This window comes from Erpetoichthys calabaricus, chromosome 2 (assembly GCF_900747795.2).
Source record: "Erpetoichthys calabaricus chromosome 2, fErpCal1.3, whole genome shotgun sequence".
Taxonomy (NCBI): domain Eukaryota; kingdom Metazoa; phylum Chordata; class Cladistia; order Polypteriformes; family Polypteridae; genus Erpetoichthys; species Erpetoichthys calabaricus.
The window spans coordinates 268,094,594-268,238,772 of NC_041395.2; the positions used below are offsets into that span (position 1 = coordinate 268,094,594).

General features: G+C 37.1%; 4 protein-coding genes across 8 annotated transcripts in view; 3 read left to right on the top strand and 1 right to left on the bottom strand.

Moving 5' to 3' along the window:
• Nucleotides 1-3,308: 3,308 nt before the first annotated feature.
• gpx9 (glutathione peroxidase 9) lies at nt 3,309-21,552 on the top strand. Its single transcript, XM_028795501.2, has 5 exons — nt 3,309-3,616; nt 10,121-10,214; nt 11,293-11,423; nt 15,781-15,911; nt 21,233-21,552. The coding sequence occupies exons 1-5, from the start codon at nt 3,392-3,394 to the stop codon at nt 21,312-21,314; spliced, it is 663 nt and encodes a 220-aa protein (XP_028651334.2). The 5' UTR covers nt 3,309-3,391; the 3' UTR covers nt 21,315-21,552.
• Nucleotides 21,553-23,640: 2,088 nt separating this feature from the next.
• On the bottom strand, nt 23,641-59,368 carry hif1an (hypoxia inducible factor 1 subunit alpha inhibitor). Its single transcript, XM_028795494.2, has 8 exons — nt 58,979-59,368; nt 40,952-41,202; nt 39,236-39,384; nt 38,141-38,286; nt 37,794-37,900; nt 37,398-37,461; nt 26,128-26,238; nt 23,641-25,750 (listed from the first exon to the last, which is right to left on the bottom strand). Exons 1-8 carry the CDS (start codon nt 59,141-59,143, stop codon nt 25,694-25,696), a joined length of 1,050 nt encoding a protein of 349 aa, XP_028651327.1. The 5' UTR covers nt 59,144-59,368; the 3' UTR covers nt 23,641-25,693.
• A 2,150-nt stretch (nt 59,369-61,518) lies between these two features.
• Nucleotides 61,519-78,468, top strand: ndufb8 (NADH:ubiquinone oxidoreductase subunit B8). The gene is made up of 5 exons (XM_028795503.1): nt 61,519-61,648; nt 62,848-62,974; nt 65,255-65,354; nt 71,317-71,472; nt 78,315-78,468. Exons 1-5 carry the CDS (start codon nt 61,561-61,563, stop codon nt 78,405-78,407), a joined length of 564 nt encoding a protein of 187 aa, XP_028651336.1. The 5' UTR covers nt 61,519-61,560; the 3' UTR covers nt 78,408-78,468.
• A 30,247-nt stretch (nt 78,469-108,715) lies between these two features.
• sec31b (SEC31 homolog B, COPII coat complex component) overlaps nt 108,716-144,179 on the top strand; it is a 122,401-nt gene continuing 86,937 nt past the window's right edge. For 2 of the 5 annotated variants that reach the window (XM_028795505.2, XM_028795509.2), the window contains exons 1-9: nt 108,716-108,861; nt 117,117-117,202; nt 126,250-126,373; nt 126,632-126,827; nt 133,599-133,694; nt 139,098-139,238; nt 141,520-141,662; nt 141,901-142,000; nt 142,106-142,267. In XM_028795505.2, coding sequence (XP_028651338.2) covers nt 117,124-117,202; nt 126,250-126,373; nt 126,632-126,827; nt 133,599-133,694; nt 139,098-139,238; nt 141,520-141,662; nt 141,901-142,000; nt 142,106-142,267 — 1,041 coding nt within the window. In that variant the 5' untranslated portion in view covers nt 108,716-108,861; nt 117,117-117,123. Of the gene's footprint in view, nt 108,862-117,112; nt 117,203-126,249; nt 126,374-126,631; nt 126,828-133,598; nt 133,695-139,097; nt 139,239-141,519; nt 141,663-141,900; nt 142,001-142,105; nt 142,268-144,179 lie in introns of all 5 variants that reach the window. The other 3 variants (XM_028795508.2, XM_028795507.2, XM_051922926.1) reach the window with 2 other exon arrangements.

A 144,179-nucleotide genomic window follows, 5' to 3' on the forward strand; every position in this document is an offset into this window, starting at 1 on the left:
TTATTCTGCACCCGACATACTTAATAGGTGGTAAATTACACCGTAAGATAAGGATATGTGACTCACAGGCAAATGACAAACATCTGTATCACAAATGTACTGTACTACTCAATGGCAGGGACCGTCGGCTGACATAGAGCAGCGTCACAATTATTGCAGGATCTTTATAGGAGTTCAGACAGGACACTTTATGAAGAAATCACTGCTCCAGAAATGAAAGGTTATGTGACTGGTATGTGAATGATTATGGAGCTGAAGTAGATCATACTGTACAATGGATGTACAGTACAATCATACTGTACAATGGATGGAGTCTGTGCTCTTCACATGGCTTTTTGAGGTGGCTCACTATCCTTAAAAAGACTGCTCACCTTTTGAAACTCAAGTTGGAAAAGCATACGACTTTGCCATTTATATAGGGATGCCTGCTGCCACTGGTGATGTAATGGCTGCTCATACTGCATTTGGATGGTTCATCCTTGGCTGGTAACTTGTCAGGGCCATTACACAGCCCTCCCACTGAAGTCACTGTCCCTAGTGACCACTTCCGACTCCTTGCAATGGTGCACAAAGTTGTTGAAACAGCAGTGTGGTCTTCTTTCCCGCTGCAGTTGTGCAGCTGGTGACAAGGGCAGATCACCAGGGATCGTGAGCGCTGTGTTCTCAAATGGCACCTCTGAGATATTGAGTGCTGCGCTGTCATGCAGGGCAGCAGAGGCATTCAACACTGGTCAGGTGTAAGTAAGCAGGCAAACCTCCTTGAAAGGCGATGCAGATATACTGGATGTGCAAGAAAAACCAAAGTGGACACATAAAGCCTATGCAACCAATGCAGACTGAGATGTGAGCCAAGGACCCCCCAGTTGAATTCTTTCATTCAGCCCTTCACCCTCCATTTTAACTGTGCCATGGTCACACAAATCATTTTACAATCTACTCTCATCATATTGACTAAACTGTCTTGTTTTCAAAGAGGTTACAATATTTGGTTATCTCACTTCTTGCTATCTGTACTGTTTCACTTTATAAAAATGTAAAGAGCTGAATCACTCAATGATTTGACAAAGTGATTATAAAACATGCCTGATGGGACTTATTTCAAGTGAAACAGTCACAGACAAACGTGACTTGAAAGACCATCTTAGATGATGATTTTCTGCATCCTGTACAGGTGCTGGTCATAAAATTAGAATATCATGACAAAGTTGATTTATTTCAGTAATTCCATTCAAAAAGGGAAACTTCTATATTAAATTCATTCATTACACACAGACTGATGTTTAATCAAATGTTTATTTCTTTTAATTTTGATGATTATAACTGACAACTAATGAAAGTCCCAAATTCAGTATCTCGGAAAATTAGAATATTGTGAAAGGTTCAATATTGAAGACACCTGGTGCCACACTCTAATCAGCTAATTAACTCAAAACACCTGCAAAAGCCTTTAAATGGTCTCTCAGTCTAGTTCTGTAGGCTACACAATCATGGGGAAGACTGCTGACTTGACAGTTGTCCAAAAGACGACCATTGACACCTTGCACAAGGAGGGCAAGACACAAAAGGTCATTGCTAAAGAGGCTGGCTGTTCACAGAGCTCTGTGTCCAAGCACATTAATAGAGAGGCGAAGGGAAGGACAAGATGTGGTAGAAAAAAGTGTACAAGAAATAGGGATAACCGCACCCTGGAGAGGATTGTGAAACAAAACCCATTCAAAAATGTGGGGGAGATTCACAAAGAGTGGACTGCAGCTGGAGTCAGTGCTTCAAGAACCACCACGCACAGACGTATGCAAGACATGGGTTTCAGCTGTTGCATTCCTTGTGTCAAGCCACTCTTGAACAAGAGACAGCGTCAGAAGCGTCTCACCTTCAGACTGCTGCTGAGTGGTCCAAAGTTATGTTCTCTGATGAAAGTAAATTTTGCATTTCCTTTGGAAATCAAGGTCCCAGAGTCTGGAGGAAGAGAGGAGAGGCACAGAATCCACGTTGTGTGAGGTCCAGTGTAAAGTTTCCACAGTCAGTGATGGTTTGGGGTGCCATGTCATCTGCTGGTGTTGGTCCATTGTGTTTTCTGAGGTCCAAGGTCAACGAAGCTGTCTACCAGGAAGTTTTAGAGCACTTCATGCTTCCTGCTGCTGACAAACTTTATGGAGATGCAGATTTCATTTTCCAACAGGACCTGGCACCTGTACACAGTGCCAAAGCTACCAGTACCTGGTTTAAGGACCATGGTATCCCTGTTCTTGATTGGCCAGCAAACTCGCCTGACCTTAACCCCATAGAAAATCTATGGGGTATTGTGAAGAGGAAGATGCAATATGCCAGACCCAACAATTCAGAAGAGCTGAAGGCCACTATCAGAGCAACATGGGCTCTCATAACACCTGAGCAGTGCCACAGACTGATCGACTCCATGCCACGCCGCATTGCTGCAGTAATCCAGGCCAAAGGAGCCCCAACTAAATATTGACTGCTGTACATGCTCATACTTTTCATGTTCATACCTTTCAGTTGGCCAACATTTCTAAAAATCCTTTTTTTGCATTGATCTTAATTGATATTCTAATTTTCCGAGATACTGAATTTGGGACTTTCATTAGTTGTCAGTTATAATCATCAACATTAAAAGAAATAAACATTTGAAATACATCAGTCTGTGTGTAATGAATGAATCTAATATACAAGTTTCACTTTTTGAATGGAATTACTGAAATAAATCAACTTTGTCATGATATTCTAATTTTATGACCAGCACCTGTATATTGTTTGTCTTAAAGCAGTTGAAGACCCCAGGAATCATCCATCCTTCCTTTTGCTGGACCGGTTTAAGCAAATTTAAAATACTTATGGACAGGAGCCTAGCCCAGCAAGGCAGCAATCAATCCAAGAAGGGAAACCATTTCTGTCATGGGGAAGACACACTTAGAATAGTACAGTTTCAAGTCAGCAGTCGACATAACCTGCCTGTCTTTCAGATGTGGAGAGAAAACCAAAGTAAGAGGAAAGAGAAGGCACAAAGATAAGTGAAGAATGTGCACATTCTGCACTGACGTGAACCCAGTTTGCTGGAACAGGAAGGCAGTAATACTAGCTATTGTAACTTTTAAAAATAATGCTGTAGGCAACTTACTTTAAGGCGTTCTCTGATAGAAGTAGACTGGATAACACAGTGCATCATTTAGTGGTAATCATTCGATTAGCATGTATACTGTACCATGATTTTAATGTGCTTTGAATGTGTTGATGTAAAAGTAGCAGAGCACGCTAGGTTTGCATATGCATGCAAAGGCTTATCCTAGAAATGTATAAGCAGCTTTACCTCTTTATAGAATCACAAAGGGAGCAGTGAGGCTGAACAATTGCTGACCAAACTGCAGCAAATACAAACATGAGAGAAGTAGCGGGTACAATCATTATCTGCTTTGTGCTGGCAGGGATGGCACAGCCATCAGTAGCTCAGGGGCTGTCAGCTTGCTCCTTACTGCCTGGGAAAACAATTTACGATTTCAACGTCCAGACTCTTCAAGGCGACAATATCACTTTAGAAAGTTTCAGAGGCAAAGTGGTGGTCATCAGCAATGTGGCGACATTCTGAGGGTACACGATCGACCAGGTGAGATCCTCTAGCTCTTATAAAGTAAACGGAATGACAGTAACGCTGTGATGGATCATGTTGTAGTTCCTCACAAAGCAGACTGATTTTAAAATAACAGGCTGCAGCGGTTAAATGATATGCACAATATGTTATTCATAAGTGGAGTATGCTAAACTAAAATTAGCATGTAAAAAGGAAACCGATCAACTGTAGATTCAACGCAACCTTTACAGGACTGGATTGGCTTAGTGTTTTGTGGGTACTCTGGCTTTCCTACTTCCCAAAGGCATGTATGTTAGGCTCATTAGCAATTCTAAAGTGGCTGAGTGAATGAGTGTGGAAGTGTGATAGATTGGCTTGCTTTTTTGACTTGTACCTGATGATACTGTTATTGCTACCAGCTCAGGTAAAGTGGCAACCATGATTTGCCTTTGCCCTTAATGCAGGCTGTCGAAGACAGTTTTCATGTTTAGGGAGAGACCTTACCTTGTACTCATTACTACTGCATTAGACTTAGAGACTGATGGATAAATTAGAAACATCCGTCCACCAATTTCCAGACCTGCTTAATCCAGTTTAGCACTGTGGGGTCTGGATCATCATACAGAAGCCTCAGCCACAAGACAGGAGCCGGCCGTGGAGAGGGCTGATAGTCCATCAGGGGTCACATTAATGCACCTGCCCACACTCACTCATATGGGTTTAAATTGCCACTTAGGCTAACACACTCCAGAACACGTTCAGTGTGCCCGCTGTAGCCCCATGAATTTATCTAAAGAGATTCAACAGATGCCTTACTGCCTAAGCAAAAACAACTGATTATGTTGTGGAAAAGGTGTATTTTAACATGGCTAAACCTTTAATATAGATATGTTTATTCATATTATGTTGCCCAGTCAAATGTGATTTTTAAGAGTTGCATTAAAAACAGAAAGTAATTATTTGTTTAGTAAAGTGCTTTGTGATAGTGAGATGTGCTGTGTACAATAAAAGCGGATTGAAATTTGTTACCACATGCCAGTTCTTTTTTCATTTTCTGCTGCTAGGATTATAATTTTCCTATTTTTCAGAATCATTTAAATATATTTTGTTTATACTGATTTGCTTAAGATTATTAGCATTTGTTGAAATTAATAATTTGCCTGAACTGGGTGTGTATTTTGCAGGTTGTACACTCTGCCTGAGTTTTTTTATTTTAACTTTCCTAACTGCCTGATCCTTTCATATTACAGAAAAATAGCACTTACTGTGGCTTGACGTTTAATGCTGGTTTATCTTTTTGAAACAACAATGGAGGCAGCATGTCAAACAAATAAAAATCTATGGCCCAGCATAACTAAGTTTCTTGCTTAGCTCGTCGGCTGTGTTCAAATGGCTTTGTTGAAAGGAAAAGTTCCAACATCTCAAAAGCTTGATGAATTCCAACAATACAATTCTCAAGAGTTGAAGCCGCTGTTATAGATGGGTTGCAAAAATTAGTCCACTAAACTGTACCGTGGCTTTATACCCCAATTCTTGTCCCTTGTTTTTTTCGGTGACTAAAAAATTCTACCAATTACTGGTTTTGTTTTATATGAAATCATCTTGTGATTGGCATTCATCTCTTTTTGCAGTTTGTTTCCAAATGTTTACACTTTAAAAAGGCATTTCAGCAAAAAAATGTGCTTCCTTAAATTATATAAAATCTAAATAGTTGAATGTATGTACAAATGCAATGTAATTCTCTGTAAATATGGCAAAAATAGAGCATATAAGTTGGCACAATCATTTGAAACATACGTGGTGGCTCTGAGGCTAAGGATCTGTGCTGGTATCCCGAAGGTTGCCGGTTCGAATCCCCGTCACTGCCAAAAGAGATCCTACTCTGCTGGGCCCTTGAGCGAGACCCTTAACCTGTAATTGCTCCAGGTGCGCTATACAATGGCTGACCCTGTGCTCTGACCCCAAGGGGTATGCGAAAACTAACAAATTCCTAATACAAGAAATTGTATAAGGCGAAATAAAGAACAAAAAAAAAAACTAAAATATTGTATGACAAAGAAGCAAACCCACCTCAGAAATGAGAGCTGCTCTCATTCAGTAGACCAATTAGTCACTTTGGCTCGATAGCTCACGATGTTTACTTTCTGTGCTCCCTGTAATTCTTCTCACAGTGCAGGCCCAAGTTTATGTCCAGAGAGCCCACCTTATGAAGGGAGCACAGCCCAATACCACATATATACACATACATCCATACATACATCACATTCTAAAACCCATTTAGTCCACTTCAAGATGACAAGAACCCAAGGTTATCCTGAGAACATCAGATAAAAGTCTGTAAACACCCTGTGCAGAAAGCTAGTCCATTGTACTTCTTTTGTTCTTTATTTCACCTTATACAATTTCTTGTATTAGGAATTTGTTAGTTTTCACATACCCCTTGGGGTCAGAGTGCAGGGTCAGCCATTGTACAGTGCCCCTGGAGCAATTGAAGGTTAAGAGCCTTGCTCAAGGGCCCAGCAGAGTAGGATCTCTTTTTAGCAGTGAGTGGGATTCAAAGCGGTGATCTTCGGGATACCAGCACAGAGCCACCACTACGCGCCCCTAAATGAGATATGTTGTTTCCGCCCTGTTACGAACCGGGGACCTTTCTCGTGTCAGGCAAACGTGATAACCACTACACAACGGAAACCTATAAAGTTAAGTCAAAAGTCACCAATCATCAGACAAAAACCAACACAGACAACAACCGGTCATGGGATTTGAACCGAGGACGCTGGATCTGTGAGATAAGAAGGGCAAAATGAGCTAGAGGAGAAACTGTGATACCCCTCAGGGTGTACAGTTTAGCCCCATCACTTGGTTATTCATAACAATAATGTGACTGCATGTGTTGCATTTGCACTCATAAATGGTCATCCCCATGGAGCAGTCTGTCCAGTTTTGTTCTGGATGAAAGCAGTTTTAATTAAATTCCTTCAGTTACGCTCCTCCCTGCTTCATTTCTGTTGAGTTGTATAGCGATCGCTTCTCCTTGCTCTTTCTCTCTCAGTTCCAACCAAACCAGTCCATTTCAGGTCCATTTTGACATCACCATGGAACACAATCCCTTTATTATGGGTGGCAGATAACATGCATTCTGCTTCCTCTGCATCAACGGAGTTGGAGAAAACCTGTTTAGGCAGGCGTTGTGGTGCAGTGGTTAAGGTGTTGGACTTCTAGTCCTGCAGTTGTGGGTTCAAATACCACCACTGTGTGACCCTGAGCGAGTCACTTCACCTGCCTGTGCCCAAATTGGAAAAACAAAAGAAATATAACCTGTTGTAAGTCACTTTGGATAAGAAGGTTGGCCAAATATGTAAATGAATACAGTATGTTACAATGTGAATAACACAATTCTTTTTGAAATATCCCACCGTTTTAACATATCTTTAGTAGATGATCAAATTACCTTACAGTACAGTATAGGTGTTAATTTATTTTCACACAATGCTTTATTATGTGGAGGGGTGGCTCAGATTGCAGAGTAGATCACAAAGTATTGTGACAAACAGACACACTCGATTTATAAAGAAAACACTTTTTCTTTTAATACTGATAGAGTTGTACATTCAAGTAACGCGATCGCTACAAAACGGCAATGTTCAAATTAAGCCTTTCTTTTCAGTCCTGATATCTCACACACAAAGCAGAATCGGTTACAGGTGGTAGGCAAACTCCAACCTCCCCTTTTAAAGTTTTATAAAACACTCCCATTGCCAAAAGCTACAAACCAACATTAAACCCAACTGTTTGAAACCCAACATGAAATAAATCTTAATTAACAGTTTCATTTTAGGTGCAGCGCCGCAGAGCCTCCTGGGACGTCAGTGCATTCCGCCGCTACAGTATAATGCAAGAATGCAATAAAGGACAAAACTGTTAACTATGACACTTGCAGAAAATGTGATATAGAAATAAATGATAAGTATAGTAAAAAATAAAAGTACATTAAGTAAACATCAGACTGACGTCTTTTCCACATATTTCATTAAAGAATATTTGGGCAACTGTGGTGGGTTGGCGCCCTACCCGGGGTTTGTTTCCTGCCTTGCGCACTGTGTTGGCTGGGATTGGCTCCAGCAGACCCCTGTTACCCTGTATTTAGGATATAGCGGGTTGGATAATGGATGGATGGATATTTGAGCAAATGTTCTTCAGTAATTGTTCAAGACTATGGTAGTGATGGCTGAATTGAGAAGTGGTCTGTCTATAACTAATGTAAAGCTTCTCCTCTCTGCATTGATAAAGCGTCGTACCGTATCTATGAGTTGTCTTTAGGAGTAGTGTGATGATGTGAATATAGAGCATGTCCATCCATCCATCCATCCATTTTCCAACACGCTGAATCCGAACACAGGGTCACGGGGGTCTGCTGGAGCCAATCCCAGCCAACACAGGGCACAAGGCAGGAACCAATCCCGGGCAGGGTGCCAACCCACTGCAGGACACACACACACACACACGCACACACACACCAAGCACACACTAGGGCCAATTTAGAATCGCCAATCCACCTAACCTGCATGTCTTTGGACTGTGGGAGGAAACCGGAGCGCCCGGAGGAAACCCACACAGACACGGGAAGAACATGCAAACTCCACGCAGGGAGGACCTGGGACGAGGACCTGGGATACGAACCCGACTCTCCTAACTGCGAGGCAGCAGCGCTACCACTGCGCCACTGTGCCGCCCCATAGAGCATGTCGTGTTCTTAAATTAAATTCTTCTGCTTTGGGCAGGGTGTCAAGGTTAGGTTATCATGGGTCTAGAGAGTAGGAATATGTTGTATGTTGATCTGTCACATGAAAGTAGGAATTTCACTGTACTTTGTACAGGTGACAATAAGACCCCTATAAACCTTTGTTTACATTTATTCTTGAATAAGCTGCCCCACTACATATCATCTGTGGTGGGCTGGCACCCTGCCCGGGGTTTGTTTCCTGCCTTGCACCCTGTGTTGGCTGGGATTGGCTCCAGCAGACCCCCGTGACCCTGTAGTTAGGATATAGTGGGTTGGATAATGAATGGATGGATGGACTACATATCATGCATCATAGCTGACCTTCAAGAGAAGATGCATACAGCAGTCTCAGTAAGTGACTATTGTGTTTATATTTGTAATTTGTGGTGAGGGAACAACTGGTTTCTCTGATTGAAAGACCGGATTTATTTACTGAAACATTCACAGGAATTGTAATGCATTTTATTGTTACATTTTAGATGCTCATATGATTAAAAGAAAATGTAGTTAAATTTACTTTCTACAGTGCACTTCCTAAATAGGGTTGGCATTATGTTTGCCTCCATGCTCAAAGGAATCTGACTTTAAATATGTCCCTCTTAGTATTGAAGCTTGCATATTTGTTTCCTGTAATATCACAAAAATGTGCAGGTTGAATTAATTGGTTCCTCTAAATTAGTCCGGTGTGAGGGAGTGAGTCCTGTGGTACCCTGTTCTTGCAGCTACCACGAACCTGTAATGTACAGCATATTGTAGAAGCCAGCAGACAGAAGCCCTTCAAGATCAGTCAGGGTCAGACACCTGCAGTGTTTACTCAGGGGGACAGCACTTACAGATGATTTGACAGCGGACTCCCTTGAAGCACCCCATCTTTTAAACAGTTTTTCCAAGACGCACTGTCCAGGTCAAGGGTTGGGCTCTCTATGGCACGAGTGCTAAAATAGTAATTCTATGATTATCTGGATGTGGGACAAACCAGAATTTCTAGTCAACGTAAGAAGCAGACTCGTGAAAAAAATAAACACTGGATGGACGCCAGAAGCTGGGTGGAGAAGGCAAAGTTACACAGCTGTAGGAAGTTAGGAGAGACTGCGGGCAGCTTAGCGGTACCTGGAGCTGAAGGAAGTATCAGGAGCCCCGAGGATTCAACTGGGACAGACAAGACCCTGACGCAGTTTATGAGGTGTGCTATGAAGTCCACCCCACATTCATCACTAGTGTGTGTGCAGAGGGAACAAGGGGCGAATTGTCCCATTGTTTAGGAGTGTGCTTACTTTTTCGGTGGATCTTCACGTAGCTCCTAATAGTGGGGAAGTTTGCATAAACAGGTTAGAGTTCAGCAATTTGCCTGTTCTGTTTTGTGAAGCAAAACAATAAATAAAGTGAGTGGTCTGAGGGCTTGAATTGTTCTTCCTGTGTGGTGACACTCTGTGTGTGTGTATGTGTGTCTTTGTCTCTGTTGTGCTCCTTACAACATTTAGAAAAGGGATTGGGTTTCAGATAACAGCAACTCGGTGTGCTTCAATGTCATTTTGCAAGGAATTGTACAGGGTGGTCCAGATCTAACTATGCAACATTTAATGCAATGCAATGCATTCATTTATATATTTAGATAAATGAACTTTCACAGAATTGTTCTTAAAATGCTTGTATGAAAAATTTTGGTAAATATATGCATTAATTGTTTTTCATCTTTTAAGCCATGAGGAATATTTTACAGGTCTGCATTTAAAAAGTTGTTTTTTTTTAATGTGCAGTACCACAAACTGAATGCACTTATGGATAAGTTTACTGGGGCCTCCTTCACGATCCTTGGCTTCCCATGCAACCAATTTGGCCTTCAAGAACCTGGTAAGAGTCACATTTCTGGTTATATCAATGATACCACATGGGTATTAAGAAAATGCACCAAGTAGATATTCTACACTTCTATATTTCTTATTTCTGTTGCACTCATGTAATGTACTTTGTTGGGAATCGTCCACTTATTCATCCATCCATCTGTTTAGCCAGTTATTTAATCTGGTTTTAGGATCGCAGGACATCTTATTGTAGTAACATCAGGTGCAAGGCAAGAACCAGCCCAGGACAGGACATTGGTATCACTCATGCCACCATTCGCAATGGACCCTTTCAGAGGCAGACAGTAACCTAATAGCCATGACTTTTGGGAATTTGGGATACAAACCTACACAGACAGCAACCAGGCTGGAATTTGAACCCAGGCTTCTGAAACTGTTAGGCAGCTGTGCTGAACTCTCTAGCACTGTGCAGTCTATAATCAACTATATCAGTCTCACGTCAGGAATATTTTAGTAATAACTATTCAAAAATACATCCTCTGCAGTGGGCTGGTGCCCTGCCCAGGGTTTGTTTCCTGCCTTGCACCCTGTGCTGGCTGGGATTGGCTCCAGCAGACCCCTGTGACCCTGTAGTTAGGACATAGCGGGTTGGATAATGGATGGATGGATGGATGGAAAAATACATCCTAACAAATTTTTCAGTATTACCCATCAAGGATTTCTGCATGCTAAAACAGTGATTAGTAAGACTCCCCAACAGCTCCAATTACCGGAGTCCAAATCCTTGCCTGTTTGCCTGGATGTTCTCTAATCACTCTGATTTTCTTTTGCGTGTGTATTTTAACCAATAGAAGACTTTAGATTGGTCAGTAGGCATGAATGTGTCTTGCAGTGGGGTTGGCATCCTGTCCAGGGTTGGTCTTGCCAATCGCCTCATGGCTAGAAGGATAGAATGTACAGTAACTAGAAGATGCCTGTACCTGGCGATGTTAGCAGAAATAGACTCGATTTTGTTGTCATGAACACAGCACACTTGCATCTTTATTGTTCCCGCTCATTCATGCACTACCAATTCTGTATGTTTCTGTTTTGTAATTTTTTATATTTTTCGTTTTTTTTCCCCACAGAGGAAAACTATGAAACTTTAAATGTTCTGAAGTATGTACGACCCGGTGGTGGATTTATCCCTCGATTCCAGGTTTTTGGTAAACTTGAAGTCAATGGAGCAGATGAGCACCCACTCTTCACCTTTTTAAAAGTAAGTTGTTACTTTATAAATTTTTAAGGCACATGAAAATTCCAATTTCAATTTGAAATTAAAATATTGGTTTAAAAGAAAGCGGCAGAGTGGCTAGTACAAGTATTACTGCCTCATAGCTAGAGAGTCCTTGATTCAAATTCAAGCCTGGTCACTCTCTGTGGGCCCTCATGGTGTTCATGTAAGCATCCTGCCACATCCCAAAAAAGTGCCTGTTAGGGTAATGAGTGACTCTGGACTGGATTCCTGCCTTGTACCAGTGCTGCCAGAATAGGCTCCGGCACCCACACCCACAACTTTGTGTTCAGGAAATGAATAAATTCATTCATTAAAAAGAAACCTGAAGCTGTGTTTTGGATGACTGGTAAAGTGTCCTCATGCCACAGCCCTCAGAAGAATTCTAGATAGCAGTGAAAAGACCAACTTTAACTTGATTCTGATGTTGCAAGAGTTATGTTGTCTTGCTATTAGCACATTTATGAATTAATGTTAATTATTATCATTTTTGGAAGTCATGTCAATAAAATGAGAGTTTTTTTCATTAACCCATTTGAACATTTCATTAACCTGTTATAACATTAACCCACTTTTTTAATGTGTTATTTACCAGTCTTTTAGAAATAACTCTGTCACCAAACTCAGGACATGTCTTAGGTAACACTACAGTTTAGGTACTGCAAAAGTGCAACTATTACTCACTTACTCTTATAGAACAAGGCCTTAACAAAGGCTTTTTTTGGTCTTTATAACACTTATAAAAGATCAGTAGATAGTATACCACACTGCACAGAGATGAATAACCTGTCATGGTGGTAAAATGACTTGTTAATATGAAGGACTCATAGGTCTTATACTAAATCTACTCTCTCTCTCTCTATTTTGTATATAAATATATATATCTATATATCTATATATATATATATATATATATATATATATATATATATATATATATTATATACTGTGTTTTGGGTCATTGTCTTGTTGGAATATCCAACCCCTGCGTAACTTCAGGATAACGTTCAAGCATCAGTCACAAAGTTGAAGAATTTGTTGATATTGGGTTGACTTTATCTGACCCTTGACTTTAACAAGGGCCCCAGTCCCTGAACTAGCCACACAGCCCCACAGCATGATGGAACCTCCACCAAATTTGACAGTAGGTAGCAGGTGTTTTTCTTGGAATGCGCTGCTCTTCTTCCACCATGCAAAGCACTTTTTGTTATGACCAAATAACTCAGTTTTTGTCTATCAGTCCAAAGCACTTTGTTCCAAAATGAATCTGGCTTGTCTAAATGAGCATTTGCATACAACAAGCAACTGTTTGTGGTGTGAGCACAGAAAGGGCTTCTTTCTCATCACCTTGCCATACTGATGTTCTTTGTGCAAATTGTGCTGAATTATAGAACGATCTACAGATGCACCATCTACAGCAAGATGTTCTTGCAGGTCTTTGGTTACAGACAATCCACAGATCACCTCCATTCTCACATTCCTGCACATGTGCCACTCCTGTATTTTTCTTGGCCTGCCAGACCTGCTGGGTTTAACAGCAAATGTGTCTGTGGCCTTCCATTTCCTGATTATATTCCTTACAGTTGAAACTGACAGTTTTGTAGCCTTCCCCTAAACCATGATACTGAACAATCTTTGTTTTCAGATCTTTTGAGAGCTGCTTTGCGGATCCCATGCTGTCACTCTTCAGAGGAGAGTCAAAAGGAAGCACAACATGCAACTGACCACCTTAAATACCTTTTCTCATGATTAGACACACCTGTCTATGAAGTTCAAGGCTTAACGAGCTAATCCAACCAAGTTGGTGTTGCAAGTAATCAGTATTGAGCAGTTACATGCATTCAAATCAGCAAAATTACAAGGGTACCCAAAATTTTTGCACAGCCAGTTTTTCACATTTGATTTAATTTCATACAACAAAATACTGCTTCACTAAAAATCTTTGTTTGGAAAACACCTCAGTGCTCAGATGTTCCTACAAAATGAAAGACATACCGCTGTTATCTTTTTAGTTGAAAGTAAATTATTATGCAGGCTATGTTATTATATATATATATATATATATATATATATATATATATATACACACACATATAAAGCTGACATTGACATTTTTGTGCAACGATTTTGTGTGATGATTTTATGTCACGTTTTTTTGCCAAGTTTTAAATCAGGCTTATTTTAAAACCTACATATATATGTTTGGTATCATTCTTTTCAGAATTTATCGAACTTTAATGTGATATTGTTAGATTTTCAGATTTTTATTCTGTTTTTAAATTATAAACTAAAAAATATCAAGAACTCCCGTACTGCAAGACAAGAGTTTGTGCCGAAAGATTTAGCCACGCCTGGGGCCGGAAATAAAAGACAAAGAGTGGGCCAGCTGCTGTAGAGGCTTTTAAATGTTTGAAGTGCCACGCAAGATGCAGTTCATGTGGCACGGCAGCAGCAAGCCAGCAACTGATCGAGCAAAGAAGAGGTTAAAAAAAAAAAAAAAGTTTCCCATTGATTCACCGTTTAAGAGGGGGTTTCGGAGGAGCGCCCGTGTCCCCGTGGGGTGCGTTCAGCCCCCCCCTTCACAACACATGCGGCAGAGACGTGAAGTGACTGGTGTGTAGCGCAGGCGGGGGGTAACCCCCTAGTATGTAATATTAAGAAAAATGTGTGTTAGCCACCTCAGACCACTCCAAAGTGAAGCTTTGTTAGTAGGTCATTGGACAGCTGAATAAGCACTTTACTGATGCTTTGTAAGTATAACAACCAGAGCAGTGAACAAGTGACTCATGAATGATAAAGGGTTTTTAAAATCAGTGCAGAAAAACAATTGACTGGTTTAGAAGGGGGCAGGTCTTTAGTGTTGGGTAAAGTCCCTACTTGGTTATTCTTTGGGAAGTTCTCAGAAGGCATTGAAGTCAAGGAGCTATTCCTGTCAGATGGCAGCTGTGTGAAGATTATATTGACCTAATATTGTGTAGTCAAAAACAAGCAGAGGTGGTCAGCCATGAAAGGTGACAGAAGTCATACAGGGATTTGCTGTTCTGGAGGTGTGCCATTCAGAAATGTTGTATGACTTGCACACCATATTTATGTGTCCATTGAATTGTCATCAGTCTTAAAGAGAAGTGGTATTTATTACTGAAAATGGCTCCATCCCTGTTTAGGCAACTTGAGCCTAATATTAGTATAAACATAGCTGGAAACAGTGAAGTGGTATTGATAGATATCATAAAGGACACTGTAAATGGAGTTCCATCTCCATGAGCCAACAATAGTTTAAATGTCCCAACAGCCTGTTCTACAATGTGCAGGTCCTCTTGTGGTGTTATTTCTTTTGATTTTCAAAGTCCTACCTGACCAATGTGAGAGCAGTTTTGCAACTATTGCAGTCCACATTACCACACTGTTCCATACTGTACATATGGCTATTATGTACAAGCAACTGGCAACTCAACTTATTTCAAACTGAGCTGCCCATGTATCTGACAAAGAGGTCAGGGGTATTTTTAATGTGATGCAGCATCTTGAAGTTATCACGATCGGACCGTTTTGTCTTTTCATCGCAAAACTGATGCCCTCTAGGGACAGTGGCTAGCATAATAGACACCTTAATTTAACCATGATAGTTGTTTTATGGAAGCTGGGGTACTGATTCTGGGTGCCAACATTTTCCGTTTTTTCCTCACAGAATACATCTCGAGTCAAAAGATGTGCTTAAAAGCTTAATGTTAATGTAGCTCAAAATGGCAGAAGTGGGCACATTAAATTTGTTCTTCCTGTTTTATGAAAGGCGGCACGGTGGTGCAGTGGGTAGTGCTGCTGCCTCGCAGTTGGGAGATCTGGGGACCTGGGTTCGCTTCCCGGGTCCTCCCTGCGTGGAGTTTGCATGTTCTCCCCGTGTCTGCGTGGGTTTCCTCCGGGCGCTCCGGTTTCCTCCCACAGTCCAAAGACATGCTGGTTAGGTGGATTGGCAATTCTAAATTGGCTCTAGTGTGTGCTTGGTGTGTGGGTGTGTTTGTGTGTGTCCTGCCCTGCCCGGGATTGGTTCCTGCCTTGTGCCCTGTGTTAGCTGGGATTGGCTCCAGGTGACCCTGTGTTCGGATTCAGTGGGTTGGAAAATGGATGGATGGATGTTTTATGAAAATATATTTCAACAGTGAAGATCTCCTCCTCATTTTCACGTCTTAAATGTTGAAGCCTATTTCTGCTGAATAAAATGACATAAAAGTGGTACTGCTTCTGCTCCTTCTTAAGATGCATCTTTCTGAGAATATCTGTATTTTTTCATTTAAGCTATTTAAACCAACCTCAAGCTATATGCCTTTGTTATGTTTTTTTGTAGGAGTCCTGTTCATTTGTGAACCCATTTATTGGAGATCCAAAGAGGCTATACTGGTCACCTATGAAAGTCAGTGACATTCGTTGGAACTTTGAAAAATTCCTAATCCTGCCCAATGGTGTTCCATTTAAGCGGTAATCTTTATATATAATACGCTACCGTGGCTGTTTGTTTGTCTGTCTGGGATTTTAAATCACCTGTACCTCACAAACCGTTTGAACTGTTAACTTGAAATTTGGTACACATATACTACCTGACGTCTACTATCCGCTTTTGAGGTGATGATTGACCTCCAAGGTTATTCCTCTTTTTATTTTATTGTAGAATCAACTCTCGGCAGCGGCCGTGCAGCACATGTGTATGGACCCCATTCTCATTCCCTACCACCTTCGCCATCACTTCCCCTATCTCTTCATACTAGTAACCCTGCGATTCTCGAAAGAATCGCAAATCCAAAACTGGCAAGCAGTTTCTGTTCCGTCCGATATTTGGAGGGATGAAATATCATGGAGGGTGGGTCTGCCCTGGGAAATTTTTTTATTTAATTAAATAAACATATTTGTACTAAAGCGGTTTCTTTTTGGAGCTGTGACTCATCTGGTTCTGGTGTTTCAGAGGCGCGTTGTAGCCGCCTTCGTTTATTGTTTTTATCCATGCAGTCTCTTTTTTGTTTTTCTATGGCTGTGTCGTCAGCGAGAAGTCGTTTGCTGACGGCGGCAGATTCGCGTGCAGAAGTGACCATGGCGGCGGATCCAGGCATGGAGGGCTACATTACTAAATGACGGTGGTATATGCGGTGGTGTGGGCGGTCGCGTTCGGGCGGCTGTACATCCTGGCCTGCACACTTTACCTCAGGTTTAGTTCACAGGTCAGGCTCGTTTTTGTATTTCTAATTGTTGAGCGGTTTCTTTTTGGAGCCTTGACTCCTTTGCCTGTGCCGTTTCAGAAGCGCGTTGTGTGCGCCTTCATTCATCGTTTTTATCCATACGGGCTCGTTTTTGTATTTCCGTTAGTTGACTTACTTTTAATACTGAATTACCATTATGTGATTCAAATATGCCACACTGACTGCTGGCACAGTGGATTAGAGCAAGTTTAGTTTACAGGTTGTGTTGTTTGGGCGCCACGTACTGACTCTGGGAAGTACGGGCTCGGTTTTGTATTACTAATCGTTAAGCTCTTTCCATTTGGAGCCGTGACTCCTTTGCCTCTGCTGTGTCAGAAGCGCATTGTGGGCGCCTTCGTTCATCGTGTTTATCCATACGGGCTCGTTTTGTAATTCCGTTAGTTGAGCTCGTTCATTGTGGAGCCGTGACGTCTTTGCTTCCGGCGTTTCTGAAGCGCGTTGTAGGAGCCTCCGTGTATTGTTTTTATCCATGCGGTCTCGTCTTTGTTGTTCTGTGGCTGTGTCGTTAGGTAGAAGTCGTTTACTGTTAGGAATCATAATCCAGCTTACTTTTAATACTGAATTACTGTTATGTGATTCAAATATGCCACACTGACTGCTGGCACAGTGGATTAGAGCAAGTTTAGTTCACAGGTTGTGTTGTTTGGGCGCCACCTACTGACTCTGGGAAGCCGCTGGGTTTGACTCTGGGGAGCTGAGGTACTGTGCGCCTCGGTGTGTCCGTCGTCCGTGCATAAATTAAACTGTCGTTTAGTAATATAGATCTTAAATCATTGTTGAGGCAGATTGAAGACTTAATTGCCAGCTTAAGTGAAAAATTAAAGAAAATGCACTAAGTAATTGCAACACAAACACTGACTTAATCAGTTTTAATGCGAAAAGATACCAGTGAAAGAAGAGAAGAAGCAGGCCGCTAGGGTGGAGAAAAGAAGAGCTGCTCAAGAAGCAGCAAGTGCATCAACCTCTGAGCAAACAAATGCTAAACATACAGAGAAAGAGAATGAAAACTAGGAATGCTCAAGTCAAGTGTATTTCACTGCACGTTATCGTGCAGTACGCCGTTACTGGTTTACTTTATATTGAGGCAACAAGGCTACAAAACATATTTTATAGCTCCTCAAGGAAATGTTTTCATGGTTATTCAGCTTAAATAGATAAATTCAGAGCTAGAGGTGCACTACAGTGATCTACCAAATTGACTTTAAAAACCTACTTTTGAGAAAGAAATGACAACATATGACTCTGTATGCAGTTAGTAAACTAAACACAGGCAAGACGTGCAATTAAAACTTTCAGTCAAGGGTTTATTTCAAACTTAAAACAGATTGATTCGTGTTGAGTTGGGTTTGTCTCATTCTTCACCAAATCCTGAATGGCACAATTTTTTTCCAGATTTCAGATTATACTTTGGTTTTCAAATTGAACATTTTGTCAAACAAGGCTGGACTGTGGAAGTGAGCTAGGAACTGCCAAAATTCCAGCATTATTCATCCAATTACAACAACAGATTTTCCTACAACAGCGTACAAAATAAAAACGAGAACTGAATTTGTGCTGGGCATACTTTGACCACAAACCTTTACAGCGACTTAAGCTCAACAGTTTAGCGCCTATTAATTTGCACCCATCAGCTACTGCCTCAGGCTTAAGGCACCAACTAGCAAAGCAGCTATTCATAGGTTCTTTTGATTTTCTTTTGGAGAAAGAAGCTAACCAAACACCAGCACCTTCTTTAAAAGGGGCTTCGCTACAATGTGTCATTTGTGAAGAAGTGCAGCATGCTAAGGTAAAAGTAAATGGGATCAAAATCATTTGAATTATTATCAAACCACTATTATAGCTAGCACAAAAACAACTTCACTCAAACTCCGACAATAGATAGCTAGATGTGATCATCTGATAAAATTGTCGTGTTTACTTAAAAATGTATATAATTGTTGATAAAAGGTAGTTTTAATTGTTCATGTTACTGTCTGTACAATTTTGCTTTACCATAGTCTAGTGTTCTGTGATGTTTGGAACCGTGTCTACTTTCACCTAGAATATAATTTAAATTTTAGAAGGAATACATTAAGAATTCTTCTGCACCTCTTCAGGAACACCACTGATCTCCAAAAAGAGCTTTTATGAAAATACTCAAAACTCTCAGAATCTGAAAAACTACTGTTCAACTTGCAATGCTAAAAGGCTTCAGCGTTTACATACACTTTCAGTTGATGTCCCATACACTCAACGGGAAAGGACAGAGTAAACAAAGTATGGCATGTGACCTACAGAACTTTTCAGAACCTGGCATCCCAAATTAACTGGACCTGGGAATAACAAAACATTTGTGAAATTCTCTTACACTACTTTGAACCTTATTATTGTTTTGACTATCTGTTGTTAAAAAAAAAAAAATTAGGTACACAAAAGCATGGAGGAGTCTCTGGGAAAGTTGGAAGTTGCACTTGGAATGTACCTATATAGAAATCTCAACACTTAACATTTGTTAAATTTGATTTTAAATTTGAAATAGTTTACATTAGGACATTTTCCCTTGAGCACAATATTACCTCAAATGTTATATTAAAATGTTAATAATTAGAATTAATTACATTTATATAGTGATTTTATACCTTCTCAAAGCAATTTACATAGCTACCACTTCAACCATCACCATTATGCAGCATTCCACTAGAAGATGATGCAACTGCAGCTATTTTGCACCAGTATTCTCACCACACATTAGCTATTAGGTGGTGAACCTTCACTCTCTTCATGATGAACCTAAATTTACTCTACTGCAACATTTTACCCCAACAACTTACACAGAATCTGTTAGTGTAGGAAGTTAGTGAAGACCTTCTTTAATTCATCATCCTACAGTACAGCAGGAACATTCAAAAAAAGCTTCAGAAGGAAGACAAAACCATTCTAAGCCATTCAGATAAATAATTAAAGAGACGTACATGTCTGGTGTAGGGTTCAATTGCAAAAGCATGGAACAACCCAATTATAAAGAAGTGGGTGGGGATCATTGTCTACCTTTGTTCATTCTTTGAAGTTTAGTGGCAGGACAAGTTCACTTTTTTGTGGAAGACCAAATGAGTAGTTACACAATTCAGTCCGTGCAATTAAAGACAGACAATTTCAAAAGAAAATCTGCAAGGGACTTCAGAAGGTCCTTATGAGAGAGTGCCAGAAGAAAGAAGAAGCTCTTGCTAAGAAAACAAATTGTTCTTGCAGAGTGTTAACTAGAGAATATAGCAGATACAGAGCAGAAACTGTTCTGAAGAGAGAGATTAGGAAACATTTGAAGTGAATGTCAAATACATTAACTACAACCCAACAGCACGTGTAGCTCAAATCAAACAGCACCCCATTTCAACTGTAAAGTGAGGTGATAGAAGCAGAATGCAACATGACCAAGAAAGAATACTAACCTAGTTCTATAAATGGATAAACTGATGTGCATTCCCGGTATGTCATTGATCCCCCTGACAGTGATCACAAATAACAGTTGTAAATGAATGCAATTAATGCTAAAGATTTATATTCTTTTATATTTATATTGCTCTTAATCCTTACTTTTTACAATGTGGTTTCTGTTTGTGAAGTAGGAAATACTTGTTATAAGCACATCACCTTCTTAAAGGTTTAGGTGTACCTCTCATTGCCAGTGAGTGGTTTTGTTCATCAGTGTGCAGTTTCCTCCAGTATTATGATGATTGTTTGCATTAAGCAAATTGATTTTAAATATTTTTTTAGCAACAAAGAAGTTTTAGAGGTAGTTCAAGAAATGTAGTCAAAAAGCACAGTGGGATCATTTATCACAATTTCTAAAACACTAAGCCCAAATCTGAAGTCCAATACAGGAAAAATAAAGACTGCTGTCCCTATGTGCCTTATTGATCAGGTCTGCTCAAGTGGCTTGCCCAATAGTCCTCCTCTAAAATATCACTACGTACTCTATCTTTCACCTCCCCCATTTCTCTCGCACTACCCTGACCCCTGTTCTTTTGACCAATGTATCTTTGACTCAAACACTATTGCTAACTTGAAACTGCTTTCAATCCAACCGTCTCTGAAGGGGACAGTTCCAGCCAGGCCTTTATAACCATTTTTGAATTTAGGAGTGGCCCCGCCCCAGTCCCTTTAATAAACCATAAATGGCTCTTCAAGGCAGCAACTCATGACCACACTGTTACCTCCGTTTCTCTCGAGTTGTTGATAGGTTTTCTGGCCAACTGCTAGGCCTCCATATTGCCTCTTTCTTTTTGACTTGAAGCACAACTCACCCTTATCCTGCATTGGTGTCCCTGCCTATTACCCTGCCAGGGCACCATGCCTGATATGGTTTACCATTTGTTCCACAGTGGCATATACAGGGTCTCTCCTTTTGTGGTACTGTGTCTCCTGGAGGTTTATTGTTGGGGTTTCCCCTTTCTTTGTGCTACCCTGCATCCTTCCATTACATATGCAACAATCAGAAAATCATGACAAAAAAAATCACAACTTTACACCTAAATTGTTACTTTAATTCAATTTTGTGTTTTACTTTTTCAGATACGACTTGAATGACCCCATTGAAATGCTAGAAAATGATATCTCAACACTGCTGGAAACAGTAGATGTACATGATTATTGAATGGCTCATTACCTTTCACACTAAAATGCCAACTGCTTAGCAAGAGAATTGATGAAGAACATTCAGTAAAGGCTGGAAAGCAGCTGAAAAGGTTTCTGATTATGGTGGTGGGAATACTCTGTTTCTTAGTGCATTCCAACAGAGTAATCTATCCATTGCTCTCTATTAAGCAGCTGGCAGACCTTGTGTCACTCTATTGTCTTCTTCTCTTGTTTAATAAAGCATTCCAAAAATCTAACATGTGCCTCTGCTGGTTTGATTTTAAGAAGAAGACATTATTCTTCAGTCTACTCCAATCTTTGTTAATTTGTGCAGACACAATATTCAAGTGTAAAATTTTAGGTGTGTCAGTGGATCAGCACGGACCATTGCCATCTCAGAACCTTGAACTACATTTTAAAATTCCCAGTTGTGTCCTCCTTTGTGTGGAGTTCTCCATTAAACATGGATTTCTTACTTTAAAATTTATTTAAGCTTGCATCACACTACATGTGTTTTTCAAGAATATTTAAACTTCACTTACACTATTTTTAAAGAAAGCTGATGTCTTTAAACAGCAAAAAAACAAAAATGTCATTCAACATCAATTCATGTGGTTTTTGAACTATAACAGTAAACACCTGCTAAACAAATATATTTAAATATTAACAAACATGAGTTGGAACAATTACATACTGACTTGATTTGAAGTTTTATTTATAATTTGTATTTTACAATGATCCTTTTACAAAGGGGTGCTTAATTAATAACTCCATTATAAAAACCACTGCACAGTACAAAAAAAATAAAATAAAATAAATTGAGAAGCATGAAAGAGAAAGGAAAAGTCAAAAACACCCATTATTGAATAAGTAGCATAAAAAAACTAAAATAAAACTGAAAGAAAATCTCTAGACATTTAAAGTTTCAGCAAAAGGTACTCCAAATTCTAGTGGCAACCATCACTGCAATCTTCTTCCTATCCAACTCAAAGTTACCTTTACCTCTCCATATGCAAAAAAATAAAACAAAAAAAAAGAATAAAAAAAAAAATACAACTTACAGCTTCTTCCTGGAGCAGCAAGTTTTCAGAGGTAAATGGTTTGCTTGCTAAATAATTTAAGTTGCAGAAATCTACGGGGCAAGTAGAAAAACTGAAACTTGCTGTAAGTTATTGCTGAAGATGATACTGTATAACACATTGTACATATTTTAATAAAGACAGGATTTGCTTATAATTCTGAAGCCTTTTTTTTTTTTTGTTATACATTAGTTTTTTTTCCCCCCAAAAATGCTTAAATGTTGACAGGCCTTACAATTCATATTTAAATTGTTTTAGGTACTTTTTTTTTTATTTCTTCCTAGTATCCTGTGGAGGGATTTTAGTCATGCCCACCTGGCCTAAGTACCCTGTAGCCCCCTTTGATATTAGAAACGATAAGACCTGTAGAACTATATACTCTATAATGCTTCATCATATGTACACCTTACTGACTATACAGTGTCTAAGCGAAGCTGGTAGTCATTTGGCCTTGGAGCCCCTAGAGATTTTTTTTTCCTCTTCTCTTCTCCCTGGTCAACTCACCATAGCATAAATTTGTCAAAACTGACACAATTTTCCTCCCATTATAACCACAAGACTCCCCAAAATGCCTAAATTGTGTAATCATTTAAGTATTTTTGCTTTTACTTTTCAAATTGTAAATTCTCTTTTACTGTTCCTATAAAATGTGCTATACAAATAAATGTGGTTATTTGGAACTGCTGCTAAGAGGCCTGATTTGCCTAACATGAAAACACACAAAAGTGTGCAGTCTCTATGATTAACATTACATATGATCAACAACCACTAATTCTCTAAGTAATTGCATTTATATATGGATTTCAGCTTTTGCATTCAATATTGCTATGTTCACTTGCAACATAAAATAATTTCAGTAAGCATACATTTTCACATGAATACTTTAAAGGATGATAAAGATTGGCCAAAATAAAATTCTGCCACCACACATTTTAAAAGTTTTGAAACATGTGCTATACAGCAATGAACTTCAAATCATAATGACCCCACTTGAAAATTAAAACAATTATGTGGTTGAACGCTCCATTGCCAACATTTTAAATCAGCAACAGACAACAGAATTGTTTAACAAATGTTACACCTTAGATAATATAAAAAAAGTTTCCAGATTCTAATACTTCATCACTTTACTTACTCGATTTATTTGAACAGGTTTAAAGTGTTGTTCTCAATTAATCGAATTTTGTTTTATCCCCCCCATATAAACGAGCATGAAAGAATACAGCAGGAGAAAGTTGAACAGAATGTCTGCTGATCAACAAATGGTACAAGAAGGCATATGAAACAGCTTATTTTATTAAAAAATGGTGTCCATCAGTTATGTCAAATACAGGCCAACCAAACAGGAAACTGACCTTGACATTCTCACATGTATCTAGTTAGTAGACTTTTTATGGGAAACAGTGCCATCAGGAATATTATCAGCCTCACAGAACAGTGAAATTAATTAACATGATACTAGATCACTACCAGTGGTAAGGTAGTCTGTTTAAGGCTAGTATGTTACCACTGTATACAGAAACAATTAATGATTTCATATTCTAAAAGTGATGCAAAATTCCTTAAACAACATGCAATACATCTCCACCTTAATGGACTATTTGTGAACATATTCCAAACACTGCTGCAATAAAAATATGCAGTCCTACATTTAATAACACTCAGATAAATACATTTGAAAACTTTAACTTTCAGTTAAGGACTGCAAACTGTTCTTAAAAGCATCCATCAATTTTAAATCATTTTCTTAAGACAGCATTACAATTCTCAAACTCTTAAAAATCATTTGCATAATGTAACATCATTTAAGCAGCTGAGAAAAAAATATGCATTATTAATTCTAAATTTAAAACAATAAAATTTGAAGCATTTGCTTGGAAATTCAAAACATAACGAACGGATGGCCATATTTAAATATTTCTCTCTGCATCCTAAACAATATGATCTTTATAGACATATAATGATTTAACAAGACTAGTCCTTTAATCCAATAACCTATTTTTGGTTAAAACAGAGATGACTAAATCCAGACTTTAAAGATCACAGTGCCTGCTGGTTTTCATTGCAACTAATCTCTACATCTACTAGTTCATCGCCACTAATATGGAGGCTTTGGAAGTTTCCTTTGACACGTGAGTGCAAAGCATAGATGTAAACACTATTTCATCTTTCCCCACTCTTCTTTTTATTTACTAATTACACTTCTAAATAATGCTGACACTTTGTAATTAAAAGACAAGAATACTTAGGGCAAATATACACTGTTCCTGAGAAGAATACATTGCTATTCATAAATATGTGTCTGCATTCAAGGAGGATTGGCTATGGAAGTATCCAAAATGGTCAACAGCTTAAAAATGAAGAAAAATCCTGACGAGATACTGGTACAGCCCTAAATGTTCATGATCTTTAAATGTACACACGCAATTTGTTACAACAGCCAAGTAAATATGTAGTAAATAAGTAGTAAGTGTTAGAGCAGTGCATACAAAATGAGCAAGGTTACTAATCAAAGATAAGGGTCTATGTAATGCAAGATTAGAGACTGATTTGGGGAATACATTAACAGACACTGTAGCTCCACTTAGATTTAGATCTTTCACTTGTGGATCTACTACAGTATTATTGTATAATATATACATTTCTAAACAGTTAACCTTGTCAGTAGCACAACAGAAACAGAAATTTAGGGCTTAGGGTTTCTCCAACAACAGCTATTCAATGTGGAAAAAAATCATCACAAACACATTTAAAGTTAAAAAATGTTTTTTTGTTTTTGTAATCACCAATATAACAAATCATACTTAAAAAGACACTAGTATATAACAATGGGAAAGAATCCAAAAGGCAGAAAAAAAGCCATAGGCACAAGTTCATAAAGAAAAAAAAATTCTGTCATAGTTTCATGGGATCAGATCCTTTTCATTATTTAAATTTTCTTTATTACATGCAAAAAATTGAAGAAAAAAAAAAAAATCAAATTTGTCCACCAAGTCTGCTCAGAGGTCTGAGAGATACAATAATTAGTAACTTCCCCAGATGTATATTACTTGAGCAAATTCAATGCCGACATGTTGAACATTGTCATCTGTAATGTTCCAAGTGATATAAATACAATAATACATTGTAGCAGTTAATGGATGAAAAGTGTCAAAGTGGAAGGGATGTCCAGGTGCTACCATGAAGAATAATTTTTAAGTTCACATATACACGCACACAGGCTCTCACACCAGTTTTGACCATTAGTCTTGTTTGTATTTCCACTTCATGTAAATGACTGAAAAAAAAAAAAAAAAAACCAACAAAAAAACAGCAGCTACTAGCTCAAATCTTGGTCATATCTTCCTTTGACCATCACATTTAATAATGGCCCAACCTGTGGAAAATAGTAAGATGGAAGTGGTTAAAAAACATTTGCTTCAAAAAAGAAACACCAAAAAAGTTATTACTGTTCAGATTCTTAATAGTTCTAAGAAGTTTTAAACTTGACAATTAGCACACTTTCTCTAGTTTACACTTTAATACATTTCCTTACTGCTCATATCACAGAGAACACTGATATAAAAAAAGAGAGATGAAGAACAATGGGAAAGTTGCCCACTGCCAAAACCTACAGCCTTCTTTAAATATACTTATGAATATATGAAAAAAAAAAAAAAGATATTCTGTTTATTTTTTTAGTCCTGCGTGTTTTTCTCTATTGTATTTTTATCAGCCAAACAGTGGTTATCTAACAAAAAAACCTTCCCATACCTCATGTGGATCACCTAAAGCTTCTCCAAGCATTTTCTCTATATTTCTCATAATAGCAACCTTTTGATGAGCTTTCAGGGGGTATTCTATCCTTTTTGGGGTGGGTGCACCCTGTAAAGCAATAAACAATATTGTATATTATAAATCTACATTGTCACAAGCTATCAAGCAGCAGAAAAAAAAAACTGCATAAAGCAGTTTAACAATGAGTGCAACTCTTCCAAATGTGCCTGAATAAATCTTGAAGACTTAAAATATAAATAAGTAAACTGCAAATCAATCAAAACTGATGGCAAGGTAAAAATAAATATTTAACCTAATTATAAAACACAGATCCTTTCAAAGTATAATTTCACTTTTAGAATGTTTTATTACTATTGTGTAAACAGAAAAATGTAATCCATTTTGAACAACAGACATGAAAATGAAATTACATATTAAAACATTAAATCGGAAGAGAGATAGGCATGTAAGTCAATCTTCTTCTTCTTTGAGACTGTGATAAATGGAAAAACTCAAGACTTTAAGCAGCAACTTTAAATTGACCCTGTATGAGCATGTCTGGGTGTGTACAAGAGGTGTTCATTGCGAGAACAACCTTGCACAAGACACTACATAGAAAGGCTCTAGCTCTCTTACCCTGAACTGGAATTTAAATTAAAACTTTAAAATCGTCAGGTTATTTACCTTCAGTTGAGCACCACAAACTCAGCTGCCTACATTGATTATCCTCTTGTCCTTGTTATTATCTGTGTAACATTTTAAGTACTCCTAGACCAATTCTATTCTGTGTGTATATATTCAGAAATTGTTCTTTCTACCTCGCTGACAACCGTTAGCGCACTGGCAGTTAGTGAAAAACGAGGAATTGTCGACGGTAGGTTATTGGCAAGTGGTTTATTTAAAAAAAAAAAAAAAAAAACACATTTTTATTTCCTTACATTTTTTACTTTACTAAAGTAGTTTTCCAGAACACAGTTTAACTTTCAGTTTACTTTTCACTTAGGATTTTGGTTCTTTTTATTTCTATTACTGAAATTATTTTTTTAGTCATTGTAGTTATACTTTTCATTAGACAGAATAACCTTGGTGCAAGCTTGACAGGGGGCTGTATATGTACTAAGGAAACAGAATTCATGAGGCAGCAGTAGCATTAACTACTTCATAGCCATGCTACCAAAGAGGCAACTAAATCAGAGTTAAAATTATTGCTACTCAAGGACTCTATAATTCTGTAATTCAGCAAAGCTAATGGGTTCACCAAAAAGGGCACAAAAGTTAGATAGATTTGGGTTAACATGATTTACTATCACAAACAACATCTCCAGTCTATTTACCTGCCTTTCCTTTCAGCCTCCAAAACAAGGGTTGGATGCAGCTTTGATAAATCTAATGGAACACTGGCAAGGAATGTGTGGGAAAGGCCAACTTCAGTGACATCCTCCTTCTGAGCCAATGCACATAACACGATCTTGTCATAACTAACATCCTTTGAACAATATGGATATATCCCGAATTCCAGCAATGGAATCTCCTGGACTAAGAAAACATTTGTGTACATGAGCCAGGTACAGAACTGTGGATTGTGTAATCATAAAAGTGGACAGAAAAGCTAAAAATTAAATGCATCCAAATAAAAACATAAAGGAAAAAAATAAAATATCAAATATCAGAGCCCAAGGAATTTCCATGAAGAAGGCTGAAATTCAGAGACATCTCTGCTCAATTCAATGGCCTGAATTCCATTGACACTAAAGTTAAGGGACTTACAAGTTTCAAGAGAGCGCTAGCAAAATCTGGAATGATTGTGCACTTTTTATTAGACTGTACAACATGTACTTATGATATTACAGAGTATTAGAAAGGGGAGGGCAGCAGGTTGTCCTTGGTCATCAAATGGTGACTTGACGATAACGGTCCTTCCACCACTAGTAATATCTTTACCCTGGTACTCATTAATAATAGGATTTTCTCAAGAAAGAAAGACCCTTTGTGGCTTTATACTATCCAAAGGCTCAACCAACAGGATAACGTACTGTAGCTAGGCAAATTGAACAGTAATCCTGATGTAAATGCCTTCGACTCTATGAGCTGGGAAGTCCCTTAGGCTCAGATATCCTACCAAACCGATTGCTATACCGAGACTTTTACATAACCTGATGACTGCAACAGTCCTGTGCAATGCAATGAACACAGACCCCTTCTCCATCCAAACATGGATCAAATAGGTGTGTGTCATTATGGAAGCAATTTCCACTGTTTAGCTCCATATTACACTGCCTCTAATCTCAGACAACTCTACCTGTACTTTGAAACCATTTATCAGTTTGATGAGAAGCTTTCAAACCTATAAAACAATTACTAAAAAACTTCAGTATTCAGCAAGCTATGCCATTTTTGCCCATTCTGCAAAAGAATGCCACAATACTCTGAATATCTTTGCCGAGACCTACAAGTGTCTAGGATTGTCCCCTCAACATTTAGAAAACAAAGATTCTCTAGCAAGGGAAATCCACATCTCGGAGGGAAATCCGATTTTTTATTTGACCATTTTCAAAACCTTGGTAGCCAACTTTACTTTCCCAAAAGCCAGTCATCAAGGAGGAACACACCACATAATTTGTGCCAGCTACTCCTTCAGGTCAGTAATCAGGTCTTCAATAACTGTAAGTTTAAGAAGGAAATTAATCTAATGGTCAGTAAAGCCACTTGTGTCACTACTATCCTTCATGTCAATGACACCTAGATTTCAACTGATGTTACCTAAAGTCTCAATAGATTCCATCAGAACTACCTCCAGATGATCCTCTACATCTATAGAACTAACTCCGCTGCACTGCATAAGAATGCCTAACTCTTATCTTCTTAGGTGATCCAGGGTGGCTAGAGGAAATTATTTAAAGATACTGTTAAGTTCTACCTTAAGAAAATATCAAACCATCACCAACTGAGATAGCTTTGAAACAAGACCTTCTGCACTTAATAACCTATGACATGTGTTTCTACAAATTAACTTTTCAGCTAAGGTCAAACATACTGTATAACCTTGATGGTAGTCATTTTCATTTTGAACAACTTGAGAAAGAATATAAGCCTTTTGCTAGCCCTTCTGCTCTCGCCAGTGGTCTACATGTATACTTCTTGGGTATAAACAGGTTATTTAAAATTAACTGGTGCAAATAAGTCTCTGCTCATAATTGTGTGTGGGTGTGTGTGTGTGCACCCTGACTAGGGTTTCATCTGGGACTGGGTCTTGCTATTTGTGAATTGCTTCTGTGGTTGATAAATGGATGAAACTTAGACACTACTGCATTTTACAATACTATTTTATTATGGTACCAAGCAGTATCTATACACTTTTGCCAGATACAGCATGAGACTACTGCTAAACTGGTTTTCTTATGTGGGTTAAGTGGAAAACATTTGTAACTGCAGTAGATATTAATGAAATAATGTCAATGTCAATTTATTTATATAGCACATTTAAAACAAACATAGTAATGCTGTGGCCAAAGTGCTTTACAAAAATAGAACAAATTAACATAAATAGAAATAAAATATATGAACATAAAATAAAATACATAATAAATAGAAGTAATGTTATATACAGGTGCTGGTCATAAAATTAGAATATCATGACAAAGTTGATTTATTTCAGTAATTCCATTCAAAAAGGGAAACTTGTATATTAGATTCATTCATTACACACAGACTGATGTATTTCAAATGTTTATTTCTTTTAATGTTGATGATTATAACTGACAACTAATGAAAGTCCCAAATTCAGGATCTCGGAAAATTAGAATATTGTGAAAAGGTTCAATATTGAAGACACCTGGTGCCACACTCTCATCAGCTAATTAACTCAAAACACCTGCAAAAGCCTTTAAATGGTCTCTCAGTCTAGTTCTGTAGGCTACACAATCATGGGGAAGACTGCTGACTTGACAGTTGTCCAAAAGACGACCACTGACACCTTGCACAAGGAGGGCAAGACACAAAAGGTCATTGCTAAAGAGGCTGGCTTTTCACAGAGCTCTGTGTCCAAGCACATTAATAGAGAGGCGAAGGGAAGAACAAGATGTGGTAGAAAAAAAGTGTACAAACAATAGGGATAACTGCACCCTGGAGAGGATTGTGAAACAAAACCCATTCAAAAATGTGGGGGAGATTCACAAAGAGTGGACTGCAGCTGGAGTCGGTGCTTCAAGAACCACCACGCACAGACGTATGCAAGACATGGGTTTCAGCTGTCGCATTCCTTGTGTCAAGCCACTCTTGAACAAGAGACAGCATCAGAAGCGTCTCGCCTGGGCTAAAGACAAAAAGGACTGGACTGCTGCTTTCTGATGAAAGTAAATTTTGCATTTCCTTTGGAAATCAAGGTCCCAGAGTCTGGAGGAAGAGAGGAGAGGCACAGAATCCACGTTGCGCGAGGTCCAGTGTAAAGTTTCCACAGTCAGTGATGGTTTGGGGTGCCATGTCATCTGCTGGTGTTGGTCCATTGTGTTTTCTGAGGTCCAAGGTCAATGAAGCAGTCTACCAGGAAGTTTTAGAGCACTTCATGCTTCCTGCTGCTGACGAACTTTATGGAGATGCAGATTTCATTTTCCCACAGGACCTGGCACCTGCACACAGTGCCAAAGCTACCAGTACCTGGTTTAAGGACCATGGTATCCCTGTTCTTGATTGGTCAGCAAACTCGCCTGACCTTAACCCCATAGAAAATCTATGGGGTATTGTGAAGAGCAAGATGCAATACGCCAGACCCAACAATTCGGAAGAGCTGAAGTCCACTATCAGAGCAACATGGGCTCTCATAACACCTGAGCAGTGCCACACCCTGATCGACTCCATGCCACGCCACATTGCTGCAGTAATCCAGGCCAAAGGAGCCCCAACTAAATATTGAGTGCTGTACATGCTCATACTTTTCATGTTCATACCTTTCAGTTGGCCAACATTTCTAAAAATCCTTTTTTTGCATTGGTCTTAATTGATATTCTAATTTTCCGAGACACTGAATTTGGGACTTTCATTAGTTGTCAGTTATAATCATCAACATTAAAAGAAAAAAACATTTGAAATACATCAGTCTGTGTGTAATGAATGAATCTAATATACAAGTTTCACTTTTTGAATGGAATTACTGAAATAAATCAACTTTGTCATGATATTCTAATTTTATGACCAGCACCTGTACATAACAAAATAGAAGTAATGTAATATAATCACAAAGAGGAAACCATCAGTATTACTGAAGGTCACGGAATGCAAGTGAATAGAAATGAGTCTTTACAATTGAACGGTTTAAAACAAGATTAGACGACTCCTTTATATGATGAAGTAAAGAGTTCCACAGGCGAGGTGCAACAGCTGCAAAGCCCTGTCCCCCTTGGTTTTACACTTGGTACGAGGGACAACCAGAGACAGCTGACCAGAAGATCTATGCACTCTGGATGGCTGGTGTAAAACACACAATTCGGATAAATAGGCAGGAGCAAGCCCATGTAAAGATTTAAAAACTAGCAGCAAGATTTTAAAATCAATTTGAAAACTGACAGGCAGCCAGTGTAAAGAAGCTAAAATAGGAGAAACCGAGTCATACTTTCTTGCCCCAAACAGAAAGCGAGCAGCAGCATTTTGGACCAACTTTAACCTGTGTATCAGGGATTTGTTAATCCCAGAATACAGCGAGTTGCAGTAATCGAGGCGAGAAAAAATAAACGAATAATTAGCTATCTCAAAATCCCAAGAAGATAAAAAAGGCTTTATCTTACCTAATAGACGAAGTTGGAAAAAGCAACTCTTGACTACAGAATTTACTTGTTTCTCAAAAGAGAGGTTACTATCAAAGGTAACACCAAGATGGCGGACTTGAGGTTTGGAAAAGACAGAGAAAGAGCCGAGAAATCCAAGACCAATTTTGGCTTTAGCTGATGGACCCACTATAAGCACCTCCGTTTTATTTTGATTTAGATCAAGAAAATTATTAGCCATCCAGGATCTTAATTCAGACAGACAGTTGTGGAGTTGATTTGTTGTAGAGTTGCAGACAGGAATATAAACCTGAGTATCATCAGCATAGCAGTGAAAAGAAATGTTAAATTTCCTAAAAATAGCTCCAATATGGAGAATAAAATAGGACCCAAAATGGATCTCTGAGGAGCACCATATTTAAGAGGAGCAGTAGATGAAGAAGAGGAATTAAAAGTCACTGAAAAGTGTCTATCAGTTAAATATGACCTGAACCAGTTAAGAGCAGCCCCTTTAAGCCCAACAAGATGTTCTAGCCGCAACAGCAATATCCCATGGTCAATAGTGTCAAAGGCAGCGGACAGGTCAAGGAGAAGGACTGCCGCATCACCTGAGTCAGTAATAAGAGATGTCGTTGAACACTTTCAGGAGTGCCGTATCAACACTATAATAACGCCTAAAGCCAGATTGGTAGATCTCAAATAAATTATTGGAGTTAAGGTGATCAACCAATTGATTATAAATAATTCTTTCTAGAATTTTAGCCAGAAATGGCAGTTGGGAAATTGGATGAAAATTAACTAAAACTCCAAGATCTAATTCTGCCTTTTTTAAGATGGGGACGGACTGCAGCATGTTTAAAACATGAGGGCACAACTCCTGAACTAATAGAATCATTGATGATGGCTAATAAGGGTGGGCCCAACACATCAAAGGCTTCCACTAAGAGACGTGGTGGTACAATATCCAGAGGACTGGGGGCTGGTTTAAGGGTGTCAATAGTTCTTTTTAGCTGTGAAAGTGAGACTAGATCAAAGGATTCTAAGACAATGTCATGATTAACAGTGTAAAGTTCATAGCCCATTTGAACAATGCCACGGCGGATAGTATCGATTTTGCTTACAAAGGATGATAGAAACTGGTCACATGAATGAATAATGCTATTTGATCCCATCGCAGAGTGGGGGTGAATGGCCGCATTAATTGAATTAAGTAAGACCCTAGGATTCCTTGAATGACGGGATACTAAAATCGGCAAAGAAGTTTTGTTTCGTTATCTTAACTTCAGTCTGGAAATTGAAAAGAGAAGTCCAAAAAATCTGTTTAGAGACAATCAGTCCATCTTTTTTCCAACGCCGTTCAGCAGTTCAATAGGCACGGCGCAGTGATCGTGTATTTTCATTTAGCCAGGGAGCAGGTCTACCCTTATTACTGCGTATCTTGGGTGGAGCAATTGACTTTAAAATCGCTTTACAGGAAGAATTAAATTTTACGACAGAATCATCGATACCATTATTTTGGTCATGCACATAAAGACTAGAGAAAATGGTTTTAAAATCAGATATAATAAAAGAATTTAAAAAGCGCGAACAGTGTGGGGGACAGCTATTTGTCGGGACATCGACAGTAATATTCAGATCCATCATTATAGAAAAATGATCAGTAAAAGAAACATCACATAAATCAATATTATTCACTGAAATATCACGAGTAAAAACGAGATCGAGGGTGACCGAGAGAGTGGGTTGGTGTATTAATATGCTGTATAAAATCAAATGAGTTCAAAAGTGATAAAAAGTCGTTGACCAAAGGTTTCGATTGACAACAAACATGAATGTTGAAATCGCCTACAATAAGAACTTTATTATGAGAGAGGGTGATATCAGCCAAGAGACCAGAGAATTGACAGATGAAAGTTTCATTAATTACAGGAGGTCTATAAACCTCGGCAAACAGTAGAGAAGGGGAGCTGCACTCTTCGAATAGTTGAAGTTCAAAGCTGCTAAAAACGGACCCCTTGTAAGGCTCTGACACAAGAACATACTTTTAACAATAGTGGCATTGCCCCCCCTCCCCGACGAGTCAGGCGAGGAGAATTTAAAAATGAATAACCTGGTGGAGTCATGTCAGTAAAACAAGAAGAGTCACCATTTAAAATCCAAGTCTCAGTGATGAAGAAGAATTCCAGATTATTTGAGGTAATAAAGTCTTGCAGAGTTGGCACCCTGCCCGGGATTGGTTCTTGCCTTGTGCCCTGTGTTGGCTGGGATTGGCTCCAGCAGACCCCCGTGACCCTGTGTTCGGATTCAGCGGGTTAGAAAATGGATGGATGGATGGAAGTCTTGCAGAATAAAAGTTTTATTAGACACTGATCTCACGTTCAAGAGAGCAGCCTTGATAGATGTAGAAGAGCTTGTTGCAGGATAAGCACGGGTGAGTGTGCGAAGATTAGCAGTGTTTACTACTCGATTGCAGGCCGAGGAAAAGTGATGCCGTCTTGAAATGGAGAAATTAAATCCGGTGTCCAGCGCCCATGAACCAGTGATGGAGTCCTGAGCAGGAGAAGATGGGTCATAGACGACTCGCAGGCATCGGGAATCAAAGCTCTGGGACTTAAGTCCGCGTTGTTTAACAGCAATTCCGGCTCTTTCCCCACGACGGTGGCGGGTGTGTTTGCGTCTCCGAGGGGCATTCAACTCACTGATACAGGTGAACACTGGCGTCCAGGTAAAGAAATCAGGAGATGAATAAAACAAAAGGTGGAGGTTCACAAAAAATCCAACCAGGAGATGAAAATTGAGAGGAAAGCAAGCCAGAAAAAATGTTTAGTAAAGACTCACGATCATAGGACAATGGCCGTTGGGATAAACTAAAACATAAAAACAAAGTTAAAACATAGACTAGAGAGACGAGCAGACAGCCAGCCACACCAGTTGGCACCATCTTCGAAAGAAGTAAAAATGCCTTGTGAGCGGGATTAAACAGAGCCAGCAGGAAGAAAATGTGCCAAAAGCACCTTAATGAGAAAATGATCACAACTGTTTTAGATGCAGAAAAGAAACTCGGAATACGATTTAGCATCCCCATACCCAGCTGTGACTGCAATATCATCTGCTGCCTAGTATATCCTGAATATGGGAAAATGCTGGACATAGTGTCACAATGAGCAGATACTGCAGTCCAATAGTGGCAAAAGTAACAAAAGGTGCTAGTCACATCAATAGCACAGGTGACATGCCTATTATCTGTTGGTAGCATGTGGTAATATGAACAGACACAAAATACATGGTGTCACATGTATGCATAGGGGACAGTATAAGGACATAGATGATTGTAATCTTCCACTGGACAGCTGGAAGGCACAGTCGACTAATGCCTTTTCTCATCTTGTCTCTGCAGACCAGAAGATTGAGAACCATGACCCATTCAATGTTACTTCTGCTTTACACTAGCCTGGACTTGCCTCTTCCTGCCAAGAATCTTTATCGTTGGAAGCAACACCAGTCTATCTTGGAGAGTTGCATCGTCATGACGTTTCTTTTTTCTTTTTCAAAAAGCTATACCTCACATTTTATTTGAATATACATGATTAGCCTTCTAGGTGCTCCAAAGATTTATCATCTCTATCTGTATTTTGTTACAATGAATAAAAAAAAAAAAAATGATCTGGCAAACTCTAACCTTTTCTGGGTTACAAACATAACACCTAAAGACACACCTCCACCTCTAGACCTATGTGATTAAATACTGGAATTCTCTCTTTTTTGACCTAATAACAACCCAGAGGTGCCAATGGCATGTTCAAGAACCAGGTAAAATGGTTGTCTAGAAGATGTAGAATATAACCCTCTTGTATTTATGGTTTAATTAATATTCTTTTTGTAAAGCTGTAGCATTTTGCAGCATACAGTAATCCATCCTCCATCGCGGGGGTTGTGTTCTAGAGCCACCCGCGAAATAAGAAAATCCGCGAAGTAGAAACCATATGTTTATATGGTTATTTTTATATTGTCATGCTTGGGTCACAGATTTGCGCAGAAACACAGGAGGTTGTTGAGAGACAGGAACGTTATTCAAACACTGCAAACAAACATTTGTCTCTTTTTCAAAAATTTAAACTGTGCTCCATGACAAGACAGAGATGACAGTTCTGTCTCACAATTAAAAGAATGCAAACATATCTTCCTCTTCAAAGGAGTGCGTGTCAGGAGCACAGAATGTCACATAGATAGAGAAAACAATCTCTAGCAAACAAATCAATAGGGCCGTTTGGCTTTTAAGTATGCGAAGCACCGCGGCACAAAGATGTTGAAGGCTTTAGCTCACACCCCCTCCGTCAGGAGCAGGGAGAGAGAGAGAGATAGAGAGAGACAGAGTTTGCTTTTCAGTCAAAAATCAATACGTGCCCTTCGAGCTTTTAAGTATGCGAAGCACCGTGCAGCATGTCGTTTCAGGAAGCAGCTGCACAAAAGATAGCAACGTGAAGATAATCTTTCAGCATTTTTAGACGAGCGTCCGTATCGTCTAGGTGTGCGAACAGCCCCCCTGCTCAATCCCCCTACATCAGGATCAGAGAAAGTCAGCGCAAGACAGAGAGAAAAGTAAGCAATCTAGCTTCTCAGCCATCTGCCAATAGCGTCCCTTATATGAAATCAACTGGGCAAACCAACTGAGGAAGCATGTACCAGAAATTAAAAGACCCATTGTCCCCAGAAATCTGCGAACCAGCAAAAAATCCGCGATATATATTTAAATATGCTTACATATAAAATCCGCGATGGAGTGAAGCCGCGAAAGGCGAAGCATGATATAGCGAGGGATCACTGTATTAAGCATCACTTTCTATGGGTTTGCTCAATTTTTAAGAATGTAAGCGATTTTGGTTTGCTGCTCCTATAGTATTTTGATATTCCTTCAAATTGTGTCATTTGCAGATTTCTCAAGTTTATTAATCAATGACGTTAATATAAATTGGAAAGAGTAAGCACAGATTTCAGAGCATCTCTACTAATGGCTTCATCATGTGTGAAGCAATCTTCTCCTATCCCTGGTTGTTTAATCAGTTTAAATTCTAATTTCATAACTTACCTCTAATGTATGTGACTTCTAGAGTTAGAATTAACCTTTAGTGCAGATCCATATCAGACAATTTCTAAAAGTCAAAGTTGTGTTGTATGCTTTGCATGTGTTTTTTGAGCAGTTTGTTTAAAAGAAAAAAAATTTTTTTAATTGGTTGGTTTAAAAGGATCTTCCTTTAATGAGGCCATACAGGCTGTTATTTCTGCTTATACTGTTCTTTCCATAATCGACATGGGATTAAGGTTTATTAGTCTATAATTATTGAGATCTACTTTAGCCTTTTTGTGAACTAGCGGTTACACTAGCAAATTTTCAATCATTTGATATTTGTCCAGTCTAATTTGGGATATTCTTCAATCATTTTCCATATTCTGTCAATGCTAAATTATCAACTTCAAAAAATATTTGTAAAAACAGTTTGATCATCAACATACCTTGTACCAAAAGTTTACTGTTATAGTTGTCCCTCCGTTTAATAATGACTCAATATGATGCCACCTGTAATACAAAGATAATAAAAACTGTAATAATAATAATAATAAATATATGTTGCACCACTGTGAAGTCTATAAGATCCATCCATCTAATCACATTTGTTTTCCTATTTGTGTTTCATTTTGGGACAAATCTAATCCAGAGCTGTTTCCTGTCCCTGTTGGCTTCTAGCAACCCAGAGAAGGACAAAGAATATTTAGAAAACTGAATAAAATGACAGCTTACAATGAACCAGAGGTAGTTAGTGTAATTCATTCCAATACCAATAGCCGAATGGCAAGTATTTTTTTTTTTTTTTTTTCCCAAAAACAGAAAGCATTAAGAATATCTCTTACCAATACATTGGTATGTAAAGTACATCTCCTGGGCCCACTACAGCTTCATACCCAGTAACATTTTTAAAATTAGGATATTTTTCATAATCTGGGTTTTCAAAATCAACCTGCAAAATAGAAATTGTAATTTCTTAGAAAAAACAACTTACTAAAAATTAATAAATGTTTATTGTATAAAAAAAAAAATCTCTTCTTCATTTAAAACAAAATACAATAATATTATACACTATTCAAGCAACCTACAAAAAGTGTGAAATATTAAAATAATGAAAAGTGAACCATTTGACAAGGTTGCTAAATGTCGGATTGTTATATTCTGATAATTAGCTTTCTTATTAGAGTCTCACCTGGCTTTGCCGATCACAAGGATGATGAACTGGAAATGGATACAATCGATCAAACTGATCCGGCGGAAAGAGTATGCATCTTTTGTAACCTTTAATTTGTGCAAAAAAATTCTGCTGCTCATCATAGTGAGCAGGTGTTACATTACCTAAAATAAAACATGGCAATAAAATTAATATGGCTAACATCAAGTCCTTAATTATTGCATGTGACTCAAAGCCTGTTTAGTTTTTGTAGATATATGCTAAAGTAATACTCTACCCAAAAATATTTATATGTTTACAGTATATATGTTACCAAGTCTATATGTTACTTACCCCACATACTTTGTAGTGATGGCTGAGAAAATTTTAATTTCACCTTTTTATGCAGAATGAAGTAAAAAGTTTATAATATAACGGAACATAATGACGACCCAAGCTGTCCAATGATAAATGTCAAAAATGTCCATGGAAAAAGAATCTGTCACTTAACTCATGTCAAATAATCCACATGTTCATTTTCCAGTCTAATCATCAAAAGCATGAAAAATGCATGTATTGTTTGCTAAAATACAATCACACCAATACTGGGTACAATGCAGTAATGCTAATGCACACACACCCATACTGCTACAGTACAACCTAATCAGTTTTAAGAGTTTTTAAATTAATCTTATATGCATAATGATGGGAAGTTAAAGGGTCTAAAAGCATCCAGAAAATACCCATGCAAACATAAGGAGAATGTGCCAGATCTGCACAGCTCTACAGCAGTGTACCCCAGAGACAGTGGTAGTCCTGATTGAGAAACCATCTTTAAATATTAAAATAAAACAGCATGTATTAAGCATATAAAAACTGTTTCAGATACACTTCAGTTGTCTTGTAGGTAGACAGTCTTTTGGAAATTTCAAATGTAACAGTTTTAACAGGGGATTTTAGGATGGGTAATACTGCAATATTGTTGTATTTAAATTTTAAACCGAATCAAATGTTGGTATTTCAGTATTTTAACAAAGTGATAAAAATAATTGTGCTCAAAAACACAGAGAAATAAGCACAATGTTTCATTTGCCAGGCAAGAAAATATAATGCTTAAAAATAAAACACAAATACCTTCCATGCCTATAAGAAGCAAATTAGATGTTAACTGTCCCCAGTTACGTTTTGCTTGCTGTTTATTAATCCAGTTCCAGTTAAATCCTAGAAAATCCACTACAATTTTTCGACCAACTGTGTCATTCAACGTTTGTTGTAAATATAATCTGTAATCATAGAAAATACTTTTTTTAAACATTTACACATATAATCAAACTTTTGAAAATATACTCCATACTTTTTCCATACATCATGCATATAATTTAATACTGTGTAAAATATCCTTTAGCAAAGATGACACATAAAATAATATAGCTCCGAGAGTCCTAAAACAATTCATTAATTGGAGCATAAATCCAAACATCATTACAAGAGAAAATGTATTTCTTGAGGGGAAAATACCTGCATAGTTAACACAGTTTAATTAAACAGGATTCCAGTCTTTTACCAACTTATGGATCTCAACCAGCACCATAAGAAGTATTGCGAGTTTGTTGTATGTTTCACATTTCAATGCAATTACATGTGGAGTTATAATGTTTACATAATTTTACACAATACTGTTTTTTTTTTGTTCCTCTTTCTTATTAAAAATGTCATACTTTGTTACATCTCCAAGATAAAATGGTTATAATATAACTTTATTACTGTTGTATGCCTGCATAGACACCTTTTTACAATATAAATGAATACATTTCAATGATACCACCTAATGGATACTCAAAAAATGCATAATACCCGAGCTAAAATTTTAATGGCTAATCAAAAAATAAAATTATTATTCAAAATACATCAAAAAAAAGAACACAGGTTAATAAAAAAAAAATGTTCCTTCTTTCAAAATGAGCACCTCAAGCTTAACATCTTTTGTTTCCTTTTTCACCCCCAAAGGCTATTTTATATGATTAAGGAAGCACAATTCTAATGCAAACAATGTAATAAAAAACATTATAAACTGGATATTATGAAAATTCCTCCCTATCTGACACGTATTATCATCTGATACAACCATTCATCCCTTTATTTCCTGTACTCATGGAGTCCATAACAGAAATGTTGGAACTAGAAAGGACTGCTGCAGTGTTAGGAACCAGGCAGGAATAAACTATGATCAAATTCATCACAGAGATCACTTATTCAGACTTTCACAGTAAGTGAATCTACACACAACATTAATTAACCTAAAATGCACATATTTGAATTGTGGTTCAAAATCTGCAGTATTAATAGAAAAACCACTGGAGAAGAAAAAAACGTGCACGTTCCACACAGAACACAGCTGAGCCAAGAATCAACACTGGAGCTATGAAGTAGCCATGCTATGCCTGCACCAGTGCAGCCTCACCTTCATGATTAGTTATGCAAATAAATAAAACAGATTAAGCCCAAAAGGTTTACAAGCATAATTTCTCTTGTCTGCCATTAAAAAAAGTGCACAGACCTAGAATATTAACTACACTTCACCTACACTACAAAAACAAGTTATGTGAAAAAAATATAGTCACTAAACAAGATTAGATATTAAATAAACAAACTAGGGGAAAAAAAGAGCCACAAAATACTGTAGATACTTTTTCTTACTACTCAAGAAAATGTATAAACTATATATAGCAGTTCAACAGTCATGAAGTAACAAGGAAGAAAATGTAGCATTATTTTAGATATTAAAAAAAAAAAAAAAAAAAAAAAAAAAAAACTCTAAAGCTATTTAAATTAGCTCTTATAAAAAAATACCTTTCTCCGTGTCCAGTTTCTTCTGCCCTTTGCATCCTTTCCACAAATTCACAAAACTTCATTTCCAGTCTCCGTGACATTGGAGTAAAGTTTTCAAAATTAGACATTTTTTTTTCATCATAGTACAAGAATTTGTGAGTCTGTGCACAATACACAGAAAAGTCCCCACCTCCGATGTTTTCTTGAAGATAGTCAATATCCCATTTTAGAGCTGGATATACAAGGTTGGTGTCTGTCAAAACAACCGGCTCCTGAAATTGAGTGGAAAAAATATTTAGAAATATAAGCAACAATCTGTAAAAGATCTGGGGCCTCATTTAAAATCGCCGTCCGTAGAATTCAAACTAAAACAAGGTGTACTGACAACACTTGAAATGTGCGTATGCACACAAAAAAAAAAAAAAAGTCTGATGCATAAAACTGTGTAAGTATAGTTCCACATACTCTCCCTTTATAAAACTCAATGAATGCTAATTTTAAAAACACACATGCCTGTGCATACAGCCCTACCCCAACTCCAAAAATTTTGCATATTTGAATATGCAAGTCAATATAAATAGCCACTTCCTTCAGTGTTTGTTAAAAAAATAATAGCAAAAGCACGTGGAAAAAAGAAAAATTGTTTAAGAGAATGTGAAATTTATGTCCTGCTCAGTGAAGTATAAGCAAGGAAAAATGTACTATTGGTGGCTTTAATCTCGAAATCTCCACTTTAATTTCATAGTTTAATTTTGTTATTAAAGTAGAATGTCGTTAACTTCATCTTAAAACTGATGTTTAATTATTTAGAGAGTTTCTCAAAAACCACTGTAACTAAAGTAGCATGTTAAATGCTTCGTATTCTAAGTATTCCCGATCCAGTCGTTAAATCGGTACATGCTACCTAAACAGGCTCGCTCTTATGCTAATAGGAGCACATTGGCAGTATTTGGCACATAGAATACATTACATTCACCGCTCAGAAGAATATCCATTGAATTCAGGAGTTTGTGTCCCTGACCACCAGCTCACAAACCCAATATTTACACATTACTTCAATTAAACCAGTGGGAAACTCATTCATACAGTTAGCCTCTTGGAGCCTCATTACAACTGCCATAAAATGTTCTCTGCATTGAACGGATTGTTTTCGCAATTGCTTTTTAGAGATCTTTTAGCAAGGTGTCCTGGGAATTTACTGGATGTTCTTCTGGAGTAGCTTTCTTTATTCTTTATTTTAGCAGTATTGTCTCTGTCAAACATACCAACCCCCAATTCCTATCCTTCCATTTTCTTTCTCCAGGCAACCAATTGTCACACAATATAAATCTTTGTATTTGCTACTGCTGCGCTAGTGTCCCCACAGGTTTACTATATCATAAAAATGATATCAAGTATACATTGTAGAATTCTAACAGCACACTACTCCAAGAGGATAGCTCTGTAAACGATATACAATTAACTTCAGTGTATTTGATACAGCCCATGTCATGGATGTGAATCTAAAAAAGACCACATAAACAGTAGCACTGCTTTGATGCTGGGTATTGCCAGTTTGCAAGACTGCGCAGAAAAGTGTGTACGCATGGTGTGAGGCTGCCGTGAACATGTGCATGGCTTTATCCAAAGTTTAGTTTTCATACATCTCAAAGTGAGAGTGGAAACCGGTGTACACAACATTTTTATACATGAGGCCCCTGATCAGCATAATCATCTCTCTTGCTCTCAACATTAACATAATAGGAAACTTTCATCATAAATATCCTTCTACTGTCTCCTTATTTCATGTATTAGGATACATATTTGTAAATATAAATATTCTCAGCCCAGTTCAGTCCCAATTAGTATCATGGGGGACCTTAGCCAATCCTGGCTGTATCACACACAAAGCAGTAACTAAATCCTGGAAGGGGCACCAGTTTATCACATGGTCCATTTGCACAAACATCAAACACCCACATGACACCAGTTTAGAATCATTAATTAATGTAACATGTACACAATTGGTATGCGAGACAAAAATGATGCTTGGACAAAAACATATGTTAAGAGGAAGAACATAAAAACACCTCACAGGCAGCAGCCAAATATGGGAATTAAACCTAGGATGCTGGATCCATGAGGCAGCACTAACCACTGCAACATCATCCTGCTCAATATAGGCCAAAAAAAAAAAATCAATATCATCATGTTCAGGACTATATCAACAATCACCTTATAAATCTTTCACTGCTTGGGATTCAGTAAACAGTTCTGCTCTGTGACCCATTCAGTGTTGGAGCCCTTGTTAAATTTACATTGATCAAACATGAATAACCACCCTGTAATATAATGTACTAGTCATTTAGCCCATTACAATAACAACAGGCGCTAGAACAGTAGTGCATAAACATTAGTAGGAACTGTCTATATTAAATGGCAAGGGACTTTGACCTTATTCTTTTTGTTGGTCGAATTTTTCTTTCAGCCTTTCTTTTGTTGCTGTTTACTTGCTGAGCTGACCGTTCTTCGTGGGCTGCCGCCGTGTATTGTGTGTCTAATTTTCTGTGACAGTAATACTGTCTTGTAAGGCTCTATTCAATAAGGGCGCGCACAAAAAGGCGACCTCAATTGAGCGCAGCGAATACAGGCGTTCGTAGATAATTTAGTTCAAATGGCTCTGGAATATGTGAAGAGCAACAAAGGTGCAGATCTTTATTTACATGCGCCTTTATTCGCTGCGCCCAATTGAGGTCGCCCTTTTAAGGCTCGCCTTTTTGTGCGCGCCCTTATTGAAGGATGCCTGTGCGCGCCCTTATTGAAGGATACCGTCTTGTACGTCCGCTGGCTTGTACGTCCGTAATATACCTTTAATTTTCTCTGGCGGTAATACAGGCGTGCGCGTCGGTAATATGCCTTTAATCTCCTCTGACAGTAATATTGGCTTGTATGTGGCTCTAATATGCGTCACTGTATTGTGTACCTTTAATTTCCTCTCGCAGTAATACTGGTTTGTATTTCCGTAAAAAGCCTCTAACTTTCTCTGACAGTAATATCGCGCATCGCACTGTGCCCCGCGCACTTCATCAGAAGACACCCACACACGGACACCTGGACGCACATAGGGATTTTATATATATTATATATATATTAGATAACCCGCAGAGCAACTTTATAAAAATAATTTTAGGAGCAGGTTCTTATTTCACAACAGTGATCTATTTCAACTAAGCTGTGGTAAATGTGGTCGATGGTAGACTTCTTAGGCATGCTGTGCTATCATGGTGTGCAAATGCAAATATCGGCATCAACTCAGTTGATTGAGCTGCACTGTGGGACATCCTGAGACTTCACAGGATCTCCCCAAAGTTGCTGGATATGATGGATGGCCTGTACACTGGTACTGCGAGTGCTGTGCAGAGTGAAGGCAGAACTTCTGCATATTTCCAAGTCGATTCTGGGGTTTGGCAGGGGTGCGTTCTTGCTCCTACTCTGTTCAGTGTTTGCATGTTGGGCAGGGTCATGGGGTCCAGCAGCTGTGGGGTATCTGTTGGTGAAGAGAGATTCACTGATCTCGACTTTGTCAATGATGCTGTGATGCTCGCGGAGTCAATGGAGGCACTGATCGGGGCTCTCAGGAGACTGAGTGAGAAGTCTCAGTGTCTGGGCTTGTTAGTGTCCAAGATAAAAACCCAGGTCCATGCCTTTAATGACCTCTTGGGTGCATCCATCAGCAGTGTGCCTGTCTGCAGAGACAGTCGACCTTTGAGAGGTTTACTTCCCTTCGCAGTGACATTTGTGTCTCTGGTGACTCTTCCTATGAAGTCAGTAGATGGACTGGAGCTGCATGGGGGGATCATGAGGTCGCTGGAAAGGTGTGTGTGTGGCGCTCCCAATGTCTTTGCAAAAGGACGAAGGTCCAGATCTTCAGAGCCCTGGTGCTTCCTGTTTTGAAATATGGTTGCGAGACATGGACGCTATCCAGTGACCTGAGACAAGACCGGTCCTTTGGTACTGTGTCTCTTTGGAGAATCCTTGGGTACCGCTGGTTTGACTGTGTCGATTGAGCAGTTGCTCATGGAGTCCCAAGTGAGGCACATTATCTGCATTGTGAGGGAACGACGGTTACGGCTCACTACGGCCATGTGGTGCATTTCCCCGAGGGTGATTCGGCTCGCAGCATCCTCATTGTTGAGGAACTGAGTGGCTGGACCAGGCCAAAGGGCTGCCCACATAACACCTCTCTGCGGCAGATAGATGGCAATTTTTGAGAGGCTGGACTGGACTGGACCATGTGTTTGCCTGGGGGAGCCGTTCTGTTGTGTGGAGGGTGCAGGAACGAGCTGTACCCTGCTGCTTCACCCAACCTGACCTGCGGTAAATAAAGGTTTTCACTAATTAACTCTGAATATAACAAAACAAATGTAATCAGCAATGTGAGAATATACAAAAATATGAAATACAAAAGTACAAATAATAAATCCTCCCGGCTTAAAATGCCAAATGAGGCAACATTCATGTGCCTGAAGTCTTAAAGAATGTTTATACTATCGTCATTTTTTTATAAATTTACATTAATACATGCGAGTAGATAGATAGATAGTATACACTAGACTTGGGTTTATTTTGTAAAGCTGATTATGAATACTGACATTTTGCAAGGCATCATATACAGTAAACACTGATGGGTAGATTTATTATTTATTTTAAAAATATACAGCACCAGTGCCTAACAATTATTAAAGAGCAGAGTTAAGTACTCCCAATCCTGAAAATTTGGTAAAGTTTCACACTTTGCAGTCATAGAATAGGAAGAATGTTCAGAAAAGTTCAGAACTACTGGTTTGCACAGTCTACTAGGAATTGCTGCCCAAGTATTGTACAGCTGGAGACACTGACAGAGAAAGGAGAATTGTGGTAAGACTGATAAACTAAATATGTATTTATGCCTCAAACAATTCCTGACTGGCCAACACTTTAGTGATATGCTTAACAGAGAACATCACAAAGCCATTTACTTAACATCATCAACTCCTAATCTCAGATGGTAGTATAAAATGATTAGCAAGATTCTTTAGACGAAACCAAGACGGTACAAAGTATAGGCAGTCCCCGGGTTACGTACAAGATAGGGACTGTAGGTTTGTTCTTAAGCTGAATTTGTATGCAAGTTGGTACATGTACGTTATTTTAATAAATGCTATTGTTGACCGACTGTAACCAAGTGCTCTGCCAAAGAATAATGGAGTTTCACCTCTCTCTGACCTTTTTATTATTTCTACTTTATTTTCCATGGTGATTTTTTTTCTCTTCTTTACTGTATCACCAGCACTTACATCAGATTTGTGTTTCAGAGACATTTTTGAAGGGTGAAGACAAAAGGTTAAGATGAGCTCTTCTGCACAGCACTGTACATGCTATCACAGCAGGAAGGCACCCATCATCAGCACGTCTGATGTACTGACTAGAGACAACTTCCTGCTATGTAATGAATGGGGACAGCGAGGGGCGATTCACCACCCGCCACCACACAGTCACCTCCACTACAGTATGCTGCCTGCAGTGTCCGCCCACCGAGAACGAACAGGGTGCGGCCAAAGGCGGGTAGTGAATTGCCTAGCACCGCCCCCAAGCAACAGGCAGCCACCCGAGGCACACTACAATGCTGCCCCCCACCATCCCATTCACCCTCAATGACCTCCCTTCAGCCACAACCGGATCACCGCTTGCAGCATCACCAGCCGCCCACCGAGAACAAATGGGGCAGCGGTGTGTGGTGGGCGGGCAATGAAACGCCCCTCCTCCGCCCAATCCTGCCTCCGTCCAGTCCAGTCAGGAGCAGTAGCTGCGGCGGCATGGTGGGTGGGCAGCGAACCGCCCCATGAAGCCTCCGTCCTGCACACGAGCGGTAGCCGCCCGAATAACACTACACTGCATGAGCAGCGAAATCGCCCCCCTCCAGCCACCGCTTGCAGCGTCCCCAGGTTGAAGATGATGGCGCGGCAGTTGCCGAGGCACCTGCGTTGCGTCCCCCAGACAGATGAAGGAGCAGCTGCGGCCCAGTTCGTAAGTCGTAATGTCCGTAACTTGGGGACTACCTGTATTGGAGAGTCTACGCACAGAAAGCAAGCTGTCTGTCCCATAGTTACTCAGAGTATTTGGCATCTGTATAATGCCTGATCTGAACCACTCTAAACAAGTTAATTGTCTTGGTAAAGAAACTCTGTTATTCTCCCTGTTTTGTGTGCATGCTGGTTAACAAAAATGTTTAATAATAAATAAATAAAATAAATAAATAAAAATCCTCCAGGTCAAATTAGAGTGGAGATGAACATAAGTGAATTAAATTACACACTGTGAAGGCTACTTTTCCTCCTACTGACAAGTAAAGCACTTTTTCGCTCATCTTGCATACCAACTGAGCTACTGCAGGAACCTGACGAAAAACCCATCTGACCAAACAGGATTTACCAAGGCTTAGTCTGATGAAGCAACACATTACTTTATAAATATGTCAGTGCTCCAATAAAGAATGCATACTGTAACAAAAACATTTTTTAAGTTGATTATATTAGAAGACATATCTAGGCAGATGTTAAGAATTTAATTAACAAAATTACAGGCTATTTTATCTACCTAAGCTCACCAATTTCCTTTCAGCTAAGATGTACAAAACAATACTGAAATTGGAAGGTACCAGAAATGTTACTTTTGGCTAAAGATTAGCTATTTATACACGGTTTTGAAAAAGCATTTTTGAGACTGAATGCTTTTGGGTCTTTGAGCAAAATAGATAATTAGATAAACAGCACCTGAATGAACAAATAATACATTTTTTTTTATTTAACCTTCTTTCGGCTCCTCCCGTTAGGGGTTGCCACAGCGGATCATCTTCTTTCATATCTTTCTGTTCTCTGCATCTTGTTCTGTTACACCCATCACCTGCATGTCTTCGCTCACCACATCCATAAACCTTCTCTTAGGCCTTTCTCTTGCCTGGCAGCTCTATCTTTAACATCCTTTTCCCAATATACCCAGCATCTCTCCTCTGCACATGTCCAAACCAACGCAATCTCGCCTCTATGACTTTGTCTCCCAACTGTCCAACTTGAGCTGACCCTCTAATGTACATCCAATACCAATTTATCCAGTAAGGTTTGAAAAATATATATCCGATTGATCCCTTAAAATTAAAAAAGGGGACAATTCAAGTTTGCTAATTGAACACAGACAGTTTTGATTGCCGCTTAATATAAACTTCACTTTTTTGACCCTTGCCAGTCAAGTTGCCAACAGGAAGGTTTAATAAGCATATAATGCCACTTTTTAAACGAAATTCCGAATAGACCAGGGAGAAAAAAAAAAACAAAAAAAAAACTGTTGATACCATACAAGATGTACCAATCTGGAAAAAGATAGAAAAAACACATTTTTAACTCTCCAATTAATCTCCAAATGGACGATGCTTTGAACAGTACTGAAAGTGTTCTGGAGGGCACTGCCAAAATAATTGTGAAAGAAAGAAAGAAAGGATTTAACTTTCAGTAAATCGGGTAGATACTAATCAAAAACTGGCATCACTGGAAAGTAACAAGGCAGGGAACTATTGCTAACCAAAAACATCATAAAATGTCCATCTTCCACTGACCAGGGAACACTTGCATAATCCCAATACCTTGTGGGAGAAAATTTTATGAGTAGAGGAGACAAGAGTGTATCTTTTTGTATAAATTTGGTCTTTTTGTATGACTTTATGTCTGGCATAAAGTGAACATGGAACTCCATAGTACAAGCACACATCAACAGTTCAAATGTTGTGCTAATTTGATGGTGTGGGACACTTTGTATCAAGACAACACAACATACAAAAGCAAATTTACATTTAAGAAGGAATTATAAAAAAAAACAAAAAAAAAAAATCATAATTTTGGACTAGCCTAGTCAAAGCCTAGACCTATACATAATAGTGATGCTGTGGCAAGACCTGAAAAATAAGCACTTCATGCCCAACAATATGGAGGATTATTCCTGCCACTTCAAATAAAAAAAAATGTTATTTCGCAAACATTGATGGAGAGATAAACACATGTGTAAATTGCAATCAAGTGACAACAAATGAACAAAAATGTATAGGTATACATTTCATTTTAATCATGTTAAAGTTTAGTACAGAAGTTTGAACACTGGCATGGTGATAGCGCAGAGCTACTGTAGCATTCCTGCTACAATGTGCCAGGGTCTGCATCAAATTTGCATGTTCTCACCTTGAAATTCTAGATTAATCAGTATTACGGAGTCTGTTTAACTCCATTTAATTATTTTCTTTAACGCTGAATATTGAAAATGTGTCAGTATTATTTCTCAATTAAGAAATTATCTTTAGTCCGTTGGGTCCTGTGAAGTAAATAACATCCACACCCTCACCCCCCCTCCAATCCAAGCCACTCAAGAATAGAGGTCTGAACATTAGCTGCTGTGCCACCAGATCACATTGTTTCAAAATACTTGCAAATAACTGGATTAAAACTAAACTTTATTTATAGGTCCCCGACACTTGATCACACACTGCACATATAGAAAAGTATATTTTTAAAGTCAAAGATTTGCAAATATTCAAAGGGAATCATGAGCATATATGATAAGCATCATATCTCAGTGCATTTTAGTATATTAAGTGTTTAATCACAAAAAGGTCTATGCCTGTATATTTTTCATTTTTCTTAGCAAACTAGAAATCAGCAATATTTCATAAGTCAAGTTCAGGTATGCAGAGAGGGGTTGACAGGCAACACCTCCCAAAGTTAAGAGGTGAACCTGGGCGAAGGAAAATAATGGTGGCAAGTACTGGACGGGAGGGGAGAGGGCCTGTCAAGTTGGCATGATGGATAAAATAGAGTGCTACACTTTTTAGGTTGGGAAATACCGGTTGAGCGAATTAGAGGCAGAACCAAGGCAATGGAATGTTTGGAGTCAGATGATGGTGACAAATGAGCGAAATGAGGTAAGCTCTTGAGAAGAACTGAATGTGCATTGCACAATAAAACTTGATTCTGCTGCCTATCCTGAGGCTCTGAGTGCCTTCTTTGGGCATGGTCACCAAGTAATCTGTTGAAGTGGAGATGGACACCCTTAGCATGCTCTGGCTGTCTAGAGACAGCTATTGACGGAGAAGTTAAGCAAATGTGTAGTATATAATCAAGCAACAAGGACTGAAACAAAGTCAGATATGCATTCAGTCCAGCATGAGTTGAGGGGTAAATTTAATCTGCCCAGTTTAGGGTCAGGGAGAACCAGTGATTATCACAACAGCACTAGGTTTAAGGCAAGGACCAAATGTGGTGGACAGTATTTATAGGCTGCAAAGGATTGCCATAAAGTATCTAATTTTAATCCAGTTACTTGCAAACAGATATTCTGAAACAATATGATCTGGTGGTGCAGCAGCTATTGTTCAGACCTTCACTGTTAGGGGCTAAGGTTCGGGGTGGAAAAAGTGAATGGACATTGTCTACCTCTCAAGCACATGAAGGACTAAACGTAATTTGATAATTGAGAAGTATTACTAACTTATTTCCAGTATTCCGCGTTTAAACAGGTAATCATTTGCAGTAAAGCACACTTACCAATACTGATCAATCCCAAAATTCATGCATACCCTATGCAGACCATCGCGCTGTGAGACAGGAATGCTAGCTCTATTACTTTGCCTATAGTATGTTAAAATGCCTGCACTAAACTTTAATACGATTAAAACTAACTATATGAAAACAGCTTTTGTTCAGATCTTGTAACTTGATTGCAAACCACACGTGTACAATAACAGCAGCAACAGGCAATAATTCAGCAAAATAACACCATAGTTATGGATTAATAACGTGATGCTATTGCGAGATAGGGAATTTTGTTCTTTTTTGAGTGGTGGAAATAGGTGTCTGTGCAACAGCCTACCATATTTCTAAATATGAACAGTTCTGTAGGGAAGAACAGGCCAAAATTCTTTTGTAATGATGTGCCTCGCAGTAAGTAGATCATGGGTTCACGTTCCGGGTTCTCCCTGTATGGAGAGCGCTTTGAGTAGTGAGAAAAGCGTTATATAAATGTTAAGAATTATTATAAAGATGTTGCAACCTGTAACTGCTTGGAAGGGGGTATTTACTTTTTCTTACAGTGCCAGTTGGTGCTGGAATCCTTCATGATTTGTAATCTGGCTCAAGTCCTCAAAACAGTGTCAAAAATTAGCATTAAGGAAATCTGCACGAATGCAAATACTTCTTTAAAGCACTCAATGTACAGAGACTGTACATATTTATACTTTTATTGGAAAGGTACAGTATGCTTTCCGAAATCTGTTTTAATATTAGAGTTTATAGTGGTAGGGTTTATACACAGCTCAATTAGGTGCATCAACTATTTAATTACACTATCGACTGTTACTAAAAGCTTAATTCTGTCGTCAGAGACACAAGGTACTGTAGTACAGAGTGAAAGCACTGGCAAATAAACGGGATGGATTTTGGGCCACGGATCGGGGCAAACTGTGGACAGTCAGCTAACACATCAACATTTTGGATATAAGATGCACACTCCTATATGCATTTCCGACCACTTAAATAAATAAACCCAATCTTTAAAAGTAATTAGAAAATTGCCCAAAGACAAATGTTAGGCGATATACAAAAGCAAGTGTACATTTCCGATATTATAATAAATAACATTCTAAATGACAAAAAGCAGTTATTTAGCTGTATATCAGAATATTTTTCAATTAATAACTTTGAACTCTCTCCCAACCTCTTTCTTCTATAACAAAATAACGCTATTCATCTATGACCCCTTTATGTCCAAACAATTGCACAAGATGCTCTCGCAGGAGTAGGACGACAAGTACGCATGCGCAATCTGCAGTCAACGCTACGTGACTGTACCAGCGTACATCACAGTTGGCACGTGCGCCAGATCCCCGCTCTCAGCTCTCTTACCGAGACTAATGTTGATACTGATTAGGCGGAAGGGTGATGTGTGTATGCCCAGCCAACAGTATGCTTATAAACGACTCAACTTCCACTTTATGGACGGAAATTCGGAATGTATCACCAGCCGAAAGGAATTGCACAACGTGAGGCAGGTTTCGCTATGCATGCAAATACTGTTTACCAGTTGGATATCATTTCTGAGAGCAAAACAAAAGCCACTAATTTCGTAATCTTTATTAATATAAATTAATCACTAGTATTTTTCAATAGAATTTAAAACTAAATCAACTATAAAATTCATGTACCATTTCCATTATAAAAAAAGTCATACCAAAATCAGACTGAAGTCAATTTTACGTTGCTAAATAAAATGTTAGGTTAAACCCTTACAGGTTAACCCCTCAATTATTCTTGAATTATGAATAAAGGCCATGAGATGAAACGACGCGTTTATACCGTCACATTAATACATTAAATTATATACATTTGTTGACTCTTAAGTAACTGCTCACACTGAAAACAATTATCGGGTACAGGTTACAGAAAATGTGTATGCGAAACGAGGAAAAAAAAAAAAAAACTTAAAAAGATATAAATAACGCATAATGCGGTGTCATCTTGGATCGAGAGTGAAACCAGTAGATTGATAATATCAAACAAAACGTTTAATTTAAAAGAGTTACGTTTTGTCTGTATTTGTACGAAAATAATTATAGGTACAACAGGAAATTAACGAATTCCAAAATGTCAACCGAGTTTTTAGCCCTTTTACCCCTTATCTGTCACCGTGGGTATCAGCAAATTCATTTTAAGAGTTAAATGCAAGCAGTTTAATCTTAAGTGGGCATTTTATGCAGGATACAACAAAAACACATTCTACAAAAAGAATCCGTGCTTATCCAAGCACAACCGTTTTAAGGGACATTTTAAAATCGATAAAGTTCAAATGTGAACAAGATAATCAGAAGAAATGCGGTCAATACTCGCTTTTTCATAAAAAAAACTTGCTAAAATATTTTCTTCAGTTGAAAAAATACTACATGTATTTAATATGAATGTAGTTTATCTGCTTTCTGTACTGTATGTTAAGATGTATGCTATATAGATAATACAGCATTCTGCATTAATAAATTTTGTCTTAGCTTTGTTGAAAGCAGTCTCACGAAAAATAAATGTAAATTGTTAAAGTTTCAAAATGTCATTTTTAGTAGACATCCTGCATTCTCAGAAGATATCTTAAATTCATAAGAAAAATTTGTAAAGACTGGTTTTGAATAATGTTTACACAGTGAAATTTATTTTTTCAAGATATGTGTAACTCATAATTAAATCATGTTTTAAGACTTTCTCCACTCATTGCACCCACATTAAGTTCTTTAATGGTCTTTAAATCACATGTCAGACCTTTGCGTATACTTTCTCAATTTTTTTTTCTTTTTTGTTCGTAATATACCAGCTTCTCCACCAAGTCTTCAAGGCCATTCAGAATTACCGACCTATAATGTCCTGAATTGTGTGCCATTTTCCAAACACACTCTTTTTTCTCTTTGCCTATGCAAGCAATTCCCAGAATTTACTGAATATCATTAAATGTGTCAGTCCCTAAAAAAAATGTTGCCTAACCAAAAAAGTTGAGCTCTCACCATTATATGTAATACATTAATTTCATTCATCACAATATCATTTGCATATAACACTTTTATGGGAGCGGGTTCAAAGATAGCCATTGTGGCACTAGAGGTTGAGGGTATAAGGTACCAAGTAAAACTAAATTATAACACCAGAATTTAACAGTAAAAGCACTATAATGTAATTTGTTATTGAACCACTTCTTGTAAAACTAGGGTGCTTAGTTATGATCACAGTGGCCCTCCATTTTTAGCCCAAACATTTTCTTCTCTTAATTGGATTCCTGTCTCAGTTAAATATGCTGTTTTTTTACAAGCTCATACCTTCACTTTAACAAAAAATAAATAATTAATTAAGATATTCTTGTTAAATTCCTATTATGTGAGTAAACCCTTTGGAGTTTTTATTTGTTGTAGTAGTTGGAAGCACTAATGGTAGAATTATAAAGTGTACAGAGTACAGGAAAATTCTTACTTGAAAGTGTATTGGCACAGTAATTGTATAAAGAAAGAACAAACAGCATGTAGAAGAAGAATTGGCTAGACAGAAAGCCTAAAGCCACTATGGCCATCAACGGCTGAACACCTTCTGTAACTCTGAGACTATGCACTTAAGAATTTCCAGTTAATTATCCAGCAGTAGGATAATTAGTCGTAAGTCTGGGCCTCAAGTACCCATGTGGCTACAGGCATTCTTTTGAATCAATTTAATTGCCAAAAGGAAATTCCTGCTGGTAATGCCTACAAAGGTTAATTCAATACTTAAATGTACTTTATCTGACTGAACATTTTGTATTATTTGGTTTTCATAGCAATTATTTTAATAGATTTATTCTGCAAATATAAATATTCACATTTTCCTAAGCTGCACAACCTTTGGACATAATTATAAAAATAACAAGCAACTAATATTTATATTAGTTTTTAAATTTAAATACTGTATATCAAAAGTAATAGTGTTGTAGGTATCAGCTACTGCACTTAAAGAATGTCCTATGCAGTTTTCTAATGACATGAATGAAACTAACAGTAGTGTTTCATTTTTCTGCAAGCTAAACATCTGTATGGTAGTATATGTAAGGTAACAATCACAATTACAGCCATTTTAATCTATTTAGGGTGTAGGACAACAGTATCAGTGCTGCAAATATAACTTACTTTGATACAATCTATTAGATACCATGTCACTTGTCAAAATGTAGCAAAGAAAAACAGCCAGATATCTATTTTCTGCATCAACTTAAATACAATTAGGATCACTGAAAAAAATGTTTAACTAAAAATTGTTTGTATAGTACCTTTCTTTCACAAGTATTCCAAATATAATTGAAAGAGGAGTCTTTAAAACAAGGTAAAAAATACAGAATGTTATACAGCAGATTATATATACAGTAGTGCCAGAAAACAAGTCTTTATTCTGGGATGATAAACAGCAAATTGTAACATATCTGTAAATGAGTTGTTGAAGGAAGGCTGATCTCTACTGTATGTGATGGTAGCACATTAAGAGCTTTTCTGACTGGTTTTCATCAATCAGCCCAAGTCTCTGTCAAGTGGTTTCTTTCCCTCCTAGATTACTCATCTGCTCCATATCAGTTTCAGTTTCATGTATGCCAAACTTTTCATTCTACAATTAAATGTTGTAAATGATTCGGTTGGTTCATTGTAAGTGTATAATAGAACGTGAAAGTAAAACTAGCTGTAGTTAAAACAGTATTCTGCCAGGTAATTGAATTAAACAATGTATTAGGAAATGTGTACAGTAACTAAAAGCTCTATGCAAAATAAAGACCAACTTGTGGAGTACACAGTAAGTAAACAAGATAAAAAGAAAATAAATAAGAGAAAAGACATGTTTGGTTTAAATTCCAAACTTAAGTCACTGGCTGTGTGAAGCATACACATAAAGCTACCCACCTTAACAGAATTTCTGACTATTGCTGTTTATAATGTAGAAAATGTTTCTTTACAAAAATCTGACTAGTTTTGTTAATTGTAAAATTCAAATGAAATTCTAGTTTCTGATGCACTTGTTCTCATAAGATAAAAATATTTCACAAAGACCCACATACAACTACATAATCCTCTTTCAAGGTAACTGCACAAGGTAGTAAAAACAAAATAAGCTTGAAGATTGAATAAGTTAATAGTAACATGTATTACATCATTTCTGGAGACTTGGTCATCCTAGGTTTTCTGTGCAGGATTGTACAAGAAGAATAGCTTACAGAACGAGTGTCTCCTCTCCATTTCAAAATGCCCAAGCAATGAACAACTCACTGTGCTTTTTAAATTTAGAAATTAAATAGTTTCCTAAAGACAGTGTACCACTGACTAACTATATAACATGTGGCAGGTCAAAACCTGACCTTGGAACAGAAAATCTTGTTTCTTATTCCATTCTTCATGCTTTCAGGTTGAGCTTGCTGTTACTGTCCTTGCAGTTCCTTTCAGTTTTACATAAACCCAGGACGTAACAATACTGTTTTTAATATCACGGTTGGATTTTAATATAAAATAAATAAAAATAAGACAAGGAACTACAGTAGTATTACTGGAACCTATTGACATGCCACTGCCACCTTTACATTGTAAGAGAATGGCACATTGCCAAAAATATTACATACTTGCAAAACTATGCTAACATTTTAAAATTAAACTGTAGCCCACATACTTTAAAAAGTTCAGTTACAAATTGTAAAAATCATTCTTGACGACACCAAGGGAAATCAAGGAGATGTGCGATTAACAGAGAAGACAGGAAGCACTTATTCACAGAGATGGTAAAGGGAATCTGGAATAAAGTAGTTTTCTATATCTGCAAAAACACTGACAAAATTTTTTAATGTAGAATGGTTTAAAAAATAACAGTCTAATACACACTTAATTTTTCTTCTACATTTCTAGCAACAATCGTCTTACATCTTCAAAGATTCAGAGTTTAAGGACAGAAGAATACAATTAATACAAAATTTCAGGCTTTGAAATCTAGCTTGCATTGTCAATAACAGAAAAAAATGTTGGGTAGACCATATACAGAAATAATACAGCTAGACAGAATTTAAGAATTCATTATTAAGTCAAGAAAACTATGTAGAATTCTATAAAAATATTACTTATTTCAGATTAAAAACACCTTTATTTAATCAACACAGACTAGTGTATTTGCCACATATATTCTCTAAAAACACAAATAAATGCATCACCAGTGTTTCTGCAAAAGTCCTCTGCCAAGATCTAAAAGATACACTTGAGAGAATATGGATTTGTGCAACACAGTGATGGACTGTGTGCCCCTTGCTTAAATTAAGGAGGTATAGAAATTAAATGATTACAAGTAAAGGTCAATTGTATACACTTTATTAATTTTAGTTACTCATGGAATTTGAGTGCAGAGAACCATGACACCAACAAAAAGGAAAGAAGGAAGAACCATCCTTGTACATAATGCCAGTTATGAAACAAAGGACCAAAATGAGAAAACTAAAACAACTTAACAGTCTGTAATCAACACCTAATGAAAAATAAGAGTATGACTCTTATTGATAAAAGGTTTATATCTGTTTTAAAGAAGAGGTACATGACAAGAGATGCTGAGTAAAATCGTGCTAAAAACAATAAAATTGACACTTAGCAGTTTTGTATTTTACAATAACAAATCTGATTAAGGATCTAGCAGTCATTGACAAAAAAGTGAATTTAGTAAAAAAAAAAAAAATATATATATATATATATATATATATATATATATATATATATATATATATATATATACATATAAACGAGAAGTAAAAAAAAATGATATTAAATATTGCTCTTTATTAAGCTTCTGAAGATTTTTCTAGAGGCAGACAAACTTTGTTATGTGTTAAAGCATCAAAGCTGGTATCACGTGTGTGCCAGATATAATAAAATACCTGTTGAACACATTAATCTTGAAAGGTAATCTAGGACATAACAGTTGCAAAGTATTAATAGCTTATGTAGGATTTATAAACTTAAAAAAAAATAATTTTTTAAATATAACTTGAGTCATGGTCAAACAGAATTCTTATGTCTTATCCACAACACTAAAACTGGCAAATCGCTCTGTTTGAAAGTGAAAGCACAATTCAGAGTTTAACTTACATATTTCTAGTTAGGTTTTCATGTAAATTTGGGATATCTTTCTATAGTTGAACTGCATTCCGTTTTATAAAAATTACTTATTTTTGTGAATTCCATAGATATGGGTATCTTGAGGCTCAGCAATGTGGCAAACACTTATGGAATGGAATTGTTCTCTATCCTGAAACATGACCCTCATTAGGATAAATTCTTGAGGAAAATATTTTGGAAAACATTGTGCCCACAGGGAAGAGGGGAAAAAAAAGGCACACAAGCAGATCAGTTTTTAACATACTGTACTAGTATTTGCAATGGAACTGAGTATTGTCATTAGGTCAGGTCGAAATTTCAATCTTATTGTATACAATGCTGTCCAGACGCAGAAAACAATGATCAAATACTGGTGAAGATGCTGCAAAGTGAACGAATGCATAACACTGACCTAACTGACAGACTTCATTATTTACTTTTAAACTAACAAAGGAAAACTAAGCGACCCTCCATTTAAGCAATCGTTGACAGCGCGTTTGAAACTGTCAACAGGCTAAAATTATAATACTAGTTACATATCTTGCATAAATACTAATACAAGACATGAATAAAAAATCCCTATTTACCAAATACGCGTGAAACAAACAGTAAATACAAAGTTGTGTATAATTAGCTAAACCGCGGCGAAACGTTGTCTACTATTCAATGTTTTAGAAAAACTACGTTTTTGCCGCCGTTCTCATTAGTTTGTACAGAAGCTATCATATAAAGTATATTTGAAATGGAAAAACTTGCAAAGTGTTCGGACGGTTAAATATGATTAAATGTTTTAACATAAACGGCACATTTCCCCCAATAACCTTTGGATTGTTACCGATATGCACAAATTGCTAGTGATGCACTAATCTTTCTTTCTTTGATAAAATAACTTTTATAAAATGCTGTATCCCCTTTTGCGCACCGGGATTTTTTTCTGTTCCACTTGTAATGCCAGAGACATACAATGCTTGTTTTATGGGTAACCTACAACAGCTGATGGGAACGATACACTACATCCGCATGATAAATCGAAACCATTCAGTGGTCGGTAGCCAATGAACAGTCAAAAGTTTGATTCGCAAATGTAAACACACCAGAAATAGTCACTGAGATCATGCTAAATCCTAAGCTGTCCGTTTACGTTTCTAAAGCAGCGCATCTAACAAACCTTGGAAATTCCATATGGAAATTTACATTTTAATAAAACTTATTCAAAAAATCAAACTAACATGCTGTGACACTTTGCACTTTAGAAAGTATAGATTGTGCTCACATTCAGGGAAACCACTGCATATTAAACTCATAGACGGAATACGTAATTAATCACTCACCTCATTATCTATTAACATCTCTGCCCGTGGATCTGTATAAGACAGCCTGGGGATTTGTTTGGTGTGGAAGGGGTACTTGCGAAGCTGAGATTCTGTCCAACCCGAACGCGGACTCTCTGAGAAATCGCCACTCTCTCGCTCTCCATCATTAACTGCGGCTGCCATAGCAATGCAGACAGGTGCTTCTTCGTACTCAAAACAATAAAGCAAAAAAGAGGCCTGCTGAAATAAAGTTCCGCGTAAGTTACTGTACAGAAAACGAAACCATACTGCAACTACAAATATAAGCAAATGATACGCGCTCTACTGTACTGCAATCCTGAGGTAGAAGCTAGACTGTCAACACAACCCAAAACAGAGGAAAGTGTTTACGCCGTAAGAGTAAGATCGGAAAATCCGTGCCCTGCGCTCTTTAAAAAACAGTACCACCTAGCGATTAGGAGGAGCACTAGTTGATACTGAAATCTCAGAATTGCTTTATTAAAGTATACTTTGTGATATATTTTTATGAATCTTGAAATCTGTGATAAGTCTCGAATGCAATACAATAAAACACACAGAAAAGCGCAAAAATAAACTGAAAGGCCGGTTGATTTTTACGAATAAACTGGCAATTGGTGTATTGATACCTGTTACCCGTGGAATTTTTGCCCCTTTGATTTGACGCAGGCGCATAACACATTTATTTAATTTAATTCAACTTAATCCATTTGTCAGACGTCGCGATGTCCGTCAGTAACGCCTGCTCGAGTTCACTTGTTTTTTTTTTTATTTTACCCGATTGATGGATCTGCAAAAGACTGTTAAATCAAACTGCGGTTTAATTAATTCTCTTAAGGTGTTACATGTATGCAATTAATCTTACTTTAAACCGTAAAATTACATTATGTATGTACTCATATTATTTGATTATAACTCAATATGATCTTAAAGGTTTTGATGCAATAGTCCATACACCCAAGCTTCTGCCGCGACCACTAATCTAGTTCGGGTTAACCATGACGAGAGCCTTTCTTATATTATTTACATTGTACAAAATACTTCATCTGTTATATAACCACTTGGAGGGCATCAGGACTCACTTTAATCTCCTCAGTTTTTAACACCATCTAGACCCACCTGCTTGCGGAGGGACTCTTATAAAGGATTTTAATTTAGAATTCAATTTGATACAATGGCTGACTGATTTTTTTAACAGACAGGACTCGGAAGAGTGAAAATTAACGTTTTTTGTTTGATATGCTGTCCTCATTCACAGGGTCCCCTCAGGGCTGTGTTCTTTCACCTCTTTTGTACATCTACTATACTAATTGTTGTCACAGAAAATCTGAAAATAGGTTAATTTAAAAATTTGCTAATAACGCAGTGATTGTTAGCCTACTAAATGAGAATGAAACCAGTTATGATTCTGTGGTAGATTATTTTGTTAACTGGTGTGATGTCTTTTCCACAAAAACTAAAAACTTATAATTAATTTCAGAAGAAACACCATTCACCCACAACAAATTACCATTATTTAATGCAGGCCCTACCATTATGTCACTCTGTTATGAATCTTGTATTGAGTCTTTCTTTACTTAAGTTTTGCTGACAAGGTTTGGAAATTTTAATAAACAAAACAAAATAAATCAAACTGTAAAGTAATAAAATCTCAACAGTCCAATCTAACAAACCTGTTTAACAACAAAGTATTATGGAAAGCAGAGTGTATTCTGTGAGACACATTTCTGCTTTATTCCAACAACTGTTAGTCTTGTAAATGAGTTCAATTTTACTAAACATCCACTGGGTTAAATCACAAGATGAACAATTAGTATTTGTGCCACTCATCAGTCAAATCAAAATGTTAGTTTAATTTCCATGTCTAATATATTTGATATAATGTTTCACCATAACTATTATGCTCATTGTGTATTTATTTTAAGTTTATTTTTAATGGAGGTGTTCTTTGTGGTGTGTTTTAATGTTATATCATGGTGTCTCTGTAAAGCCTGTTGACCAACCAGACTTACCTTCTTGGGACAATAAAACTGAACTGAAATTAAATCTGAAAAATACTCGGGATAGCCTGATTAAGTGCATTGCTCCACGAGAGGTGGTTAATAGCATAAATCCATTGATGGTGGCCTACATCAATGTTTTGCAAGATAATCCTATAAAGCTATAAAGTTATATTTATGAGTAGAAAAATAGTATTTAATTGTTTATCCTGTAATGAGAAAATATTTAATCATAAAAATGAATATCACGCCTGTGAAAGTTCTAATTTCGTAACTGTTTATAAAATTAATGCTTTTAGTGTTTTATATTTGGGATATCAAGAAAATATGATCGCCCAACGACAGACTGGTGCTCTGTCCTTGGATTGTTCCTGCCTTGTGCTCTATACTTGCTGGGATAGGCACCGACGACCCTTCGACCATTCTCAAAATGAAGCGAAATTAGAAAACGGATGAATGATAGCGTGAGTTCCTTCTTTCTTTCTTTCATATAAATTTTGTCCTTCGAGCGACCCGTAAATCACCACGAAATTACTTTTGCACGTTCGCGTCCTTTTGCCCCGCCCATTAGTCACTGACAGTATGGCGGCCCTCAGAAACAGACTGTTTCAGACGCTTTTACGCAAGAATGTCACTGGGATTACATCGTTCTTGTCAAGTGCTAGAGCAGGTCAGTTATTATTTAAATTATTTATAATTCTTAAATCTTTCAACATAACTACATTTTCATTAGAACCACAATGTATGAATAGTTGATGTTGTTTGCTTTAACCTTGGAAAGGTTTGCATTACGGAAAGGAAAATAACATTATTAAAAAAACAAAACATAACTTTAATCTCATTAATGTGGTGGTTACTATTTGTAAATACTCGTTGATCTGAAAATGATAGAAAATTGGAATTCGTGTTTGTTGTTGACTGCAAACATGGACGATGGGTAAGGGAATTGACATTTCTGGTCTATTATATTATACTGTGTATTATCTTGACTGGGATGCGAAATTTAAAGATTTTGAAATGTGCTTGCTGACGAAGAAAATGTCTGTCATTTTTATTTGACATTTTTTTGACTTAAGTTATATAAAATTAAGAACATTTGTTAGCATAAAAAGTCTGGACTAGTGTAAACCTCTGTTATTTGTGTTGATAAGAAATGTAGTGAGTACAAGTACATAATAGATAAGAATAGTTGCGTCATATATTTCATATATTAAAATGTTTGCTTCAGTTTGACGGTTTAGAAGACTAAGTATTCACGATTTTAGATATTGAATTTGTCGCCTTCCGATAGAGGTCCAGAGAGGGCTAGATCACCAAGTAAAAGATCAAAAATAACACCATATTCATAATCGCCGGCCTTGAAACAGTCTAAAAGCTCAAATGCTTATGTTGGAAATTTGTCATTGTAACGTTCTTGGAATGGCTCTTAAGAGGGCTACAACCACCAATAAACAATCAAATATCAAAAATATTCAGCAACTTTGAAATGGCATAAAACGACACTCCACATGCCCTCAATACCTGATCCCCGTTTTTTTGAAGTTTTGTGAAAAGGAGTAACTTTGACCCCTTGTATCCCATTGGGGGGTGAACCTCTGGGGTCAGTTGGCATGGCTTGCAGTTATTTCTGATCAGGTTTGCTAAATAGACCTGTTAATTTACCGTTTATAATTAAGCATGTAATTTAATGCACAAAATATAGTCCGCTCGATATCTTGTATAACTAGACATCAAGACGCAATTAACAGTATATCATATATGGTTTTTTTCTCGTAGCAGTGAGTCTGGAAATAATTTCATAGTGTTCATATGAGCCTTATGAGTCTTGTGAGCATAAAATGTCTTTTTTTCAATGTTTATTTTTTTCAGCCTCTGGTGTATCCAAGAGTATGCTCCCTGGACCATACCCCAAAACACCGGAGGAGAGAGCAGCTGCTGCTAAAAAGTACAATATGAGGGTGGAAGACTACGAGCCTTATCCAGATGATGGAATGGGGTATGTGTTTTTTAATGCAGTCATTGTGCTATTGTAGAAAATTTTCGATTGGAAATTAATAGTTAATCAGATAAAACAATTTGACACTGCCTTTAATTTGAGAGGTGCAATATATAGTAAATTAAGTGTACAATTGTTTTGTGCTACAATGTCTGCCTTATCATAAAATATATTTGAAAATGTGTATATGTTTATTTGTAGTCACCCAATAAAATATATTATTTAAATAAAATTCTCTGCCTTGATGATTATCCTAGGAATTTGTTTTTAGTACTACATATTGCAGGGAATGTTTTACTTATAGTGACTGAAAAGTCATCAATTAGTAATTGAGTTTCTTTGTTTATTGTCCTAATACTATTTTAAAAAGTGTCTGTATTATAATGAGATCGTGTTCAGCCCTGCCAGTCTCATATACTGTAGTTTTGAACATGACAAAACCATAATGAAAATAGGCACCATAATTAAATAGCACAGAGCGTAAAAACTTAAAGCCGTTTCTAAAATAAGTACAGCTGTTAAAGTTATCGCAAGTACATTATAGAAATAAAAGTGCAAACCCTATTTCATAATAATTAGAAAACTTCTGTTTAGTTTTTTTTTCTTCAATTTTATATCTCATTTGTATGCGTTTCATTGCCCTTATTCATGTCATTATTTTATAATTCCTATTTTATTTATTTAATTTGGCCAAGACTGTATTCCATTGCCACCATCCTCCTTCAGTCTTTCCTTATTGGCATCAATTTTTAATTCCACTTGGCCAGATAACAAAAAGTATAAACCTTTCTTTTTTTGTAAGCTGGAAATTGGGAAATCGTAGCTGTTTTAATTGCATTTATACCTAATAAATGTGAAACCTTATAACAGAATAATGTCATAGTACATTTTTGATAATTTAAGTAAGCCTCACTTTGTTAGCTGTGGTAACATGATTGTTACACTGAGCACTTAGGAAAACTAGGATAAATATTCATAAGTGGGTCTTATGTGGATTTATTCATTTGAATTACCAGGAATACTTTGGTAAATATTCTGACAATAAAAATGTACACCCATAAGTATTGCTTTTTCAGTTTATTAAGTCACCCTGCCATTTCTGTAGAAGAGACAAACTGATTGACATATGCAGTTAATGCATTATATATCCACTGTCTTAAATAGTTATAATATCCTTTAAGAAAGTTTGAGTTTAGCTATAGATAAAATAGTCTTCATTAATTTGTATTGAGCATGGTGAAGTCATCTCAGAATTGCACGTTACACACATTTCTCTTCAAAATATTCCTGAACCAACACTCTATAATGAGGCACCTGTCTCACTCAGTCAAATGATTTGGGTATCTATCACACTCAGACTATAATGGAATAACTTTTTCTCTTATTTATAAGACGACAGGTTTGGATTCACAATAATACCTAATTCTCTAGCATTACACCTCATTACTGCTTAATAAACAATCTGTTGTTGTAACTTGTGTTGATAGCACATTACCTTATTTTACTCAACTAGAAGAATTTACCCCACCTAACATAACAAATTGGGAAATGATTACAAGAAAGGAAATTCACTTTACGAGGAACAGTTCAAAGCATATTCAGAATTTGCCTGACATTTTATTAACAATGTCCTAAATTAAGTATGATGAACCTCTGGTAAACTTTAAGATGCATCATTGTTTAGTCAATGATTAGTTTGTATTCAATCTCATTATTTATTTGCTTTCTATATGGTAAGGAGTAGGAATGTCAGATTTAATTTAAACAAGAATTAACATATATCTGCATGTCTCATAACATATTGTGATTTAACCTATAAAACCAGTTAAAAAATTAAAAGAAAGTTAAAAATGAAAATTGCTGACTTAAATGTTACTCATGCATAATTTTGCTAGTGAAATTACCCCAACAATTTCTCTGATTGTTAATGAAGAAAAATTAGTTACCGTAATAGTCTTCAACACATCCAAGATAATTTTTTATTAGACAAATTTCATATAATTCACAGCCTTGGTCTATGTTTGTTGCTGCTGTTAAATATCTTGCATTATGCTGTTTTTTAATCAGGTCATGTTGAACTTTAATCTTTCGTGAAGGGGATCTGAATTGAAGAATATTTATGTGTTCTGTAATTGGACAAGAAGTGTGGCCACCATTGGTTTTATACTTCTACCACTTTCATTTTTTTCTGTAATACTTTAAATCGTAATGTGTTATTTTTATGCAGGATATTAATATTTAAACAACACATATGGTTAAAGATATGTATTTCTTTCCAAGGTATGGAGACTACCCAAAACTTCCAGATAAATCACAGCAAGAAAGAGATCCATGGTATTTGTGGGATCATCCAGATCTGAGGAGAAACTGGGGAGAACCGGTATTTATTTGAGAGCTAAATATTAATATACAGTTAGGTCCATAAATATTTGGACAGAGACAACTTTTTTCTAATTTTGGTTCTGTACATTACCACAATGAATTTTAAATGAAACAGACTTTCAGCTTTAATTTAGTGGGGTGAACAAAACGATTGCATAAAAATGTGAGGCAACTAAAGCATTTTCTTAACACAATCCCTTCATTTCAGGGGCTCAAAAGTAATTGGACAAATTAAATAACTGTAAATAAAATGTTAATTTATAATACATGGTTGAAAACCCTTTGCTGGCAATGACAGCCTGAAGTCTTGAACTCATGGACATCACCAGATGCTGGGTTTCCTCCTTTTTAATGCTCTGCCAGGCCTTTACTGCAGCGGCTTTCAGTTGCTGTTTGTTTGTGGGCCTTTCTGTCCGAAATTTAGTCTTCAACAAGTCAAATGCATGCTCAGTTGGGTTAAGATCGGGTGACTGACTTGGCCATTCAAGAATTTTCCACTTTTTTGCTTTAATAAACTCCTGGGTTGCTTTGGCTGAATGGTTTGGGTCATTGTCCATCTGTATCATGAAACGCCGCCCAATCAATTTGACTGCATTTAGCTGGATTTGAGCAGACAGTATGTCTCTGAACACCTCAGAATTCATTCGGCTGCTCCTGTCCTGTGTCACATCATCAATAAACACTAGTGTCCCAGTGCCACTGGCAGCCATGCACACCCAAGCCATCACACTGCCTTCACTGTGTTTTACAGATGATGTGGTATGCTTTGGATAATGAGCTGTTCCACGCCTTCTCCATACTTTTTTCTTGCCATCATTCTGGTATAGGTTGATCTTGGTTTCATCTGTCCAAAGAATGTTTTTCCAGAACTGTGCTGGCTTTTTTTTAGATGTTCTTTAGCAAAGTCCAATCTAGCCTTTCTATTCTTGAGGCTTATGAGTGGCTTGCACCTTGCAGTGCACCCTCTGTATTTGCTTTCATGCAGTCTGCTCTTTATGGTAGACTTGGATATTGATACGCCTACCCCCTGGAGAGTGTTGTTCACTTGGTTGGCTGTTGTGAAGGGGTTTCTCTTCACCATGGAAATGATTCTGCGATCATCCACCACTGTTGTCTTCCGTGGACGTCCAGGGGCCTCATGCATAACGCCGTGAGTAGAATTCGCACTATAACACGACGTAAGCACAAAAGCCGAAATGTGCTTACACACAGAAAAATCCAGATGCAGGAATCTGTGCGTTCGCCAACTTCCGTGTTCTTCCGCTACATAAATCCCGCTCAGCGTGGAAATAAATGCACGTGCACGCGCCTGCTGTCCTACCCCAACTCCTCCCAGAATTATGCCTCTTTGAATATGCAAATCAATATAAATAGCCCTTAAGACCAGCGTTCTGTGAAAAGGCAATGGCAAAAGTACGAGGAAAAATAGAAGAATTTCAGCGAATACCAAATGGAGGCAAAGAAAAACGTACTATTTGTTGGTTTAAACGGTTATGTAAGCAACAAAAGGAAGTTGATCGAGTGACATAGTGTTTCAGAGAAACTCGAAAGCTCAAGTTCACAAAGTCGCACAGTGCCCGAAATAAAAAACTTGTCACATATCAAAGACGCGGGAAAAGGTGACTCGTAGCCTACATAGACTACGTGCTCTTCCTCCAACAGGACACAGAATCCATTACGTTCATAATATTACAGCTCTCTGAATAATTAAAATACTGAGAAGTATACGTGATATCATTTTCATGAAGATTTGAGTTAAAGCATTTTATTAAACATGGAAACACGGTGGCGCAGTGATTGTTCATGTCTTACAGCAAGATGCTTGCTGCGCCATGCGTGACCTTCAATGAAATGCTTTATTACAGAAGTACTGTCTCTTTCAAGCGTTCTAACCCCACAATTCCTGTCCTTACTTTTCTTTCTCCAAATACCCAATCGCCACACAATCAGCTCTGTAATAGACGTTGAGCCATCTGTAAGCTTAGAACGCTGATTCTTCAAAACTTTTAAGGAACATCAAAATATCTTCATAATGTTTAATTATTCTATCTATCTGCCTCCCAGTGTCGCACCAACCACAGCATGAATACAGCGTGATGCAGGAACAAACCATGAACAAAGCTCAAGCTCGCTAGCGCTGCGGAACCATGTAGTTAAAGTTTTAATCTGTATAATATAATCAACATATTTTGCTGCATTTCATCTTAAAAATGATATCGTCATCATATGTAAATATGCGCTTTATAAAGTGGCTTAGGTTGTGCAAGATTATAACTGTATCATAACTACAATTACCTCACGGTAACTTGTAAGTACAAACAGTTTTACAAGGAGCACTTGATGGACTGATTGAGTGCGTGTATAGTTCTTGGGATGAAACTGTTTGTGAACTACGAGGTCCGAACAGGAAAGTCTGTGAAGCGTTGGTCAGATGAGAGCAGTTCAAATAACGAATGGCTGAGGCAGCGAGTGCTTGATGCTATATACCGATAATTCTCTTTGCAATTGCTGTAGATCTGTGATTCACACTCAGATACAGTGATATAAATACTGTGGTGCAGTGAGAGTAATATGGAAAAAGATGATCCGCTGTGGCAACCCCTAACGGGAGTAGCTGACAGAAGAAGAAGAAGGTGCAGTGAGAGTAACAATGCTAAAGTAGTTACGGTATTTAGAATATTTTGACCATTCTGTGGACCATTATATTGGTACAGGTTAATTACAATTGGGTGTATTAAATTTATGAACGATATGCTGTTAATTTCATTGTATTTGATAAAGCCGCCATTGTGGATGTGGATCTAAGAAAGGGTAACCACACAGGAACAGTAGCACTGCTTTGACGCTGGGTGCTGCCAGTCTGCAAAACCGAGCGGAGAACTTGCGTACGACAGGGTATGAGGTACCGTGGAAAAGTGCGTGGCTTTACGCCAAGTGTAGGTTTTATACATCGCGATTTTAACGTGGAAACGTTCTTATGCAACATTTCTGTGCGTACGCACCGTTTATACATGAGGCCCCAGGGGCCTCATGTATAACGCCGTGCGTAGAACTCGCACTATAACATGGCGTAAGCACAAAAGCGGGATTGTGCGTACGCACAGAAAAATCCAGATGCAGGAATCTGTGCGCACGCATACTTTCACGTTCTTCTACTACATAAATCCCGATTTGCGTGAAAAGTAACGCACGTGCACGCGCCTTCTGTCCCGCCCCAACTCCTCCCAGAATTACGCCTCTTTGAATATGCAAATCAATATAAATAGCCTTCTGTGAAAAGACAATGGGAAAAGCACGGGAGAAAATATAAGAATTTCAGCGAATACCAAGTGGAGGCAAAGGAAAAACGTACTATTTGTTGGTTTAAACAGTGGTATAATCAACAAAAGGAAGCTGATCGAGTGACAGAGTGTCGGAGAAACTCGAAGGCTCAACTTCACAAAGTCGCACAGTGCCCGAAATAAAAAAGAAATCACATATCAAAGTCGCTGTGAAAAGGCGAGTCGTAGCCCACCGTCTGAGTGTCATATGAAAGCTTATTAGGGTACAGACAAAAAAAAGGCACACAGTGGGGAAAAAGCACGAAATGTCAACTTTATTCTCGAAATTTCCACTTTAATCACGTTGTTTATTTTGCCATTAAAGTAGAACATCATAAACTTCATCTTAAAATCGTTTATTTTACTAGTTTCTCAAGTAGCATGTTAAATGCTTTTTTCTGTGTTTGATCTTCTATGTGCTCTATGTGTGTGAATCACTACGTGCTTCCGTTCTTTCTCTTTCTCCGACAGGGCACAGAATGCATTACATTCGAGAGATTACAGCTCTCTGAATAATTAAAATACTGAGATGTATACGTGATATCATTTTCATGATGATAGGAATGAAAGCATGTTATTAAACATGGGAACACGGTGATGCAGTGATTGTTCATATCTCACGCAAGAGGCTTGCTGCACCATGTGTGACCTTCGATGAAATAATTTATTACAGAAGTACTGTCTCTTTCAAACGTACTAACCTCCAATTCCTGTCCTTACTTTTCTTTCTCCAATCGCCACACAATCAGCTCTGTAATAGACGTTAAGCCATTTGTAAGCTTAGAACGCCGATTCTTCAAAACTTTTAAGGAACATTGAAATATCTTCGTAGTACATGTTTAATTATTCTATTCGTCTATCCTTCCAGTGTCGCGTCAGCACCAGCAAGAATACAGCGCAAGGCAGGAGCTATCCTTGAACCAGCTATACGCTGCGGCACCGTGTCCTCACATGTTTATTTATTAACAATACAGATTATTTAAATGAAGTTAAAGTTTTATCTGTATACTGTAAGCAACATATTTTGCTGCATTTCATCTTAAAAATGATATTGTCATCATACGCGCTTTATAAAGTAGCGCAGGTTGTGCAATATTATAACTGTAGTGCAAGTTTACAGTGAGGTGATTGAGTGCGTTTATAGTTCATGGGATGAAACTGTTTCTGAAACGCGAGGTCCGTACAGGAAAGGGTTTGACGCTTTTTGCCGTGGTTGAGGTAGTGTGTACTTGAAACTATATACCGATCATTCTCTTTCCGATCATCTGCTGCTGTGATTCACACTCAGATACAGTGATATAAATACTCCGAGTGGTGCAGTGAGAGTAATATGGAAAAAGATGATCCGCAGTGGCAACCCCTAACGGGAGCAGCTGAAAGAAGAAGAAGATGCAGTGAGAGTTACAACGCTAAAGCAGTTATGGTATTTGGAATACTATGGCTATTCCCTGGCCCATTATATTGCAGCAGGTTAATTACAATCAGATGCATTACACTAATAAACAATATGCAGTTAATTTCAGTGTATTTATAAAGCCGCGTCAGGAATGTGGAGCTAAGAAAGAAAGGATGAGCACACAGGAACAGTAGTTTGACCATTCTGTGGACCATTATATTGTTACAGGTTAATTACAATCAGATGCATTAAATTTATGAACGATATGCGGTTAATTTCAGTGTATTTGACAAAGCCGCCGCCGTGGATGTGGATCTAAGAAAGAGTAACCACACAGGAACAGTAGCACTGCTTTGACGCTGGGTGCCGCCAGTCTGCAAAACCGAGCGGAGAAATTGCGTACGCCAAGGTATGAGTTACCGTGGAAATGTGCGTGGCTTTACGCCAAGTTTAGGTTTTATACATCGCGATTTGAGCGTGGAAAGGTTCGTACGCAACATTTCTGTGCGTACGCACCGTTTATACATGAGGCCCCAGGTCTTTTCGCATTGCTGAGTTCACCAGTGCTTGCTTTCTTTCTCAGGATGTACCAAACTGTAGATTTTGCTACTCGTAATATTGTAGCAATTTCTCGGATGGGTTTTTTCTGTTTTCGCAGCTTAAGGATGGCTTCTTTCACCTACATGGAGAGCTCCTTTGACCGCATGTTGTCTGTTTACAGCAAAATCTTCCACATGCAAGCACCACACCTCAAATCAACTCCAGGCCTTTTATCTGCTTAATTGATAATGACATAACAACAGACTTGCACACACCTGCCTATGAAATAGCCTTTGAGTCAATTGTCCAATTACTTTTGAGCCCATGAAATGAAGGGATTGTGTTAAAAAATGCTCTAGTTGCCTCACATTTTTATGCAATCGTTTTGTTCACCCCACTGAATTAAAGCTGAAAGTCTGCACTTCAACTGCATCTGAGTTGTTTCATTTAAAATTCATTGTGGTAATGTACAGAACCAAAATTTGAAAAAAGTTGTCTCTGGCCAAATATTTACGGACCTAATTGTAATTAAAGACTTGCATATAAAACTTTAATACCATACATTAGAACTGTCCATTAAAGTTGCGGTACCCATTTATATCTACAGGTTGGTTTAAAATTTTATATTAGTATTTAAGTCTTTTTCACAAGCTTAGCTAAAAAAAGTATTGTTTTACATTTAAATAATTCTATTTTATTTACAGATGCATTGGCATTTTGATATGTACATTAGAAACAGAGTTGATACATCACCTAGTCCTGTCCCTTGGAACAAAATGTGTATGCAGTTATTTGGATTCATTGGCGTTATGCTCTTCATGTTCTGGCTTGGTGAAAAATTTCCAGCATATCAGCCTGTGGTAAGTATTTATTATGTAAATATATAAAATTGTAATATGATATGCTATCTGCTGTATTTTCACATGTTATTTTCTATTGGAATAATTTGCAAAAACAACTTGAGTAAAACATTTTGAAATTGAATTCTTAAATAATTAAAAAGCATATACATATGGTTTTATTAATTATTAAAGGTCAGTAAGGTGTGTATAATTGCTTACCATATTTTGTTAAAGAGATTGGCTCACCCCTTAACATCAAAGGGACTAACTCCATACAAAGACTGGACAACTGCTCATAAAAAAAATAATAATAATTTGGATGCTGAAAGAAAATAATTTAGTCAGAACCACAGGACTGAAAGTAGGCATGGTAAAATTAACTCTTTGGATTGACTTCAGAAAGGTTTAAATCTCGGGTATCCTTGGCAAAATTCTGTCTGACTAAGATCATTTAGGTAGATTACGTTGTTTGCTTGCAAATGGAATGGTATAGAGACATAGAGTTTCTGACTGTCATAGCGCAGTGTATATACAGTGCCCTCCATAATGTTTGAAGTAAAGACCAATTTTTCCTTGATTTATACCTCTGCTCCACAGTTTAAAATTTCAAATCAAAGAATTCAGACATAATTAGAGTGCACATTGAAGACTTTAATTTAAAGGTATTTGCCTTTCATTTTGGTCACACCACAAAGAAATTGCAACACTTTTTATACATGGCACTAGGGCACTTAAACTTTTGGGACATTTGCCGTCACAGATGTTTGTGATTACTCGAGTGTTCTTCATTGATTCATAAGTGCAGGCATAAGATACATAGGCTTGCTTTTACCCTGTGGAGTTTGTAGATGTCATTGTTCAACATGAGGATAAGAGCTGTGCCATTGAAACTCAAAGAAGCTATTGTGAGGCTTCTATAAACAAGAAGGATTACCTAAATCAACTGGAATGTAATTAATTAAGAAGAAAGAACGCTCTGGTGAGCTCAGTAGTCGCAAAGAGGCTGGTAGGCCAAGGAAGGCCTCTACTGCTGATGACAGAAGAGTCCTCACTATAGTAAAGAAAAAGCTCCAAATGCCTGTCCAACAGATCAAAAACCATTGTTAGGAAGCAAATATGGATGTGTCACGAGACTACTGTGTGCAGTCGAGTTCATGAACAGAAATACAGAGGCCATGCTACAAAATGCAAACCAAAGAAGATAATAAGTAATGTCTGTGAATCACAGACATCAAGCAGTCATTGCATACAAGGGATATGTAATAAAGTACTAAATATGACTGCTTTAGTGAATGTACACTTTAATCATATCTGAATTTTTTTATTTGTAATTTTAGACAGTGTAGCAGAGGGGTAAATTAAAAAAAAATGGAGGGCACTGTATGTATACATCTAATGTATAATGATGTCATGAGTCAAATAAAAGAACAAAAACAGATAAAGGGCTGGGGCACCAGAAATTACCCCATTTAATATCCAGTGTTGAAATAGAAGAAAAAAGACTCCCTAAAGTTGTCACTGGTAACATTAAGGCTTCTCATAGCCTGCTAAAAAAAAAGAAAAAAGTCCCCATAACTATTTTAGTCATGCTCAAACTTGTGCAACCTGTCCGATGCTTACATGCGTGAAACATGTTATTACAGTAACTTAAAGAAATGTAACTAGGATACAGTTAGGTCCATAAATATTTGGAGAGAGACAACTTTTTTCATATTTTGGTTCTGTACATTACCACAATGAATTTTAAATGAGACAACTCCGATGCAGTTGAAGTGCAGACTTTCAGCTTTAATTCAGTGGGGTGAACAAAAAGATTGCATTTAGCTGGATTTGAGCAGACAGTATGTCTCTGAACACCTCAGAATTCATTCGGCTGCTTCTGTTCTGTGTCACATCATCAATAAACACTAGTGTCCCAGTGCCACTGGCAGCCATGCACGCCAAAGCCATCACACTGCCTCCACCGTGTTTTACAGATGATGTGGTATGCTTTGGATAATGAGCTGTTCCACGCCTTCTCCATACTTTTTTCTTGCCATCATTCTGGTATAGGTTGATCTTGGTTTCATCTGTACAAAGAATGTTTTTCCAGAACTGTGCTGGCTTTTTTTTAGATGTTCTTTAGCGAAGTCCAATCTAGCCTTTCTATTCTTGAGGCTTATGAGTGGCTTGCACCTTGCAGTGCACCCTCTGCATTTACTTTCATGTAGTCTTCCCTTTATGGTAGACTTGGATATCGATACGCCTACCCCCTGGAGAGTGTTGTTCACTTGGTTGGCTGTTGTGAAGGGGTTTCTCTTCACCATGGAAATGATTCTGCGATCATCCACCACTGTTGTCTTCCGTGGACGTCCAGGTCTTTTTGCGTTGCTGAGTTCACCAGTGCTTGCTTTCTTTCTTAGGATGTACCAAACTGTAGATTTTGCCACTTGTAATATTGTAGCAATTTCTTGGATGGGTTTTTTCTGTTTTCGCAGCTTAAGGATGGCTTCTTTCACCTACATTGAGAGCTCCTTTGACCGCATGTTGTCTGTTCACGGCAAAATCTTCCACATGCAAGCACCACACCTCAAATCAACTCCAGGCCTTTTATCTGCTTAATTGATAATGACATAACGACAGACTTGCCCACATCTGCCCATGAAATAGCCTTTGAGTCAATTGTCCAATTACTTTTGAGCCCCTGAAATGAAGGGATTGTGTTAAAAAAATGCTTTAGTTGCCTCACATTTTTATGCAATTGTTTTGTTCACCCCACTGAGTTAAAGCTGAAAGTCTGCACTTCAACTGCATCTGAGTTGTTTCATTTAAAATTCATTATGGTAATGTACAGAACCAAAATTAGAAAAAAGTTGTTTCTGTCCAAATATTTATGGACCTAACTGTAAGTAGGTTTTAAACAGAAACATAATGAGCAAGAAGTTATTTGTGTGTATTACCAATTTTTTCGTATTTTTATGTGAATTGATTTTGTTGTGAATTTCACTAGAACTTTTGAAACAAAAGTCATTTGAACTGTTTAATTTTATGTGTTCATTGTCATACTTAATTCTTGAACCTTTCCAGTGCCTGCATGTCTGAACTATTTTGGAAATCTTCCACAAATACTTGCAAAAAACAGTTCTTAAACAACAATTTATTTTTTTTACATTGAGAATTCCAAGTATGCGGTGTTTGAGCCATTGATTGATTGATAAATCAGGCCATGCCAACAACAACAATGTGCAGTAGAAGAAAATGCATAGTAATTGAACAAGAGGCTTATACAAATACTAGTCATTTAGCCCGTTACAATAACGGGTGCTAGAACAGTAGTGCATAAACATTAGTAGGAACAGTCTATATTAAATGGCAAGGGACTTTGCCCTCATTCTTTTTGTTGGTCATATTTTTCTTTCTTTCAGCCTTTCTTTTGTTGATGTTTACTTGCTGAGCTGACCGTTCTTCGTGGGCTGCTGCCGTGCATTGTGTGTCTTTAATTTTCTGTGACAGTAATACTGTCTTGTACGGCTCTATTCAATAAGGGCGCGCACAAAAAGGCAAGCTTCGAAAAGGGCGACCTCAATTGAGCACGGCGAATAAAGGCGTTCGCAGATAATTTAGTTCAAATGGCTCTGGAATATGTGAAGAGCAACAAAGGTGCAGATCTTTATTTACGCGCTGCGCCCAATTGAGGTCACCCTTTTGAGGCTCGCCTTTTTGTGCGTGCCCTCATTGAAGGATACCGTCTTGTACGTCCGCTGGCTTGTACGTCCGTAATATACCTTTAATTTTCTCTGGCGGTAATACAGGCGTGCGCGTCAGTAATATGCCTTTAATCTCCTCTGACAGTAATACTGGCTTGTATGTGGCTGTAATATGCGTCACTGTATTGTGTACCTTTAATTTCCTCTTGCAGTAATACTGGTTTGTATTTCCGTAAAACGCCTCTAACTTTCTCTGACAGTAATATCGCGCAACGCACCATGCCCCGTGCATGCGCACTTCATCAGAAGACACCCACACCTGGACGCACATAGGGATTTTATATATATATAGATAATGTTTAGACAGTTTTAATTCCAAGGATGGCCGTCTAGGTTTTTTAGATATTCATTTTTTAGTCTTATTGACATTTAGTCCTTACAGGAAATTTTAAGGACAGGACCTGGCTTGAAAGTAATGTTAAGTTTGCAATATTAATACATAAACTACTGGGTATTAGATGTTGAAGGGGCACAGTGATGTAATGTTATCACAATATTTTGGGTGTGCCTAGGAGTTCTGCAGATGGGAAAACTTACTGTGCATTGAGTAGCTTGGTCTGTTCGGTTTGGTTTGTTGCTTCTAATAAGAAAGTTAAATTTTTATGGTGCTTATTTTAAACATTTGAATGCTGTTAATATTGCTACATGCTAGTTATTAATCAGTGAGGGGGAAAAATTGGGTACTTTTATAGTATTGCTGTATATTTCATAATGATATAATAAAAACACAATGAGGGCAGGTATCCCTTTTCCTTCTTTTCTGATACATAATATACATGTATGCATAACATACAGTGCTTCTAAAATAACATAGATGGCACACCAAATTCTCTCATACTTACCTCTCTCTCTTTTACTGCTAACCTTTGATTGGCTGAAGAGATTCCAACAGAGTATGCTGTGTTCTTGATAAGCTGAGCGTTTTGGTTAAGTTTGATTTTTACATTATTACAGGGAAGAAAAAGATTTATTTGAAACCTCTGTTTGCATTGCATTGTATGCATTGTCATGAAAATTGGGCCAGAGCACACTTTAGACCAGGGCAGCCACATTTATATTAATTTTTGTGTATATTTGTATTTGAATATTCATTATTGAATATATAGTTTTGAATGCTACATTAGTCCGGACACATAATACAGCATTGCTGGCATTTTCAGGGTGTCATCCATGCACAACACTTCCAGAGATGGACTATTCATATCTGGTTTAGACAGCTTATATAATATTGTATATTGAGAAAAATCAATATTTTGTGTTTATCCCCCTTACCAGACAATACCTTGAAGGAAGATGTACCAAAACTTGTACAGTATATATTTCAGGTTTTCTTTTAATACAAAATAATCTCATCAAGTCAAGTAGAAAGTAGAAGTTAAACAAGTACCCATTTCAGTCTGAAACTGTTTCTGCCTATTGTACATGGTGTGTGTGGTTTTTTTTTTTTTTTTTTAGGTTGGGGTAGAAGAAATAATAGATGAATTTGCTTGTTACTTTGGGAAATGTTCACACTTGTCTTGAAAAGTCAAAGTTTACCTTCCATATATTCCACATGTCTGTCCTGAGTTGTATCATTAATGGCCAGATCTGATAAATTTGTGAGATCAAATTATTCAAATGAAATTAATTAAAGCATGAATTTCTCCAATTGCATGTAATATAGATTGAAACATTTTAATGCTCACACTCCTATGATTTTTTTTTCTTTAACTTCAGTCGTATAAGAAAGGGAACATAGATTGTAAACATATAAAAAGAAAAAAGAAATTATTATTTTTATTACATTATGATAGTACTCTTATCATGGTGTTTCAGGTCATTTTCACCACTAATTAATATTAGATATATTTGTGTTTTATTATTTTATTCATCTGAGAAGTATTTATTTTAGTGTTCTTTATGTAAAAGACTATAAATTTGTGTTTTTATGAAGTATTTTATAAAATTGCAGTCTATAAATGTGTCTTTGTTCAAATGTATTCTTGTTTAACCAATACATAGAGAATTCCTGAAATGATTAGATACTTGTTTTGTATTTGGAAAGCGTTTCATTTTTTAAAGGATAACTCCACCCAACAGTTATATATATTCTTTTTATCTTTTGCCACATTTAGTTTGTATTGATGGCTCAGAAAATTTTTTAACCCATTGTTTTCATGCAAAACAAGAGAAAGGCAAACAGTGTGAAAAGTGTCCATGGAGGGAAAAAAAATTCTTGCAACTCATGTTGCCTAATCCATATGTCTGTTATCCATTTGTATGCTCAAAATGTGCAAAATGCATGATTTTTTTTTACTGTACCCATAATACTATCTGTTTGAATTAAAGACTGGAGTCTTGGTCAGTGAATGATTGGGAGGGGTGGATCTTCAGTTCAAATGCACAGTATTATGGGAATGTCTTTACTGTTTATATTGTATACTGAACTTGGCAGAAGTAAATATTAATGTTAGAAAAAATAATGCATTAATTTTGCACATTTTGAGCATATGAGGGGATAACAGACATTGTTTATGTGACACAAGTTACATAAGAATTTATTTTATTTTAGTTTTCACATCTTTTGATCATTTGCCTTTGGACAGAACAGTGTCACCATTGCATTATCTAATATTTTGCGTGAAAATATGAAATTTGAAATTTTTTCTTGTTTAACACTAAAACTACATGAGTTAAGTAACATATAAAAATATTTTTGGGTGGAGTATTCTTTTACATAAGGATTAGGGGGTCCTATTTCTCTATGCACTCTAAAGGTGCTTCACCTTCCTATTGTCATTGGAAGTAAGCTATGTTTTATGTTTATGTGTATATCTTTCTCTCTATTTTATACTAATTTTTTTCTCTTTGCACTAATATCGTAAATACTGTATTATATTTCTTAACTCCTGATTTGCCATTGTGTGAATGCAATAAACATTTGGGTTTGAAGACAGCAATGGAAATGAAAAACTAAATGCAATAGTCTGGTCCAGAATAAAACAGCACTGTTGGCAGCCTGTCAAAATGCAATTTTCATTTTTCCGTTTAGCTCTTCATTTGAGTATTTTTTTTCCCCTTGGCCATTAGCATTGCTATATCTTTGTAATACTATTTTTCTTTGTTTCTTCATAGGCTCCCAAACAGTACCCTTATAATAATCTGTATCTCGAAAGAGGTGGCGACCCAAACAAAGAGCCCGAAGAAGTGAAACATTATGAAATCTGATATGACAGATCATTAGTTGTATTACTCTGCATTAAAAATAAATTATTAGAATGAAGACAAATCATGACTGTTGTATGGATATGTTCATGGATGGCATCAGAAGAAAACATTTATATAAGTGCATTTAATCTCATATTAAGTTACCTAAGCAGGATCATTCTTTGAATATGAATTACTTCACTTAACCAGAAACTAAACCAAATGAAACATACTGTGCCCTTGCGTTACCACTGAGTATATATTAGAGCTCTGTTTAGCACTATACTATACAGTACTAGCAGTATGACTGACAAATTACTGACTTGTTTCTTGAGAGTTTTGCAGTTCCTACAAGCTGACCTAACGATACATTATACGATATAGCTACTGAAAAAATGGTTCCTCTGCCTTATATATATCACAGCATGCTGAAGATTAAAAAACATCCAAGAAATGCCATTGTTCAAGTAGTATTGCAGAAGAGTTTCAGTGTCTGCTGTTTTCGGAATGTTAAAGGGGTTTTATTTTTTTTCTCAGGAATGTCATAATTAGTACATTCCTACTGCTATGGTGAATTTTGTCATCTATTGTTTGTTATTATTTAACATTCATTGTTCTGTTGGTTATGGAATGTATCTTTGTATTGAAGTAAACTAAAAACTGTTTTGTATAACGCTACTATGCAAGGTATGCAGTGCAATTGTGTGACTTTTTCATTTGGCATGGAAGATGCCTTGTTTTATTGAAAAGATCTGTCACATAAAGGAGCGATATACAATAGGTGGCCTATAAACAATCAAAAATGAGTAGTTAATACAGGAAGAGTGCAAAACATATATTTTAAAAAAGATATTTGCTAAAGTGAAATTAAAAGGGAACAATATGGGGAAATATGATTTAATTTGGATTTACAAACAGAATGGAAAAGCCTGAACTATTTAGTTGTTAAATTTGTTTTTTATGGTGTGTGAAACAGTCTGGCAAATTTTAAACTGCTTCAGCATTGATAATAACATTTATTTTGATATTCGTTGTTTACCAGATATGTTGTAACCACAGTTACTTTGTACTTAAAGTTGGGCTACATCTGATAGTTACAATAATCAAAGAAATGTAATTGGTCCCACATACTGGACTACACTGACCTACCAGAAACAAAAGATTTCTTTCATGTAAATATTTAGTAGTCATCATTTAATCAGACCCTGTGTATAATGACACAATTATCCAACAGTTTACTTATGTATTAACTAGTTTTGCTACCAATCTAAAACAAATTGAAATCTAAAGAATCAATATACAGTAGTGGCAAAAGTTTTGGCAGTGACACAAATGTTGTGTTTTGCAAAATTTGTGGCTTCTGTTTTTGTGGTGGCAATTCACATTCTTTTTATATTATTGTGCATAATAATCAGATACATATTAATTCATTGCAAAGAGCTTTAGTAGCATAAAAAGTTAACTTTATCACTGTTGTGATGTAAGATTTTGCATATAACTTGATAAATATTTTGTATGTCTTTATTTATAATTTAGGCAAAGCAGTGTAATTTAGTGTTACATTAGTGAGAAGTATTCATATTTACCCCCCTTTAGGAATGAGTCTCTTTGAATTTTACGACAGAGATGGGGGGGGGGTGGGGGTGGGTAGGAGGAATGTGCCTTAAACCAGTTTGGTGAGTATTTCTCTGCTAAAGTCTTGGGGGCAGGTGTTAAGATGTTCTATTTCCCCATTGGTCTGAGGTATGGCTGTTTGGAATTGGCTTGTCTCAGAGGCCTTTAAGTACTATGATGCCCTATTGGCTCTAGGGGTTGGACAGAACATCATTAAATTTACTTGCTTAACCTCACACTGTCTCTCTTACTAACCTCTGATGATGAAGACAACACAATGAAGAGCACAGCTCGGCAGCCATATTGAACAGGCTTACGGCCTGTTCTGAAGAAAGCTGAGCACCAATAATGCTTTAACTAGAGACATTTTAAATAACTAACAAGTCTGTGTGCTGCCTGAACTACACATCACCATTTAATCAGGTTGTATAGTTGCCAATATTCAAATGTACTTTGCATATTGTTATTTTTATGAATATTATCAATAATACATTGTTTAAGTTGTAACTTCTGCTTGTCTTTTACTACACCTAATTGCCTGAGGTTATAGATGTAGGAGGGAAGGTGGGGATAAGTTCATCCACCCATCTATTTTCTAACCCGCTGAATCCGAACACAGGGTCACGGGGGTCTGCTGGAGCCAATCCCAGCCAACACAGGGCACAAGGCAGGAACCAATCCTGGGCAGGGTGCCAACCCACCGCAGGACACACACAAACACACCCACACACCAAGCACACACTAGGGCCAATTTAGAATCGCCAAACCACCTAACCTGCATGTCTTTGGACTGTGGGAGGAAACCGGAGCGCCCGGGGGAAACCCACGCAGACACGGGGAGAACATGCAAACTCCATGCAGGGAGGGCCCGGGAAGCGAACCCGGGTCCCCAGGTCTCCCAACTGCGAGGCAGCAGCGCTACCCACTGCACCACCGTGCCGCCCGGGGATAAGTTATATACTATAATACCTTATAAATAGTGATAAGTCTGTGATATCTGAGGCATTCTGACAAAGGCTACATATTAATAATACAATAGAGGAAAGTAGAGCAATATGTTTTGTCTTGGTAGAGTAATAATCACAAAAACCCATTTTCACTTATTTTGGCCCTGGCACAAAATGATCAGCTAAAAGTGTCCAGCAAGCGCCAGGACTGTCTCCTCCTGAGGAATCAGTAACAGAATTGTGTTGCCACTAGAGCAGAGCTTGCTCAGTATTAGCAGTAGGCAGGTGCGCTACGTCCATCTGCAATCACAGTGAGGAAAAGACTTCTGGACAATGGCCTTGTGTCAGAAAAGGGCAGCAAAGAAACCACTTCTTTCCAAGTAAAACGTGAAGGACAGACTGAAATTCTGCAGGAGGTACAAGGTTTGGACAGCAGAAGACTGGTGCAGAGTTATTTTTGCTGATGAATCCTCCTTCCAAATATTTGGGACATCTGGAAAAACGATTGTGCAGAGAAGAAAAAGTTCTGGGTCGTGCAAACAGTGAAGCATCCTGAGACAATCCATGTGTGGGATTGCTTGTCATTCAAGGGAGTGGGCCCACTTACAATTTTGCCCAAGAACATTGCCATAAATAAAGAATGATATCAAAATGTACTCCAAGAGCAACTTCTTCCAACAATCCAGGCACAATTTGGTGATGATCTGTGTATTTTCCAGCATGATGGACCACCATGTCACAAGGCAAAAGTGATAACAAAGTGTCTCGGAGATCATTACATTGAAAGTTTGGACCCGTGGCCAGGAAACTTCCCAAATCTTAAACTCACTGAGAACCTGTGGTCATTTCCCAAAAAGTGGGTAGACAAGCAGAAGCCCACAAATTATGATCAACTCCAAGCACTAAAAAGACAAGAATGGATCACCATCAGTCAGGATTTGCCCCAGAAGTTGATATCCAGCATGCCAGAGTGAACTGCAGAAGTTATGAAGAAGGGTCAACACTGTAAATATTGACTGTTTATATTAATTTGATATATTTACCAATACTGCGGTGGGTTGGCACCCTGCCCAGGATTGGTTCCCTGCCTTGTGCCCTGTGTTGGCTGGGATTGGCTCCAGCAGACCCCCGTGACCCTGTGTTCGGATTCAGCGGGTTGGAAAATGGATGGATATTTACCAATAAAAGCCTTTCAAATTTATGAAATGTTTATAATTGTTCTTCAATATACCATAGAAACGTAAAAAAATAATCTGAAAATGCTGAAGCAGCAAGGTTTGCAAAACATATTTGTGTCACTGCCAAAACGTTTGGGTACTACTGTAGACCACAGCGTTAACATTTGCAGTGCACCTTGCAATGCATATGTCTCTGTTATATGCCATTTGGCATGGGATTTGTAAAAGCAGGTGGATAAACATGGAGGAAACAAATTGTGGCCTGTAATGCTTATTAATATCTACCACATTGTCTTTAAAATATGTATGCTTTCACATGCAACATAAAGGTGTTTAGGAAACAACATATTACATTGAGCAGTCCAGTGGTGTTGCTTTCTAGTACTGAAGAAGAGTGATGGTAGCTTTAATGGGCTAGCAAAGTTTCACTTTTCTTTCTGTTTATAAGACAAAGTTCTGCAAGGGACCCATCACTTTGGGAGCAATGCACAAACCTTTTACACTAAATATACTGTACATGTTATAGGTACATATAAATGGTAAATGGGACTTAACATTTTTTTTCCACAATTAGAATCTAAATAATCACTTATTTCAATGTTTTCTTTATTTGTGTACTTTATTTGTATAAAATATATACACATATGGATATATATATTTGTGAATGAGCACTGGTGTATTATACTGGTGTAAAAGGATGGATCTGATTAGCAGTCAATTCCCCAGAGCCATTTGAATGTTGCAGTACTGTTTAGCAAGCAATCAAGTGATTGTCATGAAAAGACAAAGCAAATCCTCAACAGGAATTTGTTTGAACCTTTACCAATTTTTTGTTTCTGCTCTGATACCAACGCACTTCTTTGTTGTCCTCTGAGGGGACTAGAACCTGTCTCATCAATTAGTATAATTCATTCAGGACAAGTACAGTACATGGTATTTTCTCTTATGCCTCCTTTGGCATCCCAAATTGATGTATTGAGTAGTTAGCTAGCTTGTCTGTAATTCATATACTGTAAATGATTAATCAGCCCTGTTCACCAGAGCTGTGTTTCTGACTACTGGATTGCCATTGTTTGGAATTTTTAATGGTGGCCAGTTCTCAGATATGTGCATTAAATAGTTGTGTATAAATTAAAAATCCAGAACAGATGCTGTTCCTCGTATTGTTACTGCACCAGGTGCTCATGTCCATGTCTCAGTCTAGTAACATTAAGTCTTTAGTCTTTGAACAGTTCTAAACAGTCAACCAATCCATGCCCGCTTTAAAAACAAAGTCTGCATATACAGTGCATCCGGAAAGTATTCACACCGCATCACTTTTTCCACATTTTGTTATGTTACAGCCTTATTCCAAAATGGATTAATTTGTTTCCTCAGAATTCTACACACAACACCCCATAATGACAACATGAAAAAAGTTTACTTCAGTTTTTTGCAAATTTATTAAAAATAAAACAACTGAGAAATCACATGTACATAAGTATTCACAGCCTTTGCTCAATACTTTGTTGATGCACCTTTGGCAGCAATTACAGCCTTAAGTCTTTTTAAATATGATGCCACAAGCTTGGCACACCTATCCTTGGCCAGTTTCGCCCATTCCTCTTTGCAGCACCTCTCAAGCTCCATCAGGTTGGATGGGAAGCGTTGGTGCACAGCCATTTTAAGATCTCTCCAGAGATGTTCAATTGGATTCAAGTCTGGGCTCTGGCTGGGCCACTCAAGGACGTTCACAGAGTTGCCCTGAAGCCACTCCATTGATATCTTGGCTGTGTGCTTAGGGTCGTTGTCCTGTTGAAAGATGAACCGTCGCCCCAGTCTGAGGTCAAGAGTGCTCTGGAGCAGGTTTTCATCCAGCATGTCTCTGTACATTGCTGCAGTCATCTTTAACTTTATCCTGACTAGTTTCCCAGTTCCTGCCGCTGAAAAACATCCCCACAGCATGATGCTGCCACCACCATGTTTCACTGTAGGGATGGTATTGGCCTGGTGATGAGTGGTGCCTGGTTTCCTCCAAACATGACGCCTGGCATTCACACCAAAGAGTTCAATCTTTGTCTCATCAGACCAGAGAATTTTCTTTCTCATGGTTTGAGAGTCCTTCAGGTGCCTTTTGGCAAACTCCAGGCGGGCTGCCATGTGCCTTTTACTAAGGAGTGGCTTCCATTTGGCCACTCTACCATACAAGCCTGGATTGGTGGATTGCTGCAGAAATGGTTGTCCTTCTGGAAGGTTCTCCTCTCTCCAGAGAGGACCTCTGGAGCTCTGACAGAGTGACCATTGGGTTCTTGGTCACCTCCCTGACTAAGGCCCTTCTCCCCCGATTGCTCAGTTTAGATGGCCGGCCAGCTCTAGGAAGAGTCCTGGTGGTTTCGAACTTCTTCCACTTACGGATGATGGAAGCTACTGTGCTCATTGGGACCTTCAAAGCTACAGAAATTTTTCTGTAACCTTCCCAAGATTTGTGCTTCGAGACAATCCTGTCTCAGAGGTCTACAGACAATTCCTTTGACTTCATACCTGGTTTGGGCTCTGACATGAACTGTCAACTGTGGGACCTTACATAGACAGGTGTGTGCCTTTCTAAATCATGTCCAATCAACTGAATTTACCACAGGTGGACGCCAATTAAGCTGCAGAAACATCTCAAGGATGATCAGGGAAAACAGGATGCACCTGAGCTCACTTTTGAGCTTCATGGCAAAGGCTGTGAATACTTATGTACATGTGCTTTCTCAATTTTTTTATTTTTAATACACTTGCAAAAATCTCAAGTAAACTTTTTTCACGTTGTCATTATGGGGTGTTGTGTGTAGAATTCTGAGGAAAAAAATGAATTTAATCCATTTTGGAATAAGGCTGTAACATAACAAAATGTGGAAAAAGTGATTCGCTGTGAATACTTTCCGGATGCACTGTATTACTATGTAATCAATCAAGGAAGGTGTAACAAGTAAGTGGCAACTCTTTATTATGTTTTTGGCATATGTGTATTACCCAAAGAGACTTAAGAGATTTTGGAGTATAGGCAGATTAGGTTGTCAGGGTCACAAAGTCAGATGTGGAAATTATCTGTCATCCTTGTGATTTAATGTCCCGTCCCTTAGACACTAGCCCACTGCACCACCCTATGTATAATTGGATCATTTATTAAAGTTCCAGCCAGGCAAACTTTGATTTTACTCTTTTTTTTATTTCCATCTTTTTTATTGAAAAACATGTTAACTATTATAGTGTAGTGGAGATCAGTATAGTTGATGTAGGCACAAGCAGGAAATCATTGATAGAAGTGGTGCCAGTCAATCTATCACAGGCCAGTCTCATACATAAACACACTAGACAATTTGTATTTTTCAGTTATTTGAGCATTCAGGCCTATAGGAGGAAATAGGAATGCTCAGTGTAAACCTGTAGTAACAGCAACAGAAAATAAATCCCCAACACAAAAAAATTAAACCTGTCCAGAACTCCTCAGCCATACCACATTTCCTTTCCTTTGACTTAGGCTGGTTTACATGTAACAGCCCAATCAGTTTAGATTCCGGTGGCTTATTTAGAGAAGCAAGGATAGTTAGTTATTTAAAAGCAATTAAGCAAGAACATGAAGATCTTAAAATTAAAAAAGAAAATTAAAACTATGAGAAAATATAGTGTGCGTTCACCAGATTTGTTCCGGAAATTGTCCAAATAACAAAGTGTCCGACAGAAGAGCTGCTAATTTACTTTGGCAGCGGTAGCGCTATTGCCTCGCAGTAAAGAGATCATGGGGTCACGTCCCGGGTCCTCCCTGTGTGGTAGTGCTTTGAGTAGTGAGAAAATGATTATTATTTATTAAGTTCTCATCTGTGTGCTCATCATCAAATGGTGACTTTAATAAAAAGGCAAAGTGAACAAAAATCGGTGCGGCTACTAGCTTTTCTTTTAGTGGAAAAACTTGTCTTTCAGTACTTCATTCAGTTTATCTCTGCCTTTTGTGATATTTCTGTAAACGGCGTAACGTTCAGGTGCGTTCGGCGACCAAGTTAACTGATACGACATTCAAAGTATTTCACATCTTTTATTTACTTTATCCAGGAGTTAGTCATTACATTCATGATTATTAAATTGTTTTGTAATAATGGGTCACATTCAAAAGTCAAAAACGGTGACAGAATGCAATTACATTTGTTGGTCGGCTACATTTAAACACGTGCTTTTTTAGCAGCACTTTACTATGGAGCTAAAAACGGAGCTCAACAGGCTTGTGGTGGCTCAATAGCTTTCATATACAGGAGACTGCAATTCAAGTGAATTACAAATGGCACCGATTGATATATGTTACTGCTGGAGGGTCTGTGACGAATTATTGTTCAATTTTCTTAAACATACTTTTTGAAAGTATACCATCCAATCTCCAACAATTGAAAAATATCTATTAATACCAAATGACCAGTACTTGCATAAAATTAGCATCAGTATTATCCTACGAAAGGAAAATAATGAACTGAAATAAGTTCCCCATCTAGCTGTTAATATTAGTTAAAACACAGTAATTTGTTAAAATTATATCAAAAAGCAAGAACTTGGAAAGGAACTGATTTACTGTATAACGGGAATACGAAAAGGACACCATGGACAAGATCTGGGGCTTGCCACGATCGTTATTGTGTATCTGGGACTAAAAGATCAGGAGCTGGGCGCCAGAAATCAGGGTCTTAAGTAATTGGAATCTCCCACCTCCTGACTCCAATGTCCATGTTTAAATCAGTCCTTTGTTTATATCACTTAGGGCAGCGGCGCCTTTGCCGTGTTATTAATTAGTTCATACACCATTTAGCTGCAGTCTGATAACGTCGGTTCTTCACAATAATAATCTGCAGTTAACACTCTTCAGTTAATTCAGTCTTATATATGCTTACCTAATTACTTTTCCTCCTTCCATCTATTTCCAGAGAAGTGATTTTGTCCTCTATTAGTGAATTTATCTGAAGCAGCAGGAGAAGGCGCTGCTGTGCCTGCGGCTTGCGCACGCGCACACTTCCGGGCGTCTGATTGACTTACATTGGGCATCCGAGACTAGCAATACGGGAAAATATACAAAATATAAAATTTCAAGGAAGCACTCTCAAGGTAAAACTGATACAAGGAAACGAATTCCTGAGTTGAAGTCGCACAAAACTTTTTTCCGGTTTAAAATTGTGAAGCTGTCAAATTCACCATTGCTTTCCAATTGAAAATTTTGAAATTTTAAAACCTCTTACAGTGTGTTCTATCTGAGATATCTGAACAAAAATGGAACTATCTAGACACATTTCTTTGATAAACACGTGCCACATTTCAACAAAATTGGTCCACAAGTGGGTCAGGTTGGGATTTGTTGGTAGAGAGACAGAAGGAGAGACCGTTAGAAACAGGCTTTTGCAATAGATGCTAACCCTAAAAAGGATCGTGACAAGTCAAAATGATACATTTTATTGGCTAACTAAAAAAGATTACAATTTGCAAGCTTTCGAGGCAACTCAGGCCCTTTCTTCAGGCAAGATGTAATGAAATTAAGGAAAATTAAAAATTAATGAAAATTAAATCCTAAAAAGGGTCTAAATCCAGTATGGATATTTACTCTGATACTTTAAAAAAGCAAGTGCTTTGTAGAAAGATAATTTAGGAAGCTCCCGATAGTGCTGAGTTATCTTTGTTAAAACATTTAAGTCACATTCCTTAATAAAATGATCATCATACTTTTAGATTTGCTATATATAACAGTCTCAGATTTAATACGAAAACAAAATGTCAGTTAAGGCTGTCCTGTTACCTTTGAACATCTTTAGTGGTCGATTAGACCACTTCCAGAAAAAGTTCAGGGTTTGAGCTATACAGAAAGGGTGAAGGAGGTGAATTAAGGTGATGCAATGGAAGTATTTAACATTATGAATGGTAGTTTCCAATAGTGGTTTTAAAATTTGTTTTTAAAAACAAGGATAGGAAAGTGTATAAGAAGACGGCTAAATTCAAACTTTACACAAATGTTAGGAAAAATTCCTTGACAAAGAGGACCATGTTTATGCAGAACAAATTACAAAGCAATATGGCTGAAATTTAGCACTCTGGGACATTTCAAATCTCAATATAATTTTATACATGTTAGGTGCATAACAAATGTCATTTGAGTAGAATAGTCTGTTTTTTTTTAAACAAATATCTTGTTTTATATCTTTTGGTATAGGTAATTATATATTATGCTTAAACCAGCCTGCTAGTGGGTGTTGCAATAAAAGCCTGTGTTAAGTGGTACTTGCTACCCAAGCCCTATTCAAAGAAGAAACTATTTAGCACTGCAGTCAATATTTTGAACTTTGGTGTGGCATTTAACACACTTCACAGACAATTGTTGACCCATCTATCATTTTTTAAATCCTCTTTTTCCAAACAAGAGCAGCTACAGCTTATCCCATCAGACACAAAGCAGGGTCTAGCTCCATGTGGGACAAAATATAATTGCATTGTCACACAATTCCTATTCATTTGTAAAAACCCAATTTAGATTTATCAATTAATTTAGCACAAACAACAGGAGAGAGTAAGTGGAATACATAAAGACACAGACATTTGCTGGCAGAAGATTAATAGGCTATAATATTGTCACAAAGGTGAGATTAGAGCCCAAAATGCCCCTCTTCCAAATCAGTCCAAGACATGCATGCACCTATGTAATACCTCTGCTTCAGTTAAGCAACAGAAAAGTGTTTAAAGGGAATATAATTTAATTTAAAAAATGCCAGACAGAAGCTGAAACTACATATATACTTTATATGTGTTTGTCATGTTGTACTGGGGTGTTGTACTAGGGTGTTGCACCGTGTTAGCCGTTATGGATGTAGTGAGAAGTTAAGCAAGAAGAAGGGGCCTCAGTTGCCTCGAAAGCTTGCATATTGTAATCTTTCTAGTTAGCCAATAAAAGGTGTCATTTTGCATAACCTCTCACTATATATTCGTCATTAAGTATACCTGAATGATTTCTTCAGGTTATCAACAGAGCAGAGTCACAGCGCTCCTATTTACCGATTTGGCTATGCTGCCCTCTATTGCCAAACAGAGTATATTACACCAGCGATTTTCAAGTTTGGTCCTGGGGAACTGTTTAATCCAAGCAGGTGTCACAATTGGTGTATCAGTTTTATATTTCACCGATCACTCTGCGGACTATTCATTGGCTGATATTTACATTGCATGTATTATTTTGCATTCAGAAAACCTCAGAAGTGGGAGATTTACAATTATGTTTGTATCACAGCTTTAAATGCTTACAGCGACTCTGCTTTATCATTGTCAATAACCAGAATTTTAAGACCAGAACAAAATATTAAAAAGCAAAGTAAAAGGACAAATTCATTCCAGCCTTACACACATAAATGCTTGCTTCACTCAGTAAACATTTACCATAACCAGATTGTTTTGGAATGATACCAGAAAACATGGACACTGGGAAATATATTAAGGCAGGAATCCAATTGAGAAAATTGGTTAGGCCAAACAACTGAAGCTATAGTGGAGCCACAAACTGAAAATGAAAGCCACTGTACTACAGTGTGTGCTAAAATATAATGGGATAGACAACTTAATTCTGGAATAAATAACTTTTTTGGTGCCCTGACAAGGGTTTGTTCCTGTTCCTTATGGCAGCTGGGATATGCTCCAGCACACCCTGTGACCCTGTTCAGGAATCAGGACAAAGCTGTTAAGAAAAATGACCGACCGACTGATTGACAAAATATCTTTTTCTTTTCCACCAAAAATCAGTCAAAGGCCAGAGAGTAAAAGTAGCATTGAGTATAGTGTTGCTTCTTCAGTTTCTTTCTGCTTATTTTAGTAAATATCACCTTCAAGTAAACAACTAAAAACCAGCCTTAGCTGCCGCCTTATTTCCACCTCATTGTTAATGGGCTGCTGGTTAACAAAATAAGAGGTCGTATCTCATAACCTGTTCAAGAGTATGAGCAAAAAATAAAAAAGCAAACAAATGTGGAGAATTCTCTGCATTGAAAGGTGTTATGCACTTGAAAAGAGTAATTAAGTGATGTTCTAATGAACATTATTATATTATTTTAAAATGAGTGGATTTACTGTTGGGCGGCATGGTGGCGCAGTGGGTAGTGCTGCTGCCTCGCAGTTGGGAGACCAGGATTCGCTTCCCGGGTCCTCCCTGTGTGGAGTTTGCATGTTCTCCCCGTGTCTGCGTGGGTTTCCTCCGGGCGCTCCGGTTTCCTCCCACAGTCCAAAGACATGCAGGTTAGGTGGATTGGCGATTCTAAATTGGCCCTAGTGTGTGCTTGGTGTGTGGGTGTGTTTGTGTGTGTCCTGCGGTGGGTTGTCACCCTGCCCGGGATTGGTTCCTGCCTTGTGCCCTGTGTTGGCTGGGATTGGCTCCAGCAGACCCCCGTGACCCTGTGTTCGGATTCAGCGGGTTGGAAAATGGATGGATGGATTTACTGTAAATCCATCCACCTCTTTTCTCCCCTGCTTAATGCAACTTTAGAGCCAAAAGTAACTGGAACCTATTCTGACAGCGCTGGGCACAAGGCAAGGAATAACCCTGCTTGAGATTGCCACAGAGCAGGTTCACAGTCACCATACACACATCTTTGGCAGAAAACCTAACCAGGCAGAGTGATGACATCAAACATCACACAAACAGTCAAAGTGCCAGGATCTGAACCCTGGTCTTGAGATTCGAGAGGTAGCATCAGTAACCTGATTCTTTTTATTTCAAAATTAGTGCAAGTCATACATTTAAAGGAAGAGACCTTGGTTCATGTCCTGGGTCCTCTCTGTGGTTTCCTGTGGGTGCTCTGGTTTCCTTTCTGTCCAAACACAGTCAGTTTAGGTAAATTGGCAATGCTAAATTGGCCATGGTGTGTGTGTGTGTTCACCCTGCGATAGACTGGCACCCTGTCTGGGGTATGTCCCTGCCTTGCACCCTCTCCTAGCTCTAATCGGCTCCATTTCCAGTGACCCTGAACTGAACTAAGCAGGTTAGAAAACAACCTGATATGCTCAAATCCTCCTTTAATACATATATTTATTTATATATACTGCATATATGTGTGTGTGTGTGTATATATGTGTATATATATGTATACTGTATACTAGCTGTCCCCCGTGGCGCCGCCCACATAGTAGTGAAACAGGACAAACTTTAAAAATCAATAAAAAAAATAAAAAAATGTAATAATTTATATTGACAAGAATTTATATTGATAGCTTTCATATCTGCGGGCCTCTTGATATACAGTATATTTGGTTTTGCTATCGGGGAGAAAATGTAGCTGTAATCTCTGCCAAAAATGTAAAAAGTCGGCAATGTATTTCTGGCCAAGCGGAAGGTAGGTACACTCAAACATCAAACGTTGCTATTGTATCTGATGGGAGAGCATCCCCCATGTGGGGAGAAAAGCATGTGAATGTGATCTCTTTGCCAATGAGCAGGTACCCTCTAAAACACACGTAGCTGTGATCTCTCTCTCAAAAATATCAAACATTACTCTTTAACAATCTCTAGATGATGATGTCTGCTGAACAAACAGGTATTGCTAGTTAATTGGAGGCAAGGTATGCTCCAACATGTGTTGAGAGGTAGTGCAACTTGAATGTAGGCTGGCACGTGAGTGAAGATGACCCCACCTGGCTCCCTACTCCTGAGGTCCCGCCTCTCCCTCCCCTCTGCCCTGTCTCTCAGATTCGCGCAAATAAATCAGGGCCGCAAAGAAACTATAATACTTAGCGCGATGACAGAAGTCGGAAAATCAACCAGAATGTTCAAGCAAAGTATAGAAAAAAACAGATCTAAATCCATTAAGTAGTTCTCTTGTGAAAAGTGAACAGACATACAGATAAACATTGGATTTCATCTATATAGATTTACTTCACATATATATATATATACCCGGGTTCGCTTCCCGGGTCCTCCCTGCGTGGAGTTTGCATGTTCTCCCCGTGTCTGCGTGGGTTTCCTCTGGGCGCTCCGGTTTCCTCCCACAGTCCAAAGACATGTAGGTTAGGTGGATTGGCGATTCTACATTGGCCCTAGTGTGTGGTTGGTGTGTGGGTGTGTTTGTGTGTGTCCTGCGGTGGGTTGGCACCCTGCCCGGGATTGGTTCCTGCCTTATGCCCTGTGTTGGCTGGGATTGGCTCCAGCAGACCCCCGTGACACTGTGTTCGGATTCAGCGGGTTGGAAAATGGATGGATGGATGTAATGAATTTGTCATGAATTTAACAAAGTGCAGGAAATATTTTGGACTATGCTAACTAGATATCATCAAGCACTTTCTACAGATTTTTAATGCACATGCTGTACTTCTTACTGCAAATTTCCTGTTTAGCCTCATTCCAAAGATTCTTCATTGAATTCACATCAGAGGGGTGTACAGTCCATTGGATAATGAAGTTGCTGTCACGTTGAAGGAAATAGCCCAAGAAGATGTGTACATGTTACACTATTCTGTTAAAAGTATCCTTTTGAAAAAGTGTAGACTGTGGACAAAAATGGATACACAAAGTCGACAACAATGCATAAGTATACTGTGGCATTTAAATGATGCCCAGCTGGTGTTAAAAAGGCTAATGTATCTAAGAAAGCATTCCCCACACTATTTCATTAAGAAAACCAGCTTCTGCTGTTGATAGAATGGAGCCATGAATTCATGCTTTCTGTGTCAAATTCTGACCCTCCATCTACTTGTCACAGCAAAAACTGAGATTTGGCACACCAGGAGACATTTTTCCAATCTTCTGTCATACAGTTTTGGAAATTACACGCTGACTGTAATGAAAATAGGAGTTAATCCCAGGATAGACATTTCCTGCTGTAGTCCATCCACTTCAAGGACTGATATGATGTACAGGACTGTTGTATTTGTATGTCTGTGGACTTTCTGTTAAAAAACTCTGGTCATTAACAAGGCTTGTAGAAAGAGCAAAGGGCTGAGGACTATGGGAGAGATCTTTGTATGCCTATGATGCTTTTGTTGACTTTTTGAGAGGGACTACCTTTTTTCTGTTTTTTTGTCACTCTTAACATCTGACACTTGTCCGAATTAAAGTAATTTCTTGTTCATCCTAATATATATTCTAAGTTGTGATGCATGAAATAATTAAATTGATTAAAAAGATGAACAGCCAGGTCACAATGAAATTAAGGAGGCTGTGCTCATAAGGTCTGAAAGACTTTGTGCTTCATTTCAGCCACGATTTGAAATTACAGTCCTTCATCAAATTACATAAGTGTTTTCAATAATTAAGAAAAAATATTCTTACTCTGCAGGCAAAACAAGTTAGTTTTTTAATATTTGCTGTTTAAGGTTCAGTAGAAAGAAAGTTAATTGTAAGGATTGCAGCTGTCTCTAAAGATCATGTGAGTATGTGTCCAATGATGAACTGATTCCTGCCTTGCACAAAGCACTACTGGGATAGGCTTCAGCCTCCATACTCTGAATTTTATAAGTGGGTACAGAGAATGCTGCGGTGGGTTGGCACCCTGCCCGGGATTGGTTCCTGCCTTGTGCCCTGTGTTGGTTGGGATTGGCTCCAGCAGACCCCCGTGACCCTGTGTTCGGATTCAGCGGGTTGGACAATGGATGGATGGATGGTACAGAGAATGAATGGATGATTGGAACTTTCATAACATTTCAGGAATTTAATTAATAACATTATAGGACAAGATGGCAAATGTGCACACCTCAGCTAAGACACAGTGAGATGAACGTGGCATAGAAATTTTGTGATAACATGCGTAATAGGAATTGTAAGGGGGTGTATAGTGCAAGGAAATAGCAAACTTTTTCTCTTGTTCCAGTGTGAATGATAAGGAGGAACCTCTTGCGTTGATCCCAAACAATTCATGTGCTAATTCCTATTTACCACGTGCCCACCAAAGTACCACATAAATGGGTAGCCAATCTCACCTCCCATACATCTGTTTAGAATCAAGTTTCTCTTCTTTTAGCCAATCAAGTGCCTCCTATCAGTTCTGGTCCCACCGCTTCACTTCCTGGACTTCTGACTAGGTAGTGGCTTTGAACCATTTCTCTGTGTTACTTCTATTTCAGCACTAAAATCAATTCCAGGGTCACTGGTGGTTGTATATTTGCAACAGGCACACTGAGCTTGAGATCTGCCTTGCAACCCCTGGTGTTTGGTGAAAATGGCTAAGAGTCTAGGAAAGCACTGCTGCCTGTATTGTTTGGAGGACGTTATGGTTTATTCCATGTGTTCTGTCACTGTTAATATGTGTGGCCAGGTCTGGCATTTTCTCTCTTTCTATCCTGACAGTTTCCCCACCTAAAATAATTACAGGATACTCAGCACAAATGTCAGGCTTACTGTCCATTTGGTAGTTTACATGATACTATTCTAGCATGCATGTGTATGCTTATCTAAGGCTTTGTATATCTCTGCCCTATACTGCTTGCAGTCCCAGTCGTGACTACATCCCTTTCTGTGCTAGCAACAAGTTTGTATCTGTGTTTTATATGCAACAGGATTTACGCATTCCCCAGACTGCTTAGTGAAGTGCCAATGTACATGCTATAGAAATCTCTCTAAATTTACCAGTATATGATGAACACACACATATTTTACAAGTATGTTTTAATGCTAGTGACCTCTGATGCCATTGTATACTGACATGATATACTGACATATGCAGTAGGTAGTTAGAGCAACTTATGTACACATGAAAAGGCCTACAGAATGATCTCCCTGTCTACAAGTAGTGAAGAGCCAACACCTGTCTGACAACAATGGGCACAATATACCTTGGACGGGGTACCCATCAGTCATGGGAAACACACACTCATCCATCTTCTATTATACAAAGCAGATTTAGAGTCACCAGTTAACCTAACCTGAGTTAATTTCAAAAATAAAACACAAGATGCTCCAAATACTGAGAAATTTCACGGAAACAAACACAGAAGGTTCAATATACAGGGGTCTTCAATTTCTTACCCAAGGGTTCTGCGGGTTTCTGTTCCTACACAATTTCATAAACCCCACTTATTGCTGCTGAAGCAGTTGTTGCTCCAGTAACACTTTCTGCTCCAAATTAATTTGCTTGTTTGCCAAGACTCATTTGCTTCATTTCATTATAAGTAGCTGCACTCTCTGTTTATAATTGCTTCTTGTTTTCTTATCCAGATGCCAATTAACAAATGAGAAAAAATGATAAAGGAACCACAAGTTCAACATTTACCTTAGTCCCACTGACAGATTTGTGTGTTCATGACAAAGTATCTGTCATAAAAATATTTGGAAAGAAGTTGAAGACAAAACTGAGAATTACTAATATGTTCCACTACACAAATAATTTGGATGATATTCTTGAAAAATAAAAATCTATAATATAAGAATAAGTTAAAATAACAAGCCATAAAGCTAACAAGCAAATTCTGTTATCCAAAAGGATTGGGTTCTAATTTAGCCAAAAGAATGAGACCACTTCATAAATAGACTTAGTAGAGAATTTAACTAATTGAGTGTTGTGGCTTTAGATCGATACAGATAATAAATGGAATTCCAGTCTGGCTCTTTGAACTTTTTCTTGTTCTAGCTCTCTCTGTGCATTCTTAGAAAATAATGTGACTTCTTTTTGAAATAAATAAAAATGACTACGGCTGCATCATTAATCTCATAATTTTGTACCTGTTTTGTTTAATGTCAAGAATTCAAACGTCTTTATTGTTTCGTTCAATTTATCAGAAAATAATTAACCATGACTTGGAGAATAGCTAATCAGGTAAATTGCTATAATTCTACATTTAGTTGTATTAACTGTTATGCCACTACTCAAAAAAAGTAAAAAAGAATACAAAATTAAAGGGTTAAGAGATTCTAATTCTCTCAGGTCCATTTTGTTGATTTTACCCAGAAAAAATAATTTCAGACACAGCATAACAACAAGTATAAGGAATAAAATGTCTGCTTAAACGGCATGCTGCATAATCTAAAAGCAACAGCTATTTAATTAAGAAAGCAGATGTTACAAAGGCCTTCAGCCAATGTTTTCTTCCTTGAGCAGAACCCTCAACCCTTATTTATTTAAGCAGTGTAATAAATGTTTTTACTCTCCCCTCTAGTGGTAGCATAATGTAATTAGTTTGATTCTGGAATTAGAACACTGAAATAATTTTAATGACAACATGCCATTTAGTGAAACAGACTTGGTCAATCCTATTTACCTGGTCTTTCCAAAATAACACTGAGATGAGTTTTGAAGGTCCCTAAAGTCCTATTTCCTACCACCATACTATGTTATGCATAACATTTATGCAAATTTTACCCATAAAGTCACTGTGGCCTAGTTGAACAACTCATTGTAAAATAAGTTTGTATACACTGTACTAATTTCATTTGTGTCTTTCCTTACATATGTAGGGTTACATCTGTGTGTGTATTATTTGTTTAGACTAATGATTAATTGTTCATTTTAAATTCAGGAAGAAAAGATTGGTTTGTAAATATATAAATTGGTTTGTATATCTACATTGTTTGGGATACATATGTTCAAATATATACATTGGTTGATTGATATATACAGTGGGTACGGAAAGTATTCAGACCCCTTCAATTTTTCACTCTTTGTCATATTGCAGCCATTTGCTAAAATCATTTTAAATAAATTTTTTCCCTCATTAATGTACACACAGCACCCCATATTGACAGACAAAAAAAGAATTTTTGAAATTGTTGCAGATTTATTAAAAAAGAAAAACTGAAATATCACATGGTCCTAAGTATTCAGGCCCTTTGCTCAGTATTTAGTAGAAGCACCCTTTTGAGCTAATACAGCCATGAGTTTTCTTGGGAAAGATGCAACAAGTTTTTCACACCTGGATTTGGGGATCCTCTGCCATTCCTCCTTGCAGATCCTCTCCAGTTCTGTCAGGTTGGATGGTAAACGTTGGTGGACAGCCATTTTTAGGTCTCTCCAGAGATGCTCAATTGGGTTTAAGTCAGGGCTCTGGCTGGGCCATTCAAGAACAGTCACAGAGTTGTTGTGAAGCCACTCCTTTGTTATTTTAGCTGTGTGCTTAGGGTCATTGTCTTGTTGGAAGGTAAACCTTCGGCCCAGTCTGAGGTCCTTAGCACTTTGGAGAAGGTTTTTGTCCAGGATATCCCTGTACTTGGCCGCATTCATCTTTCCCTCGATTGCAACCAGTCGTCCTGTCCCTGCAGCTGAAAAACACCCCCACAGCATGATGCTGCCACCGCCATGCTTCACTGTGGGGACTGTATTGGACAAGTGATGAGCAGTGCCTGGTTGTCTCCACACATACCGCTTAGAATTAAGGCCAAAAAGTTCTATCTTGGTCTCATCAGACCAGAGAATCTTATTTCTCACCATCTCAGAGTCCTTCAGGTGTCTTTTAGCAAACTCCAAGCGGGCTGTCATGTGTCTTGCACTGAGGTATGTGTGGAGACAACTCTGCAACAATTTCAAAAATTCTTTTTTTTGTCTGTAAATATGGGGTGCTGTGTGTACATTAATGAGGGAAAAAATTAATTTAAATGATTTTAGCAAATGGCTGCAATATGACAAAGAGTGAAAAATTGAAGGGGGTCTGAATACTTTCCGTACCCACTGTATATATATATATATATATATATATATATATATATATATATATATATATATATATATGTGTGTGTGTGTATTTACCTGTATATCTTCTTCTTCTTCTTTTGGCTTCTCGCATTAGGGATTGTCACAGCGGATCATCTTCTTACATATCTTTCTGTCCTCTGCATCTTGTTCTGTTACACCCATCACCTCTCTCACCACATCCATAAATGTTCGCTTAGGCCTTCCTCTTTTTCTCTTCCCTGGCAGCTCTATCCTTAGTATCCTTCTCCTAAAATACCCAGCATCTCTCCTCTGCACATGTCCAAACCAATGCAATCTCGCCTCTCTGACTTTGTCTCCCAACAGTCCAACTTGAGCTGACCCTCTAATGCAGGGGTCCCCAACCACCGGTCCGCGGCCCACTACCGGTCCGCAGCCATCTGACAGCCGGGCCGCGAGAGAACTGCCGGCAACGGTGACTCACTCAGACTTTTCAGAACGCTTGGCGGGCGGAGCTTTGCAGTGGCGCAGAGAGGGGAGAGAGACCGAGGTGAAAGAGTATTACAACAAAGTATTTTTATGGTCCCGACAGTTTCCCCATATGACATGAGTCTATAGAAATCGCGTTACTACGAAGTACATTCAGCAGATGCTTTCATTACAACGAAGTGACCTTGAAATGCTTGAACGAATCATCCACAGAGCAGTTAGATCTGTGGTCGCAGCTCAGTTGTGCACGTTTGCACAACGATCCCCAAACAGAAACATTGTAAAAAAATCTCTTTCTTCGAACTTTCCTCGTACTGTTTTTTTTTTTTTTTTGTTGTTTTTGTTGTCTGTGGTTTTCATTGATTCCTTTTGCTTATTGCTTGTCAACATTTGAAAAACATCCATTGGAATTTAACTCATTGTCACCCTACTATAGAAACGGCAGACACGAAAAAAAGATAGCAGTGTTAATGTTTGTGATGTGCAATCTGTTGGATTGGGAAATGTGAAGCATATGTCTTTGTTATATGCAAAAAAAGAAGAAAAATCTCAGATTGCAAACGTATGCGAACTGCTTAATAACTTTAATAATAATAGAAATGTTATGTAAATTGTGTATAAAATTCCCCCCCCCCCCCCCGACCGGTCCGTGGAAAAATTTGCATCTAATAAAGTGGTCCTTGCTGTCAAAAAGGTTGGGGACCACTGCTCTAATGTACTCATTTCAAATCCTATCCATCATCGTCACTCCCAGTGCAAATCTTAGCATCTTTAACTCTGCTGCCTCCAGCTCTGTCTCCTGCTTTCTGGTCAGTGCCACCGTCTCCAACCCATATAACATAGCTGGTCTCACTACTGTCCTGTAGACCTTCCCTTTCACTCTTGCTGATACCCGTGGGTGTGGGTGTGCACATTGCCACTATTTTTAAAAGTATGTTCTTGTGTCAGAGCCATACAAGGGGTCCGTTTAGCAGCTTTGAACTTCAACTTTTCGAAGTGTGCAGCTCCCCTTCTCTGCTGTTTGCCGTGGTTTATAGACCTCCTGTAATTAATGATACTTTCATCTCTGAATTCTCTGATCTCTTGGCTGATATCACCCTCTCTCATGATAAAGTTTTTATTGTTGGTGATTTCAACATTCACATTTGTTGTCAATCGAAACCTTTGGTCAATGACTTTTTATCACTTTTGAACTCATTTGATTTTATACAACATATTAATACGCCAACCCACTCTCTCGGTCACACCCTTGATCTCGTTCTTACTCATGATATTTCAGTGAATAATATTGATTTATGTGATGTTTCTTTTACTGATCATTTTTCTATAATGATGGATCTGAATATTACTGTTGATGTCCCGACTAATAGCTGTCCCCCACGCTGTTCGTGCTTTTTAAATTCTTCTATTATATCTGATTTTAAAACCATTTTATCTAGTCTTTATGTGCATGACCAAAATAATGGTATCGATGATTCTGTCGTAAAATTTAATTCTTCCTGTAAATCGATTTTAGACTCAATTGCTCCGCCCAAGATATGCAGTAATAAGGGTAGACCTGCTCCCTGGCTAAATGAAAATACACGATCACTGCGCCACGTCTGTCGAACTGCTAAATGGCGCTGGAAAAAAGATGGACTGATTGTCCCTAAACAGATTTTTAGGACTTCTCTTTTCAATTGCCAGGCCAAAGTTAAGATAACGAAACAAAACTTCTTTGCCGATTTCGTATCCCGTCACTCAAAGAATCCTAGGGTCTTATTTAATTCAATTAATGCGGCCATTCACCCCCACTCTGTGATGGGATCAAATTGCATTGTTCATTCATGTGACCAGTTTCTATCATTCTTTGTCAGCAAAATCGATACTATCCGCCGTGGCATTGTTCAAACGGGCTATGAACTTCCTACTGTTAATCATGACATTGTCTTAGAATCCTTTGATCTAGTCTCACTTTCACAGCTAAAAAGAACTATTGACACCCTTAAACCAGCCCCCAGTCCTCTTGATATTGTACCACCACGTCGCTTAGTGGAAGCCTTTGATGTGTTGGGCCCACCCTTATTAGCCATCATCAATGATTCTATTAGTTCGGGAGTTGTGCCCTCATTTTTTAAACATGCTGCAGTCTGTCCCCGTCTAAAAAAGGCAGAATTAGATTCTGGAGTTTTAGCCAATTTACATCCAATTTCCCAACTGCCATTTCTGGCTAAAATTTTACAAAGAATTATTTATAATCAATTGGTTGATCACCTTAACTCCAATAATTTATTTGAGATCTACCAATCTGGCTTTAGGCGTTATCATAGTGTTGAAACGGCACTCCTGAAAGTGTTCAACAACATCTCTCTTATTACTGACTCAGGTGATGCGGCAGTCCTTCTCCTCCTTGACCTGTCCACTGCCTTTGACACTATTGACCATGAGATATTGCTGTTGCAGCTTGAACATCTTGTTGGGCTTAAAGGGGTTGCTCTTAACTGGGGCAGGTCATATTTAACTGGTAGACACTTTTCAGTGACTTTTAATTCATCTTCTTCTTCTACTGCTCCTCTTAAATATGGTGTTCCTCAGGGATCCATTTTGGGTCCTATTTTATTCTCCATATACCTTCACCCTATTGGAGCTATTTTTAGGAAATTTAACATTTCTTTTCACTGCTATGCTGATGATACTCAGGTTTATATTCCTGTCTGCAACTCTACAACAAATCAACTCCACAACTGTCTGTCTGAACTAAGATCCTGGATGGCTAATAATTTTCTTGATCTAAATCAAAATAAAATGGAAGTGGTTATAGTGGGTCCATCAGCTAAAGCCCAAATTGGTCTTGGACTTCTCGGCTCTTTCTCTGTCTTTTCCAAACCTCAAGTCCGCCATCTTGGTGTTACCTTTGATAGTAACCTCTCTTTTGAGAAACAAGTAAATTCTGTAGTCAAGAGTTGCTTTTTCCAACTTCGTCTATTAGGTAAGATAAAGCCTTTTTTTATCTTCTAGGGATCTTGAGATAGCTACACATGCATTTATATTTTCTCGCCTCGATTACTGCAACTCGCTGTATTTTGGGATTAATAAATCCTTATTACACAGGTTACAGTTGGTCCAAAATGCTGCTGCTCATTTTCTGGTTGGGGCAAGAAAGTATGACTTTGTTTCTCCTATTTTAGCTTCTTTACACTGGCTGCCTGTCAGTTTTCGAATTGATTTTAAAATCTTGCTGCTAGTTTTTAAATCTTTACATGGGCTTGCTCCTGCCTATTTATCTGAACTGTGTGTTTTACATCAGCCATCTAGAGTGCTTAGATCTTCTGGTCAGCTGTCTCTGGTTGTCCCTCGTACCAAGTGTAAAACTAAGGGGTACAGGGCTTTTGCAGTTGCTGCGCCTCGCCTGTGGAACACTTTACCTCATCACATAAAGGAGTCGTCTACAATTGAACTGTTCAAAACAAGACTAAAGACTCATTTCTATTCACTTGCATTCCATGACCTTCAGTAATACTGATGGTTTCCTCTTTGTGATTATATAACATTACTTCTATTTTTTATGTATATAACATTACTTCTATTTATTATGTATTTTATTTTATGTTCATATATTTTATTTCTATTTATGTTTTATGTTAATTTATTTTGTTTTTCTTTTATTCTATTATTGTAAAGCACTTTGGCCACAGCATTACTATGTTGTTTTAAATGTGCTATATAAATAAATTGACATTGACTCTCTTCCTCTTCTTGATCTCCAACGTCATCCTACAGACCACCATTCTATGCTGCTTAACTACACTTTCCCCTGCCACCACTTTGCAGTCTTCAATCTCCTTCAGATTGACTATTCTGCATAGGATGTAATCTACCTGTGTGCATCTTCCTCCACTCTTCTGCGTAACCCTATGTTCCTCCCTCTTCTTAAAATACGTATTCACCACAGCCATGTCCATCCTTTTGGCAAAATCCACTATCCTCTGACCTTCTTCATTCCTCTTCTTGACACCATACCTACCCATCACCTCCTTGTCTCCACTGTTCCCTTCACCAACATGCCCATTGAAATCCCCTCCAATCACCACTTTCTGTCCCTTGGGTACACTGTTCATCACTTCATCCAACTCACTCCAAAAATCTTCTTTCTCACCCATTGCACACCCAACTTGTAATGCATATGCACTAACAACATTCATCATCACACCTCCAATTTCCAACTTCATAATCATTACTCTGCCTGACACTCTTTTCACCTCCAAAACACTCTTGACATACTGTTCCTTCAGAATAACTCCTACCCCATTTCTCCTCCCATCCACACCATGATAGAACAATTTGACTCCACCTCCAATCCATCTGGCCTTACTCCACTTCCATTTAGACTCTTGCACGCACAATATATCAACCTTCCTTCTCTCCATCATATCTGCTAACTCTCTCCCCTTACCAGTCATACTGCCAACATTCAAACTTCCTACCCTCAGTTCCACTCTCTTTACTTTCCTCCTCTCCTCCTGCCTCCGGACATGTCTCCCCCCTCTTCTTCTTCGGCCAACAGTAGCCCAATTTCCGCCAGCACCATGTTGGCTAACAGTACTGGTGGTGGTCATTGTTAACCCGGCGCTCGACTGATCCGGTATGGAAATTTGTATTGTCCTCATATTTGTGTATTTGTATTTGTATTGTTGTCCGCATATTGATTTGGCAAAATTTTACACCGGATCCCCTTCCTGACGTAACCCTCCCCATTTATCCGGGCTTGGGACCAGCACGAAGAAACACACTGGTTTGTGCATCCCTTGTGGCTGGGTTTGTATTTACCTGTATATATTGGTTTAAATAGATCGGTTTAGATACATACATCGGTTCTGATATCCATTCCATTCATATACATATATTGCTTGAGAAACATCAGTTTAGTTACATAGGTCGGTTCAGATACATACACTGGTTTGAATAGAACGGTTGGTATTTAAGGGCCACCTAAGTTTAGCATCTCCGTTTTGCTTCATCATTGGTTCAACATTGTACATATTTTATACAAGTAGCATATGCCCGTCGGTTGCGTTTTATTTTCTAACCCATCTTGGTTGGGGCTCCTCGATACCAAGGTACTTTTCTTTCTTTCATTATTTAAAACAGTCGCACAGATACCTACCTCCTTGCCCCGCTACGTCCCGCCCCGGCTCGTGGCACACACCTTACTCATCCCTCTTGTCACTCCCATGACAAATTTTTCTCAAAAGCTGAGTTATCAGAAAGGATCCAAGCGCAGTATGTCCAATTTTTTCACCTAATGAAATGTTTGTCTATCATTGTTGGAAAGCCAGTGATTTCTGATATTCCGTATGGGCAGCGTTTCATTGAAGGGCAGTTTATGTCAGGAAGAGTTAGAGTCCCGTTTGCTGAAAGGGCGATCATCTTTATGGTAGAAAACCATGTAGCTGTGCGATTTTGATCACTGATCAGAATATTATTCCTTCACAAATAACTGATGTTTCACTCTTTTTATAGTAAAATTGACAAAACCACACACTCACACACACACTCAAACTCACTCAAATGGTCTGTCGCACATACTACTGATTAAGCGTATCTGTCATGGGAGATATTTTTTCACCTATCAGATGTTAGTTTATCATTGACAGAAAGCAGCACGGTGATATGTGTTATTCCTTATTGGCATCGTTTCATTAAAGGGCGATCTTCGTCAGTAAGGATAACAGTCCCCTTTGCTGAAAGGGTATTATGGGGGGAAAACACTGGAATTGCGCTGCTTTTTCTGAATGTTTATCAGGAATCAGAATGATCAGAATATTCCTGCTTCACAAATAACTTATGCCTAACTCTTTTTATAGTAAAACAGATAAAACCACATACACAAACACACACTTAAACTCACAAATCATCGGTCGCACATACTACTGATTAAGCGTATCTGTCAGGGGCGATCATTTTCTCGCCCCACAAAACATTATTTCATCATTGATAGAAAGCAGCACGGTGATTTCTGTTATTCCTTATTGCCACAGTTTCATTAAATGGCGTTCTACGCCCTCAGGAACGTTCAAGAGTCTCTTAATCTGAAAGGAGGATCTTCTTTTTAGGTGTAAGCACTCCCACATGCACGCACAGACAAACTGGTGTATCTGACCTGATATATAAAACAATGAATATATATCTAAACAGGTGTTATGAAGATATCCGTGACTCGTGGAATTCAGTGTCTCTTCTCACTTGGTGCAGACGCACTAAGGTGTGATTCTCGCGGATCTCCTAGTCTTTTCGCATATTTGCACACCGTTTCTCTTTTGATTTAACGCATACTCTGAGCAAAATACCTCAGTGATCATGCACAGCTGACTCCCTACTGTTTCCTCACGCACAGCAATGTCATGATGTCTGCGTTCTAAGGTTGCAGGTGTATTACATGTTATTTTCGTTTTAGGGTGCTCTGTGATTAACGGCAGACAGTAAACTTTATTAAAATGGTATCAAAAAATGCCACTCTTTAGTTGTATTTTCAGTCATTTTGGCGTGCTTACTATATATTCTGTTATGAATAAATTCTTCAAGGAGAGCACATCAACAAAGAAAAATGTAAAATAAGATTTTGTAAAATATCATTATCATCCAATAACTCTGTACAAAGACATTTAAAAGACAAATTGTTAAAATAAATGTAGTAATCCATTGACGTGCTATAAATGACAGTTTGCTCTTAAACATTTACACAAGTAGCTATTCCTAAGGATACAAAAAGGAAAACAAAATCCATGGCAAATGCTTTGTTGTTGAATGCAAATGTAGCCTCTGCCATATGAGCGATTAAAACCTTTTGAATGAAATACTTTAATTTCTATCAAACTTATGTATCATCCAGTGGCAGGGGACACTCACTTCCATGGCTGGAGCAGAGCAGTAGAATTGTGTACCCTCTGACTGCTGATTACAAAATGAACACTGATTGATTTTAAAAGATTGTCGATAGTCTTCTATATCATTTTCTTCTCCACTTTGCCACTGCACTCAAAGTTGTGTGTCCCCTTATTCATGCTTACAAAATGAATACTAGACAGTTGTTGGATTTGTTGTTGTTGTTGTTTTTCATTATATAATAATATTCATTTTTTTATTCATTGTGCTTCTATAAAAAGTAAAATTACCTTTTGAGGACAAATAAACTTCTATCTATCTATCTATCTATCTATCTATCTATCTATCTATCTATCTATCTATCTATCTATCTATCTATCTATCTATCTATCTATCTGAAATATGTGAGGCATTTGAAACATTCATTTTATTTGTCAAATTATGTACCAAACATTCACTGATGCATATTTGTATAACAAGTCAAGTAAAGATCCAATAGACAAACAGCCACCCAGATGTTAAACATTTTATTGAATCTGTTTTGACAATTATAGTCTTTAAAAAAAATAAAAAATGATTACAATTAACAGAAAACGTAACCATTTTCATGTCAACATAAAAACCAGGACAGAAATGCCAGTCTAGTGCTTGCCACACTGACACTCGCTCACACTACTACAGTTTAAAAGTGCCACCCAACCTGATGCCAAGTCTTTCAGATGGGTAGTGAAACCCAGAAAATGAGTTAATGGACACAGGAAAAAGGCAAAAAGACTTACTCTCACAGTGACCGAGTTGGGAATTGATGTCAACTCCTTAATTCTATGAAGTAGCAGTAAAAACCCAATATTAGTTTAAAAAGCTAATTATAAAGGATATCAAGAAACCTCAAAAGATGTAATGAGTAATTTATGAGAACTCTATTGAATAGATTATAACACGTTTTTCCTTCTACCGTCTTGCTAATTTCAAAAGTTGTGTTTTATTTCAAACTGTGCACACATTGGAGTTGTTGGATGGAAAACTCAAGTACCTCGGTAAATAATTGTCAGCAGTTACAATGTAAATGTATATTTGTAATATATACTGTATCTTGCAATGTCAAATTAGAAATGAGAGGATGATGAAAAAACATATTTTCCTTAATATACTTTAAGCAAACTAATTGCAAAATCTCCTAATCAGTTTTACTTCTTTGGTACCCTACAGCGGCACATATCTTGCAAGAAGTCTTATCAGCTTTATTTGGATTTAAGAAAATCTGACACAATAATAATAATAATAATAATTACATTTATATAACGTTTTTCTCGCTATTCAAAGCTCTTTCAGAAACGTACTTAAAAAAAGGCTGTGGAAGTGCTTTATTTTTTTTTCTTATTAAAAATGTTCAATATTGTTTTACTTTTCAGAACAGAAATAGAATTCTAAAGGTTAGCTCCGGCCATGGTAATCAGAATCCCTGCCAGCTGACACAAAAATGGAGCACAATGGAATGATAAGCGATACTACAGAGTGCCTGTGAACATTTAAAAGGAATTTTGAACAATTTTGCAATTCCAGTGTTCATTTTAAAAGCAGCACATTTGTACAGCTCTGCTCCGGCTGTGGAAATGAGTGTCCCCTCCAGTAGAAGGTACAGAGCACCACCATAGACATGAAGGTGATATACTGTAAAATTGTTCAAATACATGCTGAACAATTTTAGCTGCCTAGTGTTTATTTTGTCAGCAGCAGTCAAGGGGCAAACATTTCTATGGCTAAGGCTCAGCTGAGGAAATGAATGTCCTTGCCAGTGGATGAGACATAAAAGCACAGTAGACATGAAAGTGATATAGAAGACTTCCTCAAATTTTTAATAAAATTTTGGACAATTTTATAATTCCAATATTCATTTTGCAAGCAGAAGACAGGGAGCACGCATTTCTACAGCAAAGACCAACCTGTGAAAATGAGTGTCTCCTCTGTTGGAAAGGATTAAGGGACACACTAGATATGAAAGTGCTATAGAAGACTGTCTGATAGGCTTATTAACGAAACTGTGCACAATTTTAACTACCTGGTGTTCATTTTGCAAGAGACCACAGTAGATAAGGAGAAGCACTTCTGGTGGTGTTAGTTCAGTTTATGTTATCGACTGAGTCTGCCAGATGCTTCCTTTTTAAGTAACAAAAGCACTGTAATTAAAAAGGTCATATCTTCTAAAACTACTGTCAGAGTTTTCCTCTCTGCAACTCAGACTTGATACTTTCATCCACCACTACAAATTCAAAATGAATGGCAACCATCCTGAAACTTATAAATATTTCTGTGCTAACTTTTCCCACCCCTCAAGCAACTGAATCCAGTGTGTGCTTACTTTTTACACGTCTTTTTAATGACAAAGTCAATTTTTAATGTATCATTTGACAATTAGACTTACTTGCTGAGGAACACTTCATTGTTAGTTTACCAAAAGTACTTCACAGTGTCCCTAATTTTGTTTTTCTCTGTGACCCTAATACTGTTCCTTTCCAGATTGAAGGTGGATGGATGTGCTTTCTTTTTTTTCACAAGACTCTGTATCTAAATGGCGTTTCTGTAGCTCTTTGAAAGCTTCAACTCCTTGCCTGCCTGAAAAAGAATGTACTAGATCAGTGGTTCTCAAGCTCAGTCCTGGGGTCCCAATGTGGCTGCAGGTTTGTGGTCAAACCACTTTCAGAATCAATTCTCTAACTGAACTTATTTAATTATATGGGCTTTTATTCTCTTCTTCCATCCTACATTCAAGAAACGTAGCGCAGTATGAGTTTTGCTTTTATAAATATTTAGATTTTTGATTTATCTTTGAATGCTTAACTCTCTTTGTTGTTTTCCTATTAATATGCCTTCTGACTAGTTTTCCCCCTTGATTGTATTCTAATAATGACAATTAATAACGAGCTGATCAGACACCCGGGCAAAGTTCACTGAATGCTAAAAGACTGCAACTGCTTTAGTGTCAGAGCCACTGACGTACTCATTAATAATAATAATAATAATAATACATTTTATTTATATAGCGCCTTTCCCATGCTCAAGGCCATTAGTATATAATGGACTAACCCTTGGAAAAGCAGAATGAAAATCATGATGATGATGAAAATATGAAAAACCAAGTTAAAAAAAACAAACACTGAACTGACTCCACGTAACATACATAAATGTCGAATGCATTCTAATAAAAAATCCAATGTAATGTCTACATTGACCCCTAAACACAAAATTAGGGAAAGACGAGTTGCTTAATTAGGCTAAGAGTCCAACTGAAAACAGAAGTTGGATTGGAACACAAACCTGCAGCCACATGGAGTTCCCAGGACTGCGTCCGAGAGCCACTGTTCTAGATTCGAAAGGCAAGCCGTCCGATTTGCTTCTTTATCTTCAGGCGTCAGGTGGCAAGAGACGCCTGCTGTAAAGTGCAGCTCCCAGTGCCTGACTGGCACGTTAGAGAATATTATGATTTTTACTGTAATTAATTATCGCATGTCTAATGTTTCTTTAGTGGAAGACGGATCGTTAGTAGATTGTACTTGTATGGCAAATAAATAAATAAATAAATAAATAATAGCCAGCTCGCAGAACTGTGATTTTTTTTTTAAATCTGCGTTTTTATTGTAGTGGTTCAAGAGCATGTTTGGACTACGGCGGCCACCGTAGCGGTGAAGTTAAAAAAAAGGAAAAAAACACAAGCCTGTGCAGTGACAGGGAGTGTCACTTTTTCAGACTTAATATTAAAAGAAAAACGCCACAAACTCCATCGGTAAATACGGTAAGGGCCGAGTTGTTAATTTTTAATTTTATTGAAACAAAATACGCGCCAGAGTTTAGCGCGGTTGGGGGAGAAGAAGGGCCTGCGTGAGGTCTCACTTTTGCAGCATGGAAGAGTGCTGATTCGACCTAAATGGTTCTCAGTACCTAAACCGCCCGTTGCTGTTGTTAGAACCAAAACAAAGTGTTCACAGGGATGCCAAGGTGTCTTGTTCGTGCCCAGTATATAGCGCATACGTATCATTATGGATATTAGGTTGTCAGCGTTCAATATGACTTACTTGGGTATCTTTTGTTAAACTGCACGCTGTACAGCATATTCCACACAAGGATCAAAATACGTAAAAAGGCAAAAAGCTATTGATAGAACGAGCCCAGTAAAACAAGGCAAAGATAGTTTGCTTTAGAGTTTCTCACATTTCAGCTTCCGATAACAATAAGTAAGTAGTAAATCTAGTTACTGTATAGCGCAGCTTAGTGTAAGAAGTGACCTTAAAGTTTGCATTATGATTTGAAGTTTCATCTTGCTGATTGATCTATAACAATGTGGTCCAAAGGACTTTACATGCCGTTACTGCCGGTAGCTTTTAAAATATTTGGTATTGATTGAAGAGTTAACATAATTATACATTACTAAGCGTAACCGCAGGGAAAATTAGCACATCTTAACATTTGAAATTTAACCTGATTGATTTTGGAGACTTAAAATAATATGAAAAAACACAATTTACGTTTTTGTAGAATGATAAAGTTTTGATATTCTGTATTAAAAGAAACATGCCGCAAAAGTTCTGTTCAGTTTTTCAGAGAAAATTAGGTGTGGCAACAGTAGTTTTATTGCCAAGATCGGGCATATATATTAAATGGAATGGAAGGAGTGCCAACTATATATTTAATATGTTGTTGAATATATACATATCCGCGGGGTAATAGTGAAAATGAATTCAAAACTGAACGCAGTTGTGAACAGTGCTGCACATCATCTCTCAGACACCGTAACAGTAATCCAGAGTGCTTTCCTCTAACAAATTAAGAAACGTCACTGGGGTTCCTTTACACCAACTGCAATACGCCTGCATAGTGCTATGACTACCAAGTCAGAAGTTTTCTTTCTCTTTTGTAATTCAGGTGTATATTTGAGATTGATCTGTTGTTTATCAAAATATAATATCGTTTACGTATTTGTTTATTGTTGAACTTCTGTAACTATCTAGCAATCTCTTTTCACAGATAACGTTCTCAAAGTTTTTATTTTTGCTTATGAATTTGTTTTACTAGGTACTAGTCTTGACTAAGATTACATTTGATTAGGCTTCTGGTTTGTCATTAATATTAGCCACTAGAAATTTTCATAAATGTATTTTAAAATAGTTGCAAAATTTCCTCCTGGGGACAAATAAAGATCTAACTACCTACCTAAATGACTGGTTCTGTCAAACAAGTAACATTCATCTTGCTGTGTTTAACATTAATTTATTTCTTCCCTTACTTATTCTGTTACAGTATACGGTTTTTGGTGGTGGAGCATTTTGTGCAAGACATCAACCGACCAACCTTGGCCTGGTACCAGCAAATTACAGAATACACTTGCACATGCAGGGCCAGTTTTGGTCTGGCTAATCCACCCTTGTGAAGTGGGAGGATACTTGTATGTACACAGGGAGAATGTGCAGAACCCATACAGACAATACTGGAGATATCATTTAAAACCAGAATCCTACAGCTGTAAGGTTGCACCTCAAATCATTATACCACCTAGCTGCCAACTTTTCCATAAAATGGTTGAATATTTTAGAAGTGCATAACTTTTTAAAAATGAAGAACCACTTGGCTATTAATGATAAGTTTATTTTTAAAAATAAGTTGCATTAAATCTTGTCATAATTTTTTGTTTAGCTTTAGATCTCAGCAGTAGAGTTGTTTTGCATAGTTGCTTCAGTTGCTTAGTTAACTTATTGAAAATAGAAGCATGTGCAGCTGTGAAGGTGGTAAGCAAGGATGGAATGTGTGTAAAAGTACTTTTGAGAGTTGTAAAGGAAATTCTCAAGTCACTGGGGAAAAATAAAGGTTTCTTAAGGATTTTATAAAGTGTAGTAAAATCTGGACTTTAAAATTGCAATAAGAATGATCAGATGGATGGTTGTATGAAGCTTCAAGTGAGAAAGAAAGACAAGTTCACAGTTGAAGAGACTGGGGGATAAGGCATATATAGGCATAGAATAATAGACTGATATTCTTTGGGCATATGACAAAAAGCACACAAATTGACGAAGTAAAGAGGTGCAGAGTTGATGGAACATGTTGAGATGGAGATAGGGGGTTATGTGTGTGGGTGGACGACCTTATTAGTGATCGGAAAATCGACTTTCTTACATTAAGTGAAATGTGGTTTAGCTCTGATGGTGCTGCAGTTTTAATTGAAATTGCACTTCCAATTTACAGCTTTACTGATGCGTTTCGCCAAGGCAAAAAAGGTTTCATTTTAGCAAATATTTACTTGACCTGATTAGTGTAAAGATGTCGACTTTGGTACCTTCACATCTTTTGAGTATCTTGCCATTGTTATTCAAGGTGTGTCCCAGTCACTCGTATTGTCCTTCTATATATAAAGCTACCGGCCTAAATATAATCCATCCTTCACTGAGGAATTCACAGAGTTAGTATCTATAATAGTAATTAACTTTGATAGGTTCCTAATTGTTAGCGATTTTAACTTTCCTGTTGAGAGCCAGTGTTACCGGAAAGTAAGAGATTTCATGAACCTCCTGCACTCATTTTATGTCAGCCAGCACATCAACCAGCCCATACATAAGGAAGGACACACACTGGATTTAGTCATTGCAAAAGGTTTAAAAGTTGACGGAAAAGTGAGGAAGGTCATGGATATTGATACATCAGACCACTTTTTCGTATTATTTAATGTAGAAATACTGATAACAGCAACTAATGAGAAGCGTATTGTTAAAAAAATGTTACTTTGATACATCTGCAGCTTCAAAGTTTTCTAATATTCTAAACAATCAGTCCTTTTGTAGTACTTACCTCAACAACGCTAATAATGTTAATAGCAAGGTGGAAAATTTTTATGTTAATGTAAGTGCCGCAGCGGACATTGTCACCCCTGAAAAGACAGTTAAGAAATCATCCAGAACTGTTATACCCAGGAAAACCCAAAGATTATTTTATTTAAAGAGAACACGTCTGAGAGTTAAGCATAAAGTGGAGAAAAACTAAATTGATAGTTCATTATGAAATATTGAAGGCTAAAGTAACTGAATATAACAACATAGTCTGTCTTGAGAGGCAGTCCTATATCTCTAAAATTATAAATGAAAATGCTAGTATTCCAAGAGTTTTGTTCTCAACTATTGATGGTCTTCTAAACCTATCTCACTCAATGGAATGCCTCTTAAAAACTACTAGCACAACTTGTGAGACTTTCACTATATTTTTTAAACACAAATTAATGACATATATAAGATAATATAGTACATTCCTCCAAAGTTAATCTGACTGAATCCCAGTATTCCATTTACAGCAAGTTAAATTTATTTCATCAGAATAGATCTATCCGAACTACGCAGAATAATTTCTCAACTGAAATCCTTCACCTATGTCCTTAACCCAATCCCAACAGGCTTTCTCAAAAAAGTCTCTGTTGTGCTAATTGACAGTATACTTGATATAGTGATGTCATTATTAGATCCCTGATTGTCTTAAGACTGCAGTTGTCAAACCCCTGCTCAAGAACAATAATCTCAACTCCTCTGTTTTTGACAATTTTAGACCAACAGCTAACCTTCCTTTTTTAAGTAAAATTCTAGAAAAGGCAGTCATTACACAGCTAAATGATTACTTGAATAAAAATTCTGTTCCTGGCAAGTTTCAGTCAGGTTTTAGAACTTATCATAGTACAGAAACTGTGCTGGTTAAAGTAGTAAATGACTTGCAGCTTAATGTGGACAGGACAAAGGCCTTGTATGTGTCGTTGTTCTCTTAGACTTGAGTGCAGCATTTAACACCATTGATCACAGTATTTTTATAAACCACCTTAGTCATATCAGTGGGCCTCTCCAGCAACGTCTTAAATTGGTTTCAGTCTTACTTAGCAGGTAGAAAATTCTTTTGTTAGTTGTGGTGATATTGCTTCGTTGACCCATAATATTTTATATGGTGTATCACAAGGATCTTTTCTGGATCCGTTGCTTTTTTCGATCTGTATGCTTCCATTAGGTTATATTATCTCAAAGCACGAGGTGAGCTACCTCAGCAATGCATATGACACACAGCTGTATTTATCAGTACCACCTGATGACCCTGATGCTCTTGGCTGTCTGATCCTCTGTCTTACTTGTATTTCCGATTGGATGAGCAGTAACTTTTTCAAACTAAATAAGGAGAAAACAGAAATCTTATTTATTGGCAAATATGACATAGTGACGGTATTAGAAATAAATTTGATCAATTAGACTTAAAAGTTGAGTCAGAGGTAAAGAATTTAGGGGTATCTATTGACTGTGACCCAAACTTTAAATCACATGTTAATTAGATTACTAGGACTGCATTTTTTCACTTAAGGAATATACCTAAAGTTAGACCTCTTATAACTGTATAAGATGCTGAAAAATTAGTTAATGCTTTTGTTTTCAGTTAACTATATTACTGTAATGCACTCCTTACAGGACTACCTAATAAAAACATCAATTGGTTTCAGTTAGTGCAGAATGCAGCAGAAGGAATCTTAACTAGAAAAATAAAATCTGAGCATGTTTCACCAGTTTTAGCATTGCTAATTTGGTTACCTGTGTTATTTAGAATTGACATTAAAATACTATTAATGGTTTACAAAGCTTTAAATAATCTCGCCCTGTCCTGTATTTTAGAAAGTCTGTCCCCTTTCACTCCAAGTCATAACCTCTGATCTTCAAATGACAGTCACTTATAAATCCAGGATCCAATTTGAAAAGAAGTGGTGAGGTGGCCTTTTGCTGTTATGTACCTAAAAATTTGAATACTTTACCAGTAGAAATTTGCCAGGCTAATACTGTAGAACAATTTAAAAACATGCTAAAAACCCATTATTTTAAAATGGCTTTTTCGTGGCTACATTTTAGTTGTATCCCTATTAGTCTATATGGGCATTGAATTCTCATTTTCCTCCATGTTCTGCAATTCCATACTAATCTGTACTATTCTTTGCTGTCTTTTCCGGTTCTTCTGTGGTGGCAACCTGTGGCACCACCACCTCATTATCAAAGTACCATGCTGCCCCCTGCGTTTATGGATTGAATGGGGGGTGTCCCAGATGTCCACATGACCATCATCATCATCAAATTTTTCCTTGTAAAGCCTGTAAACCATGAGGACTGATTTAGAACATCTGTTTTAGGTAGAATGCCCAGTGGAGGCTGGGTGGTCTTTTGGCCTTGAACCCCCTGCAATTTTTTTTTCCTCTAGCCTAACAGGAGGTGTGTTTTTTTTTTTTTTTTTTTTCTGTCCTCATGACCATCCGACCATACCTTTTTCTTTGTTACATACTGTATAATATTATTGCCTAATCTTGTTTGTTTATGTTTTATATATTCCTTTTTATTTCATCTTGTATAACACTTTGAACTACAGTGTTTGTATTAAAATGTGCTATATAAATAAATGTTGCTGTTGAAAAAACATTAATTCCAAACTGGTGAAATTTCTAAAGTAAACGCACAAAAACTCCTCACACTGTCATTCTTGATGCAATTTATACGGCTATAAGTAGCTTTGGTCAGTGATTTAATTTTTTAGTGCACCTTGTGAACTTTACTCCTATCGTGTAATACAGTTTAACAGAGATGTTAACAGGTTGTCATCATAAATGCAAATGGGCAAATCCTACTAAATTCCTGAGATGTTTAACTGAATTATATCTCAAGTTATTTTTATGAAAGTTCCTGTGGTAGACTTGGTATTTAATAGATGGAGGAATGTCCGGTAAACCCAGTTTGTAGCTATTAACACAAATATTTTCTTTAGATAAGTCTACATAAGGTGTTTTTCCGACTTTATAGTTTTAATTTTGTATTAATAATTAGAAGCAAGTTCATAGCAATTTTGAGTTCCTTGTTAAATTACATGGTTTGTATCAATTCTCAGTTTGTTGAACTGTATAATACTATGTATGTGCAGTTGCCAACTTTAAATAGAAACAAACACACACTAAATACAACTTTACATTCAAATGTAGTTATTTAATTTATATATAAAGCACTTTAAAAACAACCTCAAGGCTGACCAAAGTGCTGTACAAAGAAAAACAACAAAAGCTGTTTAGACTTTCTGTGGTGGGTTGGCGCCCTGCCTGGGGTTTGTTTCCTGCCTTGCGCCCTGTGTTGGCTGGGATTGGCTCCAGCAGACGCCCGTGACCCTGTAGTTAGGATATAGCGGGTTGGGTGATGGATGGATGGATGTTTAGACTTGTTGAAATATAGTAAATCGGATCTTTCATTTCATCATGTAGATCTGGGAGGGTGAGTAATTTTGATTTAAAACCTTACACTAAACTATTAATATAACATGGGCCTACTTTACATTTTGATTTCTATACATTAGTGTAATATACATTTCTCTTGCTAAACACCCTAACCTGATAAAAATATCTTAGAACAGCAAGCTTTATGTTGCACTGGTGAGCATTGTTTTATTGAATTGTAAGGAGGGGGAGCAAAAACCCTTTGAACACATTAAAAAAAAATAGGTATTTGTACTTGGTTTTGTATTTATCACACAATTTAAAGTATGGTGTATTGTTTTTCATATGGTTTTATATGCTGTTACGCACTCAGTGTTACCCCTAAGCTGTGGGATAATCATTTTACAAAATACTATTGGATCACAAATAAGAATATTTTATATGCAATGAAATAAGATGACATTTTTAAAGGTTTAATTTTATAATGACTAATGGTGCAGTTTTTTATTGGAATTGTACAATCATTGACATATTAATATGAGAAGAAAGTTTTTATTACTTTGTGAATTGATCCTCTCTTTGTTCTCAGGGCAGCATGGGTATTAACTTGACAAGGATTTGGAACTATGAAGCCCATGCAATTTCCACTGTGTTTTACATTCGCTGAACTGTTATTTCTGTTCTTTGCCACAGGTTGTTATATGGTGATTGAGGAGATAGCTGAATTTTCAGTCATGTTATCCAAGCCATTGCAGAGCTTTTGTTATTGTGTGGATTATCGTTATTTTCTTGAAAAATCCAGATGGCTGCATCTGCCTCAAAGTGATTTTTCAATATCCTATGAAATTCAAAAGTTAAACTACTCCTATTACGGAAAATGGGTTGGGTTTGTGATTGTGCTGCCAACACCTACACTATATTGTTGAAGACTAATGGGATCATCAATCAATGTAAATTGTCAGGGACTAGATATTCATCAGGTCAGGAAATATTTTTATATTCTTCCAAGGTTTGAGTTCCTTAGCCAATTGCAAATTGTACCCGGTTCTTTCTACAGATAAAATGTAAATATTTTAGACTGTTAGTTACCACTTCAAATCTTTCAAAAGTATGGTGAGTTATGGGTCCTTTTATGACTTGCGTCACATTACGTTTGTACTGTATAAGTTAACTGACTGTAACCTTTAGACACGTTCTGTTGCCATCTCTTTTTGACAAGAATGTAATTCTTAATAAAATGTCACCAATCACTGAACGTTTTTTGGATTATGGCCTGTTCTTGATATGATATTGTTGTGTATAAAATTCCTAGGAGTTTAATGTTCTTGATAGCTGCATGCCTGTGCATTTGGCTCCCAGTACAATATCTTTTCATAGCCACTTTAGTCTCCACCACTTTTCCCTTGAATTGCACACATTCAAAGTTTGTTGATGCCTGCTAATCTGCAATGACTGAATTTTCTGTATAGATGATGTCTTTGAATGAGCAGTGTCTTACAGTGTGTCAGAAAGGATGATGTAGCTATTAAAGTTTCCACTTAGTACATATTACAGGATTCATCTGTAAAGTGTGGTTGCATGGTTTGTTTAGAAAGTATTGTTACAGTGAAAGAACTAGCACCATTTATGTGATGCCTCTCGCATATGAAATTACAAGATGATAAAGGCTGTTGTGAAAATGAGGTAAATGAGATGTTGCCGATAACTGCTTGGAGTAGCAGTGGTGATTTGATTTTTTTTTCTGTTAGTAAATCAAATCATCTGCACCACCTGCTTTTATATAATTTATCTTAATTTTTTTGCAGATTCACAATGAAGCTTAAAGAAATCCTGAGGACAGCCAATCAAGCATGGAGTTCTTCATTACAACATCCAGTATATTTGGCAACAGGTATTTTTGGCAAATTAATGAACAAATTTAAGTTGTTGCTTTACTATTTGATGATGACATGAAAGCATAAAATATGTATATTTACTCTTTATATGCACTATTCTAGCATTTTCGGAAAAGGACTTGAAATTGAACATCATTTAACTTTATATTTAAGAATTGCAGTGAAATATAATAATATGAATACATTTTCATTTTTAAAATTTTATATTCAAAAGGCAAGTAATGTATTATAAAATTAGTTAGCATACATAACTGTATGAAGAATACATGAGTGGCTATATTTGCAATTTAAACAAGCAGTCATTTTGAACACATTTGCAGGCTACATTTTATTAGTATCATTAAGTATTTAAGCGTCCTCCACACGACCATAATCATGGCATGGTGGACAGACTTACTATATACAGTTAGGTCCATACATATTTGGACAGAGACAATTTTTTTCTAATTTTGGTTCTGTACATTACCACAATGATTTTTAAATGAACCAACTCAGATGCAGTTGAAATGCAGACTTTCAGCTTTAATTCAGTGGGGTGAACAAAACGATTGCATAAAAATGTGAGGCAAATAAAGCATTTTTTTAACACAATCTTTTCATTTCAGGGGCTCCCATATTTACTAAACATTAGCTGGAAACTTTGGTTTTTCAGCTGGCCTCATTTTTGGTCATCGTGCTTACCTTCTTTACTCTGCTCGTTTGGATATTTAAGTTATTTCTCGCTTAGAAAGTGATTGCTCTTTTGTATTTGTTTATTGTTTAGTTTGCTTAAATAAATTAAAGGCAAATAACATTTAGTTAAGGTACTGTACAAGATAGATACTGTACTATAATTTTGAATCTGAAACACCAAAAGGGAATGTGTGCCAATTGGCGTCCTTGCACCAAGCCCAGTGCAGATAACAGCTGTGCACAGGTAACACTCGACGTTTACACCACAGTTGGGGATTACGAATGAACATAGTGGGTATTTGATTAAAAGGTTGTCAGTATTTTTCATACAAGACATACAGTATTAGATAAAAATCACTTTAAAAATGCAACACAGCAATGAAGTTAACTGAAAAAAGACATTTAAAATGGTGATTTAAAAAAAAAAAAAGCACAATAACAGTAAGAAAGGGGTGCATCAATAACCCTTTAATTTAGTGCATATGCTTGTCACTTTGCAAGTGGGTGGACAGCCAGCTTAGGCACATGAAGAATGTTGCAAACTTATGCAGACAATGGGTAGATCAGGCAGATGATTTAAAATGGAATTAAAAAGTCCAGGATTGAAATGGCATTTAAATTTCCTTTCGAAACAGTGATTTCTGGGTGAGTTCTTATTTTAACAGCCCATGTGTATTTTGTGAATCCTTTATTTCACTTGTATCAACCGGTTTTCCTAATATTTATTTCATAATATATATGATTTTCAATTACTAGGGGTCTTCGTCCCTGCTCGCTTTGCTCGCCAAACCCTGTGTTTAGTTTTCCGGATACACACTTTTAAGATTTTTTTTTTCTTTGAATTGTTGCTATTTCATTAGTTTCACTTTTATTTCAGAACTTATGTAAAAACAATACAGTAATCCCTCCTTCATCGCGGGGGTTGCGTTCCAGAGCCACCCGCGAAATAAGAAAATCCGCGAAGTTGAAACCATATGTTTATATGGTTATTTTTATATTGTCATGCTTGGGTCACAGATTTGCGCAGAAACACAGGAGGTTGTAGAGAGACAGGAACGTTATTGAAACACTGCAAACAAACATTTGTCTCTTTTTCAAAAGTTTAAACTGTGCTCCATGACAAGACAGAGATGACAGTTCAGTCTCACAATTAAAAGAATGCAAACATATCTTCCTCTTCAAAGGAGCAAACAAATCAATAGGGCTGTTTGCTTTTAAGTATGCGAAGCACCGCGGCACAAAGCTGTTGAAGGCGGCAGCTCACACCCCCTCCGTCAGGAGCAGAGAGAGAGAGAGACAGATAAAAAAATCAATACATGCCCTTCGTGCTTTTAAGTATGCGAAGCACCGTGCTGCATGTTGCTTCACGAAGCAGCTGCACAGAAGGTAGCCAACGTGAAGATAATCTTTCAGCATTTTTAGACGAGCGTCCGTATCGTCTAGGTGTGCGAACAGCCCCCCAGCTCAATCCCCCTACGTCAAGATCAGAAAAAGTCAGCGAGAGAGAGAGAGAGAGAGAGAAAGTAAACTGGGTAGCTTCTCAGCCATCAGCCAATAGCGTCCCTTGTATGAAATCAACTGGGCAAACCAACTGAGGAAGCATGTACCAGAAATTAAAAGACCCATTGTCCGCAGAAATCCGCGAACCAGCAAAAAATCCGCGATATATATTTAAATATGCTTACATATAAAATCCGCGATGGAGTGAAGCTGCGAAAGGCGAAGCGTGATATAGCGAGGGATCACTGTATTTGGAATCTTTCGAGTTCCAATATGCTCAATCTTTTAAGTGAGGTCAGTGAGACGTGTTTAATGACTTTGTACCATAATTCAGGATAGGTTTCTCTGTTTGGAATTTCAGCACAGACAAAGCGATCTACATCATCAGCAGTTAATAATTTTTTTTTGCAAAGTAACCAATAAATGTATGTGAGGTAAAACACGTTTTTGAAATTCTCTGACTTAAACTTCAAAGTCTTGTAATATTTACATACTTCTGACATATCACCTGTGTCCATATATTCGATCTCTATTCACCTTTTGATTATTTCTCCGAGTAATAATTTCTCTTTTTTTGGGCCAATGCGATGTGTACTTTCTTTTTTTGACACTGTCATTTTTTTCTGCTTTCATATTCTGTATCTTGTTTTGCGCCTACGTTTTTTTTTTTTTTTTGCATCTTTTGAATTCCAGTTTTCATTATCTCTAACCTGCTCTGCATGTGTTTGGCTCCTTTGTTTTGTGACCTCTTTATGACATTTTACTTTGTTTTCTACTCTGTCTTTTATTTCTGACCTCGCTTTGTCCTGCTTTTTTTTCAATGACACCTGGTCTGTGGTGATTATTTTCCATTTTTTGAGTAATAATTTCCATTTGTTTGCGCTACTACGATCGTTACTTTCTTTTTTTATATCTTTCTAATCTTCCTACTTTCATATTCTTGAACTTTCTCCACATTTGTATCGCGCATACGTTTTTCTTTTTTTTTTTTTTTTTTTTTTTTTTTGAGCCTTTCGAATTCCACTGCTTTCATAATCTGCTCTGCATGTGTATAGCGCCAATGTTTATGAACGTGTTTATGAAGTTCTACTTTGTCTTTTACTCTGTCTTTTAATTCTGAGCCCAATTGGATGTGCTTTGTTTCAATTCCACTTGTTACGAGCTGATAATTACTTTCCATGTTTTCTGAATTTGCACCTAGATTATTTTTTCTTTTTTGCTCATTTTTCTCTGCAACGCTTTCGAGTCTCTTTTCTCTGTGCTGCTTTCTTCTTCACTTATTCGTCGACGTTTCATTTATAACGTATTGTCCTTATATGCTTTATATGCGCTGAGACCCTGGATCTGTGTGTGCTCAAATCCTTCACAAGACTGAATGTTTTGCTGCCCCATTATCTTATTTGATATTGATTGCAAGTAGGGCGTGAATTGCAAGAATCTCATGTTCTACGTCATCGCGAGACGGTCCTGGGTCAATCTCTTGACACAATGTCTCATGTTTAAGGTCCTCGCGGCTCTTTTAACTGTCTCCCGTGATCTTAACGTGAAGATCACGTCTTGATACCCTACTGTTTCTCTCCAGGATTTTTTTTATAATAGAGAGATTTCTTTTCTTTGCATCCTTATTAAGTTATGAGGACTGCTGTTTTAAATTTGTGCACAAGCCTATGTTGATGTTTGTGTGAGTGAGGTTTTGTGATTGTAGTATTACATTTTACAGGCTTTTTGGGATATATTTTATGATTTATTTTATTTTCAGGCCCTTTGTTTAAATGATACAGAGTCCCATCAGGTGTCTGACATATTGGTGCCTTTAGCAGAAGTTCCACTTTAAATATGATGAAGACTCTGTGTGGTGTTATTCCTTAGTTGGATAAAATTCAATCTTTAGAGAGAATTACTTTGCTTACCAAGTAGGCCAAATGCTGTATTTCATTTTGGGCTTTTGATCCACTTTTTGTCTTGCCTAATACTTTTTTCACTCATGTATCTTTTTGATCTTCTGGATTTTGACCCTGCCTGACCTGTGTTTGATTTGCATCTTGTGTTTTTGTCTCTTGGTTCTTTTAGTCACTGTAATTGCAGCAGACCTTGTCTCACAATTACCTTGTGTCCAATGCAGCCAACATCAAGTCTGCCCCACAACTCTTGATTGGAATAAGCATTGTGGAAGTATTCAACTCTCAATCTATACATATGTCAGTGTGTTAACTAGGCTAAGAAGAGACAAAATGTGTGTACTTATTTAATGTATCAGGTGGTGTGGGGAGTTCTGGGTGGATTCCATTTACTTCAGAGTATTAGTAGTAACACTTTGCAGATGAGGAGGCCTGGGGATTCTCTTTCCTCCTGTGATTGAACTATTGTTTGGGCCCCACCTAGATATACTGAGGGAACTTTGGAGAACTATTATGTAATATCAAAGCTTAGGAGTAGCTTAGATTTGAGTAGCCCATACACAAGATCAAGATAGATGATCAGCAAGTAGTCCTTATGCAAAGTATGAGTATATTCAATAGATGTGTGGGTATAGACTGGGCAGGGTGAGATGTCTGAGTGGCGACTATCTAGGTACATTATTTAAATTAGAAGGGTTTGAGAAATAGAATGGAGACTTTCTTAGGAAATGAATAAATCAGAAACCAGGCAGGTGCTAGTGCTTGACTTTATGGGGCATTGTCTCAGTAATGATGAAGACTATAATGGCAATTGCTGATTCTGTGATACCAGCAGTGTTCTGGTTTGGCACACCAAGAGGCTGGCCATGATTCGAAATAGTTCTGTTGAGTTCATATCCTTTGTAGTGGCATTTCCTGTGATCCCAAAAAAGTAGTAAAGTAAAATCATCTATGTAAAAAACATTTTTGTAAACAAAATTGAGATGATAAAGCAAAACTTTCAATGTAGCTAAAAAGGCTTAACTGAAATAAAACTAAAATTATTTTCAATTAGCTACAGAAGGGGTGTCCACCTCTGGTCCTGGTGGGCCGCAGTGGCTGCAAGTTTTAAATCTAACCATCTTCTTAATTAGTGAGCTATTTTTGCTGCTGATTAACTTGTTTTGCCTTAGTTTTAATTGACGTGACTCAGACACATTATTTATTTCTTGCCTTAATGAGCAGCCAAACAATAATGAGACACAAAACAAGCCGACACATGACCAGATAATATGAAAATCAACAATAGCGAAGGTCTCGGTCATGTTGGTCTCTACAATGCAAATTAAACACTTCATGATAAAAATATGTAATTAGTCACTAGCTTAAACATTCATTTTTTTATGCAGCTGAAAAGGCATGTTTTTGTGGTGGAATACAGGGGACTTCATCAGAGGATAATGCTTAGACTTACAAGAATCAAAGGCAATATATAGCAAAAAATTATGTGGAGGGTGGGAGAGGTGGCTAAGTCAGTGTGATCGGGGGGGGGGGGGGGGTATTGGGTGTACAGTTTATTTATTATGAACATGTTCTTCTTAAGTTTGCATATGCTGGATTTATGTCCAAGTGTCTGTTGATGGCATTCACATTTGATAGCCAAGATTCGGCAAGCTCTCTGGCACTTTTAGTACTGGCCTTAAATTTTACTTGTACCTTGTCCCAGTTAAATGTATGAAAGCTCAGGAATAAAAACTACTTTATGATATGTGATTAATTTTTCTCCCGTTGTGGATCTCCAGCTGCAAATATGCAAACCGTATCACAGACCTTCTCTTCCATATATATGTATATATATTGTTACAGGTTAATTACAATCCGATGCATTAAACTAATAAACAATATGCGGTTAATTTCAGTGTATTTGATAAAACCGCGTCAGGGATGTGGATCTAAAAAAGAAAGGGAAACCACACCGGAACAGTAGCACTGCTTTGATGCTGGGTGCCGGCAGTTTGCAAAACCGAGCGGACAACTTGCGTACGCCAACCATTTAGCTACCGTGAAAATGTGCGCGGCTTTACACCAAGTTTAGGTTTTATACATCACGATTTGAGCGTGGAAATGGGCTTACGCAACATTTTTGTGCCTATGCACCATTTATACATGAGGCCCATGGTCCTTTTATAATTTTTTTGATTTTGTATTTGTTGCAGTACTTCTACAATTTGATAATCATTAAGTACCTCCTTAGTAACTCCCTAATTGCAGATGACCTGGGATCGAACCAGCAAAATGTCTTGTTTACGAAGCAGCAGTTCTTACCTCTGCACCAGGCAAGCAGATATGTCTGAGACAGACGCATTTCCACTGTGAAACGTGCAAAAATATGCATGCAAATGTCTTTACTTTGTAACGATTGATATTTGGGTTTCAGTTTTCACACTTTGACAGCAATATGTAAATTGACCAATCTCTTTTTCTTTGGTTTTATTCTTGAATAAAAGCACACTTGTTTTGCTATACCTTTTGTGAAAGTGTTTATTTGATATTTGGACTTCAGTCTTCACACATTATACACTTCTCATCGACATTTTGTTGTTATTACTATAACATATGAAGAAGTTTTCTGTTTTTTTTTTTAATGTTCAATGCTTCTTGCCTCTCATTTGCTTTTGTCCCACATTTACAAAGTGTTGTAGACACGAAACACACATGATGTGTATGTATTTCAAATAACAATATGTTGTTTTCCTATACAATTCCAGACTCCTCACTCCCAGATAAAAAGACTTTAGCCGTGAAAATTTTGTGTCTAACTTCAGCTGATTCAGTGGGGGATAGGATAGCAGGCTACTTGCCTTTATACCAATTGACACATTTGCAAAACAAAGGCGCTTATTGGTGTGCAATTGGCAGAGCTACAGATGTAAAGTCCTTGGTGCCTGTCGCATTGGTAATCTCCAAACTCGGTGATGGACTGTATTGGTAAAGGGAGCTTTCAGACTGAAGTAGGCCTTTCGAGCTTGGTTAGCTTGTGGGAGTCCTGAGGCAGTTGACAGGTACCAATAGGTGAAGTGGAGCATGGCAGTGGTAGTTGCAGATGCAAAAATTTCAGACAAGGGAGGAGTTTTGGCGGGGCAATGGAAAATGACAGAGTGCTGCTAATGTCACCTGGGGATATAATCAGGCCGTGGAAAGAGCACTTCAGGGACCTACGAAATCCCACTGACACACCTTCCTTTGAGGAAATAGGGTCAGGGGACTTGGAGCAGGACATGCCCATCACTGGAGCAGAGGTCACTTGAGGTAGTGACGTTTCATATCTTTGTATTTTAAAAAAATACATTGCAATTCTTCCCAGAAGTTTAATCATTGTAAATTTTAAATATTATTTTTTGTTTATGTTCCAGTATTCATCATGCTTGTACAGATTCATTTTATACCTGCTGTACATTCATATAATCCAGAATTAGGGTTACTGTATTGTATGTCCATATAGCAGCCAGTGAGAACACTGACAAAAGAGCAGTTTCCTGTCATTCAGGAAGTTACATGTAGCTTGCTATGAAGCTGCATGTTGGTGGAGACAGTAAAAAGAGGTACATAAAATGAAAAAGTACTTAAAAAGGCAGTTTTAAACCTATTAAGTCCAGGTAAATGCCAGTTATTTTGTTGATAAGAAATCAATTGCTGTTTGTTTGCTTTGATGGATGCTTTGGTTTTAGCATATAATAGCAGCAAGTCCAGCATCTCAAGACTTAAAATGTTACTCATTAATCATTATCAAGGACAAACTAAACTGACATTTATAACCCAAAAGTGTCAAGTGACTAAATATCAGAAAAGTATAGATTGTGTGTGTTAGAATATTCAGCAATATAACCTGGCCTCTGGCAAAGGCTTTATTCAGTTTATTTTGGACTTGATTGACGTATGTGCCAGGGATGAAACTGGAGTTCTTTGGGAGTTGTAGGGCTTGACTTGAAAGTTTGTGGCATGGGAGTTAAGTTGTATCTCTTCAGGCTGGGTTTGGTGGCCCTGAAGTACAATGCACAAAAGCTTGTCGGAGTCCTGAGGCAGTTGGCAGGTACCAATAGGTGAAGTGGGAAAAAAAAACGCATTGAATATGATATAATAAAATGAAAAAACAAATGAGAGAACAGAAAAACATTTTGGAAAAGCAAAAACAAATTAAAATACGCGAAAACAAAAAATCAAACAGCAAATGCAAATGGAACAGTATGCAAATAAAACGGTGACTGTGCAAACAAACTGAGATGTATGAAAACAAAAGAGCAGCGAATAACCAAAGTTGAGGTGGAAAAAACAGTGAAAGATAAGCATACATCATGATCCAATCCTAGCTATTCAGTGAGTGGTGTAGTGGAAGCGAAAACATTGAAAGGTAAAAGAGATCTTGTATCTTTTATATGTATTTTTATATACAGAAATGATAACGTTTGCTTAACATCACGCAGTCTCATCCAAAGAAGTGCAGAGCCAACTGGGGTTTCATCAGTTTTTTTTTTTTTTTGTTTTTTGTGTGCTGCTTAATTTGTATTTGTTGTTTCTGATTTGTTTTTGTGTATTCAATATGTTTTTGCGTTTTATGATTTGCTTTTGCATATTCAATTTGTTTTTTTGTTTTCTGATTTGTGAGTGGATGAAGGCAGAATTAAACCATCAGGACATTGGTGAAAGCGGTATTAAAATATCAGTTTTGTGCAGGCCAGTAGTTTTTATAGTATGTTCAGTGTATGTATACTGTATATTGTACAGTATATATTACTATCTAAATCACTCTTTGATAAAGAAACCAGAACTAAGTTTTGTTATTTCCACAAAATGCATAACATTGCTTGCTGGGTTTTTTTCATTTACAATATTACGTTAAAAGTAAAAATATAATACTTAATACTTGTTTAGCCGTTACTATTTGGGATTTTGTAGTATGTGTCTTTTATGGCTTCTTATTTTATTGTTTTGTATAGGTACTTCAGCACAGCAGCTAGATGCATCTTTCAGCACAACTTCAGCCCTGGAGATTTTTGAGTTGGATTTTTCGGATCCATCGCTAGACATGAAGCCCAGAGGATCCCTTTCCATTACAAATAGGTATGAAAAATGCTGTAACTAATAAAGTTCTTGTAGAGGTAAAGTATTACTGAATTTTTGTCCCATTAACAACGGAAAAATAAATCTGCCATATAGTGCTTTTCATTCATTTATCTCCAGCAATATTTTTATTCTAAAAACTAACCAAAGATTTTGAAAAACACAAATTTACTCTGATTATTTAAACTGAAATCCACAGGTATTGAATATTATTTGTTTAAAATTTTAACACATGATATGTATGCTTTCTGTTTGTAGGTTTCACAGTCTGATCTGGGTTAATTATGAGATGGACAAAGTTGAAGCTCCTGGATTGCTTATAGGTGGTGGAGATAATGGTGTAGTCACTGTGTACAGCCCCTCAAATATTTTGGCAACAGAAAAGGAAACCATCGTAGGGCAATGCGAGAAACACAAAGGACCTGTAAGGGCTCTTGACTTTAATCCCTTTCAGGTGAGAATACTGGAATTAATTTGAACAACATGAAAGAGTTCCTTATTTGCTTTAAAAAACAATTGAAGAACATGTCTTTACCATCTAAGATATGGAATCTCTTATGTTATGGATAAACTAGTATACCAATAACGTTTTTGCACTACTTGAGCAGTTCTGTTCTAGAAATCTTTTGCAAGATTACAATTTGTCTTATATATTATATAATATACATTGACATTATATATATATATATATATATATATTATAAGTCAGCAGCTTTGTGTGACAAAATTTGGATATGTTTGTTGCTTTTCTTTTTCTGCATGTTTGTGGGAAAGTCAGATTATTTTGTAATTTTCCTTAACTCAATTCACTGCTGTTATACTTTTGTGTACAACTATAAATGAAAACAGCCTAACCGATGGAGTTTCTGGTTTCACAACTACACTCCCTTAAATGCTTTGAAACACTGTTGGGAATGCAATTTTACAATTTGATCTTCGAACAATGGGTTGACATGTAAACCTTGTAAGCCATCTCTATCTCTGTACCCAGGCATTCAAAAATGTATGCATGGTTAGATTCTGTTTGTAAGAGTCACTTTTCATTGAATTGCCTGATATCAGTGGCCAGAAAAGAACCTCAGAAGCTCTTCTTAACACACTGTGATGGAATAAGCCTGTGATGGCTAAAAGTGCTTAGAGAGCACCTCCTGGAGGGAGTTTTTCATGATGGCATCCAATTTTGCCATCATCCCATTTTCCACAACAGCTTCCAATGTGTCCAGGGTTCACCATCTGATGGAGTTTGTTCAGGTATTGTGCTTCTTTTACCATCTTTTTACTGGAGTAGTACTCAAAACGTAAATGCTCGCCGTTTGTTTTGGCTTCAAAAGCATTTTTTTCTTCCAGTTTCACTTTTGACTTTTCAAATGCTGTAGTGTCTGGTATCTTTTCAGTTTACTTCTTTAATAATTCTCTTCTTTTTTATCCATTTCTGCTTATTTTTTTTAGTGGTTTTTTTTTTCTTTGTTTTATTTGTTTTAGGAATAAACATAGTTTGAGCCTGAATCAAAATGTCTCTGAATGTCATTTCATTCATAGTTGGTGAATTTGTTTACTTTCCCCATTCTGTGTTTTCTAGATACTTCATCAGCCCCATAAAGTCTGCTTTCTGAAAATAATTCTTTGTTTTGGTGTACATTTGTGTGTTCTAAAAAGAATCTCAAATTTTACCATGTTGTGATCACTGTTGCTTAAAGTATCAGTAACTTCTGTTTTGATTATTCTGTCTTTATTGTTTGAAAAGATGAGATCTAGACAGGCATTACCACAGGTTGTGCTTGAAACAAACTAGGTGAGAAGACACCATTTGCTATTAGCACCATTTAAGTTGTCTTTTTTGTAATTCTGATAGGAGCTTCCCAATCAGTGTTTGGAAAGTTAAAATCACCCATAATCACTAAGTCCTCTTTATTGCACATTCAGTACATTCAGTGACTGGGTTGGGATTTGAAACCAGGAGCAATAAAACAATTATTATGTGTTCCTATTTAATTCTGATGACTTCTGTTCTTCCTTTTTGAATTTATGGGCCAGAGTATTATTTTTCACATATAGTGCTACACTGCTTCTTTTCTTATCTGTTCTTCCTGAAGCATGTATAGCCACTAATATATTCCTGTCCATGACTCTAATTCCTACAAAAGTATTGTCTCAGGTAAATACTTTTGTCTCTAGTTTGTGCATTTTCTTTCTATTGCTTCTTGCATTATGGAGTAAAGATTGGAAACAAGCTAAGCTGCTTATTATAGTTTTGGTCAAGTTTTCTTTAGGTGGCTCTGAGACTTAAGGATCTGCGCCAGCGATCAGAAAGTTGCTGGTTCAGATCCCATAAATGCCAGAAGTGACTGTACTCCTTTGGGCTCTTGAGCAAGGCCCTCAACTTGTGTTTACTTTGTGTTCCAACTTAAAGGGAAAACATGGAGGTTGGTGGCAGGATTGGCACTCCAGCCACTGTGTAAAGAGGGGGAACAAAAAAAGTGTGTTGCTGAGGTGTCACCCACTGCACTCGGATCCCATGTGGTGGGTGCAGCAACGTGCTATCCGGGCATGCTCCAAAACTCTGCTTCTTTAGATTATGTTAATGGCTTGTTACGTCTTTGTCATTCAGCCCAACACAATCTTCACTGTTGGAGTTCCATAATTCTTAATCCTATTACAGTAATTTTCTCTTTAGTATGGTAATGTTTTTTGCCATCTTATTTTGTTCAAATGGAAGAATCCTTTGATGTCTTCTTTTTAACAATGGAGCCAAGATATGTTAAGCTACTTGAACTTTAAAAAAAAAAAAAAAAATGAGCCTAAATCTACGAACTTACATAGGTACTGGATGCAAATGCAGTAATAGATTAGTTTATTGATAAATTTCCCCCACCACTTAGCAATTGCTTTTCTGATTCAGCACATTCTCTTTGTAAATTCTGTGAAGACTTTAATCTATGCCTATGTCTTTCTCCTGGTCACAAATCCTAGTCCTGGTCCCTCTTATTACTGATTCCCTTTTCCATCCCCCCTTTCAGGATATCTAATTCTTCTTCCTATTATATGTCGGTGTTGCTTGCAAACATTTGCATGCAATTGGAGATTCAGTGTTCTCTTTCAAAATAATAAATAATTTTGCAATCAGTTATTGGCTACACTAAATGCAAATTTGGAGATAATACTAGCTCAGTAGAGGATACAGAAATCCTTTGGTAAGCTAAAAAGAGTAGTATCTAGAAACATTTAAATTTGATTCACATATTGTTGTAACCACTGTAAAATTAAAAACTGCTAAACTTGAGTCTTAGCCGTCTCTGTTGGAAAATATTGCCCCTACTTAATGGCTAAAAAAATAATGCGATAAAAATAATGAAGTTAAAATTGAATGCCTTTGAGCTGAGAAGAATGCTCTTCTGTTGCAGTGGGAGGGGGTTGAGATCCACCACATCAGGCCTGTTGTGTTTCAAACAGCTGAGCACAGTAAACTTATGGCCTTTTACCAATGTGAAAAGGCATTTGCTGCCTATTGCCTAAATTGGACTTGATTGCATTCCACTTGACTTGTATCAACTGTTTTTGTTCCTCACATTTTTTAAATGTTATGAGTTCCTACACCACAGTAACTGTCATATTCTTATTAAAACAAGGTAAAAACAAGGGAAGTATTAGAATTCCTGAACATGATCTGGATTGTTAAACCTGTTTGCTATAGTTTTACATCAATTTCCTGTGTAGCCTCCGATAATCTTCATATCATTCATGAAACGCCTTCCTTTCTATATCCCTCAACATCAAATACGCTCTATAAGTAAAATATGTTGTTATTTTTTGGCAGGATAAGCTTTGGTAGGCATGATTTAAAATGCATCACTCCTTCAGCAGCACTTCTCGCATATTCAGGCATTTCCTGTGTTCATGAGATGAAGTCCATGGCAGTGCAAATATTAAAGGTTTCAAATGCTTAAAAAAAAAAAAAGCGCAGTTAAACTCAGAGGTGCAGGGCACTGGTGTGTCATAGTGTGACGGAACGACTTCTGGGTATTGATGAACAGTTAAAAAGAAGAGTTCGAGCAGTACCGGGAGAAACAATAGGAGAATAGTTGGAGGACAGTTGGAAAAGAAATAGCAAGGCAAAATCAGGTTGGTGCGGAGGAGGAGAGGAGGTGGTGTGGTCAGGCTTCTGCGTGGGGGTGTAGTTAATTTCGCTCCTATTGGTGTTCTCGTTGAATGATCCAGGGAATGCAGATAGTGCGTCTGGGAAGATGGAGGCCCGGCGAAGTGCTTCTTGGTGTGTTTCGTGATTCGGGCATGTGGGATGGCAGTTGGGAGAAGGTGATCACTGCTGTTGGCGTTGTTTCCAGCTGGGAGGACCCACAAGGGTGAACTGGGAGACTGAATGAGAGTTGCAGATGACTTGTGAAGAAGCTTAAACATGATGCCTTAGAATCTTTTGAAATAAAATGTTAATTTTTTTAAAATCGCCACAAGAACGATTTTTTACTTTGAATTATTAATTGACTTTATTTATTATCTGCATTGCACTTTATTATTGGACTTGGTATTAATAAAAGTTTTTCTTCTCTCTCCTCTTCAGTTCAGTTCAGCTTTCTGTAAAAAGTAAATTTTATCACTGGATTTGGCTAAATCTGTCTCACTTTATAATAAAGCCTGTTTATCTTTTCTTATATGGACTTCCTTCTGTTTCTGACACTTCAAAGGATGTCTGACATATACTAGACTTATTCATATTCTTTGAAGCCATGCCAGGCAATAAATTAAGGGGCTGAAATCTTCCCTACTACCACTCAACTCTTTTGGTTGATCTGTCATTTTGGCAAATACCATCCCTATTGATAACTGACGTATCCTCCTCTATAGGTAAAATCACTAATTTACATTTCTGTTATGGCCTTGCTGATATTGAGGTGATTGAATATTCATTTGTGTGTCAAGAATTGTCTAGCCATTTTTTAAACATAAGTGTTGTTCCCAGGTTCAATTTTATACTTTCTGTGATTTCCCATTACCCTTCCTTCTTACTCATTGAGTTTCAGTGTTTGCTCTTCAAATTTATTTCAAATGGCAAGAGCTGTAACGCTGAAACACTTTTGTAATCTGTAATAGGTGTGGCACAGTTGTCTTGCTTTCGGGTTTGTAATTGTATCATTGCCTATGTGTGCAATGTCCTGTCTGGAACTGTGTTAACACTTCTGTCTCTCCAGCTCGGTTTCCCACTGAATCTACTCTTGCCTCTCTGCTATAAATTAGATGCAATTGTTTATGCCAATTTTAATATGTAGACTTAGAAATGTGAGGTAGGGCCAGTTGTCCCATATTCTTTCCAAATTTATAGCAAAACAGAAAATCATTTGGGCGTTACACCAGTGAGTTCCAAAATAGTTGGCTATCAAATACAAACCAACTACTGTCTTCCTGAATTTAACCTGTGGGTTATACATGTTTTTACAGTTAATGAGATTGATTTGTAGGTTATAAATGGATATTTGTTAACACAACCCTCAATCTTTCTGCAATTAAAGATTACCAGATGATGTATACAAGACATCATTTTATGATGTATTGGTCCACAGTCTATTATCCACAACTCCAAATCTGTATAACTTTGAAAACTAAAAGTTTTTTTTTCTTTTATTTTTTGTAATTGACTGAAAATGAAATGCTGTTCTGAATAAAACAGAAAAGCGATCGAAACGTTCTTTGGAATATTTACTGCTACCAATTTCTGGTGATCCCTAAAATATATATATATTACGAAAATTAAAACTGAGTTTAAAGAGATCCCTGTGACTTTTTTCCCCTTTTGTTTTGTCTAGTGGGTTTAAGATGTGGAAAGTAATCACTTTGAAGTGGATGTATGTAAACGAATATGAACTGTTGCATGTTCATCAGATTGGTTAAAGAGCACTTTGCTTTCTGTGCATAGCAAACCACCAATGTTAAATTAACGGTTAAAATTGTAGATATGATAACAACAGTCCCAATTCTACCTGCTAATTTAACCATTCACAACAATTTTATTTCGGAGATCTATAGAGATTTTCTTAGAAATTTTAGGTGTGTGCCTTTCTAAACTATGTCCAGTCAATTTGCTGCAAATGAACTGCAATGAACATCTGGACAAATCTCAAGGACAATTAAACCAAATAGGAAGCACCTGACCATAATGTGGGGCTTTGAATTGTCTGAATAATTATATAAAAGAGAAATTTTTGTTTTTGGTTTTTGTAATAAATTTCCAAACCTTTCTGAAAACCTGTTTTCATATCGTCATTGTGGGTTATGGAGTATAGGGTAATGGGCAAAATTTCAAATTTATCAATTTAAATTAAATCTACAAAACAATAAAGTGTATCTAAGGTGAAGTTCAGAATTCAGCAGCTTGCTTATTGACACACACGATTGTCAGAGAGTACTTCAGTACTGTTTCATTTGCACTGGCTCACTATTGATCAATGGATACAATTTAAAATTGTTGATTTTCAAACCTTTACATGGTGGCTCCCTGACCTATTTAGCAGGTTTAATTTGTCTTATACGTCAAGCAGAACTCACTGCTCTGCTGATGATCACTTTACGGTTGTAAAACTTTTAGAGCCTATACCTTAAACTGTTTTGCACCAAAACTATAGTATTCTTTGCCCCCTTCACTTCATCAAATTTAGTTATTTGACTTATTTAAATGTAAATTAAAGACTTAATTATTCGATCAAGCATTTCACTTGTTTCCTCCAACATATTTATGATCTATTTACAAATATATATTTAGCATATTTAATGTTTTATGTAATTAAATGTAAAACTTATTCTTAGCTATATTTGTTTTTATGTACTTTCTTCATTGTAATTGTTTTTAGTTATTGTTTTATTTATGTATAATATATGTAAAGTGCTATGATACCTTTATGTAAATAGGCACTTAAATAAAATCCTTGAGTTCCTTGTATTTCAGTCAGCAGTTACTAGTAGTAGTAGTAGTAGTAGTAGTTACTAGTAATAACTTCATTTACGGTTAATCAAGCTGTTTCACAAACTTTGTATCCATTTTATTAATCCTGGATTATCAATTTATTGTTATTAATAATAAAAAACTTCATTTTTTTTCCTAATCTATTGTACCACAGTTACGAATCAGTATAAGGAGTGGGAGAAAAACAAACATTGAGGGAAAATTTGTGAATTAGCCAAGTTGTGTAAAATTAAATACATAATTTTTTTTTTTTAATAGAATAACCTTTTGGCTTCTGGAGCAAATGATTCTGAGATCTACATTTGGGATTTAAATAATTTCTGCAACCCAATGACACCTGGAACAAAATCACAGGTGGATATACTTTGATTATATTTCCTCAAAAAAAAAAAGTTCTTACAACAGACTGTTTTCTTTTGTGTGTATTTCAACTGAATAAGAATAACTAGTAAGTAGTTACTACTTGGCTTGTAACAATACCAGTTTTCTAGAATGTAAAATACTGATAACAATATTATATATGTTCTATAACAATTTTGTCTTACCTGCAGCATATTATTATACATAATTCTATGTCTTTGAAAAAAGTCTTTGAATTAGTCCAACTCTTCTGTTTTATGTAAGATTGTAGTTTCTTTTTGTATGCTTACATATATTTTCAGTTTGAGGAGATGTCATTCATTTTTCAATACTATATTTTAAAATTCAAATAACTGTTTAAGAAATTATTTTATCCTTATTTTTTCTACGACTTCCAATGAATCTGTACTAGAAAAGCCGGTTCATTAAATGGATGAGTGAACGGATAAGGAAATATGTCGGGTCAGATTATGTTAATTTTTGTTTAGCTTTTTTTGGGTAAAGTAGTAGACAGACTTTATTTAGACACTGAGAATATAGACTAACCAATGTTGCAGATAATTGTAATTTGAACTGACAGCTCCTAACTGTTTTATGTCTTTTGTGTTCTATTTTTTTGATTTAAGAATACATTACTCTATTAAAAGGAATGTGTTTTAAAGATCTGGCTAAGCTATGCATGGCTATATTTCTTCTGTTTGGCTTTTATACGTGGTCATCTCTGTTTTCACATTTTGTCATTTTAAGGTGATGGGTTTTCTTAAATTAGTACAATATGACATGAAACAGTGAATTTCTAATGTGCCTCCTCTTGCCAGCTTTTCTGTTTTAATTGTGTTAGTTTGCTTGCTTACACGGTTATTTTGCTGAAATATTTTTATATCCATTGCAAAATTTACTAAATCATAATTTAAACTTTCCAGGCTATAATAAAGCACATTTTCAAGATGATAATGACACAATCTCTGATAGTCATGCATTAAATAGTTAATTTTTTTTTTTTTTTAAGTATCTTTTAATCATGGACCATTGTTAATCGTAATTGTAACCATTGTTAATTATTTTAGATTTGTAGGGACAGTTCCTAGATTACATTTACTTGCTGTGAAGCATTCGGGAAGAGACTGATCTATGTGGTTAGTTGCAGTAAATGTTTGGACATCTACTTAACAAATGTAATACTCCCCAGAAAACTGGCAGATGCATTACACAGATATATTGTCTCATGAATTAACACAAAATAAAAATAGATTGGATATTATATTCCGAGAATGAGATGCATCATAGCTTACCTCATTTGTGATGCAGAAAATCCCTTATTAAATAGCTCCGGCTGAAAGACATAAGACTAGATTACGCTGCATTTTGATCCCCAGTTTGCGGTCTATGTTATAAAAATAAACTTTAACCATAACAACAGATTCAACATTTTCCAAGTTCTCTTTAAGGATAACATTATCTCCAAAACAAAAAACAAATTTCCACAAATGTTGACAGAATTTTGTCTCGGTCTATTTTACGTTATTTTGTTCATTATTGATTGCATTGGTCAGAGAAAAAAAAAAACACTAGATGTTAGAAGGACAGTAAGGGCATTTGTGTACAATAATGATTCTGGTAAACACATAAGGTCATCGGACAATTGTTCATCTCATTGGTAGAATGGGTGCAGAATACTGTGTTGTACAAATCCTTTTTTTCCATGTGAATCTCTAATTTCATAAAGCTATGCACTAAACGTTAAGTTCTTACTATGCAAGGGAAAAGCGAGTGCATATAAACTCCAGGCAGTTAATATACATTCTCATATATGTTCCATTAACTAACACATGCACTGCAGAGATATTGTTCATCTTCGAGGTATTGATGACGCACTATAGTGTAGACATACCACAGTCTCACTTTGCATTGTCAGTATTGACTGCACAAACAAATATAGGAATACTTTATACTAGGGCTGCAACTAATGATTATTTTGGTAGTCAACTAATCGTTCAATTTTTTTTTTCTCGATTAGTCACGATTATTTCATGCCAGACTATTTTGATGCCTGCGACCTGTGGTTGCACATCCTGTTCTGGGCTCCAGTACATGTCTTACCTCATCTGCTCGCTTCTGTCCACGTGTGAAAGTCACCCTGATGTCTCTGCATTAACACAATTAAAATTAATAACAATCAAATTAAAATAATAACCAGTGAAACATATGAATTTGGAAATAATCAGATGTTTTATATTAATGTGACCATCACAATAAAAAAGAAATACATTAAACAATACAAACTAAAGTCTATAAACTCAAACTATAGTCTTTAAACAAAAAAAGTGCATTTAACTTAACCAAAAATGGCCACTGCTGTGTATTAAAGTCCAAAAGTTTAAGTAAAGCTTCAATTCAAATAAAATTAAACAATAACGTACAGTTTATAAAAGAGTCGGTTCATATATTCCTGATTGCAGTGCAGGAACGTGAGCATTTCGACATGCTCTGGTGTGAGGCTGTCGCTCTTCTTTGAGACAATGTTCCCAGCTGCTGAGAAGAGACGCTTGGAGGGAGTAGAGATAGCAGGAATACACAAGAATGATTTTGCAGACCGAGAAAGATGTTTTAATCGTCACACTCTGAAGGAAAAGTGTTAATAAAATAAAAAAATAACGGACTAAAATATGTAATAAGCTAATTGCTGCCAGCACGCCAGAGCCGAGTATATTCGGAAAAGTACATTTGTTGAACGCTGCAACCAGCTAGAGTCGGTTTCCAGTGCAATTTGCCAGCACGACGAAGCTAAGTATACGCGGCGACGTACATTAATTGAACTCCGCAACCAGCTAAAGTTGTTTCTCAGTGCAATTTGCCAGCACGCCGGAGCCAGGTATATTCGGCGAAGTACATTCATTAAACCCTGCAGCCGGCTATATTTGCTTCACAGAGCAATTTGCTAGCACGCCGGAGCTGATCAGTCGGTGCCGTATATTCGTTGAGCAGCCATTTCATGACCATGATTTACTGAATTTTCAATGCCGTCAGTTGCACCTTGAACATATAATAGATTGTTGCAGTGGTTTTTTTTTTATTATTTTTTTTATAGTGTTTACAGTTCATTTGCAGTGTGTAAAATGATCAATGTTGCAGTAATTGTGATGCTCTTTGCATGAAAAAAAAAAACACTTGTTTGTTAAAATTTCACAATTTCTTTGTGAATTGTGACGTTTACTTAAAAAGTGCAGCTAAAAAGTATTTGGTGTCCAGGGGTGCATTAAACCCCAAGTATGTGTCGGTTTAAGGGTTAACTATCATTGTTGAAACCTTGATATACACATTATAGTACAAACATCAACGTTAACACGTGACACTAACTTTACTCGCTAAAACTTACCTCTCGAGAGACGGCAGTGGCATCACAGCTCCAGGATGCTTGCGTTGGTATACTGTGTGCAGTCTTGACAAACAATAACAAACGATACTGCCCCCCAGACGTTCATGTAGTGCACTGCAGTTACAAAAACCAATGTGGTTCTTTGTGACTGAAGCCTCTATTGAAGGTTCTGTTTATGATGTGTCAACAATAAAAAAATCCACGTCGACGATTTTTTGTCGTCGATTACGTCAACTAATCATTGCAGCCCTACTTTATACTGGGTAAAGTGAGAAACAGATCCATTGTCTAATCTGTGCTATCATGATAGATAATGTAGGTTTATGCACCAATAAGGAAATGTCCTACTTGTTGGATCAACCTTATGCTCACTTAGTTGACTTCCAGGAACAGGTAGTATCAAGATAAGGGAATTGTACGGTACAGTGATCCCTCGCCAAATCGCGCTTTGACTTTTGCAGCTTCTCTCCATCGCGGATTTTAAATGTAAGCATATCTAAATATATATCACGGATTTTTTGCTGGTTCGCGGATTTCTGCGGACAATGGGTCTTTTAAATTATGGTACATGCTTCCTCAGTTGGTTTACACAGTTGATTTCATACAAGGGACGCTATTGGCAGATGGCTGAGAAGCTACCCAACCAGAGCATGTATTACGTATTAAATAAAACTCCTCAATGATATACTATATGCTTCACACGCGGTGCTTCACATACTTGAAAGCCCGAACAGCACGTATTGATTTTTGATGTTTGCTTTTCTCTGTCTCTCTCTCTCACTCTCTCTGACATTCTCTGCTCCTGACGGAAGGGGTGTGAGCAGAGGGGCTGTTCAAACAGTGGCCTAGAGGATACGGACGCTCCTCTAAAAAATGTTGAAAGTCTACCTTCACATTGCTTCCTTTCTTGCAGCTGCTTTGTCCGGTGGTGCTTTGCATACTTAAAAGCCTGAACAGCCCTATTGATTTTTGATTGTTTGCTTTTCTCTCTCTCTGTCTCTTTGACATTCTCTGCTCCTGACGTGCACTCCTTTGAAGAGGAAGATATGTTTGCATTCTTTTAATTGTGAGACGAAACTGTCATCTCTGTCTTGTCATGGAGCACAGTTTAAACTTTTGACTAAAGGGTGTTATTTCATGTCTAGAAGGCTCTAATAATGTTAAAAAACATATTTAGAAGGCACTAAACAGGTTTTCTATGCTCTAACTGCAAAAATATTTGTTTTATAAATAAAGACTCCTACTTCGTGGAAATTCATTTATCGCTGTAGAGTCCGGGATGGATTAACCATGATAAACAAGGGTTTACTGTATATAGTAGATGACTGCAAGAGAGCATAAGGATACTGAACTATAAGCATGTTTATGTTAAGGATCTCCAGTCAGCTATCTGAAAACGTATCTTTGTTTGTATTAGCTAATCCATTCCTAAGTTATTTTACTCTGTATGTGGTGTGTTTTCTATAAATCAAAGTCTTCATAATATTTTTACTTTGGATTATTCCTGTATCAACCATATGATGAAGAGAGTTTTTTTTCACTAATTGGTATAACTGGAGTTCCATCAATCTTCAGATTAGATTGAACATTAATAGATAATTCCCCAGAGCTGGAGGATATTTTTTCCTGCTATGTTTCAGGGGGAAGTTGAAATAAAAATAAAAGTACTGAAGAAAAATTAAGGTTGATGTCTTTTTTTTAATATTACGTTTTAGATGCAGCTTTGTATCAAATCTTTACAGGGTTAGGGAATATGAACTTGTATCCCATTTAAGCAATAGTCTCAATTTGTCACTTTGCCATTTGCCCGGTCAGTTAATTTTTCCACTGTACGATTTTTCTACTACCCTTCTGCATTGATCATTGTTTCAGTTCTTCATATATGGTGATGTGCATCCCTTTCTAATTCAATATACTATGAAAGCAAAATGCAGAAAATGTTTATAGTTGTTTATGCCTGTGTTGTTAAATTTCATATTATATTACTGTAAAAATAACATTTTTGTGTATCTTTATACTAGCCTTATGAAGATGTCAGTGTTGTTGCATGGAACAGGCAGGTGCAGCACATCTTGGCATCAGCCCATCCTAGTGGTAAGGCTGTTGTTTGGGACCTCAGAAAAAATGAACCAATAATTAAAATCAGTGACCACAGCAACAAAGTAAGTGGCTGAACTGAAGTTTCAAATTAACTTTTTTTTAAAGTAATTATCAATAACGTTTGTGTCATGTAAAAAAATATGTAGCAAATTAAATACACGCATAAAATATGGCATATGCAAAAATTTGGGTGCAGTTGAAATAAGACTTATTGCAAAGGATTGGGGTTTATTTTGTACAGGAATGCTGCTAAGAGGAGTTCTTGTTGGTTTGTACTTTGTTGTCAGCTGGACCATTTTTTCCTGGTGGCTGGGTTTTCTATTAGCATGATGTATGAGTTAATGGAACTCTGTATTATTAGTTAATGTTTATCAGTCCTTTTGTTTCCACTAAAAAATTTTTCTTGTACCATGGCTTCATGTCATTTTTTTTACTCAAGAGTTAATACATTTATCTGAAACTATTCACCTAAATCTACAATATTTATTAATGTTAATCTTGCCTCAGGTTTGTATTTGCTTGTCTGTTTTTGGTAAAGTGTATGTGTATTGTCACCAATCACAATTCACTAAATCACTAAATTATGGAATAACTGATTTTATGTACTTGGCAAGGGCTGGTCATCTAAAACAGTGATAGAAAAAAAAAACCTTTTCATAGTACATAGCAGAAACATTAAACAAATTGCTGTTGTTGAGCGAAGTGTCTTTGGGATCATCCGATTTTTTTTTTTTTTAATAATTAGGTGATAAGATACATTTCCAAAGTTATTTTTATACATTTGCTTAATTACAACCAAAAAGTTATATTTATATAGAACAAATGCCTAAATCGGCCACCTATTTAAAAAATATTTATGTACCAGGCACCAAGACCTTACTAATTGCAGTTGTTGAATTGGAACTAACGACTTCCTCTTTAACTCTTGAACACTATTTTACTGATTCTTGAATCAATATATTTTTTATCAATAATATTTATAGGGTTAAGCAAACACCACTGAGTTTGCTTCACCGTTAGTTTGGCAAAAGCACAGAAGTGTTCAGGAACTTCACAAAACTATATGTATGGTATACCATATTGCACTCGCAGAGTTCCAGCTTTGAGTCACACATTAGCCATGCCACGAAGCGACAGCATAGGAGTGGCTCATTCAATTGTTTAAAGTCGGGGCTCTGGGCATAGCTCTAATGTCTTCTTTGTTTCCAATCTATCAGTGCAGGTACTTTGCACATTTTTCTTTCATTAAAAAGTTAGAAATACCTATATTGCACTCGCAGAGTTCCAGCTTTGAGTCACACATTAGCCATGCCACGAAGCGACAGCATAGGAGTGGCTCATTCAATTGTTTAAAGTCAGGGCTCTGGGCATAGCTCTAATGTCTTCTTTGTTTCCAATCTATCAGTGCAGGTACTTTGCACATTTTTCTTTCATTAAGAAGTTAGAAATACCTTGTAAACAGTAATCCACCCTTCATTATTATTCTTTCACAGGACCTCCTTCTGACTGGAGGAGGGAGATAAGGAGGGTTTGTTTAAGTCTTGTTTTAACTCACAAGGGCAGAACGAGGCTAGAAGAAGAATCAGTGTCATGGTGGCAGTAGTCATAATATTCTCATTATAGTCAGCTGCTGTACCCTTCAAATAAATATATTGCAAGTCCCATGTGGGTTCAAATCTAGCTGGATAGGGTCATGACATCATGCATGCCTAAAGCAGATCAGGCAGTAATCATACAATAAGCATGTGTGAAAGTTTGTGCATGACTGATACAGCTCTATGATGTCATGCTGGCCTCACCAAGCATCATGGGGTTATTGGAGAAAAATAAATGATTGTCTAAGCTGCCTGCGCAGTGAATATCCAAAAATGCTTTGGCGAATTTTACTGATCATCACAAAATATTTGTGTGTTGTATATTCAGGTATCCTTTACTTTTTAAGTAATTGCATTAAAATATGTAAAGATTTAAAACACTGGGAAAGAAAACAAACCGTTACTTTTAAGAAAAACAAAATTTATTCAGATATCAGTACAGCATGGAGAACAGTCAGACTGCAGTCTGATTATTAGGAATGTATGTTTGAAAGCTTGTATTACAGCTTATATTTAAACGTTTTGTTATTTTGGCTAAATCAAAGTATCCTGAATATATGAAAGCAGTAATTATAATGAGGTATTGTTCAGAAGAATTTATATAATAAATATTTTAGAAAAAAATATTAACTTCATAGTGTCAAATCAAAACCAATGCCTTAAGTTCCTGGTGAAATTTGCGTTTATTATATATTTAATTTTGTATTATCTGTTTGTAAGTCATCTTTTGTAAAATTGCACATTGTAGATGCATTGTTCAGGAATGTTATGGCACCCTGAAGTTGCAACACAACTGGTCTTAGCATCTGAAGATGATCGGTTGCCAGTTATTCAGATATGGGATCTGAGATTTGCCACTTCACCTCTCAAAGTGTTGGAAAACCACACTAGGTAATAAAACACTTTTATTAAGCTTAAATGGCTTAATTGTCCTTCTTTTAGTTAAAACTAGAAATAGTTTCATCAGTGTGTATCTCTGAAAAAGGTTTCAGTTTGAAAGGGCTGTATAAACATTGATTGATTAAATGAGCAATAAATTATTGTTGTTCAGTAAATATGTTTCCTATTTAATTTTACTTGCGGCATTAATATGTTTGCATTTTATAATTTTTTACTGTATTTTTCGAAGGGGAATCCTTTCTATTTCTTGGAGCAATGCTGATCCAGAATTACTCCTAAGCAGTGCAAAAGACAACAGAATATTATGTTGGAATCCAAACACAGGAGAGGTTAGATGACTAATCATTTATGGATTTCTGTATGACACATATATTATCTAATTTATACATAACTGTCTTGCTTTTATTCTCATCAAACTATGTATATATTAACAGGTTATTTATGAGCTTCCAACAAGTAGCCAGTGGTGTTTTGACGTCCAGTGGTGTCCTAGGAATCCTGCCATTCTTTCTGCTGCTTCATTTGATGGTCGGATCAGCATTTATTCTGTAATGGGTGGCTGTCTTATGGCCCAAGAACAAAGCAGCGCAGATAAGGTGTCTGTAATAATGTTTCTGTTTATTCCTAGTTTGATCAATTTCAATTGTAACATTATTTAATGTAGTATAATTATGAGTTTCTTTATTGTAATAATCATTTTAGCAATGTTAAACTTATACAGTGTTAAAATCCTTTCTGTGTTTTGCTGATTTTAATATTAGTTTTGGTTAGTTTATAAAGAGGCCATTTAATATTTTATTTATCATAAATACAGCCAGCTGACCTATCTTTTTTTGTATAGTTTTTTTTTTCCTATAGCAGTTATAATTGCATGTAATACAGACAAGTAAAAAAGAAAGAAAAAAAAATGCTGACAACAACAACATTTATTTCTATTGCACATTTTCATACAAACAATGTAGCTCAAAGTGCTTTACATGATGAAGAAAGAGAAAAAAGACAAAATAGATCATTAAAATTAGGGAACACTAATTAACATAGAATAAAAGTAAGGTCCGATGGCCAGGGAGGACAGAAAAAAAAAAAAAAAAACAAAACTCCAGACGACTGGAGAAAAAAATAAAATCTGCAGGGGTTCCAGGCCACGAGACTGCCAAGCCCCCTCTAGGCATTCTACCTAACATAAATGACCTCAATCAGTCCTCATTGTATTCAGGGTTCACATGGAAGAATTTGATGGTGATGGCTAGCCTTTAATCCATCAATGTAAGGGCATCATGGTGCTTTGATTAGGTGGTGGTGGCGCAGATCACCACTACAGAAGAGAAAGTAGGGGTTAGTACAGATTTTGGACCCATCATGAAAAATAATGATAATTAATTGAATATACAGAGCATTAGGATTTAACTAAGATGAAGCTATGAGAAAGCCATATTAAAGTAATGTGTTTTCAGCAGTTTTTTTTAAAGTGGTCCACTGTATTAGCCTGGCGAATTCCTATTGGCAAGCTATTCCAGATTTTAGGTGCATAACAGCAGAAGGCCGCCTCACCACTTTTAAGTTTAGCTCTTGGAATTCTAAGTAGACACTCATTTGAAGATCTAAGGTTACGATTTGGAGTGTAAGGTGTAAGACATTCCGAAATATAAGATGGAACGACATTATTTAAGGCTTTGTAAACCATAACCACTATTTTAAAGTCAATTCTAAATGGCACAGGTAACCAATGTAGTGCCATCAAAACTGGGGTGATGTGCTCAGATTTTCTTTTCCGAGTTAAGATTCTAGCAGCTGCATTCTTCACTTGTTGCAATCGATTGATGTCTGACAGCAAATGAACTTGAAGAGTGAAGAAAGCAAAAGACACAGCTTTGTTTTGAAGTAATTTTTTTCGTGGAACAAGGATTACAAGAGATTACAAGAGGCAAATGTTGGTATGTTTAGTTCTAAGGCTAAAAAGTAGGTGTGAGAGATGTTTTTGAGCAGAATATAGCTATAGCCTCTAATTTACACTCGAATATGAATTTGTACAGTGTGCCATTTTACTAAGACATCAATCAGTGTCTTGTAGTGAGATCGGTTGTGAGTACATTCATTTTTTAACTATTAGCCTTTAGTTAAAATTATTGCATGTAAATTAAAAATACCTGTGTGCTAGAGAATAATGTAAATGATGGAGAACATGCACATAGTAAATAATGAAGACAGCTTTTCTACCAAAAACATGCAAAATAAACTACTACATAGATTTATATTGTTCCATAAGAAAATAAGACTTAATCATATGATACCATTCCAATTTGATGTTTCCTTAAAAGTATACTCTTAGTCATTGAACAGTAAGCGTGAGACTTCCAAAGCAGCAGTGAACATGGGAGGATAAAACTAACTGCTTTTAAAACCAGTTAATTCAGCTTAATGTCATATATAACCTTCCCTGACAGTCCATTCAGTTCCTAACCCACTTTTTCCATTACATGGTTAAAGCAAATAGGAGCATATGGCTAA

Coding starts and splice junctions, on each gene's coding strand:
- hif1an (XM_028795494.2), bottom strand. CDS start 59,143: ATGGCAGCCGCAGTTAATGATGGAGAGCGAGAGAGTGGCGATTTCTCA. Junction 39,385..40,951: donor GAAACTGGACACGGAGAAAG/GTATTTTTTTAT, acceptor CTATGATTACAG/ATTATATTTACAACAAACGT. Junction 37,901..38,140: donor CTTGTGATCGGCAAAGCCAG/GTGAGACTCTAA, acceptor TCTATTTTGCAG/GTTGATTTTGAAAACCCAGA.
- ndufb8 (XM_028795503.1), top strand. CDS start 61,561: ATGGCGGCCCTCAGAAACAGACTGTTTCAGACGCTTTTACGCAAGAAT. Junction 61,649..62,847: donor CTTGTCAAGTGCTAGAGCAG/GTCAGTTATTAT, acceptor TATTTTTTTCAG/CCTCTGGTGTATCCAAGAGT. Junction 62,975..65,254: donor TATCCAGATGATGGAATGGG/GTATGTGTTTTT, acceptor TTTCTTTCCAAG/GTATGGAGACTACCCAAAAC.